This window comes from Vombatus ursinus, unplaced genomic scaffold (assembly GCF_900497805.2).
Source record: "Vombatus ursinus unplaced genomic scaffold, bare-nosed wombat genome assembly UNPS02014768.1, whole genome shotgun sequence".
NCBI classification, from domain to species: Eukaryota; Metazoa; Chordata; class Mammalia; order Diprotodontia; family Vombatidae; genus Vombatus; species Vombatus ursinus.
In genome coordinates this window covers 35,208,318-35,347,183 of record NW_020954546.1, presented here as the reverse complement: position 1 = coordinate 35,347,183, position 138,866 = coordinate 35,208,318, and the positions used below count along the sequence as shown (strand labels likewise).

The window sequence follows — 138,866 nt, the reverse complement described above, 5'->3', positions numbered from 1 at the left end:
TTTTCTGCAATAAATCCTCCACCTAGCTGCCCAAACCATCTTCCTAAACCATAGGTCTGACCCTTATTACTTTTCTGCTCAAAAACATTCAATGGCTCCCTACTGCCTCTAGAATAAAACACAAACCACTCAGCTTGGCATTTAAGCCTCTTCTGCGCGTGGCTCTCACTTACTTCTCCACCTTTATTTGAGATAACTTCCCTTCAGACACTAGATTCCAGCCAAACAGGACTATTTCCTGTTTCCTGAACTTGGCTCCTAGTCTCCTGCCTCTGGGTTAATAAAAGCACTCCTTTAAGCCTGGAATGCTTTTTTAATCTCGGCCTTTCAAAAGCTTTATCTTCTTTCAAGATAGCTGAAGGAGGCCCTTCCTTCGGGGGAACATTTTCTGTTATCTCTGGTCTCTCTCCACTACTGGTTCTCCCTCCTTACTCTAATATTCCTAGGATTTTTTATCTGATATTTCTTGAACTAATATTTGAATCCATGTTCCATCCCCCCTCCCCCAATAGAAGGTAAACTCTAAGGGAAGCAGCAGTTTTTCTTTCCTTCTATCCCCTTATCCCAGTGCTTCCCTATGGTAGGTGCTTAACAGTTTCATGAACAGACACTATCCCATCCCCACAGAAGCTGCCCATAGATACCTGGGTGAGGGGACCCTGTCCTCAGGCACAGGGGTCCAGGCCCCATCTGGGCTCCTCTGCTCCTTGAACTTGCCCTCAAACCCATGTTCAATGTCATCCAGATAGAAGGCACAGACAGCAGAACCAGGGATGCTATAGGGCACCAGGAAAGTGTGGGAGAGGAACTGTATGAGCTGGGTCTGGGAGAAAGCAAGGAATGCTCCCTCCCAGGTCACTGACCATTCTAGGTACAGGAAACAAGAGCCACCACCTTGCTCTGTGGTGGCCTTCAAAAAGGGTAAGGAAACTTGGCTACAGGTCACGGTGGGATATAGTCAGGCATAGAGATTATGGAAGAAAGCATATTGCTTAGGACAGCTCCTCCTTTCTCCACCCTAACTGCTGACCTGAATGGTGAGGGCTATAGTGTTTGGGGTGGGTTGGCCATATTGTTTGGGTGGGTCAGCCATATTGGTTAGGAGATTTTCCACACCTACTTCACATGCCTCCCAACCTGTTGGTCTGGGTGGTGAAGACCCCAAATAGAGCAGGACGTCCATGCAGAGGGACAGGCCCAGTCAGGGCCTGCAGTACATCAAAGTAGAAAGCAGAGTCTCCAGGGACAGAGCAGTTGAGCCGAAGCTTTAGAAAAGATGTCCAGTGACGGTCCAAGGCCCGGGGGGAGCCACCTACATCACGTTTACACACGCGTGCTACACGAGAGAACTGTACCTGGTGGGGAGGAGAATTAATAGGATACCACGATAAGTGTTGTGGGGCAGGGTAGAAATAACAGGGGAAGAGAGGTCAAGGGAAACAGGGGGAGCTAAAGGCATAGGTCATATGGGGTGTGCCAGAACAGGCGCGGGCTCTCCTCTTGGAGTGGAGTCTCCTGTCTCCCCTCCCCAAGGTGGGGTCCACTCTGCTTACCCGTCCCAGCCGCGCGTCCTCCACAGAGACTTCTCGGAAAAAGAAGTAAACATGGTCTCTGTGCTCCACGGCATGGACAAAGTGTGGCTCTGGGGAAGGGGGTGATGAAATGGGGAGTGTCTACATAGGCCTCTTCCAACTTAGGATTTGATAATGATTACTCTCCATCCCCGAATCCCCTGGTACCTCTTGCAACCCCACACCCCCATGCAATATCCTCTAGGAGATTTCCTGCTCTTCCCCAGACCCTGCTACATCCCACTCCCCAACCCTGATCCCCCCTGACCTCGAAGCCACTTGGAGTCGTACTTGGCGGAGCGGAGAGGGGGCTGGGGGCCAAGACTTCGATAAACAACTGCGTCGCTGGCCTGAAAATCTGCAGCCGTGGCCGAGTAAAGGCTACCCTCTGGAGGGGGCATCCCAAGGTCATGGGAGGTCATCATAGAAAGATGGAGATGGAAGATGGAGGTGAGAGAGGCCACAGGAAGGAAGAGATTGTACTGTGTCCTAACCTGGCCCCCTCCTACCTTTCCAGGCTTCTTACTCCTTATTCCTTACCACATACTCTGCAATCCAGTGGCACGGGCCCCCTCCTGCTGTTCCTTGCACAAGACCGTCCGTCTCCTGACTTTGGGCATTTTCACTGGCTGTCCCCCATCCTCATCTCTGTCTCCTGGCCTCCCTGGATTCAAATCCCAGCTAAAATCCCACCTCCTCCAAGAAGCCCTTCCCAATCCCCCTTAATGCTCCAGCCTTCCCTCTTCTGATTATCTTCAGTTTATCCTGTATGTGTCTTGTTTGCACACAGCTGTCTGTGTGTTTCTCCCCATTAGACAGTGAGCTCCTTGAGGGCAGGGATGGTCTTTTACCTTTCTCTGTACCCCCAGTGCTTAGCACAGTGCTTGGCACACTGTGGCACACATTTATTAAGTGCCTGTTAACTGTCTCATGAGAGGAAAGGAGGTCTCATAGAAAGAACTAGCTGGAGGAAACACAGGAGGGGGGAACATAGCAGGTCTCAGAAGGGTATGAACACATTTGAAAGATGTGTTTTGAGACATTTTAACAGCACATTCACACCCCACTTTCTCCACCCCCGTACATATCCTTCAGGGAAATTCTCCACTCATCCTCAAAATTCCTGTGGGTGTTGAATGATAAAGGTGTGGAATCAGTGGGGGTTGAGGGGGATAGGAAGGGGGCTGCTAGTGTCTCTCAATCACTAGCCTTCATTCACCCCACCATCCCATAATGCTTTACCTGCAAAGATGGCGACACTGGACTGTGCGGCATCAAAGGGGCATCGAGCTTGCCCACTCAGCTCCTCACCCTCCTGTTGCAGGGAAGAGATCTGGGTGGGAGGAAGGGGGAATGTGATCCTGAAGCCCTTGGATATCTCAGGGAGTAAACTGAAAACCCACAATATCTTCCTTCATCTTCTTAGAACACTAATGCCTTCTTCATTATGCCTGTCCCTCCCCTCATTCCAAATTCTCCTAGCTCTCCTCTGTCTCCTACCACTGGGCCTTATGTCCCATCCAACACCCCAAGATCCAACCCTATCCTAAAGCTTGTCCCCTCATATTTATTATTCATTAATTCATTCCCTCCACACCATGCCCCCCATATCTGTAACCTCATCCCCCAACTCCCGTACCCCATAGCTGCGGCACATGGGGCTGAATGAATTTGTCCCGCAGGCAAGGAGGGTCCGGGAGTCCCGGGGAACGAGGACACGGATGTAGTTGTAGCACTCGTCCTAGGGGCCCCAGGAGGTGGGACCAGAGGTCAAAAGTCACTGAAGGTAACAGGGGGACTGGGCATTCTGGGATCCCCAAGGGCAAGAGAAGGGCTGGGGACTGCACATGCCAAGCATTGTTCCCTTTGGGTTGTTTCCCCTGTGGTCTGGGAGAGGAAGGAAAAGAGGGCTTGGGAGAAGAGGTCACGGGGGAAGGAGATACACAGCCCACCTCCCAAACCCCTGTCACATCCCTCACCCTCAGCTTCCCTCGAACAGCACAGTTCTCCACATCCTGACTTCTCCATGTCAGATACTGATGGAGAAGAGAAGGAAAGAGGTTTTGTGAAGAAAGCACCAATTCTAGAGGTTGGCCCCAGAGCCCTCTTTCTGCTGCCTGACTCCAGAACCCAGACTGTCCCACAGTCTCTCACCTTGTCTGGTACCAGCCCTTCCCCGTCTTGAGCTTGAAGATCAAAGGAGAAAACATGATCCCTAAAGGTACAAAGAGGGAATGGGTCAGTAGGTCAATATTTGCCATCCCACCCCCTCCAACTTTTCACATGGTAAACACCCATTGCATACTTGGCCAGGTGTAGACATACATGTAACTCCACAGACAAGTACAGTCGTATCTCCCATAGCTGTTCATCTAAACGTGTCCTGTGACCCATGTCTCTAGACATACTGGCTTATATATAGTGGGCCTTTATTATATCATATTATGGTATGTCTTTATTCCACTGTGCATATATCTACCATACCTCTGTGTGTATACATTCATGTTTCCTGGGTCTCTACTCCTGTTCACAGGTGCCATGTCTATGTTCAGTCCATTCATATGTTCCGTGCAACTTACCGGGCAGCTACCAGCAATGTCCGGTTCAGGATCAAGAATCTCTGAAAGTCCAGACCCAGTTCTCCAGCCACAGCATCATCTTCTAAACCCCGGAACCAGGATAATGGTGATAGACCTTGTGGGAAAGGAGCAGAAAGGAGAAATATTTGGGTCACCAATACTTCACCCCAAAAACCTGCTCCCCAACCCTATGAGAAAAGAGAGAAACATCTAAACCCCCTCCCCACAAAAGAGAGAAGCTACGTGATCATGGATGGAGTAAGAGTAAGTTTACTGATCCCTACCTACTCTTTCAGCCTTCTCATCTACTACTGCCCTAGCCAAGCCTCCTTCCTCCTCACCATTCCCCAATCTGCCTCCTAGCTCCTTCCCTCTGTTCACCCTATTCCCCTCCACCTAGAATAACATTTTCCATCACCTTCACATATCCAAATCCTTCCTTCTAGAATCAGACCAAGTCTTACCTCCTCTATTAAACCATCTCTAGCCACTCCAGCCAACAAGACATCTCCATCCTTTAAACTCCTATAGCATTGTTGTCTGTACTACCTAGTAATTAATAATTAAGTAATTAAGGATCACTGCTTTGTCTAGTTCCCTAACTTTTATGTTTTTCTCATCACCCTAGGCCCTTGAGGGCTAGGGCCATGTCACATTCATTATATTCCCCAGCATCTAGCCTAATATCCTTACCCAATTAATAATTAACTACTAATTGATTAATATGAATAGCTAATGTGGAACCCACAATTAGGGACAGTGCTTGAATAGGGGGCAGGCATAATATCTGGGGGAAGTCTGAGCCAGCCAAGGGCAGATGTGGAAGAGAAGGGCTGAGCTGGACGTGGCTGCCACTTACCTTGGAGGTCAGAGGTCACTAGAGGGAGGGGATCCTGGGGGAAGGTGGCCTGGCTGTGAGGAGTTGAGGAGAGCAGCAGCAGCAGGAGCAACAAGGACGTGAAAGGAGGGCCACGGGGCATCCTGGGCAGGCCGGCTCAGGCCCTAGGTGGCACCCTCTCACCCATATGTCAAGCCTGAGGGAGAAGACAGAGAGAAGGTTGAGGGGAGGGGGCTGGAAGCCTAGACTCACTGGGAGATTCAGAGCCAAGGGTGTGGACACCAGGGTTGTTTCTTTTCTGTATTTTGGTCTTCTCAAGCAGGGATGTGGACACAACTCCTCCCTTGGTCTATCCCCAGGGGACCCTAGAGAGGGGAGGGGATCTTTCCCTACACCTGTCCCAACTGTGCCTGTCACTGTCACTCAAGTTTCATCTACCCTAACAGGAACAAACCGGCTACGGCAAGGAAAGACAGACCCAAGTTATGACCTCAGGTAAGGTCAGGGCATATCCCCTCCCCCGCAGTTCCTCTTTCTGGGTACCCTGACTTTCTCTGGTTGATTCTGCTCATCCCCCCACCTCCCTCCACCAAACCTTCCCTGTTATAATTAGATGCGGGGGGGGGGGGGGGTGTTGAAGCCTCACATTATAAATAGTAGTTCCTGAGGACCATTTGAGGGAGAAGAAGCAATCTACTCTTGCCCTCACCTTACAGACCTTCCTCAGCACAGTCTCCCTGGCAGCCCAGTGTATATGTGTGAGGGATATACTGTGACTATCTCTCATCCTAGGTCTGGAAAAGAACATTGTGATATTCAGGTGTGTCCGTGGTTGTTCCCTCAGTGAGAGATATGGGATGTTGGGGGTTGCTGTCCTGATCCAGGCAGGACTCCCCAGGACTAAAAGTTCAGAACGGGACAGAGGACCATCTTAGCCAAAAATGAATCTGCATCAAAGCCAAATTGAAGGCTATATTTAATTCTGGTTTCAGCTGTTTCTCCAGACCCCCTCCCTTCCTCCTCTCTTTGGCCCCCCTTACCCAGTATATTTGCCTTTTAGGGGGAAGTACCACCCGTGGGGACACTAGGAAGACAGAGAGCTGGAATGGGAGGAAGGGCTGGACAGCCTCATCTTCTTTCCCTCCTCAACGGACTGCCTCTGAAATTGACATATAAATAATTCAGCCAGCAGCCAGGCACTAGAGCCCAGAGTCAGGGGGAGAGATGGATGGGGTAAGGATGGGAGTTGAGGTGAAAAGAAGATCCTGAGACACGGAGACATGCCTCCCCTCCCATCAGCCTCCTGAAACTGCCTGGCCCTAGTTTAAACCAGCTCTGACTAGGGGGATGGGGGGGAGGGAGATGGAAACATAGTAGTAACTTCAGGCTTTTGCCAGTGATTGCTACTCTGAAACCTTTGGGTGGGGTGCCAGGAGGTACCCCACCCAGAGGACAAATATCCTTTTAGCAGATACAAACAGGGATACCTTTATAATCTAATCCTCCCTCAGATGAAAGAACTGGGAACCTTGTTGTTCTAAGATCCCAGCTCCCCTCTTCTCTGCCCCACCCCTCCAGCAAGCTCCATTCCCAGAGTCAGGAACCCAGGTGTCCCCTCCCTCCCCCTGGAGAGTCCCCTCCCTCTATATGACATCATCTGGGGGAGGCTAACGTCAGATAGGGACCCCAGAGGGCTTGAGGAGGGGAGGGGGCAGAGACACCTAATGATGACCCCCTCCCCTGAGAGGACAGCAGCCAACTAACGACCCTCCAGGCTCACAAGCCATAAGGCCCCCCTCTTTTCAGGATGCTGACACTCCCCTGGGAGCTCTCCTGTTGTCCTTCCCATTACTCTCACACCTTTCCTCCTCACCACTATGTTGCCCTTGACAACAAATAGTATCACCCTGGAATGACTTTGGTCTCTGGGCAAGGAAGAGACATTCCTTGCTTCCTGGGCCACACTCCCGTCTTTTCACCTCCTTACCAGAGACACCCTTTTTCTTACCTGGAGTTGTGACTCTTGTGGAGATCTAATAATAGGTGAGTGATAAGAGGTCATCGCCATCCCCCAAAAGCCGATACCAATGCTCCAAAGAGACAGGAGACCCATGAAGGGCAAAAGGCAGTGTAAAGAAGATGAAGATGTCAAGCGGGGGAGAAGCAGGTGAGGGAACCATGGACAGGGCAGTTTGCACTGGAGCTTGGTTTGAGGAGCAAAGGGTGGCCAGGCATTGGCCTTTTGGGGTGCCCTTCCTGCCTAGGAGGTACTGGGCAAAAGGAACACCTGAGGCCACTGGACAAGCCTAGGGGAGATAAAGAAGCAGCCAGGACAAGACCCAAAAAGGAGAATAAGGGACTGAGAGACCATTCCTCAACAGAATCCTGAAAATACTTAGCCAAAAGGCCCAAGCTGGGAACCAAGACAATAGAGGCTTATTTGCATCTCATTTGCATGCTTTCATCTTGAAGCAAAATGTGCAGACAGCATCCCTCCACTCCCCACCAGCCGGCCAGTGGTGGTGCCTCCTAGTCTTCTGACAAAGGCCTATCCTCTCGCTCCTTTCCCCAAAGAGCTCACCGACACCCCTAATCTCGGGTGCTTTCTGCACAGGTTACCTAGTGCTCTTTTCTCCCAGTTCTCAGTGTTGATTTGGGTTGGCCTGGCCTGAAAAAAACATCTGGTTGGGCTTTACACTGGTACCTTCACTCTTACCTGCAGAGCCAGGAGAGCCCTCTGCAGCTTCCTGCAGGCATTAGCAGGATGAGTGCACCTACTTCTAGGGCCTAAAACCCCTCTCCAGTGTCCCTGACACCACCCCCACCTTGACCTCGGTGCCCTCTGACTCCCATTGTGGCAGCAATATTTGTGTTTGTGTGTGTGTGTGTGTGTGTGTGTGTGTGTGTGTGTGTGTGTGTTTTGGGGGTGGGGGAAACGCTAAGCAAGGTGGGATTAGAGAACAGGAGGAATCAGCATCCTGAGTCTCTCAACCAGCCAAATCTCATAGGGGCCAGGCTCGCCTGGGCTCACCTCCTATATGGAAAAGGAAGCTGGCCCCTCTTCTCTCCTCAGGCTCAAAGCCACCTCTGGGGAGTGGCTAGGGTCACAGCCAAAGAGTCTGGCAGGAGGAATGGGGGGGGAGCCTCCCACCCTGGGACAATAGCAGGAAACCCTTAGCCCTGTAGTCCAGCCCCCTGTCCCCCTTCCTTTCAGGGAAGGGGGAGGCTTTACTGAGGAGGGGCTTAAGAGAACTCTATCCTCTCTCAGACACTTCCCCCTCCTCTCTCCTCTGGTTCTAAATAAACAGTGACTCTACCATTCCCGTCATCACCAGAGCAAGGATAATCCAGGTGTCTAGACCCCTGCATGAGGTGGGCACTGTGCCAGCAGATGGAGAAATCTTCAAATTGTCCGTCCCCCCCTCCCATCTCTGGAGCTCCAAACATAGAGGCCAGGGGGCCTGGGGGTGAATGTCTGCTGCCTGGGACTCTGTCCCAGAGCCACGTTAGCGAGAGGAGGGGCTTGGGAGGGGGTGCCTGCAGGCAGAGAGCTGACAGGGGATGGGGGGAACCAGAGGATAGGACAGCAGATACAGGGCTTTGGAAAAACAGAGGAAGGGGAAGCTGGTAGCAACAGAGAAGGTTTAGGGGAGATAGAGCTAAACTGGTAGTCACTGGGGCCCACAGATGGAGTCTACCATTTCTGCCCTCTTTCAGTGGCAACCTAAAATAACAAAGTCCAAGAGTGGGTTTGGGATTGGGGCTGGGGTCACAACCCTTCAGAAGGAAAAGGACTTCTACAAACACCACCCTTATACCCGATTACTCTGAGCTGGGGCCTGGGATCCCTCCTTCCAGGACTCAAGTCTCCTCTCCCTACGTTAGGGAAAGCATCTCAGCCAAGACATCAAGGTCCAGGAATGACTTCTCCCCTCCCTCGACCATCCCCTCCAATTTCTAGTGCCCCGGTTTCCCTATTCTGTAGGTTGAAGTGGAAAAGGGCTCAGCTCATCGATTCAATTCACTTTAGACTGGGCACCCCACTCCTCCGATCTGATCTCGGAAATTATTCCCCGCCCCCCCAATCTGTATCCACCAGATAACACCCCGAAAAAGCCTCCCAGAAAGTTTGGGTCGAGGGGTCTGCGCCAAGGCTCCTTGGTGTCCCTGGGTCTTCGGTTCTCCAGTCCTGTCGCGCGCCCCACGATTCCCCAGTACAGCCCGGAGCCTGTCCCCCGCGGCTTGCGGGGACCCCACCTCGGCCGCTCCCCCAGCCCCCAGTGCCTGCTCCGCTGCCCTCCCTCCCTCCAGCCCCGGCCCCTGCCCCCGCGCTTCCCTGTGGTTACTTGCCCTGGAAGCCAGGTCCGTGGGGTGGAGGCGGCGGCCGCGGGCTCGGGGATCCCAGGAGTCCCGGTTTTGGGGGTCCGGGAGCGGGGATCCCGGGGGACAGGGAGAGGGACTCGGTTTGGGAGGAGGAGGCCGGCAGCCCGGAGCTGGGAGCTCCTGGCGGGCTCCCGGGTCTCGTGTGTCCGAGGTCCGAGCCGCAGAGCCCACTCTGGCCGCAGCTCGGCGGAGGAAAACAATGCGACCGCCCGGAGCTCTCGGCCCTGGCCTCGGCCGCCCCTCCCGCAGGCGGCCCCAGCCCCGCCCTCCGACCCGGCCCTCGCTTCACGGTGCCCAATCCGAACCCGGGAGAGCTGTGAAGGGACCGCCCTCTTCCACAGCCCCGTGGCCAATCGCAGGGTCCCGCGCTCCGAACACCTATCTCAGAAGAGCAGCTAAGGGTGGGAGGGCTTGCCCGGGAGGGAGGGAGGGAGTCGGGGAGACGGAGAGAGAAAAAACAGAGACCTTCGGAGGAAGAGAGACGGAGAGACTGGGGAGACCGGCCCTTCTTGCCAGGGAGAGGGCGTCCGGGAGAAAGCACTTGAGGAGGAAGGAAGGGACAGCAAGAAGAGGATAGAAAAGGCCGGAAAGCTGGACCCCCGGGGGCTGTCTCGCTCTCGCCTACCTGGCCTTTGTGAACCCAGACGGGGGCCCGGGGATGACTGCCCCCTGCTCTTTGGCGGAAAGCAAGGGCCAGGTGACCTCCAGGGTCCCTGCCACATGCACATCTCTAGCCGTCGATCCTCCTCCCCTGGCCCTGCATGCAGCCCCCTGTGCTGGGCCCAGCCCTCCCGCACCCCAAAGACCCTCGCATTTCTCCAGCCCTCCTCTGAAGCCAGGGTCTATGATGCCAGGGGTTGGGAAGGAAGGACAGATGTTTGTGAGCCACGAGCATGAGGACCCGATCTAAACTGAAAGAGTGGGAACCATTTGGGGAGGAAAGTCTGTCCAATTCCATTGGGGCTGGGTCAGGGAGGAGCTGGGGTGCGGTAAGGAGGGAAAGAAAGAGCTGGACAGGATGGACCCATAGGCAATAGGGTGATGGAGGAGGACAGTTAAAAGAGACTGGACTTAATGGGAGTACAGAGAGACACGAAAAGCTAGCAGCAGCACAGAAACACGGACCGGGGCTCAGGGCTCAGTCTCAGATGCAGAAAGACACAGAAGCATACCCTACTCCACCTCCCCCCATTATTCCTTTCCTGGCACAGCCCGACCTGACACTTCTCACATTCTGTTCCCCAAGCTCCTAGCCTTTCTTTACCACAGACACTGGATTTGGGAGACACTACCATCTCCCCTAAGATGGACCCAGTCATTTGTCCAGTGGCAAAGCAGAACACTGCTCTCTCCATCCCCACTCCACCACACCCCCTACAAAGCCCTTTTGATTCCAGGAATGCTAGCATGGGAAGAGGAGAGAGGCTCTTTCAGGCATCTCTGTTGTTGTCCCCACCTTGGTGATGCCTGCTCAAGATTCCTTCCTGTGTGGGTTTGGGATGAAAAAAAACATTCTTGAAATTCTGGGGACAGGGGGCAGCTTGGGGGGGGGATTGGAATTTTTGACTTTTTTCTCTGAGCTTCCCCCTCACTTCCTAGTCTCTGGAGTCGGGGAGGACGGGCACAGCAGGGTCTGTTCTTCCAGGCAAGACATGGCTAAAGCAGCGTCAGAGTGGGAAGCACAAAGGCAGAGAGAGAAACACACAGGAGGAGAAAACATACCCACGAAGAAAGAGACAGAGAAACAGGACAGAGGCAGAAAAATACATGGAGACTGAGAAGCTGAGTTAGTGGGATAGCCATGCTTTCCCAGAATTGTTCTCTATGGGCTCCGGATTCATGACATTGGGTAGGCACTGGTGCTGGGATACAGGATGACAGAGACAATGGGGAAACCCAGAGAAGAGAACTGAAAGAAGGAAGTGCATAGAATAGAATGTAATTTTAGGACTCAGCTTCAACTTAACAGGTACTTACTGAATAAAAATAACATCTTTGCCAAATGCTTTAAGGCTTTCAAAACACTTAACATACATTTTCTCATGTGATCATCAAAACGACCCGTGAGGTATGTATTTCAGGTATTATAATCCTCTTTATATAGAAGAACTGAGGCTGAGAGACATTAAATAATTTGCCAATAAATAATTGGTCACACGGCCAATAAATGTCAGAATCAGGATTTAAAACCAAATCTTTTCTGACTCCAAGTCAAATGCTCTTTCCACTAAGGAGGAAGGGAATGGAGTATGTACCTAGTGCCTACTATGTGCTGGGCACAAATATTATCTCATTTGGCTTTCACATCAACCCAGTGAGGTAATTGACATCATTATCCTCATTTTACACTGGAGGAAAGTGAGGCAAGCAGATGTTAAGTGATTTGCCCAGGGTCACACAGGTAGTTAAATGTATGAAGCTGCATTTGAATTCAGGTCTTCCTGGCTCCAGGCCTGGTACTTTAGCTACTGAACCACCTAGCTGCCTTGGAAGGCAAGCAGTAGAGTTTTAGTACCCAGGTTCCAAAATGATGGTTTTGAGATAATTTGTTCAACCCATGGATGGAACCCCCCCACCCTTATTGTTAGTCATATTAGAGACCCATAAACCCAAGAGCAAAACATTTAATTAATTTTTTTTTTTTGGCTAGGCAATGGGGTTAAGTGACTTGCCCAGGGTCACACAGCTAGTAAATGTCAAGTGTCTGCCCCCTGCTCTTTGGTGGAAAGCAAGGGCCAGGTGACCTCCAGGGTCCCCGCCACATGTACATCTCTAGCCGTCGATCCTCCTCCCCTGGCCCCGCATGCAGCCTGGATTTGAGGCTGGATTTGAACTCAGGTCCTCCTGACTCCAAGACCAGTGCTCTATCCACTGCACCACTTAGCTGCCCCTCAAAACATTTAATTAAAACATGAAATGGTAGGGGCAGCTAGGTGGCACAATGGATAGAGTACAGGCCCTAGAGTCAGGAGGACCTGAGTTCCAATCCGGCCTCAGACTAGACACCTGACACTAGCTGTGTGACCCTGGGCAAGTCACTTAACCCCAATTTCCTAAAACAAACAAACAAAAAAAAAACCAAAACATGAAATTGTAAACAACAAGAAAGGCGATCATATAATAAAACATTCTCTGCATGCAGGTGCAAAGAGGTAGAAATCTCACCTCCAGAGTAATTATACTGTTATTTCCCTTCAATCCCTCTAAATTACAGATGTCACAGGTAGGCAAAGTCACTTCATTAACTCACAGCTTGTGGAAGCTTAGAGTACGTTGCCTTTTGATTCTTAGAACCTTTCCTAAGACTCCGTCTGGATAGGTTAGAAAATGACTCAACTGTGTAGTCATTATCATGGTCCAGAAAGGATTCAGGACATCATGTCCACCTTTTCTTTTTTTTTAATAATTCAATTTCATTTTATTGTTAAGTCCAAATTATCTCCCTTCCAGCCACTCTCCCCTCTCCAATACAGCATTGAGAAAGCAAGAAAAACAAAGCCCGTTAAAAACAGATATAATCAAACAAAACAAATTCCCACATTGTCCATGTCCAAAATTCCATAAACCTTAATCTGTACTCTGAATCTATCAGCTTTCTATTTGGAGGTGGGTAGCATGTTTAATCATGAGTCCTCTGGAATTGTGATTAGTCATTGTGTTGATAGAATTCCTGCTTCAAAATTTTTTTTCTTTACACTATTGCTGTCACATAAATTATTCTCCTGATTCTGCTCACTTCATTTTTAGATCAGTTCATACAAGTCTTCTCAGGTTTCTCTGAAACTATCTCCTTCATCATTTTTTTATAGCACATCCAAATATTACAACTAGTTCAGTCATTCCCTCAATTAATGATAGGTACCCCTCCCTCAGTTTCCAATTCTTTGCCACCACAAAAAGAGCTACTACAGTTTTGTCCATAAGGATTCTTTTCCTCTTTCTTTGATCTTTTTGGGGGTATAGACCTAGTAGTAGTATTGCTGAGTGAAATGGCATGCACAGTTAAATAGCTTTTAGGGCATAGTTCCAAATTGCTTTCTAAAATGGCTGAACAGTTCCACCAACAGTGCATTAATGTACCTATTTACTCACAACTCCTCCGAGATTTATTTTCATTTTTTGTCCTCTTTGACAATTTGATGGGCATGAAGTAGTACCTCAAAGTTTTTTTTTTAATTTGCATTTCCCTATTAGTGATTTAGAGCATTTTTTCATATGGCTATTGATAGCTTGAATTTCTTCCTCTGAAAACTGTCCTTTCATATCCCTTGACTATTTATCAATTGGGAAATGGTTCTTATTCTTATAAATTTGAATCCTTTCCCTATGTAGCTTAGAAATGCAAACTTTACCAGAGAAACTTGCTGCAAAGATCACCCCCCTCCCACAAAACTTCCTGCTTCTTTTCTAATTTTAGCTGAATTGGTTTTACTTGCACATAAACTTTTAAATTTTATATAATAAAAATTGTCCATTTTACCTCCTATGGACCCCTCTGTCTCCTTTGGTCATATCTTCTCCTTTCCTTAGATCTGATAGATAATTGCTTATAAACTCTTCTGCTTTGTTTATAATGTCATTCTTTATGTCTAAATTATGTACCATTTGGAGCTTGTATTGTGAATTATTGCACTGTATCCAACTTCTTTCTCCCCTCCACCTGTGTCTTCAACATTTTGCCACTATCATCCACTTGCCCTCTTCATTGTGGCAGCCTCTCTTTTCTGCTTTCTGTCTTCAAATTTGACTTTTCCTGTTCATCTCTTTTCCTTTACCTTCTCTCTCTCTCTCCTATGACTATCATATCCTCTTCCAAGTCGTCACTGACTACTACAATTCCCGTGTCTAGTCATGGCTCCTCTCCCAGAAAATTCCACATCCAGGAGATTTATCTCCTGTCTATGGGCACCTGAATCCAACCATACTGGAGGATGCTCATTAAGGCAAAGACAAACTCTCAGTCTATGACATTAGCCCCAATTTACATATGGGAGAACTGGATCTGAGAGGTTTAGTGACTTGCCCATAACAGCACAGCTAGTTTTATCTAAGGCATGATTAGTGTCAACTAATGTGCTCAACACTGGCTAAGCAGAATCAAGGATACAAAAGAAGTATTGATTCCTTCATTCCAGAAACTGATGGTCTTTTAGGGGAGACAAAGCTCAGACACATGAAACAATTAGCAACAAAACAATTATAGAACAATGTAAAACAGTTTGATGGGGAAAGTTGACTAGGACAACACTGGTGAGTTGATTCCCCCCACCCCCCACCCCCGCCCCCAGCTCAGGTGATGAAATTAGAGAAGGTAAGAGGCAGCAAGGTGTGAAAGTATTAAATGAAGTGTCTATGTGGGACACTTTCAGCCTCAAGGCCACATGTGGCCCGCTATGTCCTCGAGTGCAGCCTTTTGACTGAATCTAAACTTCACAGAACAAATCCTTCCTTTTATTAAGGGGATTTGTTCTGTGAAGTTTGGATTCAGTCAAAGGACCTAAAGGGCCACCTGTGGCCTCGAGGCTGCAGGTTCCCCACCCCTGCACCCTATTACCCCCTTTTTTTTTTTTTTTTTTTTTGGCTAGGCAGTGGGGTTAAGTGACTTGCCCAGAGTCACACAGCTAGTAAATGTTATGTGTCTGATGCTGGATTTGAACTCAGGTCCACCTGAATCCAGGGCCGGTGCTCTATCCACTGTGCCACCTAGCTGCCCCCTCCTATTACCCCTTTACAAGATGTGGAGAAGTACTTCAGTCCCAGCTTGATGGAATTAAAGAATGCCTAGCCAATGGCTAGCCAAAGGATGGGCCACACCCCTGCTGATATTTAAATATCAAGATATCTGTCTAGCTCTTCAGTTGAAGCAGGAGATAGTTCTGAGAAATGCCATTTCTGTCAGGAAGGAAGAGAGTCAGCTTTGGAGGAAAAACCCTGTTGGTTTTTTTTTAATTAATTTATTTTGAATTATCCACAATCACTTCCATAAGCTTTTGAGTTTTAAATTTTTCTTCCCCTCCCTCCCCAAAGAACCCAGTTCTTAAAAGGGAATCCTTCTTTGCCTTTTGTCTTGGGTGTTTACCCCAGGGCAGCAGAGGTTTCCTCTCCTCCCTTTTTCCCCAATCACCTACAGCATCTTCAGTGGAGCTATCTACCCAGTAGGAGATACTGCACTGAACTAGCAGTAGGCTCAGTCAATCAAGGCACAAGGCAGGAGAAGTTTTGTGAATCTTCAGAGAGTTAGCCCTGGCTACCAACCTGCCCCAAGAGATGCTATGCCATGTCTTCCGGGGCAGCAACATAAGGACACCACAAGAAGAAAAAGATCCCTGGGGCTCTGCAGGACTGGAGGTGTGAATTACCTTCGGCATGTGTGTTCCCTACATGTTCTTCTCTACTAGTATACACTATGCACATTCTTCCTCCTGATGCTGTTTGTAGTGGTGGAAGAATGGGCCCCAGGTTTAAGGAGGGAAAGTTGTGTTTCTCTTGTTCCTAATTAGAAAATGTTCCTAATAATGCTAGTTAGTTAATAACTAGTTCCTAGTTCCATGTTAGTAAATGCCTTTACTTTGAGTTAATTATGTAACTGGCTGATTATTAAAGATAAATGCACCACTGGGGGCCTGTGTGCTAGGATTTTTGTCCAGACCCACATAATAACTTGAACCTAGGGTTGTTGATTACTCTGGGAGTTAACCAGAAAGACCGAATTTTGGGAGATTCTCAGGGGACTACTATCCCACCTCACTCCCCACCAAATGTATTTATCAGTGATATCATTAATCCATTACAACCAAACACTCACTTCTGAGCCACAAAATCCAGTAGCAATGCTATTTGTCCAAAATTATAATGTAGATTTATCCAGCATTCACCTCCTAGTAGCAATGGGTGACTTCAACTATTGGGAAAGCTTCATAGGATCACAGATTTGGAGCTAGAAAGGACCTTACCAAAAAAAAAAAAAAAGAAAAAAAAGCAAGGACCTTACAAGTCATCTATTCCATTCCTTTTGTTTTAAAGATCAGAAAAAGGAGGCTCAACAAGGTTAAGTGACATGCCCAGGGTTACACAGGAAGTAAATATCAGAGGCAGGATTTGAACCCAGGTCAGTGTTTTTTCTACAGTATCTTTCTCTCTCTGACCAAAACTGAGAAGCTTGTAAATGATTGACTTGTTTTAAAGATCATTTAATGATCAGAACTCTGAAAGAAAATGACCACGCAGTATTTGTGATAGAGGAGAAGAATGTTGGGAACAGCCTAACACTAACTCTAGATTATGAGAGAGCAGATTTTAAAAGGTTCAGAGAAAGGACAGGTAAGACTTCATGGACTAAAATTCCATATGATACCACCTCACATCAAGAGCAGCATTCTTTGACTGTTCTGGAGTTGTTATCATCTACGCTATGACTCTGATTTTCCTAGTGCTTTTCTGGTTCACTTGTGAACAGCTTGAATTAGAAGACCCATCACGAACTGAAAATATTTGGCATCACATGGACCAGAATGTGACACTTGAGATTTGTTCTTTCTGAAAGAGATAGGAAAGACCTAGGATTTCTGGTTTTTGTTCCCCTCCACATTTTGGGGTTTTTTGTCTCTCCCCTTTATATCCCCCCACCCCACATTTTAGTACTGCTTTTGCAAGGAAGACTGTCCAATAAAAGCCCTATAAGCATTTAAATCTTGGAAAGTCCTTTAGAAGATCATTAGGACCTTGCCACCAATGGGTGGTATGTGATAGGACCAGGGTTTCCCAGACATATCTTCTTTCCTCCTATCCACAATATGAGGAGGCTTTACCTAAAAAACAAAACAAACAAACAAACAAAAAAAAAAACCAAAGCTTCCCCTGGAACCTGACTGGCCCCAGACTTCCAGACACAGCTTTCTCCCCCTCCTCCCCACCCGACCACTCCCATACCCCATTTACCCAGCCAACACAGGCTAGGTCCCTCAGATCTGACTGGTTCCCTGGTTTCCTTGATGCAGCTTTCTGGTTATCTAGGGACATTATAATCCCAGCCACAAAGTGTCTAGGCCTCTCAGACTTCTTGAATGTCTAAGACCATAAGAGCTACCATATCCTGATGAGCTAATGAGTAGAAGGAAGAAAATAGGGAAGGAGAGAGAGAGAGAGACAGAGAGAGAGAAACAAAGAAAAAAGAGAGTCAGAGGCAACAGAACTTCAGATATTCATGGAAGAGGATGCCGAATAAAAACATTCTTTGCTTGCTATTTGTTCATTGGTTTCCACATTGTTAGGCTAGGTGGTGCAGTAGATAAGAGCACCAGGCCTGGAATCAGGAAGACCGGAATTCAAATCTGACCTAGCATTGTGACCCTGGGCAAGTCACTTAACCTTGCTTGCCTCAGTTTCTTCATCTATCAAATGAGCTGGAGAAGGAAATGGCAAACCACTCCAATATTTTGGCCAAGAAAATGGAGTCCAAATGGAGTCATGAAGAATTGGACATAAATGACCACAAAGTTTAAGGATTTTATTTAAGATTTTACTCCTTTTATTTTTTTGTTTTGGTTCAGTTTTTAAATTATAATAACACTATTTCAAAGACATGCACAGAAGATAGAAATCAATCAGTCAGCATTTTTAAAGTGCCAATTATATGCCAAGCACTCTGCTAAGGGCTGGGAAGGCAAGGACAGGTAATGGAAAAGAAACACAAAAGAGGTCTGGTCCTCTAAGAATGTTGTCTAGAATTACCAAACTCAGAAGGTGAATGCTAAAGACAACAAAGTTCAAGAGGAAGCTCAAAGGAAGGATGAATTCACTGTTCACAGTAAGTGGGACAATGATAAGAGGTAATGATAAGATAGAAAGCACAACTACTCAGTTATTTTGCATCTGTTTTCTCTACGTAAAAAGTGGGGTAACAGGGAGTTGAAACCCAAAATGAATGAGAAATTTTAAGAGAATGAATTCAAGTCAAGAACTGGTAGACCTAATTGCTGAGCCACTGTCAGTGAACATTTAAAACTTGTGTAAATGCTATAGGACTGCAGGAGTACAAATATTCTAATTTCTTAAGAGGGCAAAATCTGTAAAAACTGAGACACTTGACTTTAATTCATGATGAAATTCTAAAACGTAATTCCCTTTTTGGAAATTTAGAAAGGGAAACACTCATCAGTAGGAGCTGGCATAGCTTCATCAGTAATAGGCCAAAAGCCAGTCTAACTTCATTTCCCTTTTTGACAGGGTTCCTAGTCTGGAAGATCAGGAAAATCTCATAGACATAAAATATCCAAGTTTCAGCAAAGTGTAAGTCAAAATCTCTCAAGCTGTCTTTTAAGACAAGATGGAGAGATGTGCATTAGATGTTAGTATAGTTACATGAATATGGAGTTAGATGAATGACAAAATCCAAAGAGAAGTCATTAGTGGGTCAGTATCAACTTAGATGACAGTCTCTAGTTGAATGCCTAGGGATTTCTATTTAACCCTGTGCTGTTTAACATTTTTATCAATGATTTAGATGGAAGCATAGATGGCATGCACATGAAATCTGCAAATGATACAAACCTGGAAGGCTCAGTTAACATGTTAGATGAGAGCCAGGATCCAGAAAGATCTTGACAGGTTAGCACAGTGGCTGAAATGAACGATGAAATTTTGTTCCTCTTCTATGGACCTATGATATCATCAATGTGGGTATTCCTACCAATGGTATAGATTGCAATTCATTCATGCCTTCTAATCTTGTGGAACACTTGTCTATGTTTTCCCATAAATCATCTACAGGGTATCCAAACAGGGTACTCAGAGCCTTCCTAACATTAACTAATCCTAATCATTAACTAATGAAGCATATGTATTATTACTATTTTTTTAAAAAGGCTATCAAGTACAGGGCCAGACCCCGGTCTGTCTCCATGGGCTCCACAGGACTTCCGACACTCCCTCCTCTCCTCTGCACTGTGGGTGGGTGGCGGGGCAGGCGTGATGGACACAGTGTGAGCGTAAGAGATGACAATAGCAACATGACAAGAAGTTCTCAACCTGGACCGCAGGCTTTCAGGCCTGCAAGGAGGTGGCATGCAGCATCGGGGAGATGGAAGACACCATCAGAGAAAAGCAAGCAGTATATTATAAACGAAGCCAGAATGTTGTTCCAGAAAAACAAAAATCTTACGGATTCAGAACTAACTAAACAATGCATAGATGAATGTGCAGCAAGAATTGAAATAGGATTGCATTATCAGATCCCATATCCAAGGCCAATTCACCTGCCTCCAATGGCCCTCACTTCCCTACAGAGTTGTGAACTTCAAGCCTAGGAGAAGCTAAGAAAATTTTCCAAACCATTATATCTCAAGTCTCACGATGAAGTTTCTTAATCCAAGAAATGGGTTTTCTGTATGAACTGTGAGCCAGGCAGCGCCTGAGCACAAACTAGATGATGAATCTTTTCTACTTAAGTCCAGTCAAAGAAAGGAAGGACAAAGAATCTAGTCTTCACTGCAATTTCTCTTAAACACTCAAAGATTTGAGTCCTTATTCTCAATAACACTAATTTAATGTCCTTGAATTGATCAGTATCAGTGTTTTGCTACTAGATAGAAATGTGCTAACTCCCAAAGATCATTTCTAATCATGATCTTGGTAACATCTTAGATGAAAGTCCGAACATAGCAAGAATCAGGCTTAAATTTAAATTTTAAAAATTAAATTTTTTTGTGGAAATTAAGTAGCTGTATACACAGAGGAAGCTGCAGAGTAGAGATATGGTGGTATGGCAATTAGATGCTAACCTCAGACTTATAAATCTCTGTGGGCTTTATTTTGATTTGTATTTAAGTTATGGCTATATTTAAAATAAGCCCTTTTATGTTTTAGTTGTTCTACTGATATCTTTTTTTGGCTCTCGACTCAAAGACATACTTTTCATTAATATTCAAGTAGGCTAGTTTCTCCTTTACCACACTAGCAGAGTTCGTCATATATACTCTAGTCCCATCATCCCCTTAACTATTAGTGGAAAATATTATAGTATCTCAGGGAAATTTTGGGGGAGGAGGGAAATATCCCAAATTTTCAGGAATTGATGTTGTGTATTTAATTCTTTTTTGGGGGGGAGGCCTAGGCAATGGGATTAAGTGACTTGCCCAGGGTCACACAGCTAGTGTCAAGGGTCTGGTCTGAGACCAGATTTGCACTCAGGTCCTCCTGACTCCCGGGGCCTGTGTTTATCCACTGCGCCACCTAGCTGCCCCTCATGTATTTACTTCTGTCCATTAAATGCATACTCTGTACAAATTCTAAAACATGTGAGTTATAATTCTGGCCTCAAAGCCTCACTGCAAACTCATACTACAATAGGTAAAAGTAATCACTATTTCTAAGTGACAACAAAATTGGAATCTCACAAGTAGAAGAACATGCTGTATAAATTACAAGGCTAGGCTCATTTGAAATTATGTACAAATAGGAAAAGGAAAATCTAGATCAAAAGGAGAAAGGACTGTGCCTTTGTGATAAACTAAGGGGAAACCCCACTGACAGTCATTGTACATCAGTGTTTTGTTTTCAAAGATGATGAAAATCTTCAATAAAAATTGTTCACAAAAAAAGGTTATCAAGAAAATGTCAGCAACTACCACTATGCCTACTTCCCCATTTCTACAAAATCTTTATAAAAATAAAGGGCTTTCTTTTTTCCCATTAAACATATTTTCATATTAGCCATGTTATAAAGAATAATTAGAACCAATAGGAGGAACCACAAGAAAGAAGAAACAAAACAAAACAGAAGAAAAAAAAAGAGCAAATTTTTTCTCTAGATGTGGATAGCATTTTCTATCATGAGACTTTTGGGGATATCTTAGATCCTTGCATTGCTGAGAAGAGCTAAGTCTATCAAAGTTAGCCATCACACAACATGGCTGTTACTTTGCACAACATCCTCCTGGTTCTGCTCATTTCACTCAGCATCAGTCCATACAAGTCTTTATTCCGTAACATTCATATACCATAACTTGTTCAGCCATTCCCCAATTAATGGGCATCCCCTCAATTTCCAATTCTTTGCCACCACAGAAAGAGCTGCTTTAAATACTTTTGTACATGTGGGTCTTTTTCCCACATGTGAGGCAGCTAGGTGGCCTGGAGTCAGGAGGACCTGAGTTCAAATACAGCCTCAGACACGTAACACTCACTAGCTGTGTGACTGTGGGCAAGTCACTTAACCCCAATTGCCTCACAAAGAGAGAGACAGACAGACAGACACAGACAGAAAGAGAGAGAGACACACACAGAGAGAGAGAGAGAGAAATGTCGTACCAGCCCTGGAGTCACGAGGACCTGAGTTCAAATAAAGGGCTTTCTTGATGAAGGTCTGAGAAGGGGAAAGAAAAATTTTCATCGGTGTTATACTACGGGGGACCACAGTCACACAATTAACCAAAAGATACAGGAAACAGAAGATCCCACTGCGCTTACTCTTTAATGACTATAAAGAACTTGATTCAATAGAGTGAAATGCCACCTTAAAAAGTCTCCTCCAAGGTGTTTCCCATTCATATGTTAAAATATTAGAATATTTGAAAGATGCAGCAACAAAGATAATTTTGTTTGACTCTTCATTTATTAACATCAAGCAAAATATAAAACCAGAGAGACATATGCTCACCAAAGGTATGAGCCATTGTTATGGAGTCCAAATGGAAGGATTCTCCATAGATAACGAAGTTCTCTAGATGCTCCTAAATGAGATCCAAAATCACTCATAAGAAATTAGCTTAACTATTCAAGAAGAAAAGATCAAATGTGTAAAAAACACCTATTGTCCAAACTAAGATATGAAGTTGATTGGACAGCTGGTCCATTAGTGTTTGTGTGTGTATGTATATGTGTATAATTATATGCAAGAGAGATTCAATTTTTTCTGTTTGATACATATATGTGCATATACCTAAATGTGAGTGTGTATACACACACACACACACACACACACACACACACACACATCACAGATAGACAATGAAGATGATTAAGGAATTGGACCCATAACTTGGGTTTTAATTGATCCCAAACTTACCAAACAAAACCCAAAATACTCCCCATCTTTTGAACACAAGTATTTTTCCATTTGGACTTTATGCTGGGCATTCTCCATTACAAGGGCAAACATCAATGGTAAGCATACATTGCCCTATTTTATTCCTTGATTGATAATGACAATGATCTTAGGGCCAAAGTTATTTTTGTTTACTTGTCTTTTAAAGATTTTAGGGTGAAAGTAGGAAATGCCTGGTTGGTGGAGAGCATTTTGCTCTACTGAATCAAATTCTTTCTTTTACAGTTGACAAACAATTTACCCAGACAAGCATAATGGGATCTTCTATTTTCTGAACCTTTCAGTCAATTGTTACTGAAAAGAATTGGTCTGCTGTAGAATCTGATTTCTGAAAGCCTTCCTGTTCCCTTTTCAAATTTTCATCAGAGGCCTTTGATATGTATATAGATTGTTCTCAAAAAGATTTTGTAGAGATGAGAAAGTAAGCATATGGATCAGTTGTTACTGATACTTTTCAATTGCTTTTTGGGGAATAAAAGCATCTGTAATATTCCCCCCTAAGTGTCTGGCAGCCTCCCCTATTTCAGATATCTTGAGAATCCCAACTCCCTTAAAATCGTGTTGCCTACAACATGGACCGTCTATATCTATTATTTTGGTCTAGTCCAATTGCTCTCATCATCTTTTTTTTTTAATGTCATTTTTGCATCTTCATGCCACACATTGGGGACTGTGATATAAGAGTCTAAATGTGGCCATTCCACTGTCATTAACAGAGTTTGTTATGGAAATGTTGACAGCTGTTTTCCATTTCCCATCTATTTGTTGTGCCTCTTCCAGTTTTATCCTTCTCCACCCTTAGGGTGATCTGGCTTAATTGGATCCCTCACAAAACTTTCTGTAAACTTGCTTTTCCTTTTACTTCTCATTGTTTTTGGAGGCAATATAATCCCCTACAATATGCCTCAGTAAGATTTTATAAATGAGTTTACACACTAAACCAGTGTTGCCCTTGGCTGCCCTAACTGTCTGGCAAGGAGAACAAGTGCTACTGGCTGAAGTGGTCTCTAGGTTCTCTCGGCCTCAGCATTATAGCAACTGATTTTCATTCGTTAAACTTCCATAGGAAGTGATAGTTAATGATCAATGTTGGTGTCTGCTCCTTTATCCATTTCCCCTTCGGGGGCCATCAATAGTTTGTTTAAATAACTTACACTAGAAGTGTTTTAACTGCATGCATTATCTTATTTTCTTTCTGCTAACAGGGTATCCATTTTTATACTCACTTTAACTACTCAATGGTCTGACTATACACAGCTCATTCAGAAACGACCTCCATAATAACTAGTTATTTCTTATCTATTAAAATATAGTCAATTTCTACAAATTCTGTAGAGCTTGCCATACCCAGTACCTCCTAAATCTCTCCTTGAAGAAAGCATTAATGCTGTCTAGGCATGAAGCTTCTATTTAGTCTGCAAGTTTTTGGCTTCTTTTGTTTCTCAATCTTTTGCCATATATCCCAACATATTTTTCACCATCCTCCCTGTGCCCATTTCTGTACTGAAGTCACTGAGTATTGTTGATTTAATTTAGAGAGTGTTATTGAGTTCTTCAGCAGCTAGGTGGCACGGTGGATTGAGTAGTAGGCCTGGAGTCAGGAAGAGGCATCTTCCTGAGTTCAAATCTGGCCTCGGACACTTACTAGTTGTGTGACCTTGGGCAAGTCACTTAATCCTCTTTCCCTCAGTTTCCTCATCTGTAAAAATGAGCTGGAGGGGGCAGCTAGGTGGTGCAGTGGATAGAGCACTGGCCCAGGAGTCAGGAGGACCTGAGTTCAAATCCAGTCTCAGACCAGACACTTGACACTTACAAGTTGTGTGACCCTGGGCAAGTCACTTAACCACAACTGCCTCACCCAAAAAATAAATAAATAAATAAAAATGAGCTGGAGTAGGAATTGGCAAATTGCCAAGAAAACCCCAAATGGGGGGGGGGCATGAAGAATCATGAAACAACTAAGTAACAACATTGAGTTCTACACAGATTCAAAGAATTTTAGAATTAGAAGAGATCTTGGTAGTCATCTACTCTAGCCAGGACCCAAAAAGGAATGAATCCCCACTACAACACAGACAAGTGGGTCATCCAGACTCTTCTTGAAGATCTTCACTGAGAAGGGACCAATACATTCTGGGGAGCACAAACCATGGGGATTCAGAAGTCCAGGAATCCAGGTTGGTGTTGTAGCCTACCCAGCACAAAAGTCCTGAAGATCCAGGGATATGGACTCAAGCCCAGCATAAGCCAATACCCATGCCAGTTGTGGATGTTAACTTGGTAGGATTAATGTTATATAGGAAATAAGCTAAACTGAGCCTAATCCACTCCCCACCTGGGGGACATAGGTGATATAGAGGGGATTATGCCCCGTGGTGTTGGAGGAGATGTCTGTACATTTCTTCTTCTTGTATCTTTGATGTAAATATTCCTTTGTAAAAGATAATCTGTTAAATGAAATTGAGGTACTAGTCACTGTGCCCCTCAAAAAAGAAGGGGGAGGAAACACAACTAGTGTAGACTTGAGTCAGTGGTAAAGGAAAAAGAGTCCTCAACTACTTCAGGGTAACAGGGAACCCTATGGGAAGCAGAATGTAGTAGGACCAGCCCTAAGAGACTGGAGCCAGAGTCAACCATGCAGCTGGCAACGTCAACACAAAAAGAGAAAGACTGAGGGTCATTTTATATTTTCGTCTGTTTATTTCATTGATTACCATGGCCAAAGAATTTATCACCTCATTTTCAGTCTAAAGGGGATGAGGCTGTTCATACTTAGCTATGCTGGTCCTCAGAAAACTGGCAATCTACCCAAAGTGAAAAAGGACCCTTATGTACAAAAATATTTATGGCAGCTCTCTTTGAAGTGGTAAGTAATCAGAAACCAAGGGAATGAACATCCATCGGGGTCTGTGGGCCACTGGTTAAGCCATTTTAAAGAAAATGCCCAAACCAGGTATTTCTTTATCTCTCTCTGGGATCCACTGCTGACTATCTGGTCTTTATCTACCATGCCCTCATATGGGTACCTCCTCTATCCCTGCTTTCCAGATTTTTTTTTTTTAGGTGTCATCTTCCTCCATTAGAATGTAAACTACTTGAAGGAAAGGACTATCTTTCTGCTTGTATTTATATTCCCAGAATTTAGCACAGTGCCTGACAAGTAGTGGATGCTTAATAAATGGTTCTTGGCTTGGCTTGACTGGCATTTAGGAAATGGCTGAACAAATTATGATATATGAATGTAATGGAATACTATATTGCTGTAAGAAATGATTAAAGGGATGGTTAGAGAAACCTAGAAGACTTGTATGAATTGATACAGAGTGAAATGAGAATTAGACTGATTTACATAATAACAATTTTGTAAAGATAAACAGCTTTGAAAACTTAAGAACTCTGATTAATGCAATGACCAGCCAAGATTTCAGAGGCCTGATGATGAATCACAACCTCCTGACAGAGAGGTGATGGAATCAAGATGTAGAACGAGACATATTTTTTGACATGGCCAATGTGGGAATTTGTTTTACTTGACTATGCATAGTCATTATAAGAGTTTTTTTCTTTTTCTTTCCCCCCAAGAAGTGTACATGTAGGCGAAACAAAGGATGCTGAATCAGGGTTTAAAAAAAAAGAAAAGAAAATGTTTCCAGGACAATATCTGAAGCCTTTTCATTATTCTAGAACCTGTCCATTTATCCTCTGCTGCCATGGCCTTCAAAGGTAAAATTTATACACACATATGTAAAGGGCTAAAAAAAAATTACCAGAATTTTTAGGATTGGAGGGGACCTCAGCGACTGTGTAGTTCAAGTCATACCCAAAAGAATTCCCAACTATGACATTTATACAAGTAGTCATCTAACTTGCTCTATGAGGATATTCAATGAGGGGGAATCCACCACGCTTGAGGTAGCCCATTCCACTTTTGAACAGCTCGAACTGTTAGGAAGTTTTTCCTGACATCTAACCTAAATTCACTTCCTTGCAACGTCCACCCCCTGCTCCAGGATCTGAGACCGGGAGCATTGCTCCCTTACTTTGGAGAACCAATAACCCTCTCTCACACAACAGCCCTTTAAATACCTGAATTCAACTACCCTGTCTCTCAGAGTGCCCCACCCCCCATCCAATCTAGGTTTTCTCTAGGTGGCATGTTCCCAGTTTATTTAACTAATCCTCAAATGACATGAACTCCAAGTCCTTCATCATCATGGCTTCCCTGCTCTGGGTATTCTCCAGTTCTTCACTGTCCTTAATGAACTGTGGTTCCCAGACATGAACACTATATTCCACATGTGGTCTGATGGGGGTAAGGCACAAAAGGACTCTCAGTTCCTTATTCCTGGGTATTGTGCCTCTCAATGCAGCCCAAGATTCTCCTGGCTTTTTTTTTTCCCTCCCAAGCTGGTGCATCGCATTGCTAACTCATGTTGAGCTTGTCAACCACTAAAATGCCTAGATCTACCCCCCCATTCCAACCCTGCCCCAACAAAATGCTGTCCAACCTTTCCTCCCCTGGTTTGTATATGGGAAGTGAATTTTTTGAACCCAAGTTTAAGACTTTACATACCCCACCGAATTCCTTCTTTTGAGATTCGGCCCAGTACTATAGCCTAAAGATACTTTTTTTTCTTTTTTCAGATCTAGGTTCTGTCATCCAACGTGTTAGCTAACTTTCTCAAGCTCTGTGCCATCTGCAGATCTGAGGAGCACACCCTCTCGATCTTAACAAAGTCATTGATAAAAATGTTAAATAGCACAAGCCAAGTATAGATGCCTGAGGCACTCTGCAGGAGACCTCCTGCCAGGCTGGCACTGAACCATTAATGACTACTCTTTATGACCGAGTCATTTCAACCATTTCCAAAGGCACCTCTTGGTATCACAGTCTAGCTCACACTTCTCCATTCATTCCACAAGCATAGTGAGAGAGGCTGCATCAAACGCTTTGCTCAAATCTAGGTCAATTCTGTCTACAGCATTCCCGTGAGTTATCGGTTTAGTGACCATATTTGCCTGGCACGATCTGCTCTTGATGAAGCTATGCTGGGTCTCTGAAATCATCATGACATTTCATAAAGACAAGATGGGGGACATGAGGCTAGCTAACGCTAAGCTATGATAAGATCTGGGGAACTCAGTGGACTGTAAGTTCAACAGTGTGGCAAGGCAGCCAAAAATCTAGTCTAATCTTAAAACTATAATAAGGGAAGCTCACTCTTCTCTTCAGGATATCTACTGTTTCTGCCTCTGCTTCCTCGCTACTTGCTCATTTCTCAACTCCTTAAAACCAGGCTTCCTACAACTCAACTGAAAATGCTTTCTCTAAAGGGGCAGCTAGATGGCGAAGCAGACAGAGCTCTGGCCTTGGAGTCAGGAGGACCTGAGTTCAAATGTGGCCTCAGACATGTGATGCTTACCAGCTGTGTTACCCTGGGTAAGTCCCTTAATCCCGATTGCCTCACTAAAAAGCAAAAACAAAGTAATAAATAAAACACTATCTATCTCTGAAGTTACCAGTCACCTTTTAAGTTCTAAATCAAATTGCCCCTTCCCGCTGCTCATTCTTCTTGACCTCCCTGATATTCCTTACACATTTTCTTGGCAATTGTTGCTTGATATTCTTTCCTCTCTTGGTTTCCATGGCATTGGTCTCTCCTGGTTCTCCTCCTACATATTTAATTGGCTGCTCTTTTTCAGTCTTCTTTGTTGGTTCATGATCTATCTACCTCCTACTCCCTAACCATGGGTGTCAAGGTTCTATCTTGGGCTCTCTTCTCAGTCTATACTCTATCCCTTAGTGATCTCAGCAGGGTTCAGTGTATCATCTTTAAGCAGATGATTCCCAAGTCTATGAGCCCAGCCCTAAAAAATCTCCTGAACTTTAGTCCCATATTGCCAGCTGCCTGCTGGACATCTCAACCCTGGTATATCATCAATACCTCAAATTTCCCATTTCTAAAACTCATCTTCCTTCCTCCCTAACTCTAGCCCCTCCTCTCAATTTCCTCAATTTTCTTGAGAGCAACACCACCTTCCTAATCACATAGGTTCGCAACCTTAGAGTAATCCTTGACCCTCCCTTTTTCTTTATTACTAGTTAATCAGTTAGCAAGTCTTACAGATTCTCCCTTCATAATCTCTCTCATATCTGTCCCCTTCTTTCCACTCACATAGTACTTCTCATTTGGACTACTATCAGAGTCTCCTCAATCGCACTGCTTTCAATGTCTCCCCTCTCCAATCCATTGTTGATCCAGAGTAATCTTCCTCAAACATGGGCATCATTGTGTTGCTACACTACTCAAGTCTCCAGTGAATCTCGACTGCCTCTAGGAGAAAATAAAAACTCTTCAGCTTGGCACTTAAGGCTCTCTATAAGCTGGCCCCTACCCTTCCGACCTTATTTTATATCACTCCCCTTCACTCACAATAGTAAACAGAGATTTTTGCATAAAAACTGTCAGTAGAAAGATAAAAAAAAAAAATCATCACAAATGATGGGGCCCATGCACGGAGGATGAACAACTTATAGTCCCAGTGCCCCAGGATTCCTATATCCTCTATCCTCCTGCTATCCTCCTCTGATTTCCCCTGAGGGACTTCTTACTGGGCAAGATCTTTTGGCCTAGAACATTGCTCTTTTGGGCTCTCTGGGCTTGCTCTCTGTAAGAAACATTGCTCCACCACTTGACTGTGGTCTACCCTTACTCCAGGTTCAGGCTCAACTGAAGTACTTGGCTAGGGTACGTCTACACTCTCTCAGAAAGAACCAGAAGCAAAACCTTTCCCCGAGGATGATAAGCCCTTCAATTCTGTCTCTCCATGATCTTGGCTCCGAGGCCTTCCAGCTTTCAACCAGTAGGACCCCAGCTCCAGGCACTACTGTCTTCAGCTCTTTCTCCAAAGAAGGTTGGGGTTTTCGGAACAAAATCCTTGAGTTCTCAGGTCAGGCAAGAAAGAAAGAGACAGACAGAGACACAAAGACAGAGCGTATGTGTATGTGTGTGTGTTTGGTTGTGTATTCCAGAGGTCAAGTTACCTTCCCAAGGTCACATAGTAAGTGATAGAGTCAAGATTCAAATCCACTGAACCACACTGCTGCCCCCCCGCAAAAGTTTAGACTTGGTTAGCTTGGCCCCAGAGGGTAACTCTAGGAGTAGGAGTTGAAAGTTCTAGAAAGGCAGGTGTGCTCCACCTGAAGAACGACTTTCTAAAAACCAGAGCATCCTAATAACTTAGGAGGCAGGGATTTAACTCTCACTGGGACCTCTTCAAATGGAAATCAGTTAGATGCTTCTAAGCAAATGATGTACCTTTTAATGTCTGATTGGTTGAGGTGCAGTTTCCAAAGTCTCCTCCACCTCTTGGATTATGTGCTGCCCCAGCCCAGCTTTTTTGGAACATCCCTATACCCTCTGTGTAGGCTTCTTCCAGCGGCACTCCCTCTATCCACCAAATCCTCTTCCATTTATAACATTGCTCCTATCATACCCACAACTTTGTTTTACCTAAAGTTGTGTTTTGGGGGATACAGTTAATGATGTTAGGGGACAGATCAGTACTTAACTGTCAAGAGCAAAACAGAACATGACCAAGGTACCCAGTATGGTACAGACAAGTGTTATCCATGGTGTAGAAAGGGAAGAGCAATGCAAAAGAGTGAGTTTCATGGAAAGATTCGGCTGGAATTGGGCTCTATACAGAATGAGAAGAGAGGTCATTTCACATAGTGGAAACCTATAAGGAGGAGCAAATGCATGGTTGGACACTGGGGTGGGATACTTTTGGAGCTGAAAAGAACCTCAGAGATCAACTAGACCACAATTTCTGAGCCTAATTTATCTCTATAACTTTACTGAATTATGTTTATAGAACCTATAAATGCTGGTCTGGAGCCATCTTGGGGTATAGAATGCCTATAGAATAAAAGGTTGGGGAAATTTGGGAGCAAAACAGAAATCAGGAAGACAGTATGAAGGAATATGGTTTGTGTGCCAGACCAAAAGTACATGTAAGGGTAGTAAGGGTGTTGTGGAAAAATGGAGATAAGAGTGTGTGAGAAGGGGCTGTGTGAGGAGATAAGGATATAATGTGAAAAAAGATGGTGTCATGGATGTGATGGGGATAGCTACCCAATTCGGGGGATGGAGTAGAAATAAGTAACATGGTTGTAGTAAGGTGGATAAAGGTTTGAGGTGGATGAAGACTGAGCTGTGGGGTGTGGGGGATGGAAGATGAGGTCAGCATGAAAAGGAAGCATCCCTGCCAGCTTTCAGCTACATTAATATTTATTTTCATTAAACCCCTATTCTCATTACAAGGAAGTTACAGGAGAAAACTAAACCCAGAGGAGCTAATTAGTTTCCTCAAAGTCACACAGTGAGTTGGTTAAAAGGTAGTAAAATGGATAGAATACTGGATTTAGTTCACACCAGACTTGAGTTCAAATACTGCCTCTGACATTTACTAGCTGTGTGACCATGGGAAATACACTTATCTACACTGAGGTCTAGTCTCATCTGCAAAATGGAATAATGCCCTTAGTACCTATCTCACAGGGTTGTTACAAGGATCAAATAAGACTGTCTACATAAAGCACTTTGTAAACCTTAAAACACTCTATAAAGGTCAGCTATGATACAGTGGAAAAAGTGCTAACTTTGGATTCAAAGGCTTTAGATTCAAATCCTAGTTGCCATTTCCTACTCATGAGACATTGGGCAGGTCACATGCTCTCTGGTCTCCATTTCCTCAGCTATAAAATGAGACGGCCAGTCTAGAAGACCTCTAAATTCTAAATAGACCTTCCAGTTCTAAATATGTGATCTCATGATTCCATTATTAGTAGCAGAGCTGAGTGTAAAAGCTATGCAAACGAAATGGTGGGTATGTGTTGGTTGGGAATACTGGGAAAAAGAACTCACTGTAATATAGCATCATTTCAAGGTTTGTAAACCATTGTCTTCACAACCATGAAACAGGTGGTACAAACTTATAACTGTTCATTTCATAGATAAGTAAACAGAGGTTTTGAGAGCTTGTGACTAACCTGCAATTATATACTGAGTAAATGTCTAAAGTTGAACTCAAACCCAAGTTCCCTGACTCCAGCACTTTATCCACTAAACTGTGGTTGGATAGGTACAGCAAGTTCTTGAGTATAGGAGTGACAATGAAATTAAAAACACCACCACATTCCATTAACACAGTGCTTTGTAGTTTGCTGTTGTTCAGTTCTGACTTTTCATGACCCCATTTTGGGGTTTTCTTGGCAAAGATACTGGAGCGGTTTGCCATCTCCTTCTCCAGCTCATTGACAGATGAGGAAACTGAGGCAAACAGGATTAAGTGATTAGATCAGAGTCACACAGCTAACTGTCAGAGGCTACATCTGAATTCAGGAAGATGCGTCTTGACTCCAGTCCGGGCACTCTACCCACTGCGCCATCTAGCTGCACCTTTGTAACTTACAAGGCCCTTTTACATAGGTAGAGGGTGGGAGCTGGTTTCCCATCCCCCCCCTTACTGCAACCCCCCCCAACCCAGAAGGTAATTAATAAAAATAAGGGACAGATATAGATAACAAATTGTTAATATATGTTTCTTACTGAATGATGTATATAAGCCTTTTTTTTTTTGGGGGGTGAGGCAATTGGGGTTAAGTGACTTGCCCAGGGTCACACAGCTATTAAGTGTCAACTGTCTGGTCTGAGACCAGATTTGAACTCAGGTGCTCCTGACTCCAGGGCCAGTGCTCTATCTGCTGAACAATCTAGCTGCCCCACATAAGCCCTTTTGTTCTTTTAAAAAGCATGAAAAAACTGAATTTAAAGAGGAATTTAGTCACTAGTTGGGAAAATATTGGCCATGACCCCTAGTGGCCCTTAAAAAACTAGGTTGATAGCTTTTCAGTCAGTCCAGGAAGGAGCCAGCAGTTGAGGAAGAACTCAGCCCTTGAGAGAAAGAAGGGGAAGAAGAGATTTTTCTTTCTTTCCCCTTACCCCACTGATCCCAGTGCTTTGCAGTAGAGCCACTGGGCCAGTGGGAGACACCCCAACAAACAGAAAGCAGTAGTTTTAAATCTGAGAGAGTTCGAGGCACAGCTGAGATGCATCCAATCAGATACACATCGTCTATGGAGACACACAGACTCGAAGAAGTACAGCATTCAAAGCTGGAAACAACTTCAAGGAGTGTGACCTCTGGCAGCAAAGAAGAGAGCCTGCTGTTGCCTTGAGAGACTTAGTCCTGGCAGTTGAGAGTTGAACTGTGGAGAGGAGGATGCACTGGGAGCCCAGGTGCCCATCAGAGACAATGCATCCACGTGGCAGCAGCACAAGGGAGGCCTTGAACTGCCTGAAGTACGGGTTGCCCTAGCCACATGGGCTACCCGTGTGCGTGTGCCCATCGCTGTATCCCCAGTTTGTTCCCACTCTTCTGTGTCTATTTGTGGAAGGGTGCATTTAGGTTTGTGGGGGGAATGTTTTGTAGCTTGTTTTTACCGTTCTGCATTAGTAAATGGTGTTGCTCTATGCCAACTGTTTCTACTGGCTAACTGTTAAGGGCAAGTTCACTGTTGGCCGCTTGTGAAGTATCGTTTCTGGAGTGCAGACCCACCGGGCACCCCAGGACCTGAGAGTAACAGTCACCCTCTGGGGACCCAACCCTGCAATTCAAGTACAAGTTGGATGATTCTCCAAGAAGGGGTACTACACAGAGACTATTTACGTATTATTTTGCTTGATCCTCACAACAACCCTATAGGGTAGGCAGAGACCACTTGGAATTATTGTTTTAGAAAAAGCCACCATGTGAACGGGTTAGTTGGGAGACTACAGCAATAGTCCAGGAATGGGATGATAAGGAGTCAGATCAGGTGGAATGGGAAATGGATATTTTGAAGGAAGAATGGCAGGCAGGGTGTGGTGAGAGTTTGATCCTTAAGGGAAGAATCAGAAAACGGAGCTAAAGCCTTTCTTTAGCAATGTTCCCTTTCTTAAACTCCTGTAACATTTATATTCTGAACCACATTACCATAAATCCCTGGCTATCTAGAACTATAAAAGAATACATTTTCCTGAATATCCTTGTCTCTATAACCCAATTTTTCAAATTATAAAATGTTATCCCTTTAAACCTCGAAACTTATAAAATTGACTTAAGGTACTGTGAATGTTTAAAGAAGGATGGGGGTGGGGGGAAAGAGAGCATGAACATGCATGATAACTGTCTCCAAGCATCTGAATAAAATACTTGCATAAAATACAAACTGGAGGGCCTAGAGGGCCTGGTTTTTAGGCCCTCCACATTAGTCCCCTTCCTAGACTCTCCATTCCAGACAAATCGGATTACCAGCTGTTTCCCAAACCTGATCCAATATCTGCCTCCTTCACACACAGCTACGAACACACTCCTTCCTCACCCCTGCCTTTAGAATTTTTATCTTCCCTTCTTAGACTCAGCTTGAGTGAGACTGTCAATGGAACCTTTCCTGACACCTAGTGTTCCGAGGGCGGTCTGATCTCTCCTCTGTGCTCATCACTCCTAATTTTATGCTATACTTACCCACGGATCTGTCAATTCCCATCTCCAGTAGAATGTAATCTCGAGGGCAGGGAGAGCATCTTTTTTTTTATCCTCTTATGCCCGACAAAGTCCAGCGCATTGGACAATGTGTAGGCACATTGAACAAATGGATCTCAAGGGCTTGGAGAGACTTGAGTTTTGTGAATTTTGTTTCTCAGTATATGCTGACACCTGCTGACCATCTGTGGTCTTACACCCGTGGCTCAGGTAAGCTGCCCTATTTCTTCACTCCCACAGATGAGGTGAAAAACAAGAAGGAAACATGTTCCCCTAACGACCAGCGGACTAGAAGCCTATCCCCGTCCCATGTCCCTTCCTCTCAGCAGGCAGCACATTAGGAGAGGGAATAGAGATGAGCTAGATACTGCTAGGTTCCAGCCCCCAGACTCCTCTCCAGTGAGTCCCAAGAACCTGGTTTCTTCCGTTAAAGGATTCTGAGAGTTATACCCCACCTGTTTTATTAATCTTCCCTACAACATTCACTGTGCCTCTGCCTGGATACCTCTAGCCCTCCAGTGACAAGGAGCCCACTATCTCATAAGGCAGAACATCAGAAACAAAGAGACGAGGGGCCTTGGGGAGAGTAGGTGAGAGACAGACAGAAACATACCAAGAGAATCAGGATACCTCAATAATAGGGATCGAGAGTTTGGGGTTTTCCCTCCTAAAAGGCCCACTGACTTTCTTCCTTTGTCATTGCTAGGAGGCTCTTGTCCTTGGAGTCCTAGACCTCACTGTGTCTGCACACGCTGGGGGGTGGGGGAAGAGAAGAGAGAAGAGGAAAGAGGGAAGGAGGGTGGGGCTGGGGGCGGTGCTAGACCAGAGACTCTTCAAAGTTTCTTCATCCTCTGTCAGTTCTCTGGGTACATCCAAAGCAAGACTGGCCTCAAAGGTGAGAGATGGGCCATGGTGAAGGGACACGTTGGGGAGGGGGGTAAAAAGCAGGACTGAGCAGGCGACGCTTCCCTCACCCTCAGCCCTTCTATTTTGCAGGGGAAGTGTTAACGCCTGGGAGATATCTCACCAGGGACGGTGGGGGGCAGAACGGGGGTAACTGGACACAGATGGGGCCAAAAGAATGAAGGGAGAGAGCAGAACAAGCTGAGGGGATGAGGGATGGTGGGATGAAACGCAGGGAGAACTTGGGAGACGAGTGACCAGTCAAAGGGGACGAGAGGGACTAAGGGACCAGAGCACAGAGGGACTGAGATTGTGACAATGGTACAGACACAGAGAGGGAGACAGAAAGCGGGGGTGACAAGAGCACGAATGAGAGGAAGCAGGGCCCACCCGGCTCCTTCTGCTCCCAGGTGCCCGGCGCAGAACTGAAGAGCCTACGCTACGTCAGGAGCAAAATTCCTCCCTGGCTCCTGACTGCATGAACCCCGCTGGGGAGTGGGACTCCAGGTACCCATCCATCTGACCCTTCCAGGCTCCCACTGTGAGGAGTGGGAGAGGGCGCGTCTGCTCCTCCCTGTGGTCACAGCCACATCCTGTAGAGGCGGGGAGGGGGAAGTGAGAAGCAAAAGCACCGGAGGAACCTGAGGCAGGGAGCCTAGTTTGGGGGAAATTCTAGGACCCAGTCAGCCTTCTGCAAGGGCTACAGGGTCCCCAATTCAGCCCCAAATAGAATCGCTGAGTTCCCAGGATTAAGTTCTTTGGGGTGGGGGGGAGGGCCTGACCCCTAGCCTCCCCTGCTGCTGAGAAGAGCACGTGGGACCAGCCCCTCGTCACCTGCTTTCTTTCAGTCTGCCCTCCCTTCCTTCCATATTTGCTTTCTTCTGAGGCTTAGCTCACGGTGGGCTGCTTTCCTAGATACCTTCATCAGTCCCCTAGCCAACCCTCTCCCTGGCTCATCTGTCCTACCCTCAGAGGTTCAGAGTCTCCAGAACAGAGCCCCAAAGATGCAAGAATGTGGGGGCTCACAGGAAGAGACAGGGACCCAGCTACAGCTGGCAGGAAAGGGGGACAGCCAACGGGGGAGGGAAAGCCACCCGGCTCCCTCGCAGGGACCTGGCAGCTTGTCCCTTCTGTTGATATTTAACATGGACTGGGGTCTCTGCCCTATCAGGGATCATGGAGCCCTTCAGCTCAAGAAACCTCGCCCTGCAGGCAGAGAAAAAGCTCCTGAGCAAGCTGGCTGGGAGGTCAGTGGCGCACCTCTTCATCGACGACACCAGCAGCGACGTGCTGGATGAACTCTACAAGGTGTCCAAAGAGTACACCCACAGCCGGGGCGAGGCCCAGCGGGTCATCAAGGACCTGGTCAAGGTGGCCATTAAGGTGGCGGTGTTGCACCGAAATGAGCAGTTTGGCCCCGGGGAGATGGCGGCGGCTGACCAATTCCGCCAGAAGCTGCGCCAAGGCGCCATGACCGCCCTGAGCTTCGGTGAGGTGGACTTCACCTTCGAAGCGGCTGTGCTGGCGGGTCTGCTGACGGAGTGCCGCGACACCTTACTAGAGCTGGTGAGGCACCACCTCACGCCCAAGTCTCACGGCCGAATCCGCCACGTCTTCGACCACTTCTCAGACCCCGGCCTGCTCACGGCCCTCTACAGCCCCGGCTACGCGCAGCACCTCAGCAAGATCTGCGACGGGCTCAGGAAGCTGCTGGACGAGGGAAAGCTTTGAGGCCTGGTGTCCTGGCTCCGTCTATCCCAACGAGGGGGCAGCCTCCCGACAGGCAGCAGGCCAAGGCTCTCTGGCCCCCCAGCCCCCTTGGGGCTGGGTTGGGTCTCCTTAGAGTGCGGCTTTTACCCTCGAGTGCGAGGCCCCGGGGGTTCACAAGCCCTTCCCTCCCCTGTGCCTCTGGCCACCAGGACAGGAAATGAAGCTGCCTGAAAAAGGTGAAGTGAAAGTCGGACCTTCCACTTCCCCATGGTATGGACACATGGTATGGGGAAATCCCTTCCAGGAAGAGGGAGGACAGCACCCCAAGCTGCTGACTAGGGGACGGGAGGGCGGAGGAGGGGTGTCAGACTCAAAGCCAGCCCAGGGGGCCAGGCCTGGGGCCAGTCTGGGTGGATGCTGGAAGCCTTGCCCCCAGAGAAGGTCAGGGCAGGGGAAGATACTCAGAAGGGAAATAAACCTGCTAAACCATGCACAGGGCTCCATGTTTAATCTCTGCAGTTTCTAACAACCTACTATCAACACAGGGAGAGGGGAATGGGAAAACACATTCACTTTCCCCCATGTCCAACATTAAATTACAAAATAAGGCAGACTCTTAGCCCCAAAGAGCCTCCCTAGCCTGCTGTTTTCTCTTCAAAAATACAGAACTACACCTCAAGCTGGTGCTACAAACCATAAATAAATATGCAATGGAAAGAAAGAAAGGAACCAGGAGGCCATGGAGGTAACAGAAGAAGCCTCCAGTGCTCAGTATGTGTAGGGGAGACACACAACACACACACACACACATGCACGCACGCACGCACGCAGAACACAGGTAGTCAGACCTGCTCTTTAAATCCCAAACTGACTGACTACCCATCCAGGTGGCCTGTGGCCACGGCTCCCATCCCTCTATCTACCCCAATATACAGCTCAGTGGAACAGGGCAGAAATGTAGCGAGGGAAAGGGTGAGCAAAATCTCTAATCTCCTGAACCATGAGAAAGAAAAAAGGACCAGTGAGGTCAAGGCGAAGTCCAGCATTTCACTTCCCGATTTGGGGAAGAAAGTTGGTACAGCTTCTCGGGAGGCTGGTTCAGGACCTCAGTGCTACACAGCAGGGACTGGGGCTCAGACATACCCACACTCCCAACGGTCCCCAGGGCTCCCTGACTGAGGGGACTACGGGAGCAGCCATCATGGCTGATCATTTCTTAGCCACCATCCCCTGAGAGCTGGGAGGACTCCCATCTCCTGCTAGGAAAACAAAATATAGCCAATAAATAGGATTCCAACATAGCACCAAATAAATTAGAGAGGAGGGTAGGAGGGTGTGGGGGGACAGGTTCTGGAGATCCCTCCACCCCTACAGTAAGGCCAAGAAACTGTGACAGGAATCAGAGAGAGGAAAGAAAGGGACAGACAGAGCTCTCTGAATCTACAAGATCCCAAGATTCAGTCAGAAGAGTTTGGAAAGGATCTAATCTCAACCCTTCCATTCTTGCCTACAATTCCTCCCACAGCGTCTGGCCGTAGTCCCTGGCATGACAAGAAGGCCAGGTCAGGGGGATGAGGGCGGGGCAGGGAAGCCAAAGCAGAGATGGGCTGAGATGGTGGATCCTCAACTTTCAACCCATCAGACAGGTTCTCCTCTACTGCTTCTCTCTTCCCAACAGTTTTGGGGGTATCAGAGTTTAAAGATTTCATCTTCCTGGTCCCGTAAGGTGGCTGCCCTTGTGGTTCGAGTCAGGGGTACAGGGCCCAGTACTGCCCGTTGCTGCTTTCGGGGGGAAGCCAAGTGGGGATGCAGATCCTCCCCGGGCACCCTGCAGGTAAAGATGAAGGGAAAAGCAATCAGGAAGGGAGGCAAGGAAGGAACAAGCACTTACTATGCACCTGTGCCAGGCACTGTGCTAAACATGTTACACATTTCTCATCTGCAGGAAGAGCCGGGATGGGGGTGGGGGGTGGGTGTGAACTAAAGAGAGAGAGAGAGACAGAGAGACAGAGACAGAAAGAGAGAGACAGAGAGAGATCTAGCAAGCTGCCTCCATAACGCTGCCAAGTCTGCCCAAGGCTCAGTTCGCCTCACCCCTGAAAGGACAGAGCAGTAAGAGGAACCTGAAACCATAACCCCCTGTGTACCACAGATGTATTCCAGCAGGCGTTAGCTCACTTTGCTTCTGGAATTCAAATTTTAAGCTGGAAGGGGCCTTTGAGCTCATCTAACCCAACTCCTTGATCTTCAAGAGAAAGAAAGTGGAATCCCACAGCGTTTCAGTGCCAAGGCCTAGCTTCCCACCTCCTGTGCTCACCAAAGGTTTCTGGTGAGGGTCAGAAACGCCAAAGACTCACCCAGTCTCGCCTTTCTTCAGCTTCCTGACGGCAGCCTTCTTCGACAAACTGATCTGGGAGTCAATCTTCTTGAGGAAGTCAGTGGCAGAGAGGTCATGGCTGGGTACGGGGAGGTCCTGGCCACATCTGGAGGAAAGGCCTTCACCATTGGCTTTCTCCTCTTGTTTTTTCCTCAAGGCTGAGGGGCCTTCAGCTCCACCTCGACTCAGTGGCATCCCTTCCTCCTTGTCTTCTTCCTCCTCAGAATCTAGCCCATTGAATAATCCCCGGGGCTCAGTCAGGATGGGAATATAGAGAGTTTTCTTGAGGAAGATGGAGTCATTAGTATAAAGTCGGTTAGCACGCTTAATCTGTTCCATCTTGGGGGAAAAAAAGGGAGGGGCACCAGATTAATAACAGAAATAATAACATAGCTCCCAAATTTATAATATTTCCTATTTTTAAATGTATTTTCAAATCCATTGCTTTATTTGATATTAACAACCATCCCAAAGAATAGGGAGGGCAGGTATTATCCTTGATTTACAGATGAATATACTGAGGCCTACTTAAGAGACCATGACTTGCCTAAGAACACAGAAAAAGTTAGTAGCAAACTCTAAAGAACTTAGGGTTCCTTATTGATAAATTTGGTACCCTGAAATATTTATTATTAAACACGAATTTGTCGGCATATGTATACCTTGGCTAAACTGAAACATAACACATTGGGAAGACAGTACTCAGAATCAAGAGTCCCTAAGAATGTTAGTGTTAGAAGGGATCCACTCAGTCCAACTACTGGAAACCTCACTTGTAACCAAGATATTTCTACCCTAGCACAAAACTATCATAATGAACTCGAATAACAGATCACTGGACTAGGCGTCAGGGAGATTTCAGTCTGAATCCTGCCTCAGTCACTTATCAGATGTAGGATCCTGAGGAAGTCAGTCACCACTCTCAGCCTCAGTTCCTTCACCTGTAAATGAGACTAACAGCACCTAACTCACAGGGTGGTTATGAGGATCAAAAGGGACAACAGGTAAAACGTTCTGGGGGCTTTCAAGTGCTCTAGAAATGCTGTTATTAAAAGAAGGAAACTCTGAATAACCCCAAAGTTAATAATACCTTGAATTCGTATAGCATGTTTGTGCTTCAAAGTGCATTTACTGTTCTCTCATTTTGTTTTCAGACTTTTTAAAAAATGATTTCACAATGACGCGATACAGTTGACTCCTCACAACCACCCTTGGGGGAGGGAAAGCAACATCCCTGTTGGACTGAGTTCCAGACAAGGGCAGCCTCTCGCAGCAAAACCTGGAGACAGGACAGCCTGATGATCAGCCAAGGCTGTGGCAGAAGGGGGCAGTCCAGGGCTGTGTTCTATGTTCTCCTGGATACCGTGTGTGAGAGAGAGAGAGAGAGAGAGAGAGAGAGAGAGAGAGAGAGAGAGAGAGAGAGAGAGAGAGAGAGAGAGCGCGAGAGAGATGTGTGTGTGTGTGTGTCTGTCTGTCTGTCTGTCTGTCTGTCTGTCTGTCTGTCTGTCTGTCTGTCTTGTGATCCCCAGGTGATTAGCTCAATGCCAAAGTATGCTGGTAAATACACCCACACACTTGGTCCATTTCTACAACCATAGCAGGCAGTGCGGGTGGGAGGTTGGACAGTGGTCACAAGGCGCCCCCCCCCCAACTTTAACTCCATGCTTTCCTCCATCTATAGGATGTACCCTTATTTATGGGGGGCACCCTTCCCACACCTGGGCTCTTCACGGAGACTTCGGGGGCTGTCCTCTGTGGCTCTGGGGGGGGGGGGCGCGGGGCGGGGAGGCAGGAGGTCCTGGGTTCAAATTGGGCCTCAGCCTCAGTTTCCTCATCTGTAAAATGAGGATCCAATAGCACCAACCTCCCAAGGTTGTGGTAAGGATCAGAGGAGATAACTTTTGCCTTCACGATCTCTCTCTCTCTGATCTATGTACCGAATTATCTCGATGTGGAAGGGGTGGGAGGAGAAGAGGGAGGGGGCGAGGATGCTCCTCCAGCCAGGCATTCGGATCCGTCCTGGGCTGGCACAGTCCAGGCTCTGAACCCGGCCTGGCCACAGCCCCGGGGTCCGGGGGGAGCCGCGAGGCTGAGCCCAGGTAAGCCCTCCGGGAAGGTGCCCCCGCCGTGCCCCCCGCCCACTCACCGTCACCCCGTACTTGAGCGCCAGACCGGCCAGGGTGTCCCCGGGCTCCAGCAGGTGCTCCACGCGCCGCTCCCGCACCGGGGAGCAGGCCGACTGCACCAGGCTGCCGTAAGACCGGGCCCGGCTCCCTCGCAGGAGCCCCGAGCCTCCCGGGGACGCCTGACGGGAGGGGGACGCCATGGCCTCGTCGGCCCAACCCGGACCCGACCTCCGACCCTGACCCCCTCTGACCCCTGACCTTCGAGGAGCCCTTCTCAGCCCAGATCCCGGGGGCCGGCCTCCGCCATAGGCCGCCGACTCCCGCTCCGGGCGGCGGATCTCCCGCCCTAGTAAAGCCCAAGTGCGGAGCCCCGCCTCTCCCGTCTAAGGCCCCGGCGCCGGGTTCCACAGCAACCGGTTCGGTCGCTGCCCGCAGCCGAGGCGCGAGGAGCTGCTGGGGCCCTAGAGGCGTCCCTGCGAGCGCGGCTGGGCCAGCTCCCCACCCCGGCCCGGGTGGAAGCTCACGCGGCCCATGCGGGCTCCGGGACCAAGAGACAGCCCCAAACCCTCCGGTTTAAAGGGCCTTACAGCCCCGGGGCTCCGGAGACGCTGGGAAAGACTTGAATTCCCAGAGAGCCGCGGGACCCCAAAGCATCCTGGGAAATGTAGTCCTTTCGCGAGGCCAATCGGAGGGAGCCCAGGAAAAGTGCTCCAGCATCCCCGGAAGCATAGGCCCCGGAAGTAAGAAACCAACCAACCAAAAATTACCGCTCCCTCACGCCGCGCCTGTGGAAGCTACGGTGGCTGTGAAGGCGTCGGAGTCTGGGTGGTGGACCTGCTGTAGTTTGTGGAGGAGGGCTGCGATAGACACCATGTCCTTCAAGAGGGAGGGGGACGACTGGAGCCAGCTCAGTGTGCTCAAGGTGAGAAGTGGGGTAGTTGTCGCTCCTGAGCGTAGGCTCATGCGTTGCCTCGGCAACCTCAAGGGGCGGGGCCATGCGGGGTGGGGGAGGGGAAGGAGGAAGGGATCCAAGGAGAGGATGGGGAGGGCAGGAGAAGAGAGGGAGGAGGGGAGCCCTCATTCCTCCCCGTAGCCCCAGCGAGACCCAAAACTAGGCTGGACCCACGGGGCTTTTGCCAAGGCGCAGCCGTTTAGAGGGATGTCGCTTCCATGTCCGGAGTTCAGTTTGAACTTCTTTGACTTCTCCGCCGTGCCCCTAGTAAATTCCTCGTTGAGAAATCTTATTTATGTTGCAAGATCCAATCGGCCTCGTTACTCACTCCCCTCCTCAGTGCCCCCTGCCCCACTGATTGGAGAAGGGATGGGACAGACATCCCGTTAGACGACTCTTCATTTCCCACCCGCCTGCACTCGTTTGGGGCTTCAAAATTCATACCCCTTCCCCTACTTTTCAGCTTTTTTCTGTGTGTTGTCTACCCTCATGATTAGATTGTAAGCTTCTTGAGGGCATGCACTGGCTTTTTCATATTTGTGTCCCCAGCCCTTAATATATGTATATTGACTATTGATTGACATTTGGGAGTGAGTCACAGACAACCTACTAGAGTCAAAAGTAAAAACAGCCAGGCCACTTTTGCCCTACCCCTGTAACCCTGCATCCCAGGTTTGAGGTAGAACGCTTCCTCTCCCTCTTCTACTACCCTTGGCCTCCTATTGGTAAGGAGTTGGGATATCAGAAGACTTGGAGGGGGACAGCTGAATTGTGGGTGTGGGGAGACATAGACGAGGTTCCCTGGGGGATAAGCCTTTCTTCCCCTGACCTAATTGTGGCTTACAGGAAAGCTAGGCGGCTCAGTGAGAATGATGATTACCTGTACCCCTGAGTCGGGATCTCAGGGTCTTCACCACAAAATAAAGTCATCCATGGACTGGCCCCACCCAACTTCCTTCCCAGGGCTGGCCTTTGGTGTCCTGGTTGCCCCCCCAGTTTTTCCCCTCCCCACCCACTGCCTTGTCCTCAGCACCAGAATTTCTGGTTACAGCCTTGGACCATACCTTGCCTACTCCTTTTCTAGAAGCGAAGAGTTGGGGACTTGCTGGCCAGTTATATCCCAGAAGATGAGGCATTGATGCTTCGAGATGGACGGTGAGGTCTAGGAGACGTCAAACTTGAGGAGACAGACAAGGGGATGATGAGAAGAAAATGTTGATTCTTGAAACCTTGGATTCCAGGAAAGAGAGGGAGAGTGGTGGGTGATGGGGGAAGGGGATTGGAAGAGGTGTGTGCTGGCAAAGGAGTAGGAAGACCTGCAAAGGGAGCAGGGAAGAATAGCTTTGAGATGACCAAAAGCAAGGGTCCCTGAGGCTATTACAACTCTTTTACCCTCCTTTCCCCTCCAGATTTGCCTGTGCTGTCTGTCCCCACCGCCCTGTATTGGACACACTGACCATGTTGACTGCTCACCGTTCAGGGAAGAGACACTTGGCCAGTAAGGTTAAAAGCATTTAGGAGGTTAAAAGCAGAACACTTACTTGACAAAGCCTTCCTGAGCCATACTGAATACTTCTTCCCTACCAGGCCTGCAAGATTTCTATGGCAAGAAGCACCAGTGGAAAGGAGAAGAACAGAATCCAAAACAGCAGGTAGAATGGAGAACTGAGAAGACTGGGGACCAGGTAAGTGAGAAAGGGAGGTCTGGCCTAGGTAAAACTCTCATCCTGGGAGGTTTGAAGTGTCTTATTCCCTCTAGGTCTGAGAACATTTGTTTACTTCTGCTTTCCCATCAGGCTCCTCTGCTGACCCAGACCCGTTTAATTACCCAAAGTGCCCTACGCAGAGCCCCGAATTACAACAGTTGCTGTCGACGGCAGAGGAACAGGTAATATTGGATAGAAGAGAGAAAGAAACAAGGTGAAACAAGAGGATGAAGCAGGAGAATGGCAGCAATGGTTATAGAAGAGCAAGGAAATTAGAGAAACAGGAAGATGGGCGAGAAAAGGGAAGAGGAAAACATGGGGCAGTCAATCTAGAAGCATTTGTTACTAGACTATAAAACTCCCCATGGACAGGGATCTTAACCTTCCACCTTCCGTCACCTTGCACAGTGGATGCATGATAACCGTTAAATGAATGCTTTCAGTAATAAAAAGATGTGAAGACAGGGGAATATCAAAGGGTTGAGAAGATGGGAAGGAGAAATCCATAGGTTCCCATGTAGGGAATTGACTTAAATTTTCAAGAATAGGAGCCATTTTCCAAATGATAAATGGTCAAAGGATATGAACCCATAGTAGACTTTGGGTATGGATGGGCAGAAAGATTACTGGGAATTACTGTTATGATGGGAGGAACAGAAGTAGATAACTCTGGTGTATTAGGAACAAAAGAGGACTGGCTCCCTCCCCAACCCTGTAAACCTTTAAAACTCAATTTTATTTTATTTTTCAGTTCCAAATTCTCTCTGTATTACCCTTCTCCATTCATTAAGAAGTCAAGAAAAACAAAATCCATTACAAGTATGTATAGTCATACAAAACAAATTTCCACATTAGTCATGTCCAAAAAAGAGAGAGAGAGAAAAGAAAATATGCCTCAGTCTGCACTCTGAGGACATTATCTCTCTCCATCTGGAAAGGGTTAGCACATTTCATCTTGAGTCTTTTGGAATTGTGTTTTGTCGTCATATTGATCAGAGTCTTTCATTGCTGATTACCTTTATGATATTGCAATTATTATATACATTGTTCTCTTGGTTCTGCTCACTTCACTTTCTATCAGTTCATACATATCTTCCCAGGTTTTTCTAAAACTGCCCTCATCGTTTCTTACAGAACAATAATATTCTATCACATTCATATACCATAACTTGTTCAGCCAGTCCCCAATGGATGAGCATCCCTTTAGTTTCCAATTCTTTCCCACTGCAAAAAAGCTGCTATAATATTTTTGCACATGAATTATTTTCCTCTTTCTTTGATTTCTTTGGGTTATAGACCTAGTAGTAGTATCGCTAGGTCAAAAGATATATACCGGGGCGGGACACTAGCGGCCTCAAGGCCACATGTGGCCTTTTATTAAGGGGATTTAGTGATCTGGAGCATTTTTTTCATGTCTTAGATTTCTTCCTTTCAAAACTACTGATTCATATCCTTTGACCATTTATCATTTGGAGAATGGTTCTTATTCTTGAAAATTTAACTCAGTTCCCTCTATATTTTAGAAATAAGACCTTTATGAAAAAAGTTTGCTGGAAAGATTTTTCCCCCAGTTTCCTGCTTTTCTTCCAATTTTAGCTGCTTTGGTTTTGTTTGTACAAAACCTTTTTAATTTTAATTTTATGTAATCAAAATTACCCATTTTAGCTCCTCTTTATCTCGTTTGGTCATGAACTCTTCCTCTGTCCATAAATCTAACAGATTATTTCTTCCATGCACTACTAATTTGCTTACGATATTAGCCTTTATGTCTAAATCATGTGCCCATTTGGAGCTTATCTTGGTATATGAACACCGGAAACTTTGTTCCTTCTCCCTCAGACCAGAAGCTCCTTTGCCTTCAGTTCCCCACCTCCCATCTAGGCCCCCCCAGTCTGAGGAACCTTCAGACAAGAAGGCTGGCAGAGCATCTAAGTCTGAGGGTGATATACAGGCCAAAAGAGATTCAGCAGCAGCCCCAACCCCTGTGCCCTTGAGTCCTGCCAGACGAAGAGCATTGGACCATTATCTGACCCTGCGCAGGTCAGTAGCCCGATGTATTGCTACTCTTGTTTTCTTCTCTATCACCCTCTTTTCCCTCTCTTCTGTGAACCTATTTTCTCATTCTAACCAGACCTTTTTTTCTCTGATCTTCTCAGCTCTGGTTGGATCCAGGATGGAAGAGGTCAGTGGGTAAAGGATAAGAATGTGGAGTTTGATTCTGACGAAGAGGAACCCCCAGATCTCCCCTTGGATTGATACTGACCTCCCCACCTATTTTGTTTAAATAAATCAGGGAAGATGCTAGGAACCTAAGTTCTTTCTTCCTCTAAGGTCTGGCTCTGTGTGCCATACAACTATCTCAGGTCCTTTTAACCCTGCAGGCTGCACAACTCCCTATACCACACCCGCCCCTTCCAGAGCCATGCCAAGCGTCAGCTGCACCCAGCCTTCTGCCCTATTAATAAAGTATACGGGGCAGGACTCTGCCCTTTGAGTTGTCAGATGCCTTCCCTACCTCAACTCCCCCTGTTTTCCCCTCCCATTTCCACAGAGGCTTTTCCTGCTTTCCAGCAGGGCTTAGCCAAATTCAGGAAATACTGGAGGAGCCAACGCTGAGTGGAAATAAAGAGGATGTGTGTGTTGGGGCGGCTCAGAGGCGTAAGGGGGCTGGTAAAGGGAGGGATTTCTCCCTCCCCTTCGAGGTAACCTGAGCCTAGAACCTCCTGATCTCCGGGGTATAAATAATCCTCTAGTGAACTGGCAGACACCCTGGGAAGGGGGGGGTTGGTGTTTAATGCCAAGATCACCTCCCCATTTGCCCAGTCTCAGGCCAAAGAAAGCGGCAGGTGAAGTGGGCAAAAAGACTTTTATTTACAGGAAGGGGAGATGGGAATTCTAGCATCCAGGGGTCCCAACTTCAAACAATGGGGAAGGACAGCATTATGTCTTCTTCTGCTGCCGACCTGTGGAAGTAGGAGGAGTCAGGAAATGGGTCTATACTCAAAGCTCTTGGCTTTGAGCCTATTCAGGAGAATAATGTTCATTTATTATTTCCTCCCCAGGAACCCCATGGAAGGTAATGTCTTAGGACATCTAACTTCTGTGCTTCTCTATCCCCTTAATAAAACTGTCTTCAGCTTCCACAATCTGTTCTCTGGCTACTCATACTTCCCAGGAATCTGTGTGGAAGTAATGTCACCAGAGAGATGAGGGCAGGCAGGAAGCCCATTTTACAGGCTGGAGAGGGGTGCAGAAGGGAAGAGCTTGCTCGTGTATGAGATCACAGAATAAGGAGGAATAGACAGCCTGTGGGTCCCACTGCAATGGCAAGACATCTAGAAGAAGCACGTTAGCTGGATTCCCTGTGAATGAATGATTTATGGAAGGACAGGGACTGAAGAGACACCTGGGTTTGGTTCTGTCCAGCTGAAGGGAGTGTCTCCATTGATGAGATCACAGATCCCTCAGAGTCCATGGGAAGAACCCCACTCACTTCCAGGTTAGCCACTCAGAACCTCCAATTTCTGTTGGAACTTCTCTAGTCGGCCACTTAACTGAACTTCATGTTGGAAGAGCTAATCCCGAGAGTTCTAAGCCTCGTAACTTCCTCCGACTCAGTGGTCACTTACGTAATTCGTTGTTCCGGGTCACTGCTCGAGCTGCCCGAGCCCGAGGTCCTTGCTGTGTGAAGTGGTAGCCAAATCGTACTATGGCTGGACAGTGCTCCAGCATGGCAGCCATCTCCATCTCTACAGCATCCCCTGGCCAGTGACGCTGGAAGGGTTGGGGGGAGGGGCAGGAGTCATTGACAAGGAGGGAATAGAGAAGACAAGCCGTTGACCACTCTGCCCCGGCCACTGACTATCCCTCCAAGGTTACTGTTTCTTTGAGGGGTCAGAGAAGGGTGGCTCCAGAGTTAGGGTAGTAAGGGGGCTGGTCTTGATTCTCTGCAGAAAGTTCAGGGTTCAGGGAAGAGGGGCTATCTTGGAAAAGGAAGCTATTAACCTGGTTGTCCATCCTTAGCTCGGTAAGTGTGGCATTCTCCCGAACGGCCTTTAGCACAGCCATGAATCCTGTACTGCTGATGAAGTTAGACTCAATGTTGAGGCTCTGAAGGCTCCTGTTCTCCCGAAGCATCTCGGCTATAGCCTAAATGACAGGAACATGAGGGGCTGGGTGAGCAGATGTCACTGAGGATAGGATCGACCAGGAGCCAGTGGAAAACAAGTCTCCAGCGGAGATTTTGAGGGACAACGAGGGCAAAGTGGAGCTGAGCAAGACACAAAATGAGAGGAAAGCAGAGCATAGTGTAGGCAGTGAGAGAAGGATCTTGTGGAACTGCCTGGCTTGTAGATTTAGAGCTGGAAGGCACCTTAGAGGGCATCAAGGCCTTTCAGTGCTGTGAGCTGGGTCAATTCCCAGGCCGGAGAGAAGTGGGACATACTGGGAAGAGGAGTACCGGACTTGAGGCCCAAGACCTGGGTGATGTCAGACCACCATTTTAACTGTAAAATGGGGAGTGGGGGGAGGTTGGGCTAGATGACCTTTGAGGTCCCTTCCCTCCCAACCATTGGAGCTGGTGATTTTGCATAAGTTTGGGTAACAAGGATGGAAGACCAGGGGCAGGGTCTACTGATGGGCATGCTTGGGGTCCCAGCTGAGCTGAGAGGAGTGTGATTGGGAGCGAGTGCCCAGGACTCACGTTGGCTACAGGGTCACCACTTCGTGTAGCTACCAGGCTGAAGCTCCGGACGTGGGTATTCCCCTTCATCGCCTGGCACAGCTCAATAATTGTGGAGGCTGTGATGTCCTATCAGCAGGAAAGGGGATGATCAGGTTTCTTCCTACAATGAGGCCTTCCCGTTGGAATGTGTCATCTTCTCCTCTGGGGTGGGGCCAAATTCAATACCTGCATATTGTTGAGGTTCACCTCCTCTAGCTCCTGGTCATTGTTCTGAACTCTCTTCAACGTCTCCTCGACGTCCGTAGGGTTTGGTGGTTCGTCTGGTACCGGCTTGTATTTGTCAGGCTGCACCACACCTAGAGGGGAAGGGGTGGAGGGGGGAAATCCCCCGTGTTCCCCCATCCCTCATACCCCATCCCATTCCCTTTGGCCCTTATGCCCCCAGCCCTGTCCCCATGAGCATTGAGCCCACCCCTTTGGTTTTTACACCTCCCCTCAGCACCCACTCACTGGTGATGCCTTCAGTGTTGCAGATTTCTCCACTGCAGATGGCATCGTAGTATTGTTTGTTACTCATCAGTGTGTACATGCCCAGAATGGCTAAGGGATGGCAGAGGGGTACGTGAGCAAACGGAGGAGTGATACACTCAACTTCCCCCAAACCGTCCCGCCAATGAGTCTAGGGGCAGGGGAAGGGAAGGAGACGTGGCTTTAGCCCGGCAGGGACTGATGACTCTTCCAAGATGTTTCTCAGCCCTTTGCATACTCGCTCCCGTCCATGCTCCATTAATACACGCCTTGTGACCAACCCCTCCCTCCTCCTCTGTCACCGGGATTGCCCACCTGCAATGTCACACATTTCAGCATCTGTGGCCTTGGCCAAAGCCTCCTCCAACTCGGGTTCCAAAGTGATCTGTTCCTCCGCAGGGATTTCCCTCTTAGGTTGGATGAATGGTTTCCCTGGTAGAGGAATGAAAGTCAGCAAAGGGAAACGTTTTCCAACCCATATCCTTGGTTTCCTGTCTGCCCTGATCCTCCTTACCCAAGCTCCTTGATTACAGACGACACGCATAGGTCCTAGATAGGTGTGGGCATCATAAGATCTGGGTCTCCTATCAGACTGGGTATTACAACACCCAAACCCTGGTCGGTACAGAGGAGTGAGGGCTTAGGGTCTAGAATGTCAAGACACTTGGGACTCTGGGCTGGGACATGGAGCTAAGAGGAAAGATGGCTTTGCTGGGGAAAACGGGAGAATTGGAGAATAGGATTTCTGGGTCTCTACAGGAAGGAGAGGGAGGAACTTGAGGTCCAGATGTTGGGATTCCTCTTCCTCTAACCCCCAGTGGGGTGCTACTTCACAGAGCCCAAGAAATATGGAATGGCCAGACAATGGGCCTTGCAAGTGGGAATGACGGGCATGAGGGAGAGGGGGGAAACAGGGAAGTGCCAATGACACAGAATAAAGTAATAGCAGGGTGGGAGGCCGAGTGCCCCGCTAAGGTTCCTGTACCCTTCTTCTCTCCTGTGAAGGGCACCAGGTCATCTCTCTCCTTAGTCTCCAGGGCCTGCCGTTCCAGGTGCTGCATCAGGGCTTCCCGGTCCAGGGGCCCCGTGGGGCTCTTCTTTGTCTGGTCACGCTGCCTTAGCCCGGCTGGCAGGAGCATGTTCTTGGGAGGGGGTAGGAGTGGGGGGAAGTTCCAGCTCAGACTCCCCACTCCCAAATTTGGGACACCCTTAGGGCGCCCTGAAGTGTCTTCAGACTCCCCATCTGACCCCCTTGCACCCTTAGGGATTCCCTGAGCCCGCCCCCCTGCAGTCTGGAGCCCTGAAGACACCCTTCAGGTCCTCGCTCTGGACACTGCCTTCCCGTCCGATGCCCTTACCTCGGGGTCCATTTCTTGGAGCTCATAATCCAGCTGCTCTAGCTCCTCAGGGCTCAGGCTTCTCAGGATCTCATCTTCATCAATGTCCCTATACTTCTCCAGTTCCTTCTGATAGGATGACATGGTGGCCCACAGAGCCTAGGGAATATTAGGGAATTGTTAGACCGGAGAGGTGCAAAAAGAGATAATGGGTGAAGGAAGGTAGAGATCCTTCTGGGAGTGACAAGGTTCCCAGGACAATGGGCAGCCCAGGATGCTTGGGTGGGGTGGGAGGCAGGAAGAAGGATGGGGGACTTGGGCTAAGCATCACAGATCTTTCGTCTCCTTCCCTGCTTCCCCAGCTTCCACTCACCCCAGATGAGGCTCTCTGTAGGAAGAAGTCCTGGCAGCAACCCATCAGCACAGCCCACACCCTCACCCGTCAACGCCTCTCCTGCCCCATCACCCCCAACACAGCTGCCTGGGGTCCTTGCCAACTCTCTTGGGCCCCTGCCTAATTCCTATGGAAGGAGGGGGTGGAGAGCTTCAGGGAAATTCGTCTTCCCCCCGCTCCTTCCTTAGACTAGGGAGAGCCTAGAGGGCTGACGGAATGGGAAGCTCTGGCCAGCTTGCTCCTCTTTCCCTGGGCAATAGGGGAAGGCTTGGGGGGCATGCAGGGGGAGGGTGGGCTGGGGCACTCTCAGAACTTCACTTCCAGTGCCTTCCAAACTTCTAAGTCCTAAGAGAGATCTGGGGCTCAGGGCCGGAGGAAACCTGAGGGGGCCGCTCCAGGTGCAAGGGCTGAGGAATTACAGAGGCCGGAGGGAGGGTACTGGGTCCCCAGTATTTGTCCCTGCCCTTAAGTGGAAGGTGACACTGGCCCTGTTTGGGGGGTGAGGGAAGAATGACTTCATGCCTTGTAATCTGGGGTCAAGTTCTTCTAGAAACATTTGGTGGGAGCTTGGGGGGAGGGAAGTACAATTAGTGTGGTGGGGAGACGTACAGATCTACACCCCACACCCAGACACACAAACTGGGACATACACATACACCAAACTTGAAATAGCCACAATAGTGTAAACCACACAGAACCTCACTGTCGTGTAGACACAACCTGAGTGACAGTGTTACCTACATGCACTCAGCCTCCAACTCCCCATGATTCCCACTAAGACCCGCACTCTCCCACCCCTCCCAGGCTCCCCCAGCCCACCAATCCTGTCAGCCCCCTCCCCTCTCACCTCCCCTTCTGTCGGTCTGTCTGCTCTGCCTGGGCACTGACCGGGCAGCAGGAGGAGCCTTGTGCTGGGGGAGGGGGCAGGGGGAGCGGTGAGCTCAGCATTTTATTATTTTAGTTCTGGCCAGGTGGGGGTGGGGGTGGGAGATCGCATGTACACCCCACCTCACACACACCCAGCCCCCCTAGTGGCCAGTAGCAGCCATAGCAGTTCTTCGCTACTCCGCAGAAGAGAAGTGTTCTGGACACCTGAATTCTAGTCCCAGCGGGGTCATCAGCAAATATTTAGAGACCACGTATGAGGCGCTGAGCAATGAAGACACAAGAGACATAAGAACAATACAGCCCCTGCCCTCAACAAGGGCGCAGTCTGGTTGAAAAGACGGACGTGTGTGCCACCTCCTACATTCACTTTTTATGTATTATGCTGGATCAAAATAATGGTAAGTGATACTTTCACTGTCCATGGCACAAATGTCCCTCCTCCTCCACTCCACAGAAGGCTTATCAGACAAGAATTTTCCTATTTTTATTAGATTAAAAAATACAGACAGGACATGGGCAGGTTGCTTGAGGGAAAGAGGGAAGAAAGAATAAGGTGTCCACGATGGGTACGAGGGAGAGAAACAGCTAGAGGGGGGCAGAGAGGTGAGGTCAGGAAGGTCCGGGTGACAAAGGACAAAAGAGAGCTCTCTGAGGACCGGCCATGCTTTCATTTGATTATGATTTTCTGGCGAAGAGCCCGGGGCCCAGGCCCAGGAAGGGGCTCCGGAGGTGGTGGGCCAGGGCCCAGGGCAGAAGCAGCAGGTGGAAGTCCATGGGCTGTGATGTACTTCTTGTAGGCCTCCCGGATGATCTTGAAGGCTCGAGCTGTGGCATAGGGAATATCTGTGACGGGATCTCGGTACAGGGCTGGACGATGGGTCACAGGACAGACTTCACGCACGGGGATCTTGGGGGGTTTTCCCCTGGGAAAACATTCCTCAAATGTTGCATCATCACTGAAGGTGATGAAAGTACGTGAGCAGCGGGCAGGTGGGATCACTGGCCCCGTCCCAGCGTGAGGAACCCCTGTGGAGACCAGAGGCGGTGGCTCAAGCCTGAGAAAGGGAAGAGACAAGAAGACGTCTATGAATAAGAGACAGAAACAGAAAACGACAGGGAAAAAGTGAGCCAGGACAAAGGAAACTCTGTTAGCCTAAGGATGGGAATAGAGGAGAGAGAAGAGGGGCGATCGGGGAGTGATGCTGCGGGCCAGGGACACTTCAGGAGAGCCTCTTCCACTCACCCCTCCACGTCCACGTTCTCCTCCTTGGGTCCCGGCTCAGCCAGCAGAGGCACCGTCATGGAGTGGTAGGTGATCACCGGCCCTGGGCACTTGCGCTTCTTGTGAACCTGCTTCTTCTTGTCTGCCTCTAGTCGCTCATAGTTCTCTGGGGGATGGAGGGAAGGAGTCAGGCCCTTCTGCTCCACTGGCCCGTGCACCATCAGCCCTCCCCTCAGGCCTTGTCTTCCGCCTCCTAAGGCTTCACTCAGGGCCTCCCTCTGTCCCCAACATGCCCCCCCAGCACTGCATCTTTGTCTGTCCAGAGCCTCCTCTTGGTTCCCGGCCCCACAGCCCCAGCTTCACACCTCCCACAATGCCGGGCTGTCCGCCCTTGCCTCTTCCTGCTTCGTCCTTTACACCAAATCTCCACTCTTGGTACTTTCAGTTTCCCTCTGTTCTTCTAGCTCCTGTCTCCCATTCTCAGCCTCTCATCCCCCCCAGCCCCCCGGCTGACCGAGGGAACGCAGGTTGAGCTCCTCTGTGATCTTCGCTTCCCTGAGGAGCTCCTCTTGTGTCAGGGGTCGCTCACAGTGCGGACCCTTCCGGCGCCGTGACTGGCCCTGCCGCTCCTGAACCCGAAGGAATGTCTGACGAGTGTGCTCAGCTGTCGACTGGCGCATGGACTTCCGGCCTAGAGATATTGAGTGAGAAAGTGGGAAATCTTGTACCTCAGAACCACCTCCTCCAAGAAGCCCACTCAGATCAAAATACTCTTAGCTCCTTCCCCTAAAATAACAACTCCCCAACAAGACCGTTTCCCTTTCATCCACTTGTTAAACCCTGGCTCTGCTACTTCCTACCTAAGAGGCCCTGGACAAATCATCAGACTTGGTAAGACTCGGCTTCCTCATCCGCAAAACGGAAGTGTCAGGCTAGATTGCCTCTGGGGCTCCCTTCTGCTCTAAGTCCTACAATGCCCATACTCTGGATTAGCCATGACATTTGAGAAGAGCTGAGGGACAGATCACCTCAACATTGTCATTGATCGTTGGCTCGTTTCCCTAACTCTGTTGTGATACAGCTGTATCAAATAAGGGACCTCCTTTGAGCACAAGGAAACACAGTCCAGAAGCATGCTGACAGGCTGGAATTAAACACTAGCTACATTTAGTCCACAAGGTGGCTACCCCAAATTAAAAGTCGGCTGCCAGGCATCTACCTTTGGATCATCTCTTCTCATAAATTAAGTAACAGGTGCTCTGCGGGAAGGAACTGAGTCTCCTCTTCCCTCTGTACCCGAGAGAGAGCTGCTTTATTCTGTACTCATGAGGAGACCTCGTACCTGTAAGCATCTAGTGGACCCTGGGCTTATTTTTTCTTTGTTGTCAACAACGTGGTTCCACCACAATCCTCTAGGTCTAGTTCTGGTCTGGATGGGTAGATGTTGGGCCTGGCCAGAGCTAAATTGCACTAAGACATTCTGATGGGGAGACACAGTCTCCCCATTCTTTCCCCACTCACTGTCAAGGCCATCATCCTGCAGTTCCAAAGGTAGCAGCGTCTTCTCCTCCCGTGCCTTCTGGGAGCTGCCAGCTGGGATGCTTACTTTTCGAGGCCTCAAGCTCTTGATAGGCTCCTAGGGGCAGGTTGAGATCAGAGACCGGGGGCTAAGCGAATAAGGAGAAGGCGCAAGAACCTGGGGCCTAGCGAAGGGAACCCCAAGACTGAGGGAATTGGGTTGGAATGGGAAAAACCTTGAAGACTGGCAAAAGACAGCAGAAGCGTACAGAATCTGAGAAAGCTCATGCTGGGCAGGCCCTCCCTAACCCCAGGGTCCCCACTCCACCTTATAGGCCTTGGTGACTACACGGCGCTTTCTTCTCGGCTCATCGCCATCCCCATCACTCGCTGGCTCGTCCCCCTCGTCAATGTCAAAATCAGAGTCAACTTCATCCTCTGTGTCTGACTGGTCCCCCTGATATTCGTCATCACCAGATTCCTGGCGGAGGAAGAAGAAAATAAGAATTCAGTCAGCACAGAACATAGTCACTAATGGATCAGGGATATAACTCTCTTCTTCTTCTTCAGTGTTGAAGCACTGGGCCTGGAATCAGGAAGACTTGAGTTCAAATCCAGCCTCAAACACGTATCAGCTGTATGACCCTGGGCAAGTCACTTAACCTCTATCTACCTCAAATGTGTAAAATGCGGATGATAACAGCACCTACCTATCAGGGTTGTTGTGAGGATCAAATAAGATAATAACCTGTAAAGCACTTAACACAGTGCCTGGCACATAGTAGGTACTATAATCAAGCTAAATGCTATCATTATTACTATTATATTAAACTCAGCTAGGTGGTGCAGTGGATAGAGTGCCAGACCTAGAGTCAGGAAGACTCCTCTTCCTGAGTTCAAATTCTGCCTCAGACATTTATTAGCTGTGTGACCCTGGACAAGTCATTTAACCCTGTTTGCCTCAGTTCCTCATCTGTAAAAGGAGCTGGAGAAGGAAATGACAAACTACTTCAGTATTTCTGCCAAGAAAACCCTAAATGGGGTCATGAGGAGTCAGACATGACTGAAACAACTGAACAACAAGACTCCTCCACTAAGAAGGCTACCCAGACAGACCCCCACCCCTGCTTCCAGCATTAACAACTTCTAATTCTACCTCTGATGCTTATTATTTGTGACCCTGGATAAGGCACACTTCTCAGAGTCTTGGTTATCTACTCTGGAAAATGTGAATACTGATACCTACCCTGGCTGCCCCCTCTGGTTGCTGCAAGAATCAAATAAAACAATGGCTAGGAATAGGCTTTGGAAATATTAAAGCTCTCCCGGCTTTATTCTCCACTGGAAAGAACGCTGGGCTTTGAGTCCAAAGCCTCCTTCCCTCCCATGCCTGTTGGCACTTCCCTGAGCAAGCTGCTTAGGTTCTCCAAGCTTTAGCTTCTTGACCGAGAAAGTGAGTTTGCACAGGATGGCCTAGGAGAGCTCCTTCAGCTCTAAAATTCTATCCACGTTATGATTTTTCCCTCTTCTAAACTTCTATTTGTTCCTTTCTGATGTACTCAGTATATTGTGCCTTGCATTAATGTTAATTGTATATGTATACATGTGGGGCAGCTAGGTGGCGGAGTGGATACAGCACCGGCCCTGAAGTCAGGAGGACCTGAGTTCAAATCTGGCCTCAGACCAGACACTTGACACTTACTAGCTGTGTGACCCTGGGCAAGTACTTAACCCCAACTGCCTAAAAACAAAAAACAAAAAACAAAAAAAATTACACACACATCTCTGACTTTCACCAACAGGCTTTCAACTCCTTGAAAGAGCACATTTTACTTATCTCTCTGTGCTCTACAGTGCCTTGCAGAAGGCTGGTATATAATAGCCCTGAAAATGTTTCTTGAATGCTCACTATCAATAAACATTTATTAGGCACTTAATAGGTACAGGAGAGGAAGAGGAAGAAGCCGTGCTCTCATCGTCAAGGATTTTACAGTCTGGTTGAGGGGACAGCACGTTATAATAAGAGCTCACAATCACAGAGACCTTTTTCACAAAGGCTTACAAAGTATTTTACACATACCACTTTATCTGATTCTAAAAACAAAGCTGTGAGGTAGGGAATACAACTATCCCCACTTTACAAATCAGGAAACTGAGGCTTAGTAAATGTAAGTGATGGTAAGTGGAAGAGCTAAGACTTGAACCTGGGTCTGGACCCACAATCCAGGGTTCCTTCTAGTACATCACATTGCTTATGAAAAGAGTAATTAATAATGAAGGGTGCATAAGGAAGAGATATGGGCAAAAAGTGCTCTAAGATTTGGAGGGAAGGTACAATCATTAAGGGATGGAGTAATAAGCCATGGCTTCCTTAAAGAGGTGGAACCTGAGTAAGCCTTGAGGGAAAGGTAGTACACCGAGAAGTAGGGAGAGGAGGAAAGGGCATGCAGGGTTTAAGGCACAAGGTCGGCAAAGGTAAAAGCAGGAATAGCTGTGGCACAATTATGGGACAAATTATTAGACTAGTCTGACCGAAGTAAAGAATTCATGTAGGGGAAAATAAGGATAAAAAGGTTAAGCTGGAACTACGTTGTACAAGGCCTTGAATGCCATCCGGAAAATAACAGGGAACATTTAAAAGTTTTTGACCAGAAAGGGGGTGAGGGTTGACTGAAAACCTGTGTTTTAAGATTAAACTGGTCATGCTTGTAGAGCAGTCTGGAAAGAGATTAGAGCAGAGGCTGTTGCAATGACGGGGCAGAGGCCTAAGGTAATTAATGAAGACCCGGACAAAAGTGGAGGCAGTGTGAATGGGGACAAGAACTGCCGAGAAAAGAAGTCAAGGATGAGCACAAGGGTTTTGGCCTAAAAAACTGGGAGGATGATGGTAGGATTGATTGAAGAGGAAGTGGGTTCGGAGGAAAGGTTATGAGTTCAATTTCAGACTTATGTCTCCATGGGCTGGTGAGTACATCAGGGCATAGGTTCGGATGACCTTGGAAAAGTCATAGAATTTTTTTAAAGAGTTGGAAGAGAACCTAGAGGTCAGTGGTGCCAAACTCCAATAGAAACAGGGGCCAGCACAATCCCGGCTGGTGCACGTTGACTTAGAAAACCATGTTTTAGCATCATCTGTCTTTTACTGTATTTTTATTTATTTTGGTTTGGGCAGTACTCAAGCACGTTTGACACCTCTGATTTAGATTAATCCTCACCCAATGTCGAAATCCCCTCTAAAATATCCTCAATATGTAGTTATCCATCCTCTGTCTAGACTCTTCTAATGATGGGAAACTCACTTCTTCATAAGGCAGTGAATCCTTTTTTTTTTTTTTTGATAACTCTAACTGGTTAAAAAAAAATCTTTCTTATGGGGCATTAAAATTTGCTTCCTGTAACTTCCTAGTTTTTTCCTCTGGAGCTAAACCGAACAGGTTCAGTCTCTCTTCCATATAATAGATGTTTAAATATCTGAAGACATATCCCAACTGAAAGAAGATTCTCCAGGTTGAACCACCCCTGATTCTTTCCTTATTGCTCATGAGATATGGTTTCCAGACCCTTTTCTATCCAGGTTGTGCTTTAATGGACCTACTCCCATTTGTCAATGTCTCTCTTAAATGTGATCCTCAAAATTAAACCCACTATTCCCAATGAAGATTGACTCCTACAGAATGTGGAATGTGGTGGGATTATCACCTCCCTCTCTCTGGATACTCTGCTTAATGACACCTAAAATCAAATTAGTTTTTTTGGCAGCCATGTCTCAATGATGATTTGCATTGAGTTTTTAGTGAATGAAATAAGGATAACAACTGGGATAAAACCCAAGAGTTAGGCTCAAAAATTTAAACTGTACAAGAACAAGATGGGGAAGCGGTGGTTACCTAATAGCTCACTGAAAAAGATCTGGGGGCTTCTGTAAGCTTGAAGCTAACTATGAGTCAATAATGTAATGTGGCACCCAATAATGCTGCCACCGTTTTAAGGCCACTTGAGAGGCCTAGGGTCTGGAATGCAGGAAATTCCCTGGCCCCCTGCCCTGATCAGAGCAGGTATGTAGTACCATGTTCAGGCACTTGTGTTTCAGAAGGATTACTGACAAGCTGGAAATCATATGTAGCCAAGTAACCAGAATGGGGACGAGACTTAAAAACATGCTCTAGACATCAATCAGCTGAAGGAAATAGGATGTTTAGCCTAGAGAAGACTAAGGGACGATGTGGTAACTAACTTCAAGTACCTGAAAGGCTCTTATGTGGAAGAGGACTATTTGTTTGGCTTGGCCCTAAAGGACAGGAATGGGAACAATGAATGCAACAAACTGAGAAGCAGATTAATGTTGAATATAAAAAACTATCTCCTAACAAGCAGAGTTGTCCTAGAACTGGGATGTGCTGTATGTAGGGAGAGGTGCTGAGTTCCCCATCACTGGAAATATTCGATCAGAAGGCTGAGTAAAGCACTTGTCAGGAACACTGTGGAGAATACTTCCATTTGGGCACAGGTTGGACTAGATGAACTCTGAGATCCCCTTCCAACTCTGTGATTCTTCAAAACAGATTTTCTGGATCTGTTTTAGATGAAGTGCTGTTTCATGTGAACTCTCCCATTCTGTACCCACACAGATGAAGTTTTAACCCTGGAGATGTATTTTATATTTATGTCTGTTAAATTTCATGATACATCAACAGGCCCAAAGTTTTGAACCCTAAGTATGTCATCCAAAACTTTCCCTTAGCTTAGGGTTATTTACAAATTTGATAAATAAGATATTTGTGCCCTCATCCATACCTTTGATGAAAAATATAGAACAGCAAGAAATAGAGGACAAAGCTCCAGGTAAGAAGATCCATTAACCAAACATTTTTTGGATAAAAGGCTCCAATCACCTACAATTCCACTTAACTGTACTACCATGGAGCTCCCATCTCTTCATCTGGTACATAAGGATATCATTAAGAACTCCATCATATGCTTTCCAGAAATCTGGGTTTACCATGGCTACAGTATTCCCTTGATAACCTCTTTAAGAAAAGAACAAACCTAAAACAGAATGCAAAAAACACTTAACTTGGAGTCAGATGACCTGAATTTAAATCCAGACTTTTTCTGCTTATTACTTATGTAACCCTGAGGAAGTCATAACTCTCTGGACTTGATTTTCCTTATACACACTAAGAAAAGGTTAGACAACATGACCTTTACAGTTGTAAATTTATTTAGACCCATCCAGCTCTAAATTTATGATCCTATGAAATGAAGTCAGTCTGGCATAATAATAATAATAATAATAATAATAATTGCTAGCCTAGCATTTATATCGTGCCTACTATGTACCAGGCACTGTATTAAGTAAGCACTTTACAAATATTATCTCACTTGATGCTCACAACAACTCCGGGGAGGGAGGTGCTTTTATTATCTCCATTTTATAGATGGGGAATCTGAGGCACATATTAAGTGACTTGCCCAAGATCACAGAGCTAGTGTGTGAGGTTGGATTTGAACTCAAGTCTTCCTGAATCCAGGCCCAGTGATCTACCAACTGAGCCACCAATTACTTCTTGTTCTTGGTAATTACCATCATTGTTCTCATGTAATTACATGCTTACTCTGATCATCACTTCCCTAATGTTCACAAACTAATTGTTTAATAATCTCCAAACTGTTTAGGGACCCTTCTCAATCTCACAGTGGATAAGAACACTACCCTTGAAGTCCAAAAGACCCTACTGAATCTCACTTCAGACATTTATTAACGGTATGACTCTGGGAAAGAAATTTGTAAAGGAAGTATGCAGCACAATAGATTGAGCTTTGGACTTGGGGTCAGGAAGACTTAAGGTCAAATACTGCCTCAGATACTTACCAGCTGTGTGACTCTGGGCAAGTCATTTAACCTCTCTGTGCCCCAGTTTCCCATCTGTAATTAGGGTTATTGTAGGGATAAAATAAGAGAAATCTGTAAAGTGCTTCATAAATGCTGATTATTATTTAACCTCTTGGAGCCTCAGTTTATAGTTTTTTCATCTGTACAATGGAAATAATAGCACCTATCTCACAGGACTTCTGTGGGACTCAAATAAGATAATATTTGTAAAGGGTTTAGCAAGGGCTTAGCGCAGTGCCTGGCATATAGTAAGCATCACATAAATGTTAGCTATTATTTAACCTCTTGGAGCTTCAGTTTCCATTTTCCTCATCTGTAAAATGGGGATGATAATAGCACCTATCTCATAGGACTGGTATAGGACTTAAATGAAATATCTGAAAAGGGCTTACTTAGCACAGTTCTTGGTACATAGTTTTTGTTTGTCCTTCTCAAAGAGGACCATGACATCAGAGAGGTGATGTCATGACATGTAAGTGAATTGGATTTAAGTGAGGGAGGGCTGTGCAAAGTCACCAGCCTCACTTTCTCTAGCGGAGCCATCCAGTCTGGTGCAGATAGGTGGTGCGAAAAATAAAGCACTGGCCCTGGAGTCAGGGAGACCTAAGTTCAAATCTGACCCCAGATACTTATTATCTGTGTGACCCTGGGTAAGTCACAAGTTCTGATTGCCTCCTTCAAGGAAAAAAGAATCAATAGAATCTCCCGGCACTATATAAATATAAGTATGAGCAGTATGTAAATGTTAGCTATTATAATATTAATAATAATTATGCATATGGCACTTTGCAATCTTTAAAATTCACTATAATTTTTCTGGGAATAGATGATGATGATGATGATGATAGTTAACATTAAGCACTTTACAAATATTCTCTCATTTTATTCCCACAACGACCCTGGAAAGTAGGTGCTATTATGAAATAATATTTATAAAGCGCTCCATAAACACTACTGTCGTCGTTGTCGTCATCGTCATCATCATCATCATCATCATCATCACCATCATCCCCACTGCATTCACATGGGGAAACACTGAGGCAGACGGAAGTGAAGTGACTTGGCCAAGACCACACAGGGGTGAATGTCAGAGGCTGGACTGGAACCCAGGCCTAGCCGACGCCTGATGCCCGGGACAGTGAAGGATGCAGAAATACAAGACTGGCCTTCCCCTTCCGATAACTGTCCCAGGGAAGGGCCCGGAAAGGCGAAGGCTGAGGAGGGGCTCCCCTCCGGCCCCCTCCTCTCCGCGCCCCCTCCCATCCCCCAGCTCTCCACTTTCAGATCCCACCCCCGGCCCCTTTTTCAGACCCTTCCGCGCAGCCCCGCCCCCTCCGCGGGACCCCGCTCTTGCCTCTGTAAACCCCCCGTAAGTGGTCTGGTAGAATTCATCTTCCTCCTCTGCCTCCAAGAGCCCAGACAATCGATTCCCTGCGGTCTTCCGGGGTGCTCGGCCTCCGGCCAAGCTCATCCCTCCTCCGGCCCCAGCCGTCACCGGCGGCGGCGGCGGCCCCGAGCTCGCTCGGCGCTCGGCGCTCGGCGCTTTCCGCCTGCTCAGCTTCGCCGCCGGAAAGGGGAAACCGTCACAGGCAGAAGCAGCCGAGCGCCGAGGTGAGGATAGAGCCGAGCTCCGGAGCGGCCCCGCCTCACTCACTCCTCGCCCCGCCCTGCTCCTAGCCCCTCCCCTCCCTCGCCATAGCCCGGCCTACTGGCGGGGAGCCTCGACAGCTCCGCCCCCTTCCTACTAGGACCGCCTACCTCTCCTCCCACCTTCTCAAGCTCCTCACAATTTCCAGTAAACTTCTACGTGAGAGGCAGCTAGGGCTGGGCTCAATCTGTCCTTGGGTGGTGGCATTCAAGTTGGAAGGCTGTGTCATTTAAGAACAGAAACAGTCACCTAGCAAATTAGTGGCAGGAAGGGACTAGAGAGCTCGGGGCCTCTAATTCCAAGGCTGGGGCTCTTTCGAACACGTAGTGCGTCTGCTTTGCCCGTCCTGGTCTCCCTAATCTTCCAAGCTTTCTTCACCTTCAAAAGCAGGGAATCAGACCACCTTCTCAAGGATTGGCTTGTCAACAAAGCTATTAAAAACGATGTGTGGACTATGTCAAAACGAGGAAATGTTTATGTGAAACAATGTGTTAACAACATAGATACAAGAAATGGGGATGAAAATAGCACCTATTGTAGGACTGGTGTGGGACTCAAGATAATATTTGTAAAGCGCTTAGCACAGTGCCGGAAAAAGTAAGCACTGTATAAAAGTTAGCTATTATTATTATTATAATTCATAAGGCACTTTGCAATTTTTTATGTTTGTTATAATTCCTCTGGAAATGATGATAATAGCTAGAATTTGTATAGCACTTTAAGATTTGTCATGTACGTATATACACTGCATATATAAAAACACATGTATGTATATATAACACAATATTACAATAATTAGCTTCTTTTAAGCCTTGGGGGCATGCAAAGTCCGTGTGGTTTTCTTCTCTTCAGTTTTAGGGAGAATATTTTAGATGAAAAGTTAAAAATTCAGTCACAATTGCTCCAAGCTCCTAGGTAAGAAAATTCCTAACATTTAGACAGAGATTGGACTATTTGCCTAACTCTTCATATATGTGTGTATATACACATGTACATATATGTTATATATGTTAACTATTAATATAATATAGTTAATATTTAATAATTAATATGCAGGAATATTTTACATATACACATATAGTTAACCCATGGCCTCTTTATGGTTTAGGCAAAAATCAGTTTACTAGAAATATGAAGTGTGCAGGCCCTGTTCACACTTGGTTCTGATTGACTGATTGAATCAAGAAGTGTTCTTACCTAACAAAAGCAGTGACTTTTAATTAGCTGAGGTAATCAATGGAGTCTGACCCTTATTCAGATTAATAAAGATCAAAAGATAAATTTCACAGAACCACAGAGATTTAGAGCTGGAAGAGATATCACAAAGGGCAAACTAGTCCAAACTGTAAGGGGTAACTAGGTTAGAGTTTAATGCTATATTTTTTCCTGTAAATTTACTTCAGTTTTGTAATTTTAAAACATAATTGTGAGGAGGAAAAAAAGATTCCTAAACTTCCTGCCTCTCCTCTCCTCCGTCCCCTTCCACCTGTTCTTAATCTAGATTCACTAAACTGTCCAGTATTCTGGAGGGTGGTCATATCTGGCTTCCCTAGTAGAGGAGTGTATATAATAATAAGAGCTGATATTTAGATAGCATCTTAAGGTTTGGAAAACGCTTTGGGGATCAATCAACTATGCCAAACTGTCTCATATATATAGAATTATCTCTATGATTCTTTTTAGAGGCACCATGCCATTTCCCCTTTTCTAGTGAAAATGGAGATTGGCCCTTTTTCCCACTTCCTCAAGAGTGCTAAACCATTCTGCCCTACCCTTGCCCCCACACTCTGCCACATCATCCTGTGTCCTCATGTGCTATGCCAGGAATGTTGCTAGGGAAGATCAGGGATATGACTCAAACAGAATGCTGCAGAGAAGGGGGTGGGGGGCTGCCTCACTGAACAGCATACCGCACCTGCATGAGTCAAGATTAAGAAGGAGGAATCCCTCATTATGTCCTTGCACATTTCCTGACCTCTCTCATTTAGTTATGAATATATAATTACTCTTTAATGTGATTTATTTTCTCATGCATGGAGAGAAAACAGATTTCCTATGCCAGCATGAAGCTAGAAATCGGAGGCCCTCAAAGGAGCTGGCCTTTATTATCCAAATCCTACTCTCTCCTGGATCCAGATATATTGCTGAGGGTGATGGGTTTCCTTCATATGGCTGGATTCCATGTTGGTCAGACTCATGGAGATATGTCCAAATTTAATTTAATTTCAGCTTTATTCTCATAACTGCTGGTTGTAGAAGTGACTCAGCGTATGAAAGGAACCCTAGGCTCCTTGGGAAGGTATTGTCTTCTCTGGGAGAATTTTCCCAGGAATGTAGTGGCCATTTTCAAAATCTCCTACACTCATAGCAGCTCATAGAATGATATCTGACCCTCCTTTGACAGATGAAATAATAGAATCATAGAAAGGTAATGTATGGGCAGCTGGGTGGTACAGTAGATAGAACATCAAGCCTAGAGTCAGTAAGACTCATCAAATCTGGCCTCAGACATTTACTAGCTGTGTGATCCTGGACAAGTCATTTAATCCTGTCTGTCAAATGAACCGGAGAAGGAAATGGCAAACCACTCTAGTATCTTTGCCAAGAAAAGGGGTCATTAAGATTCAGACACTACTGAACAAGAACAGAAAGGTTAAATAATTTAGTCAAAGTCACTCAGCTAGTCTGGCTAGGACTATAACTCAAGTCCCCTGCCTGACTCTAAATTCAGGGATTTTCCAATATGCCAAACTACCTTCCCTCTTCTCTCCTTTGGTACAGCTTGGGCCGGGCAACCTAATATCTGGGGAGAAACCAAAACAAACAAACAAAACCAAAAAGTCCAGTAGATGGCAGCAGGGAGCAATGACTATAGTTCTTCACTTCTAGGCTTTATAAGAGATAGCAAAGTTCTCAGAGTGCTTATTGGTTGGTTGTCCTTCCTTTTCCAAGAGGACCAAAATGACATCACTATGTTAGAGTCAAGTTACAATGTGTCGGACTGTGGCTGCTCAGACCCATTTGAACTCGGAATGTTCTACCACAAGTCTGGCACAAATAGTTCATGTGAATATTTGGGGTGGATTCTCCAAATTTGTGCCTCTTGCATTTCTTTTGAGCGACTTCAATTCTGCTTTGCTCATAGAGCACAGCACCTTCTCTGATGAGGGCACATCATGCTGGATGGTCCTGTGCCAGTGTCTCCTGAGTCACACATCAATTCCAAAGTTCTTTTTTGTTTTGCTTTTTTAAAATTAATTTATTTATTTATTCTTAGTTTTCAACATTCACTTTTATAAGATTTTGAGTTCTAAAATTTCCCCCCTCCCTCCTTTCTCTCCTTCCCAAGATGGCATGCAATCTGATACATGTACAATCATCTTAAATGTATTTCCACATTAGTCATGTTATGAAAGAAGAATCAGAACAAAATGGAAAAACCACAAAAAAGAATAACAAAAAACCAAAAAGAAGAGAAAATAGTATGCTTCGATCTGTATTCCGTAGTTCTTTCTCTGGATGTGGATAGCATTTTCCATCATGAGTCTTGTGGCAATTTCAAAGTTCTTAAGAAAGATCTTGGGAGTGTCCCCGTATTGATTTTTTTGGGGGGTGAGATAATTGGGGTTAAGTGACTTGCCCCAAGTCACACAGCTAGTAAGTGTTATGTGTCTGAGTCACATTTGAACTCAGATCCTCCTGACTCCAGGGCCGATGCTCTCTCCGCTGCGACATCTAGCTGCCCTCCTTATATCGCTTATTCAGACCATCATGTGAGTACTTACCTTGTGTGAGCTCTCCATGAAATAGTCTTTTAGGGCAAGCTTACATTTGGCATTCAAACAATGTGGCCAGCCCTTTGGAGTTGTGCTTTCTATAGTAGAGTTTGAATGCTTGGCAGTTTAGTTTGAGAAAGGACCTCAGTGTCTGGTATCTTATACTGCCAGGTGATCTTCACAATCTTCCTAAAACAATTCAAATAGAAGCAAATCAGTTTCCTGGCATGGCACTGGTATACTGTCCAGGTTTCACAAGCATCAATGAGGTCAGCATAATGTTCTCTGTAGACCTTCAGTTGGTACTTAGTCTAATACCTCTTCTCTCCCACACTTTCCTTCAGACCCTCCCAACCACTAAGCTAGCTCTGGCAATGCATGCATCAACCTCATTATCAATGTGTACATTCCTAGAAAGTATATTGCCAAGGTAAGCTTATATAATTCATGGGGTGCATATATGTATGGGGCAGATGCCCATGACCTTCTAGCCCTGACATTCTTTCCCCAAGAGAAGACTAAAGAAGTGAAACATTAAAATGGAGATAGGGAAGAAATCATCTTGAAAATATTTAAACAGGATTTCTCTCCTCTCCTCCAAATTTCCACAATATTTCTGGCAAATTTTGTTGAAACGAATAAGTCTAATACAAAGATGACAGGATGAAAATGTCAGCTAATTGTCTCTGTCTTATGTGAGTAGCATGATGACTTTTGGATGGGGTCAGATGACCTTCGATTACGATAAGGTCTAGAGGTTAGAGGTCCTGGAATCCCAAAATCATGACACCGGGTCTTGCCCGAAAGAGTTCGACCCAAACCTTCTTGCAGCCAAAAACAAGGTTTATTGAAGATTCACCCTATTAGGTAGACTCTTAAGGAATCTGAGCATCTATGGGCTATTGGCTAGATTGTAAGAATCAGAGCCTCTTAATGGCGACAAGATGGACCTTATATACAGAAAGACTGTGGGAGGGATCTAGGAGTGGCCAAGTAGTCCATGAGGTAATAGAATTACCAAGGGTGGGAAATGGAGCCTAGGTGGGACCTACGGTGGGAAGTGGCCTGGGGCCACAGGGAGGCAAGACAATGGAGGAGAGATTGGGTGTAGCCACAGTGAAAGGCCAGTTGATGGGATTATAGCCTCAGGGGACCGCCAGAGATTTGGCCAAGTGGGAAAGTCCAGGGTTTTTCCTTTCTGGGGCCCAGATTCCAACCCTATCAATATGATCCACTGATCCCCTGCACTCATTCAACCATTATGTGACAAGTGCTTACTATGGCACGTTTTGCTTGGCCAGTGGGGCATGGAGAAGTATGAGACCGAGTGAGTTCAGAAGCTTATGAGAGAGACACCACAGCTTCAGTCCCATAAACGTGTGTCGAATGAATGAACACACGTGAAGATAATCGTGATGGACATCAGGAGGGAGGGGACCATGTAGACGTCGGAGGTGGGGCTCTTGGAACTTGACCTGTGACCTAGCTCAAAGTTCCTAGACTTGTTAGGAATTCTCTTACAAAGGGCTTTTTCTTCCGTCAGTGCCCTTTGATTAATTGGACGCTAACCGGACCTTCTGATTCCTAGCTCTCTCCATAGTAGGACACCCCAAATGACCCACCCCAACCACCATAGTGTAGGAAGGCCAAGCGCATTCGGCTTTCCCCCCCCCCCCCCCCCCCGAGCCTCCGGGGATTTGCTGAGGCGTGTGAGGCCCGCATCATGTGACCGCCAGACGTGCCCAGATTGGCCTTGCCGTCCTTCTGCTCCCGCCCACCGAAAGTGTAGGCTGGAACGCGGGCGAAGTAGGGAGGAGAACGGGCGCATGCGCGGGGCCCGGATTTTCCTAGACACCCAGTGTGGAGCTCTGGAGTTGGACGATAAACAAGTCTCTGACAGGGGTTGGGATTCGTTCAGCAGGGGACTTCTCACGCCCCCTTTTTTCTTTAGGTGTGGTTCAGCCCGAAGGCGTGGCCAAAGCGGTCCGGGCTACACCAAAGAGTTTCCAGGGTGGAGGGGGAAAGGAGTTCCTGTTGAGATCTTTAAGGTGTCGGGGCCCGAGAGAGGGGGAGAATCCCCCTGTGCCGGACGAATGGTGCGGTCCTGAGCCGGGTCCGGAGCCGGCCGGACGCTTCTGAGGGAGGCCCTCGAGGAGGGGGCGCCGGCCGGCGGGAAGCGGGCTGCTTGCGGAGCCTGTCGGGGGAGATTCGACGCCGCGAAGGGGAAAAGCCCGACCTGCGACGGAGCGAGGGCGCCAGGGTGGGGGGGAGGGGGCTGCCAAGATGGCGTCGTCCTCCGGGTCGTCGACGCTCGGGACTACCTCCTTGGAGTTGGGGAGCAGTAGCTGCTCCTCCAGTTTAGGTGAGACAGGAGTCGGGTGGGGAGGCCCGCCGGCGGGGGGCGGGGGCCTTGGGTTGGGGAGGACCCGAAGAGGGGCTGGAGCCGGGAGCGGGACGGGGTGGGGAGTGAGTGCGGAGGCTTGGCGGAGGGGGCCGAGAGCGGAGACCCGCGGCTGGGAAAGTTCAGAGTCAGGGGAGGAATCGAGGGGAGCGTTTGTGTGTGAAGGTGGCGACCGGCCGCTTATTTGGGAGACGCAGAGAGACACACATAGGACCCCCAAAAGAACGTAGGACTACTGACTGGGGGGCGGGGGAGGCAGGGGACGTGGGGCTCGACGCGGCTGAAGAGTTTGTGGTCAGGGAGGTGGGGGCCCGAAAGCAGGGGAAAGAAACCCCCCCTCAGGAGTGCGAGAAATTGGGGTCTCCACAAGAGGGTCTGAGAGGCAAAGGTGGGGCCTCAGGTTGCACCCGAGTTTTGGGGAGTGAGGCTTGCGAAAGGATGGGCGAAGTGCCTTTGGGAGTCCGGGGGAGGGGTCGAGGCTTGGTAAAGGAGGCCACAGAATTGGGGTCTCAGGACAGGCAGAAGAATTTGGGGGAGATTGGGAGTGGGCTGAGCAGCAGGATGTGAGGAGCCCAGAAGAAAAAACAGCAGAGTGTCTGTGGGAGGGAAAGTGTGTGGTGTTGGGGGAGGAAGGGGATGTGAGTCAGGGATTGGAAAGGGATGGTGCAAAGGGCTGGGGATTGATGAAAAATCTTTAAGGAAACTTTGGGTGGAAGTACCCTCTTTGGAAATATATGATATGGAATGGATATTGTTGCCACCTCCAGTGAGCTGGGAATGCTGCTCTAACCAAAATCTGTCTTAAATGGTTCCTGGTGATGTCCCTGAGCTGATTTCCACTTCTTGATCTCCCCCTCTCTTCCTATTCTGAATAGATCAGTTGGTTTTTAGGGACCTAGCTTTCACACTCTTAATGAGCTGAATGGCTGAGTATAAAGCTTAGACATTTCATTAGTCGAAGTTTTATTTATGTTGCACATATTTTGGGGAGTCACTTTTAGCTTGAGGTAGGGACACTTGGAAAATGACTGCCTTCGGTCCTTGGCTGAAAGTCTGATCCCCCAAGTAGAAATGGGAAAAATAGAATAGTTATTATATATGGTCTTTAATCAGACTTGTCATTAATTAGCTAGAAAAAAGTGGGGTCTATTACTACTGGATTACCTGTGAGAGCTTATGTTTGTGTTCCAAAACTTTGATTAAGGCTGTTTTCTGAAGAGATTGACCAGATGGATAGGTTTAACAATAAGGAGGAAACATCTGTTTGTCACTTAATGATACTTTTCCCTCTATTCTCACCCCTCCTTTCCTGCTACAAAGAATCCTAATTCTAGCCTTCCTGATATTACTAGTTTACACTTCTTAACTTTGTGGGCCTTGTGTCCTGTGGTCAGTGTTGTGTCTTCTGTCAGCTGGAAGTTAAAAAAAGAAATGTTTATGTATTGTTAACTCTCCTGTTTTTACCAGAAAGTCACTTGTTAGTTTTGGGTTGTATTTTGCCACACCTGTTTTAATGGGTATGAAATATTCAGCTTAAAATTGTACATCTTTTTTAAAAAAGTACTTTGTGCAATTATATATTTCTTCCTCCCCTTTCTTTTCTCTCGTAAATTATTTAAGAAGTTGCAACCAAACTATTTTTACTTTTAAAATTATTTTGCTTCCTATAATGTGTCTGAAAACTTGAGATCAGTGGCATGCTTATGCCCAAATGTAGTGTGATGCATTTTTATATATTTAGATGTATATGGGTACTTTTGGTTTTAATCTGATGGTTTCTTTCCCTCCATGGACATGTTTTTCAGAAGGTTGATCCTAGTGCCAGAAAGCTAATAAGAAAGAGATTTTGTGTAATTGGAGAAGATAATTGTATCTGTGGCTCCAGGGGAATTAGGAAATTGACACAAATAGGACATAACTTATGATTTCCTAAATATTTATGAGGTGACATTCTGGGCACACAACACGTATTCTTTTATTCCCTGAAATAAACTGATCATTCCTCCATTTTGATGCTCTTTATTCTTGCATTTAAAGTGTTAACATTTCAGTAAAACTCTGGAATTTCACAGGCAATGTTTTCTAGCAAGACTAAAACTAAAGTGAAGGGAGTGGGCTTTGGGTGACCCTTAGAGAGGAGCCACTCTTCAATCTGTGGGTGTTCAAAAGCTTTGCCATCCCTTTCAGGAAGAGCCAATGTTCAAGAGCTGGTCTCCATCATTATTAAACCTGCCTCAGAGTTTAGTCTCCTGCCTGCTTTCAGATTGTTCGCCCATCAGGCCTCGGCTGCTTCCTAATGATCAGTTAACAAACTGAAATACAGGGTGTAGCAAATCATAAGCTGTAAGAGTTGCTTAACATCTCTTCCTAGTGGGGTAATTAACATGTTTGGATTTTGGGAAGACAATGACTGGTAAATATCTTAAATCAGCCACTGTCAGGTTCATTCTTACATTTTGTTAATGAGTAGTGGGAGAGGTTGTCATTTTAGTTGAACTTTTTGGTTTGTATGAGAGATTTTCCCCTTCCCTCCAGTCTTTGGTATTTGGGACAATGATACCATCTTAATAAAATTAAAGATGATGTGTAGGGGCTGACAGTGTAGCCATCTGTCACACACCAGTGTGCAGCATCTATATCCTAATCTTTGTTTCTCGCTTATCTTAGTCCACCAAGGCACTGAAATACACTACCTAGCCTGGAACCTTCACTCCCATTATTGAAAGGGGTCAGATCTTTCCTCTCCTTGGCTTGATTTGGAGGTTAGTGGAATCAGGTCACCTGAAATAAACATAGACCAATAAAGTGAAGTCTGAATTTTGTGGACAGGCATTTTATTTCTTAGATACCCATAAACTGTAGCTCTTTTTGATTCCTGAAGGGCCAGAACAGCAGTCTCATTTGGTGAGCAGTGCTGTCTAAACAGTCATCACAATGTATGTCTGAAATTGTCACCATTCCCATTTGAATATCAGGAATACTAAGTGACCTGCTCTATTCTTGATTCCATTCAGCCCTCTCTCTTTGTAACCACCAAGTAAAAAAACCCCAGAGGACATGACATTGGGTCACTTTTGTCTGGGACTTTTTCGTTGAGGCCCACTCATCCATCTATGGCTGTGATGCCTTTGTTCTCTTTAGCTGTGCCCAACCAGTAAACTGTGCTGTAATCTGATAACCCCATAGTGCAACCATTCTTGTGCAGAAATCTTTTTGTCTGTGTTCATTGTATACATCATAAGCAATTTCTAGGCCCACCTGACAGACTCTCTCTTCTTTCTATTTTTCTTTCTTATGAGTGACTAGGAGTTTATACTTAAGTGAGCCATCTTGTTAGTGAAACCTAAGGGGGGAAATTAAATTTGTAAATGTATAATATCTAGAACTTAATCCAATGCACTTACTTTTAGAGACCTACTTTAGGTCTCTGTTCTCCCTCTAATCCTACATAGGTATCAGTTTTTTTTACAGACACTGGAATTTTGAGGGTGGAAAAGGTTTTTTTGTTTGTTTCTTTTTTTAAAGGAAGGGCAATAATTGTCTATGGAGAAGTTTGGTTCCTTTTCCTTGTTGGTATATAAGAGCATTAAAAAAAATGAAGATTTGGTATTAGGTTTCCATTGCTTCTGACTTAACCATTTATACATTATGGTTCTTATGTTCATTGATAGGTTTAGTGAATTAATCCTGCACACATACAGTGCCTGATATTGATTAGAAACTTGTTCACTAGGTTTGAGTGCTAGAGTATCCTGCTGTGCTTTTTATTTTTATTTTTGACCCTGTTGATGGTCTTTGCAGGCTTTTTTTGAGCTGATATAAAACTGCTGATAATACCTTTGGCTCTCCACTACATAACAGCTGTTCTTTAAAAACTAATCTTTTGGGAGACTAATGGAAATTAAAGCCTTTGAAGTTGAACAATAGATGATAACAGATCAAGGCAGAGAAGGGGTTATTTTCTCTGGTAAACCTGCCAAGTACTTTCTTGGGAGGTGTCAGACTACCCCTTTTGATACTGAGTAAGTTACCAAAGTCCCTAGTCTCTCTTTTCTCTCTCTTTCAACTGGGATGTTTAAGGTTATATGGTACTTCATGATGCCCTAGGATTGGGAATCTCCATTCTGCTGCGCTCCAAGTCCAGTCTTTCACCACTCGGCTTCTGAGAGAGTGCCTCATCTGATCATGTTTCCTAGAGAAAGGGAGCTCTTACCCAGCCTGTTTCCTATACTACATCCTACTTCCCCACCCTTTTCCATCAAAAAGTAAGTTTAGTTTCCTCTTTCTGTGTGGCAATCCTGTTTTGTTCATTTCACTTTGCAGTTTACTTTTCTATTCCTGCTCCTCCCACTTTTAAACCCTGATTCAAAATTCATTTGTTCTCCCCTAGCCAGTGAATCTGCCATTATGCAAAATATTTTGCTTATGGACGTTTTATTCTTTGTTCTCTTATTGTCTTTTGGGGTCCTAAGGAAGCTTCTGTTGAAAAGATTGTCAGGTTCTGGGAAATCCCATTGTTATTATGTCTTGTTTTGTGTGCCTGGCTACTAAGTGAATATACAATCTAAATAAGTAAGCACCAGCTGGGAAAGAGGCTGAAGTATTAGAAGAGATGAGTGTATGAAGAGGGATGGGATTTCAGGAGATATACTTAATAATTAGGTATATTAGCTTTCCTAAACAGAGTTGCAAATAGGTCTGATAATCCTCAAGATTCTTGTTGATAACATTATACATGGTAAGAACCAGAATCTTGTATTACAGGAATCTCATCATAGGGAGGATAGTGACGATTTGGTCACTACTTTTGTCCTATTCTGAGCTATTTTGAACTGCAGGGCATATTTGGGACAGTTGTAACCTTAATCCTGTAGTTCACCCTGACATTTTCAAGAGTTAAACTTTGGTAAACATTTATTGAGTATACAAGACACTTTGCTGAATTCTGAGGATACATATATTACAGTCTTAAATTGATTGTTTCCCCAAGGTAGTTGAAGCTGTGTTTGGGAACGGTGATTGAAGGGGCAGTGGGCCAGAAATATTAAATGTCTCTTGGCCAGGAGCCATTCAACAGACCTTTATGGGACGTATGAAAGTTTGTTGCAAACGTTGGGCAGAGTTTTGGTGCTGTGAAGAACAAATGTTAGAGCTGAGAACCTTAATTCTCTTCTGCAAAAAGAGAAAGCTAGAAAAGAGACCAGCGATCTAGACTAATGTCTCTTTTTTATAGGCTAGAGAACTATGTCCAGAGAAGTGAGTTGCTTAGGGTCACACAGCTAGTTACTGGTGGAGTTGTTGGAGTGTGTGCCTGCTGGGGTTGTCAGACTGGTTTTTAGTTCCTTCCTTCCTCTCGCAACACACAGAGACTTTACAGGCATTAACCCCACTCTGTTAACTAAGATGACCCCAGAATTACCAGACTAACTTAGTTAATAGATTCGTTCTTTAGGAGCATCCTCACCTTTTGAATGCCATCCCCAGCCAGTTAGGCATTCTTAGGAAAAAGAAAAATTTCCATTGAGCTCAGTTTAATTTTTATCTATGATATATGTTCTTGATCAGTCATTATCACATGTGGTGGTGGGGGTCTTTTCTCAATACCTTTTCCTTAAGCTGTGCTTAGCTGCTCTTCTCAGGAGGCAGGCTGGCATTTAAGATCGAGCTGTGAGGGGTTTTTTTTTTTGAGCCAGAGAACATATTGTGCCTCCCACCTCTGGAAGGGTAAAGAGAATGACTACCCAGATTGCAAATAACTAGAACAGAACTATTCCTCCAGAGAACTTGTGCAGTAAACAAATGACTTTCTGTATTGTTTGACTGATTTGTTTTAAGGTGCTCTGCTCTGTCAGGTGAGAACCCATGGTAATTGGCAGTTCATTTCTTGGGTTTCTTCTGCTTTTATCTGACCTATGCAGGAGTCATTGGCATATTTGAAACCAAATTAAAAATTGTCCTGTAATTCTCTGGGACGGCTTCTTCTATGATCAGTCTAGGAACTAGCCTGCGCTTCAGTAGTTTGAGGAATGGGTATCTGTCTGGCCTGCACTTCCCAAAATCATATATGTGTTGCAAATATTAAAGTTAGCCTCACACAAGCTCTTAGTTCTCTGCTGGTAGATGATGTCATTTCATCTCCTACGGAAATGCTTCTGCCCTGAAAACACAGGGAGAGGCTCCAGTATTAAGGCCAGCTCTGTTTTGCTCTACACATTGCAGTAACCCTCATTGAAGAGCTGTCTACTGCCTGTAAAACCATCTTTGTTTCAGTCATCTCTTCTTATGACACCCAATTCTTTTTTATTCTCCCTCTCAAGTCTGCATTTACTGCATCTCTTGATACTACTTTTGAATGTCTCTTTTTCCTCATCTCTTTCTCTACTTTCTACCAAAATTGAGTCTGAATTTCCAGGAGCTCAGCAGCAGGAGGTACATTTATATAGAGTTATGACTGTGACTCTACACAAATACCCGTTTTGCCAAGTGACTTTAAACCAGTCCTTCCATGTGGAAAGTAGCAGTCTGTTGCTGCACGAACACAGCTCTGGGTGGGGTCAGGAACCAGAATTTAGATCTTCCTTAAAACTAGGACTAAGTAAATGATTTTTAAAAACTGTTCTGTGATGGGACGGTGATACAGTTTTGTCTTTTAGAGAGAGAATAGAGTATGACCAGTTTGGGACTTGATCTGGTTGGCACAACTATTTTCTGAGGTTACATTGGCAACATTTAACAATCCTGTGATATTTGTACTGGAACATTCAGCTTAAGTCTTACAGTTCAGGAAATATACTGAGATTAAATGATAGACTTGTTTATCCATGTTCTGACAGGAAAGTATCAATGTCGTCCTGATGGCTGTGAAGCTCTGTGTGTGTGATATACTCTTGCAGCAACCCTAGTATGATATGTTCTGAGGTGGGTTTACCAGTCGCTTTGACTGGCATCAAAAGCAGGGTGTGGAGTGTGTGGGAAACATATTGTAATGTTGGACATCTTTGGAGCCCAAAAGTGTCAGTAGCACCTTGGACATTTTCTCCTTTTTTTTTTTCTTCTCCTTGTACCAGCTTTGGAGCAGCACAACGGCAGGTTTATGAGTTTAGTTTAATGGAAAGCAACATAATCATGTGTGCAGTGTAACTGAACAGTGATGACCTGATAGAGAATGAGTGGTGGAAGAGTGTTGGACACAGAGATCTGAGAACTACCTAAAATGGGAAGCTTTCTCAAAGGAAAAATGTGATTCTTGGGTTGGGGGGAGGGTATTGTGTCTGCTCATGGAATTCTTCTGCCAAAGCTTTTCCTTGTGATCTTTTGAAAATGGCGCACTTAATATCAAAAGTTACTCCACATCTGAAAATTGGTCCATGGGACTTAATCTATTTCCCTATTCTTAGTTTAAGTTTTTAGAATCTTTTAAAATGTTTATTCTACTATAAGCAAACACAAACTCCTCAGTTTGATAACTTTCTATTTTTCCTCATTTAGGTTTCCATTTTCTGTGCTGTGGGGCCACCCGTAAGAGAGGTAGAGCTGATCTTATATCTGTGCTTAGTGAGGCATGAGCTCCCCACAATAACTAGCAGCCAGCTCCCCTTCCCCATAACCATCTCAGGTTCTTTGGAATGGGATGGAGTGGAGTATAGTCCTTCCCTGAAAGGGCTATGAGTGAAGGGTTTTGTAAGCACATTTGACTAAAGGTTCCCTACTCTTCTCCCTTCCACCATGCCTCTTGAGGAGGAAAAAAAAAGTCCCCTCCCAATATAGAAGTATCTTTGCTTGCAGTTCTCTAATACAATGTGAACTGCTATTCCCAACTCCTCCATCTCCCATCTGCCAGTGCCTCCCTTCTGTTTACCCTGGAGTCTTTTTGTAGCATCATTCTTATTGTTCCAACAGCCTGTTTCTCTGCCCTGCCTCTCCTGGCTGTCTAATTTCCCCTGCTCTCCTCATTGCTTAGAAAAGCTTTGGTGGTTTTATTAACAAGAAAATTTGTGTGTTAACTAATTTGGAAATGAACCTGATGCTCCAGGGATTGGACCGTCCAAGGATTCTAGCTCATGTTAAAAATGTAAAAACCATTCATGGCTCACAAGCCATTCAAAAAAGTCACCTGGATTTGGCCTTTGAGCTGTAGTTTGCCAACCCCTGTCTATCTGGGGAAGCCTTCTCTCCTCCCCATTTTGTAAATGAACTCCCTAGTATAGGATTAGTTGACTTGCTGACAGTCCCTCTATACAATGCTGTGAAACTAGGGAATAGTGCCAAAGTTTATACTTCACTCAGTCAATTTTCATTAATCTGTAAACATCCTGGTATTTAAGAGTTCCCTCTTTTGTGTCTCCTCCACAAAAGTAATTGACTGTATTGGTAAAGTGGTAAAAATGCTTTTTGATTAACATTCACTGTTGTTCCATTTATCATTTGGGGAAATCAAGCTCTGATCAGCAAAAATGCCTCTAGATGTGTGCAAAAGAGCCAAAAAGAATTATGCTTTTTGCTGCAGTAAGCAGTGAAAACATAGGTACCAAACCCAGGCAGAAATCTGCAGTCTCAGAGGAAGGAACTATTTCTATTTAAAAAAGAAATGATGATTCCTATTATAAAGACAAAAGTTCTTTTCTCCTCTGTTTGTGGCACTTTGGAATTTTATTTTCCTTGGGTTGTCAGCTTCAAGACTTTGGAACCTGTAAAAATGAGAATCTGTCCCCTCAGTACAGGAGTGGCAGAAAAATGGCACTTTCTTGTATAATAACAAAGATAGTTCCTCAATTTTTTTTTTTTAATTTTTTTTGAGGGGGGGTGAGGCAGTTGGGGTCAAGTGACTTGCCCAGGGTCACACAGCTAATGTCTAAGGCCGGATTTGAACTCAGGTCCTCCTGACTCTAAGGCCGGAGCTCTATGCACTGTGCCACCTAGCTCCCCCGATAATTCCTCAATTTAACTGGTGGAAGTGGAGGGGGGAGGGAATCTACCTGGTTTTCATTCCTTTTGGTTAAAGAAATTGCCTGCTGTCACACAGGAGATAAAGGATATTGGTTGTGATTTCACTGAAAAGAGCTGAGGGAAGAGAACTGGGTTCTTCTGTTACTGAAACTGACCTCCTAGGGCGCTGAGGAGCAAGTGCCTCGAAGTGATCAAAAAATATGTCATCAGCTTATTCATTGCAGTTGTTGTCTTTTTGAACTCCAGCGTTCTGCTAGAGTAGCCCAGTTGGAACACCTTCCCCCCTCTACTTCACAACCTGCCTTGCCCCACAGAAGGGGTAGGAAATTGGGAAGGCAGCATGAAGCATGAACAGTACTAGACTGGGGCATTAATAGATTGGGCTCCTGGTTTTGCTAGCTGTGAGATCTTGGGTACGGCAATGAACATATTTGGTCCTCAGTTTCCTTATATGTAAAATGTCGGGATTGGAATGCATAATCTCTTAAATTCTCTTCCAGCTTTGTGGTGCAGTGATTTCATGGATCTTTCTTGTTTTAGCTTAGGATTGGGTAAGCAGCTTCACGTGGAGTTCATGGAGCCAAACTTTCGACTTGGTGTGTTTTTTTAAAGCCAGTTGTCATTAACTCATTTAGCTATAGGTAACTGAGAAGTGACATTCTCCTAAAATAAATGTGGTGACCCAAGAGGGTCACAGACTGATCATCTAGTTCTTTTTTCTCCTCTCCCCTCTATGTTGAGGGCCTGGAACTCTGAATCATTGGGACTGACACTGTGTCATCCACTTCTTTGGCCAAAACAGGCTATTTGTAGCCACTCCGTGTTTTCTGTAAAGCAGCCAACTTGTCTTAGCTTCATCTTTGTTTCCAATAAAGTTGCTATATCCAGTCCTCTGAAATGTACTTCAGGGCCTATTAATAAAGTAGGATCCCTAAAGGCATGTTGGAAACTACCAGGAGAGGCAGCGCAAAGCAGTCTGTTACACTGAATGGTACCAGAGACAATTGTTGGTCACATTCTACCACGTTGTATAGGAAGCTCTTTCATCTTTCTCCATTTTTTAACCTCTTTTATTTTTCTCCCTCCCACCTTCCTTTCCCTTTAAGAAATGTGTTTTTTTTTTCCTTCCTTCAACAAATATTTATTAAGTTCCTACCATGTGCAATACGTGTGCATGCTATGCTCAGTGCTGGGGGTGGGGGGCGGGGAGAGGGTAAAGAAGTGAATGACACCTTACCCTTGAAGAGTTTACATTCTAGGTCTGAGAACAACATATAAACATAGTACTAGTCAGAATGAGGTAGGGCACCTAAAAGTGGTACGAGGGGATGTAGTTAAGTCAACAAGCATTATTAGGTGCCAGGCATGGTACTAACCACTGGAGATACAGAGAAAGGCAAAAAAAAGAAAACAACAAACCACAGTGTCTGCCCTCAAAGAGCTTCCATTCTATTAGAGAAGACAACATGTAAAAAAAAATGAGGTGGTCACAAGGTAAAGGAGTTCATGGAAGGAACTGGACTTTATTCACACTGGGCCTTAATATGTGTACCACACAATTGTGGAGAACGATTACAATTTTTTTTTCCACTTTGCAGTTATCAAAGTACTTCCACAAAAGTATTCCAGCTTCATTAAACAACTGTGGCCTAGAGTAAGTGCTCGATTGAGCCAAAAAACCTCTGTTCAAGTTCCAGCTCCACCACTTGTTATCTGTGACTTCACGGAAGCTATTTAAACTATCAGCTTCTTTCCTTTTCTGTAAAATGGGTTACTATCACAGAGTTGTTAGAATCAAAATAGATAAAGTGTTTTATATTTTTCAAGTTTTATATATATATATATACGTATATATGCACACATATGTGTATGTATATATAAGGTTACTGTTATTAGTACCTCTTTACTCTGTGAAGTACTGTTACTGAAGTCATTCTACATACCCCAGTTAGATCCTGATTTATTTAGCACCTTCCCTGTCATTTACCTCAGTCTTTGGGGTAAAGTCTCTGCTCAGTGTCAAAGCACTTGGGACTAGAAGCTCAGGCAGTGGTGACCTTGAATACAATAGCTGGTATCTCCTGCATCTCTCTGTCTTGCACATGCTGTGAAGAATAACACACTTGTACATCATGCTTTTTGGTGAAGGTCATCGTAGGTTAGATGGAAATAATGTAGGTGAGGACTTTGCCTATAGCAATGCTGGCTTTTACTGGTGCAGTTTAAAGAGTTTAGGGAAGCATTTGTAGACAGGTCTAGCATACCACTACTTTAGGGTCCTATATTAAAGACCTTCATTGTCCCTGTCACTTAATCACTACTTCCTGCCAGTGCTGGCACAACATGAACTCTTTACTACTTGTTTTCCTTCTGTCATATTTAAGGAGGCAGGGATGTCTTCTATGCTACATAAGCCCTAGTGGAATAGAAGTGGAAAATGTTATCAGTGGCCTTAGGTGGACCCTGAATGCATCTAGGGATGGTAATGAGTCTCATTCAGCTGTTGGTATATTATTTGCATTGAGTCTCTTAGAGGATAGGGTTCCTGGCTGACTCCTTACTTCTGTTGCTACATGTGCTGACGGTGAAGAATTTCATAATTTCTCCCTATTTTGCTTCTCTCTTCTGTGCCTGATCACAGCACTCTTGGATGAAGGGGTTGTTGATACCTACACATTAAGCACTTTAAGACACCTTCAAAGCTAGTTTTCTCCAAGATCTATGAACTTACAAAACATCTCCCCAAATCTTACTTCAACGCTAATGTTGAGGATCATTGACATAAGAATTGTTAGTCTTACTTTTGGGATTATGCTCTCAATTTTGTTTCTTTCTGATCTCTTTCTTGTCCTATGGGCCATATATTCATTGGATTAATTTCCCAGCAAGGATCCTGGTCATACCTTCTTTTTCTTAAGTTGGTAACTCCCTAAAAGTCTTCTAGGAAACGTTATCAGCTTTCCTCTCACCCTGTTCCCACCTATCAGAGTGAAGAAACTGTCTCTGAAAATGTATCAGAGAAAGTCAGCTTAGGAGAGTGATTCAGTATCACAGAGCGGAAGGTTGCAGAGAAGCCACAGTAATGGTGGTGAAGAGGAACAAAAAAATTTCATCTTTGAGACCACTGGAATGTGTGGTAGAATAGAGTGAGGTCAGGCTTTGCTCACACTTACTCTGCAGCCTTCCTGGCTGAGCTAGTTACTAGAATGTTTGGTTTACAAAACCTTTTTGGTTTTCTCCTTCATAGGTTGAAATATGTGCTAAGTTCTTCCAAAGCATCCCACATCTCAGTTTTTGGATTGATGCTAATCTGAAAAACTTAATAACTATATTTTATTATTTTAGGAGAAAAAAAATAGGCCTCATTAACACCAGAGAGAAATCTTTCCTATTTGGGAAAAGTCACTTCATGTGTTTATCTCCATCTCATACCTTCTTCTGGGTTCCCCATTCAATAGGAGAATATACTGGGGGTGATTGTGTCCTTACCAGAAGGTATTTGAGGAAAGGCGTCAGGAAATCAACATCCTTCTTAAAGAAATTTGGTCTTATGCAAAGGGATTAAATCTCTCCTGTCCTCCCAAGTCAAATGTTGTAGTATTTCAGACCAAATACACCATCCAGCTGGAAGTATCAAGCTGGTATTGCCATGCTGAATTGGCATTTTTAACAGTTTCTCTTTTGAGGTCATTTCCCACAATTATAAAATGCTTAAACAGAGGAAAGAAGGCTCAATTGTGAAGAGGACAGGTGCAATGGTAGTGACTGCTCCAACTTTGGGATTTCCTCGATAGACCATCTCAAGTTGGCAGAACCCTAGGGCCAAGTCCATAGCAGATGGTGCCCAGTGTTGGCACTCCAGTGTCCATCAGGCCTCTGCACTAAACTGGGTTGTAGCATTGAGTCTTTGTTGGCAGCCTTAGCAAAATCCTATAGGTTTTCTGTTTTTTTCTATCCCTCCCTGGTAGCTTGGCACTCTGATTAGTTTCCTAGGGACATAACTTCCTGCAAAGAGAAGAGTAAAGCCTGTTCTCCGAGTGCCGTTTGGTCTGAGGGCCATTATTTAGCACCTGGCAGCCCCTTTTCTTCCCCTTACAGCTGCAAGCTTCCTGGGATGAACCCCAGCTCTGCAGCTGCAGTATCCCAGCTGAAAAAAGAAGAGAGAAAGGCATCATTGGATGGAGTCCTCCCACCAGAGTCTTAGGCATTGTCTAAGATTACAACTCTAGATCTGGTTGGTACATGTTATGTGAATACTATGAAAGAGTAAGAACCAGAACCTCTTTTAAGGAGTGTAGGGAACAAAGTTGGCCTTGAGCTGGCAAGTTCTCTATTTCTCTCTCTCTCTCTCTCTCTCTCTCTCTCTCTCTCTCTCTCTCCCTCCCTCCCCCCCTCCCCTTCTCCCCCTCTCCCTCTCCTTCTCTTTTCCTCTCTCCCCACTCCCTCTTTCCCTCTCCTCTCCTCTTTTTTCTCCCCCTTTCTCTTGGAAATAGCATTGTAAAAATGCCTTTCTTTTTCATTACTTTGGCCTCTATTAATGACTCATCTTTCCATTTAATTGGAATATTCTCTCCCTCTCATTTCCCCTCCTACCCTCAGTGAAACAAAGAAAGGAAGGAAGAAAGGAGGAAAGAAAGAAAAACAAAACCCTTGTAACATGCATGGTCAAACAAAACAAATTTTTGTGTTGGCCATGTCTAAAAATTAGATGTTTCAGTCTGTACCCTAAATCTGTCATTTATCAAGGTGTGGGTAGCATGTTTCATCATGCTCCTCTGGAATCATAGTTGGGACTGACCAGCTTTTTCAGAATTTAGGTCTCCTTTTGTGTGTGTTATTTGGGCAAGTCTTCAAGCTCAAAGCAGATTAAATTCTACCTAGAGGATTAAGGAGTCAGTTTGGGAGAAACCAAGCCTTTGAGATGCTCAGTATAGATTCATGAGTGTTTACATGGCAGATGAACTTCAGATTTTGCTCTTTGACCCATCCTTCCCACATTAGAATTCATGCTCAATATCTTACTCCTCCTATCCGAGAAATAACTTTTATCTTTTTTCAAAGGCTGAGCCACTAAATTGAGAGAGTCAGTAGCAGATTTAGCATCAAAATATAAATGTGGAATCCCTGATCTAGGCCCTCAAGTCTCAAACTAACTTTGTTCACCCAAGTTATGTTAGTTTTTGTGAAAATTGGTCTGTTATGGAAGGGGGTGAAGGATTTACAGGGCCATGGTGAGGAAGAGTTAAGTCTCCTTTAATCTGGGCATGAAGGGAGTCTGTGTTTTTCCTATTACCATGTTTCATTTTGTGTAGCGTGTCTTCTTAACAGCATTGAAATGTTAAGCATAAGAACCGGTACCAGTATTCAAGTCTTTGCTTTTTTGGGAAGAGAGGAATGAGAACCATCTGTTCCACTCTGTTGGCTTCTAGCCTGTCTGTGCTCTGCGTTGTGGGACTGTAAACACTTAGCCTGTGGCCAGTATTGAGTCCGAACCTTTTCCCTCGATCCTCAGATCTAAATTGTCTGGTTTACATAATTAGATGTAATTTTTTTCCCTTAGTATCCCCAAATTTCCCTCTCCTTTTTCCCAGGTCTTCACTTTCATTCCTGAATTGCCATTATATTTAGACTTATCATTTACATCTTTTTTTGAGATGTTTAAACTTCTTCCCTTCAGATTCTTCAGAAATAGACCAAAGACATGATTGAGCAAACCCTGAAGATAAATGTAGCTTAAAGTTCTGTCTTCTCCCCAAATGCAGAAACTCTCTGTCAGCCTGCCTTTGCTTTGGCTTCATCCTTTTCCTGGTTGGCATGTAGGTAAAGGTGAGGGTGGCAAACTTACCTGTTCATAGGTGTAGGGCCTGCAGCCATTTTCTAAAGATAATTGCTTCACATTTTTCCCAAGTCAAATGGGTGAAAAGCCATAAATTGAAATTTGAATGATAAGGTTTGTCCATAGCAGGCACTCAGTATTTCTTGAATGAATGAATTTTAAACCTAAGCTACTTATATCTTTTCATTTATTGACATTAACAGCACAATAAACCAGGACAGGATATAGAAATCCTAAACAGTTCCTATGTACCCTAAGTTCCTTTACATCAGTGGTTTTCAGCATGAGATCTGGGGGTCCCTGGGACTCTTTCAAGGGGTCCATGAAGTGAAAATTGATGTTTTAATTTCTAATATGGTAAATATCAGTAGATATAATGCACATAAACAAAAACTCTTTGAGAGGTAATCAATTGTTTCTAAGATTGTAAAGGGTTCCTGAGACCAAAAAGTTTGTGAACCAGTGCTTTACATCGTCCCCTTTCTCTCCTCCTCATTTCTGTTTCACCATAATCTGTACTAACCTAACCTTCTCCTCATAGGGATTGAACATCTTATTCTCTTTTGTATTAAACAAAAGTTCCTGGACTCTCAAGATATTCTCTGAAGTTCTGAAGGATTTTATCAGAAGGCCAATGTGCAATAATGACGGCCTATTTTAAACGTGGCAATAGACTAGTCCCAACTCGAGGTTCTCTAGGAGTATTGGGATATTTCCTGTCCCTCCCTTTTCCTACCTTGGTGTCAAGTCAGAGCCACTGACTTTGTGTTCAGAGAATAATTACAGAATTATATTTTTTCCAAGCTCAGTGTAAGAAGGATGTATACTGAGAAGAGAATGAACTAAAATTATATGTTGGGTACGAGGTTCCTAAAAAAGAATTGGCATCTGGAATTAATGAGGAGGTGATTGGAGTTTACTGTCATGCTAGGGTCGAACATTGATTTTTAGTGTGTTTAAGCAAGAAACGTGTGTGTGTGTGTGTGTGTGTGTGTAGTCTAGCATGTACTTATGCTTTTGTTTTTGTTTTGTATTTTACAGTACAATCATCATTCAAAAAATCTTTGACCACTTCCTCTGAGGTGAGTGTCAGAAGATAATAAGAATTTGAGTAGGGTGAAATTTTTTTTGTACATGGTACTAACCTCTACTAGCTAATGCCCTCGGTTAGGGCAGAATGAGCTGACTCTCGCCTCTGGTAGACAGAAAAGAGGTTCCTAGTGTCTAACCAATGTCACTTCTGCTTTGATTTTATTTTATTCTTTCAGCGAACATAGAATACGACTCTTTACACCATATAGGAGATATTCTTTAAAACTTCCTTCCTAGACCATATTCCTTGCCTTTCTCTAACTTTTCTGCCCCCTCCAGGGATCTGTGATAACCTGTAGAACACACAAGTAGAAAGCAACCAAGTCTTGAGGGCCTTTGAAGAAATCCTTCCTCTGGGTCATTTCCCAAGATTCCTCTGCTCAGAAACCAGGGATCTAATGATAAGAGTGCTGGTATTGGGACTGTGGAGGTCTCTAAGTCCCGACTCCAACACTCGTTAGCTGTGTGACCCAGAGCAAATCTTTAGCTTCTAAGCCTCATTTTCATCATCTGTTCAATGGAGATAGAAGTACTCATACAACTTATTTTACAAGATTGTTGTTTGAAAAGTGCTGTATAAATCTTAAATCATAAGAATGTGACCAGCTGTGATTATCTTCAGGAACCAAGGGCCTTGAGAGGAGCCATAGAATTTTAATGTCATGTAGTGAAGTCTAGGAGGCCTTGTTTATTTATATTCCTCTCTTCTGACTGTTGGCTCCAAAGATTAATCTTATTGGTTCTTCCCTAAATCACCATTCCCTCTTCTCTACTTATTTTGAGGATAGAAAACGTAAGTCAAGACTAAACTCCTAGCAATTTCTCTTACTGTGACTGGAATGGTCCATCTCAGCCTTGTGACTGCTGGGCTCTAAATCTGCTCCCATAAGCCAATGACTAGACTGTCTAGGCAGTCTGTGATCTTTTAATCTGACTTACTAGGGTCCAGAGTGATTTGGTGATCAGCATTTTAGAGGTAGAAAATGAGCCTCCTTACTAATAATTTTAATAACAGCAGCTGACATTCACGTAGCACGTTAAGGTTTCCAAAGTGCTTGACAAACATTGCCACATTTTATTCTCTTAATCCTATGAAGTAAGTACTAGAGATACCATCCCCATTTTACAGATGAGGAAACTTGAGTCTCTGAGGGATAAAGGGAGTTGACCATGTCACATAGGTGGTGTTAGAGTTGATACTTGAATCAAGTTGTCTCTCACTTATAAATCCAAAATGCTTTCCATTATTTAGTAATTCATCCTTTTAAAGGTCAGCCAAGGATTTAGCATAGTTTCTGGGATACCTGTTCCACAATCTCATTTTTTCTTCCTTTCTGTTGACAGTATCATTGTATAGCTACACTCTTCAATTGACCTTTGTTCCTGCTTCTGTTAATGTATTGGAAATAAGCATTAATGCTTTGAAGCTTTATTAAATGCCCTTAACCTAGAAAGCAGAGCATCAGTGATTGTATCTACTTTGGTAATTGCCTAGTGTGAATATTTACTTTTGTCTTCTTTGTCTTTGTAGGTATCTGGCTCCTCTGGTCCAGTCAAGAAAATAGGACATAGAAGTGTTGATCCCTCTGGGGAAACAACATATAAAAAGGTATATCTGGATTCATGTCTCTCCTCTTAGAACTGGGCAGTGATAGCTCTGATTTCCCCTTGTCCCCTTTTCTGGTTCTCACATCTTCTGCCTTTTCGAAATAGCATTACAAATAGCTAGTGCAATGCACTCACAAAAGATAGACTGTTATTCGTCTCTGTATGTTTAAATGAGGATGTTCTTAATTGAAGGTTTACATTTTTGTAACAGAGTTGGCAACAAGTACCAGCTTATTGTACAAAAGAAACTGGGTTTCTCTGTTAGGGAAAGGCATACAACAGGTCCTTCAAGGCTGCTCTCACCTCACCTCAGGGCAGATACATCTCCTGCTACCTTTCGTGTGATGCCTCATATACATGAAACTGCACGAAGAGGCCAGCTCCTTATATGGCAATTCCCGGACAGACAGCAGCTGGCTCGCGTTGCAGCTTGTCTCGTCAAGCTCCTTACTTCCAAGTATTGTCTTTGGAATGAAAGAATTCTCAAAACTGGTGGGAGGAGCCTAAATATCTGCCCTTGAGATACCAAGTAGGATGTAAAGGTGGTTGCACAACCAAGAAGAGATAAGAGGATTTGGGTAGGGGCAGAGGCCAGGGGGAGAGAAAAGAAGAGCAGCCACTTGAGATTTTCTCAGCTCTTGGCCAAGCTCCAAGATATGTTCTTGTTCTGTAGCCCTCCCTGGGAGCTCTGTAGCTAGCTTCCTAATAATAGTACCTACCTCACAGGGATGTTGTCTAGATCAAATGAGATATTATATGTAAAGACTTTTGCAAACCTTAAGCACACTGTATAAATGCTAACTACTCCTGTGCCAGAGCTCCTTTGACTGGTATAGGAGGTGCTTAGGGCTGCCAGCCTATTGATTTGGTGGAGCTAGATTCTGGTTTCTGGTCATATTGGCTCTTCTGACATCCTTGTCTTAGTGGCATTATCATAAATCAGCACTTCGATGTAGTGACATACACTTCAGATTTTCACATAGCTAATTCTTGAAACAGAAGTTAAGTCAAATCAACAAACATGTATTTAGTGCCTCCTATTTGCCAAGCACTGTGTTAAGCACTGGACAGGTAAAGAAAAGCAAAAACCTGCTCTCCAGGAGTCTAATGGAATAGAAAGCATATCCAGTATAAATCAGAGATAATTGACACAGGGGAGGCACCAGCATTAAGTGAGTTTGTAAAAGACTTCTTTCATAAGGTGGAATTTTAGCTGGGATTTGAAAGAAGCCAGGGATAATTGAATCCATGGGAGCTGATGAGATCACCAAGTGAAATAGTATAGAGGGAGAAGAAAAAAAGTTGCTTCTTTTTATTCCCAGCTTTTTTTGTTTTGGATGGTTTGTAGTCTCTCTTCCATCCCTGGGTAAGCTGTAGTTTAATTTTGCTAAAGTCTATAATATCTTAGAACTTTAGAACTGAAAGGGGTCTGTACAATTATCTAGTCCAGGAGTTCATTTTTTTGTTACATGGACTCCTTTAACAGTCTAATGAAGCCTATGCATACATCATGTTTTTAAATACTGAAAATAAAATACATAGGAATATAAAGGAAACCAATTATATTGAAATATAGTTATTAAAATACTTTAAAAAAACCAATGTATGGATTCCAGATTAAGAATCCGTGATCTAGTCCAATTTTATAGATGAAAATCTCTTGATGCTATGACAGTAGGATGTGTTTATTTTTTCATTTTTTCAATAGGCAATGTTCAGAGTGGCTTAGGCTACTGTTTCTGCCTCCTTTTCTCTTAAACAAGATGCAGAAATGCAAATAGTTCCATAGTTCATTAGATTAATACCTTCCTCTTGTAGTAGGCTCCGAATCTCATAGTACAAAGTCTTTCCTATGGAATTGGGATCCTGAATTCGGGTGGGTGAGGGCCTTTGCTTCCTGGATTTAGAATTTTTTGATCACATTGGAGAAGATGAGTTTATTAAGCCCTTCCTTTTTCTTTATGAAGTGATCTGCATCTTTTATGTTCCTTTTACCCCCAACTAAGAGTTTTTAGTCTTTTGGGGTCCTAGTCAGTCTCTGCTGCATGCTGCTGTGATCTCTCCATAGCCAGCCAGGCACCCATGGAGTTACCATCAGGGGTATAAAGTGCTTGGCGGGGAGGAGGATGTGTATCTGTTGGTTGTCTTCCAGCATTCTCAGCTTGAGAGGGTTCCTAAGATCGAAGTCTAAGAGTGGGGAAGAGACAGAGCTATGAGCCCTAAAGAAAGTGTGTCTGGCAGTAGAGTGAACTCAGCTGGAAGGGAGCACCCTGCCTGGAGACCCAGCTCTTGCTGTTCTGTCCAGCAGAATGTTCTGCTCCCTCTCGGCACTAGCAGGGCCTGATGTAGCAGCAAGCCAGGAGCACGTATTTTTTTTTTTCCCCGCATGTTACCGAGAAGCCTTTTGCTTTCATTTCTTTCTTCTAGCACCCTGAATCTGAACTTTCATAGTGTGTGTCAGATTTAATAACTTGAATTTATCCTACTTTTCCTCTCCCCCAGACAACCTCATCAGCCTTGAAAGGTGCCATTCAGTTAGGCATTACCCATACCGTTGGCAGTCTTAGCACCAAACCAGAGCGGGATGTCCTCATGCAAGACTTCTATGTAGTGGAGAGTATCTTCTTCCCCAGGTGAGATAACCTGACATTTAGGGGAACAAATCTGGTCCCTTTCTGCTGATGCACAAAATCAGATTTAGGGGTTCCTCAAGGAGATTAGATGTGGCATTTTCTGACCCCAAAAAACCCACACACACAAAATTGGTCTTACTACTTTGTAATTTACTTGATTGTGCACATTATATGTCTCCAGTAGAAAGTAAGCTCCTTGAGGTTAGGGACTGTTTGGTTTTTGTCTCTTGTATACCCCCAGTGATGAGCACAATACTTTGCACCTAAAGGTTTTGGAAGGTTGAACAGCTCAGGGAGACAAACAAAGAAAGATCGTATCATCTAGTTGAGTCTAGTCCACATCCTGACACTGGCCCTTAGAAGTCAGGTACGCTCAACCATGACCCTTGACCTGGGCAGTGGAGTTCAGTCAGAACAGAGATTGTCCACTAATGATCTGTAGCAAGTTGCTGGTACTTGCTGCATTTTAAGGGTAGGAAAAGGAGGGCCTGGTGTGGTACCCACCGCCACCCCCCAGCAGTGTGGCCAGAATCTCTATTGATGTGGTAGTCGTATACACTCTGGTTTAAACCCTTTTAAAGGTTTATATGATCTTCCTACTGAGGAAGGCGTTTGGCAAAGGTTAAAAAGTCAGGTGTCTCCCCAGACCCAATCAAGGGATCATGGGTCTGACTTGCCGTTGCAGGTCTCCTTGTCCTTAGCTGCCACAGAGGTTTAGTTTTCCATGCTTAATGAGCTGAAAACTAAAGCAGCTGTTGCTTTTTGCTTTTTTTTTTTTTTAATGAGTTGAGTATGGGAGTAATATGAGTACTCCCTTAGCCCATGCCTTAATCCCCACACTCAGCCCTTGACTCAACAAGTGACTCAGTCAGAACCTTGATTATCCCTCTGGGAGGGTGATCTTGGCTAGACTCTGGGGGAGCACTGAGGGAGGCTTCCTGACACATTTTTGTAAGTCTTGACTGTTTCTACTTATCTTGTACAGTGAAGGGAGCAACCTGACCCCTGGCCATCATTATAATGACTTCCGTTTTAAGACTTATGCCCCTGTTGCTTTCCGATACTTCCGAGAGTTATTCGGAATACGGCCTGATGACTACCTGGTAAGCTTCTGGGATGCCTTTCTTCCCAGTTCTTCTTCAGCCCAGAATTCTATTCCCAGGTTTGCCAGGTCCTGGTGTTTCTGAAACTCTTTTTCTTTTTTTTCTGGATCCCAGTATTCCCTATGTAGTGAGCCACTAATTGAGCTCTGCAACTCTGGAGCCAGTGGCTCCATCTTCTACGTGTCCAGTGATGACGAATTTATCATCAAGACTGTCCAGCACAAAGAGGCCGAGTTCTTGCAGAAGTTGCTGCCAGGATACTACATGGTAAGAGAGCTGGGTTACAGTTCCCTTCCATCTGCTTCCAGGCCATGGTGCCAGCGAGCATGAAAAAGCAGCTTTGACGCTTCCTTCCCAAGAACTTTGTTTTGGTACTTTTTATCCCTTCTTCTCCTGCCTCACCTTGGTCTTAGTTTTCTGTGTCTGGCCTACCCTGAGGTTCACAGGTAGGGTTGGGTTTGAGGCCTTCTTTAAGATCCCAGGGCAAAGCCACATGCTCAGGTTCAGTTTCTTTAACTTGACTTCTGCTGACTTTGCCCTCTTTGTATATACCCCTAGGCTTGAGGATAGGTCAGGAAGGCCTCCTAGTACCTTTTTCCTCCATTTGTCCCCAGGATGTTTCCTTTGTCACAGGATGATCTCATCCTTATCTCAACAACTCCAGAGAAATATTTCCTCACTCATTCTGTATCCTGACCCTAAATTACTATTATTGTATGGGTCACTGTATCCACAGCTGTTCTTGTTGTAATGATTTCTGTGCAGAATTGAAATGAATGCTATGGAGGATTCAGACAAGTAAGAGTAGCTTGAAAATCCCAGGCTGACAGACCCTAAAGCTCTGCCTTGGGAAGTAAATACCAGCACTCCTAAGGCAAAAAAGTGATAGAGATAAAGATGATGGTATCACTTATCCTGGAGCTTTAGTGAAAGTCATCTTCCCCTTTAGTGTATTCCCCCTGCATCTCTCTTGTCTCTGCCCCCTCAGAACCTGAATCAGAATCCACGGACTCTGTTACCCAAATTCTACGGGCTGTACTGTGTACAGGCAGGTGGCAAGAACATTCGAATTGTGGTGATGAACAACCTACTTCCACGCTCAGTCAAAATGCATGTCAAGTATGACCTCAAGGGCTCAACCTACAAACGACGGGCTTCACAGAAAGAGCGAGAAAAAGTGTTCCCCACCTACAAAGACCTAGACTTCTTGCAAGACGTGCCAGATGGCCTCTTCTTGGATTCTGACATGTATAATGCCCTGTGCAAGACGCTGCAGCGAGATTGCTTGGTGAGTGCCCCCTTGCCCCTGCAAAAGGAACATCAGGATCATGCCTCAGTATTGACCTTGTGACAAGCAAGGTAGGATGATATTCCTTAAATGTCCCTTCCCTCAAAAAAAAGTCACCAGACTTCTCACTGACACCAAGTATCACAATGAACCCAGCCCTGTGAAGTTTGTAGTTAGAATAGCCTCTTTGTCACCTTGCTTAGCTCCTTCACAAGAATCCAGTATTACTTTATAAAGTGCAGGGAGAAAGGATGGGCAGAGACAGAGGGTGAAAGCTGGTAAGGAAGACTTGGGAGAAAAATGGGAAGAATGGGCTGAGGGGCCCCTGAAGGAATGGAGGATTTAGAGAAAGATTGATAGAGAAACATGCTGTTCTCCAGGGAAGTTAGCAAGGTATATCCACATGGAACTTGAGAGCCTGAATTATGCCAAGAGGAGGGTGAAAGGGGAAGGGTCCCCTTTCCCATCAGGCCTTTGTTAGAGTTACAGGAGCCCCATCTGTTTGTATTGGGAAAGAGAAAGAGAAAGCTGCTTTTTTACTTTGAGCTTCAATTTGCTATTGGTACTTTATCTTCATTTCCAAATTTATTCTTCGTCCCTCTCCTATCTGGTGAGCTTGCCCTTGTAACTAAGAGTTCAGAAAAAAAGAAAAGAAAAAAAGACACTTTTGGAAAACTAATACACACATCAACCAGGTCTGACAGTAATAGGCAGTGCCCCATGCCTTTCTTCCGACAAAGGAGTAGTTCATTTTTTCATTTCCCTTAGGGCCAAGCTTGGTGGTCGTAATGACACAGCATTTAGCTTAATTTTGTTGTTCTTTCCATTTACAGTGTTGTCCTTGTTTTTGTTGTTTTCCTGGCTTTGCTTACTTGACTTTGCATCAGTTCTTTTAAATCTTCCCATGCTTCTTTGAATTCTTTGTAATTGTGATTCTTTATAGCACAGTGGTATTTCATTATAGTAACATACCACAGTTTATTTAGCTGTTTTCTGTTGGTTCTAGTTCTTTGCTTTCCATAATGGTTATACCAGTTCACAGCTTCATCAACATTGTATTAGTGTGCCTGTCTTTCCATAGTCTCTCCAACATAGACTGTTACCATTTTTTGTCATCTTTACTAATTTGCTTACCAGGAGGTGAAACAGAATTGTTTTGACTTTAATTTTTTTAAATTACTTGTGATAGTTTGCAGTTCTTTTGAGAACCATTTGCTAATAGGCTAATTCTAAGAGAACCCTTCCAAATTCTGCTTTTGTAGGGGGTGGGTGCCAGGTCTTAGTAATCCTCTTCCTCGTGCTGGAATTTTCACTTCCTTTTTTCCAATTTGGGTTTCATGTGTCTCAAAGACTCTAGCCAAAGTATCTTCCTTACACCTAGGTGCTACAAAGCTTCAAGATCATGGACTATAGTCTGCTGGTGGCGATTCACAACATGGAGCATGCCCAGAGAGAACGGCTGCCCACTGAAATGGGCTCTGGAAATGACACCCGAAAACCAGCCCCACAGAAGGCTCTCTATTCCACAGCTATGGAGTCCATCCAGGGGGAGGCCCGACGGGGTGGCACCATGGAATCAGAGGACCAGTGAGTATATGATGAGTCCTGGGAAATTCAGTGTAAGGCAGGTCACTATTGATTGTAATTCAGTTTAGAATAGAACCATCTTGGACCCCATCCGTGAAAATCTAGTTATTGGACTACTATTAAGCGAGGTTGTCCTGTAGCATGACTCCCAAGAAAAATGTTATGGTATAGGTAAAGATCTAGTGTAGATTGTGATATCCATGGGATAAGGTTGATCATTGTCCAGTGGGGCTTATTAGGGAAGGTTTCCTGAAAGGCAGGTTGGGGAGGGTTGGAAGGAACTTACCTGCAAAATATTTTTGAAGGGAGAAGATTTCATGATTCTCCAATCCTTGGAAATTAAAGTATAGTTTGTGCTTTAGTGAGCTCAAGTCCATGGCCGAATTTGACTTAGGGATGGGAGGTGCCATGCTTTTATAGCTCTGTGGTTTCCTCATTCTTCTCTCTCTCTTGCATTTGTCCCAGGATGGGTGGCATTCCTGCCCGAAACAATAAAGGGGATCGACTGCTGCTTTATATCGGTATCATTGACATTCTACAGTCTTATAGGTGAGAATCTCTTGGGTAGCTAGGACACAGAAATGGATCCTAGGTTTTGCAGTTGAGGAGGGATGAGTGTTTAGGGTTAAATATCCCCTTTCCAGTCAGATAAGTTAGCCTTGCTTCCAAGATATCTCCTGATTAAGACTCATAGGTTTCAGGACATCTGCTTGTTATGCAAGATTTCAGATGAGAGGCTTCATTTCCTCCCCCAATTCACACATACCTTCTGGTAGAAAGCTAAGTCAGCCCTAAGACCATCTGTCTGCTATTGCTTTACATGGCATGAGTCACGCTCCACTGCAGGCTGTAGCTGGAAGTTACTTCTCTTCCTTTCTTACTTTCCCAGTAGGGAAAAACAAGGGAGTTTCTATAATTGGGCCGAGAGCCCTAGCTTCTGGCCCCAGTGAACAGAGATGAGGAGCATCTGCTGCAACCCAGAGTTCCTCTCTCCCTTTTCCCCTGGGAGGCCCTTGCATTTGAAAATGATGAACATCTACATAACAAGTCTTCAGTATTTGTTGATTTTTTTCATGAAGAAAAGATCACCTGTCTTTAGATCCTTTTATCACCACAACAAACCAAAATCTGATTCACACTATTACCTTGGCCTGGATAACTGCCTCATTCCTCACATAGATTTTTTGTTTTTTTGCATTCTCAGATAGTTATCTGATCTCATCCATGTGCATGTTCCGTCCAGCAATGCAGATTTCAGCTCATCCATACCTTCCCATCCTGGCTGACACTTCTTCATGTCCTTTCCTATGTTCGCCACAGAGCTTCCACCTAACACGTGTTGCCCTCATTACTTTCTCTTGCCATAGCAGCGGACACAGGCAGTCCATGGCGGGGAGGTCCCTTGCTGTAGCTGTGTGACCCGCCCATCTCCTTTTTTGATCATGCATTTATTTGATGGCATCTTTACTGAAGTTCCTGTTGTGGTTCCTTACTTGTTTTGTGTAGCAGCCTGTGTGTGATCTCCATAGTTCTTTGCTTTTTAAGTCTTTGGAGACTGTATAGTTTTCTATGAATCGCAGCCATACAATGCCACCAGTAAAACATTAGTGTTAAAAAGATGGGCCTTTGTTTCTGGGGGAAGTTTGGTGTTACTGAAAGAGCGTGGCAATTTCTGAAAGACTCTGCAGCCTGCCCTCCTCCTTCCATATCATTGTGGCCCCAGCGCATTGCCCATTTGCAATTGTCCAGTTGAATCTCTCAATTCTCAAGAGAATTAAGTTTGGATGACTTTGTTCTCCTAGCCACCATTTACCCACCTTTGCAGAACAAATAATAATTATTTTTTTTAATGAGTCCATGACTTTCAGGATGTCTTTGCACTAATAACTCTTTCACAGGTTCATGAAGAAGCTGGAACATTCATGGAAAGCTCTGGTCCATGATGGGGTAAGTGGGTTGTTTTTACCTGACTCTTCACCTCTCTGTCCTGCATTTCCCTGCTCAATTTTCTCTATAATGAAATGGGTAGAGTTGACTTTGAGTTTGAGAAGCCCTGGCTTCAATTTCTACCTCTGAAACATTGGCTATGTCACTTAGCCCCTCTGGGTTTGTTTCCTTTTCTGTAATGAGAAGAGACTAGACTCACTGACTGAGATTTCCCAGTTCTGAATTTATGACCCTGTGGTCTTGTGACATGCTGGCCTTTGAACTTGGGCAGGTCACTTAATTTCTCAGTGCTCCAGGCACCTCCGTCTGGCTCTGTTTCAGAGAAGATTACAACCTGTGCTAGTGGAGAAATTCCCTCTACTGTTAAAATCACCAGTCCAGCCTCTCTCCCTATTCCCTCTTCCACCTTCTGTAGGTCCTTGGCTCAGGGGCACATGGCATTTAGTATTGGGGAGGGGTCCTCTTTCTCAGAGCCCTTTCCCAAACCTGTTCTACTCCACAGGACACGGTGTCAGTGCATAGGCCGGGTTTCTATGCCGAGCGTTTCCATCGATTCATGTGCCATACAGTATTCAAGAAAATTCCCTGTAAGTGGTTCTTCCCTGATGACCCAATCCCATCACTGTCCCTATACATTGTGCCACTGAGGTGAGGGGCATTTGGGAGGGCTGGGGGAATTAGAGCGTACAGCCATGTGGCAACCATGGCAACCATGCCAACCACTGGGTCCGACAGCCAACTAGATAAGGAACATTAACACACATTTCCTATCTTGGGGTGGGGGTTTCTTTGTCTCCTGTCCCAGGCCATGCTCAGAGTAATTACTGTGACATAAACTTACTGTAGCCTATATCATCCCACCAGGGACTCTACTTTTTTTCCCTCTCAGCAGCAAAAGTAGACTAGTTTATCCTGGCCTCCATGTTTTAAAGCCCTCTAGGCTTTAGGCCCTTTCCATGCTTCTGTTTGACCTTTCGATACTAAGCCCACCAAAGCTCCCTCAAGAGGGCCTCAGGGACCTAGGAATTTTATGCAACTCTACCAAATAATCAGGTCTTCGCTTAATTACTGTTTATTGAACAAAATTGCCTGGCATGGTGCTAAAGAAATCAAAGAAAGCCTCTTCTTTCAAGAGGGACATAAGCTTGAAAGAACAAACACAAAAATAAAGCCTTAATAGAATTTTTAAGACAATATACCAAAAAATGCAAGTAATACTCAATGACAATTTAAGGGGCTAAAAGGATAATCATTTTCAAGCCTTCTTGAATAAGGGAAATTTGGAGGGGAGGACTTGGGTTTGAGGGACAGTAAGGGGGTGGGTGATGGAGTTAAGATACAAAGGTTATTTCATATTAGGGCTGAGGAGAAGATACATCTCCCTTACCTTTTGTTACCCATTTTCTTCCTCAATGGAGCATACTACTGAGGGACCCCAGATAATGATGTATTCCCTCTACAAGTTAAACTTGCTCTCCCTTTTTCAAGGGATGGGGAGGTGGGGAAAGAGAAGTAAGGTACTTTATACGTTTTTTTTTTTTAATCTTGGTGTTGATCTCTATGTTGAGTACTAAGCCGCTCTCTCTCTCCCTTTTGAAGTGAAGCTCTCTCCTTCCAAAAAGAGTCGGATCAGTTCATCCCTTCGTCGCATGGGCCCAGGTGGAAACTCTCTCTCCCCTTCCCAACTGACAGTCCCTGTCTCTGGAGATAACAAAGCAGAAATGACAACACAGGTGGAAGTAGAACCAGGTTAGCACCATGTGTGGCCACCATATGTCGTTAGGAACCTCCTTTCCCTCTCTTCCCCAACATCTTTCAGATTGGGACGCCTGTAATCTTAGAGATTCTATGAGACACTACCACATTCTTGACTCCTGCTGACCCAGTGGGACACTGAGTTCCTGTAGAGTTTTCCTCTTTTTCCTCACTGGTTCGTATTTCATCTTTCATCTTCTAGGTGTCTACTTTCACCGCCCTGATTTACTCCCCCGAACTCCACCAGTGGACGAGACCAATAGTGACTCTGCTGCCACCACCCTTTCTACCTCTCCAGGCAGTGAGAAATTCAACACACCAGCTAACAGGTTTGTTCCTCAGCCCTCTCTTCCAAAGGTCTCTCATTCCTTTCTCCAACTCTCTGTACTCTTCTGGGAAGGCAGTACTTGACCCCTTGTGACCCTCAGAGGTCATGGTCTGTCCTCTGCTCTCCACTTAGGTTCATGGGTGTGCAGGTTCACCTTCCTGTGGGCTCAAGCTCAGAGATCCTGAGAAGGGCGAGAAACCTCAGTCTTGATAGGTGAGGGGAGGGGTGAGCCCCTACCCTGGGCCTTGGCCTTGGGCATGGTCCCTTTGTGCTAATATGTCTGCTTATTCCTCTTCCTGACCACTCTGATCTTGAAGCTGAGCTCCCTAGCTCCACTCTCCAAACCTTTTTTCATCCAAAAACCTTCAGAGTGAGACCCTTTTTTGCCCCTGCCACAAAGTAGTTTGGCCTGTGAGGGACAGTGTTGTCAGCCTTGTACAGGGGTCCAGAATGAGGATGCTGGTGCAATTTATGTTACTGTTGAAGGAGCAGAGAACCACAATAGGTGGCGAGAAAATATTGTTTTAGTTTGAGCAAAATAGCAGTCCCTAACTTAGCTTTTCCTTAACTTCTTCCACCTGATGCTCACAAGTGATAACATTGAAATAACTTGGAGGGGTAGGGGGAGTAGGGCAGTCAGGAGGAAGGATAATGAGGCCTGAGCAGGGACAACCCCTTGCCCCATCTGACTTCTCTCCCCTAACACTTTTCCTCCCACAGTTCACCTCCCTCAGAAAGAATTGACGCTGTCGAGTCAGAATTCAGCTGTGTGAGTGACTGGGATTTGGGGAGGTTGGTGTCCTAAGGCACAAGAGGCTTATTATTGAGGTGGGGAGGAGCTGGTTGTACTGTTGATTGCCATGATCCCTTCCCCCTTTGTGATTCAGTGTTATGGCCCAAATTGGGTGGAGAGAGCCTTTGTTTCTGCCACCCAGGCTGAAATGAACTTATTATTATTATGAAATTATTCCAAAGCTCTGATTCTCTTCTACTCTTTTCTCCTTCCCCACAATTTTACTCATTTTTTCTTTCCCTCTCCAGTGAGAAAAAACCCAACAGAGGACCTGGCACTTGGAATTAGATTCTTCCATCATTGTGGTCCCAAGGTGTCAGCCCCAATCCCAGCGCTGCTGAGCTCCCCCTTTCCTGGCTATTGAAAAGGAGAATAGTAGAGTCTGGGAGAACCTTCTCCCCAAACTCCTGAAGAGGAGCCTCTTCCCCACCCCCAGGATGGGCATTAATTAGTGCCTTAGGCAGTCCGGCAGTGTCATTGTGTGGAGAGCATCCCGGATCCCAAGTTGAGTGGCCCCCATTCTGCACTTCCTGCTCAGCTTCCAGAGTTGACTTTAGGACTGTGCCCTCTCCAAAACTGAAAGTAGGGCTGGTGGACTATGCGGTTCTCTTCCGCCTTCCTTGCCTCTTTTTTAGCAGCTGGACTCTGTTCTTTTGCAGCAGGCTGGCTGACCGCCCCAACTGCGGCTCTCTCCTTGCCTTCAGGAGGGGAGGTTCTCTGTAACTTTGCTAAAGGTTTTTTGGAAAGTAGGGGTGTTCCTACCCCCTCCTTGGCTTGGGTTTTCAGAAGCTCCTCACACTCCCTCCCCTTTTCTTTTTTAAAAAAAGATTTCAAGCCAATTTCAGAACAAGAAGTTGGACCCTGGCCACCTCAGAGGCCTCAAGCAGTGAGATGTTCGGGGGAAGGAGTGCGGGCTCCCCATAAAGAGGAGAAAGGCTGGTAAAGCACATGTCAGTGACAACTATGACTCCAGGAGAATCCTCTTTGCATCACATTATGAGTTTCTCCTGTCTCAAGAATCTGAGATACGAGACAAGGGCCTATACATCGATAAACACAATACTCACTTGGAGTGGCCGTGGGATAAGTCAGAGATCTTCTGACCAGGATCCCTGCTGACTGTCAGGCCACACTGATTATTACTCTCTGCGATTTGAAATATTTTCTGGTTGTTTTCCTGAATATAAAGACTTATCAAGTGAATCTTGTATCCTTCTTCAAAGGATTTCCCTCCTTGCTCTTTCTTACCTGTTGCAACAGTGTCTTGTCTGGGGAACTGGGTCAGGAGGGTGGACAGCTTTACGTATGTAACAGGCAGTCCTCAATGGTGAGACAGAGGAATGTAACGTCTCTGGAATCTGTTCTTGAGTCATTTGACTTGTGCAGTGGTGCCATCCCTGCATCCTCAAGTGAAGAGAGATTGGGGAGAAGGTACTTTAGACCACTGTTCCCCAATGACAAGGAGTAAAAGTCTCCACCTTGCCACTCTGGTCTTGTGGGAATAATGGGGGCTGGAGTCTCAGGCAGACTGTTGAATCCCCATTCCCCTTTTCCCCTTCTTTCCCCCTATCAGGTTAGTCTGTACCCAAGTAACTGTCTATATTAGACACCCCGACCCCCACCTGAAGCCAGTTTCTGGCCTTCTGTCTTTGCTGCCATTTTTTAAATAAGAAGGAAACAGAATTCTTGCTATTTTTTTCATGATTTACTATTTATGAAGTATTTAAGTGTTTTATTCAGGGCAGAGTTATTCTCTAGGGGGTGGGAGGGAAACAGAATATTGGAGAGAGGTCTGGGTCTCTGTATGGCAGGTGGAATTAGAAGGGAAGGGGACTCAACATTTCTATGAAGCGTCACTATCTGCCTCTACTTTGTATTGTTCAAAAATGGCAAATGCATTATAAAATGATGAGTACCTGGTTTTAATGTATTAAAACTTTTCTCAATTATTTTAATCCCTTTTAAAAAGCTTTTTGTCGTTTTCCTTTCTGGTTCTCTTTTACCACTCTCTCTTCCACACACTTCATTCAGGTGACCCCAAACCGTTGCCTTCCTTCTGTTGCCCTGAGACTTAATCCGCCCTATCCACGTCCCCTTTTCCTAGCCTTAGCTGATTTCCAAACTTCTGGTAGAAGCTGCATTAACCTTGTATTCCATGCCCCATTTTATGTCAGGACACAGGTATGTGGGATGGATAGGTGGAGGGCGGAAAGTTTACCTCACTAATGCTTGGGTTTCAAATGTTGTAATACGGTCTGGCCTTTTCCAAGCTTCTTGTCCTGAATGGTGTCCCTTCTCAGTCCAGTTTTCCTTTCCAAGGTATTCAAAGCATCTTCCTGTGCTGTGCTGAATTTGAGCTCTCACTACCTGCTTCGAATAGAACAGGTAGAGTAAAAGGAAAAAGGTGAGTTCCTTTTAACCTGTCCTTGGGATTGAATGAGCCAGGTTGAAAGCCACCACTTTCTTCTCTACAACACCCTTCAACAAATATTGAACACCTAATTGTTCGTCCTTCCTTCTTGAAGAGGACCATGACATCAGGAAGGTGATGCCATGACTTGTAAGTGAATTAGATTTAAGTGAGGGAGGGCTGTGCAAAGTAACTAGTCTCACTTTCTTTGGAGCCATGTGGGGTCCAGTGGCAAGATATACTTCAGGATGACTGGAGATGGTCCTGAAGGCAGTGGGAGACCATGGCCTTTTAAGGCTAAGGTCTTTCTCAGGTCTCAGTTTGACTGATGCAATGCCCATTCGTTGATTAAGACTAGGTAAGAAATGAGGCAAAGAGTGACCTCTTTTACCAAGTTAAAAAAAAAATTATTTACACACACACATACACAAAATCTGGGAGGAGAAGACCATCAGGGTTTCTGGCCAAAACAAAAACAATTGCTGTTTACACTCAGAGCAATCAGGGACCGTGAGGGCTTGGACTGGGACCTATTGTTGGCCAATCAATGAGAACCAGAGTGATTTGGGTAAGATGTGGTCCATAAGAAAGAAAGCTAGCCTGTAAACCCCAAGATACCTTGTAAGGTTTCAGCGATCAAGATTTACATTCCTTTGGGCAGAACACCTCACAGTTAAGGGCATGATAACCCCTGTGGACAGAGGGAGAGGAAACAAGAGGAAAGGAGGAAGGAAAGAGCTGCGTTACCCAACTGGCACTGGCTGGTTGGGTCCCCAGTGGGGCAGCTCATGCTACTCGCAGGTTGTTGTTTGTCCTTCGTTCTGAAGAGTTCCATGACTTCAGAAAAGTGATGTCATGACTTAACAAGTGAATTGGATTTAAGTGAGGAAGGGTTATGCAAAATCACCAGCCTCACTTTCTCCTCCGGAGCCATCTGGATCCAGTGGCAAGATATAAATCAGGACAATTGGAGATGGTCCAAAAGATAGGGTAAGAATTGAGGCAAAAGTTGGGCCAGTTTGCCTTCTCAAAAGAGTCAGTCTGGGAGGGGAGGACATAACTAATGTATGCATAATACACATGACTTCAAAAACTTTACAATCTAATTGGGAAGCAAAAGATAGACAAAAATTAACTTTTAATTGAGAAGGCAGTTTTTAAGTGCCCGAATGTCACTATTATGCACTTAGACACTATTGTTAATACAAAATGTTTGTTAGGACTTGATACAAAGGTAAGGTCTCTAGTTAGGGAAGTAGTATGGCAGAGGTAGATGGGAACTGGGTCTTGACAGACAACTAAAGTTTGAAGGTGAAGGGGTACCCCGAGGGTAGGTATTCAGAGGGAACAATAAATGTGGCACAGAAGAGGCTGATTGGATGACTTGGAAAGGCAAGCCAGATTATTATGGGCCTTCATGCCAAGCTGAGAAGTTTGGACTTCATCCCGTAGACAGTGGGAAAGCTTTTGAGAAGGGAAAGAGATGTTCAAAGTGACACGAGGACACAAGGCTCAGGGGAGGAGATAACAGTCCAGGATACCTTCATTCAGTGATTTAAGGTTTGCTGAGAACTTCGCTTACAACCCCATAAAGTGATTGGTATATTGTCTTCATTTTACAAATTGGGAACTGGTGCCCTAAGAAGTTAAGTCATTTGCTTCATAGGCACACATCCAGTGGGGGGAGGGATTCAAAACCAGGGTTCCCAACTCTCAAGTCCATTGTCCCTCCTGCTACCCTTCACTGCTTTTCAGGAGGGTGTTGCTGTGAAATTCAGGTGAGAAGTGATCAAGGCTTGAGGTGGTGTGGTAACGTTGGTAATGGAAATGAAGGAAGATTCCAAAAGGATTTGGAGAAGAGGCCACTGACTGGGAGATGGTAACTGAGACACTTACTAGGCATGTGTTCCTGGGCAAGTCACGTAACTCCCCAAGCTTTAGTGTTTTTCATATTAAATTGAGATGATGTATAAATGTCAATTAATTGTTTTTCTTGGTGCAGTGGCAAGGCCACTAAATTTGGATTTGGAGGACTTGGGTTAGACTGTCCAGCTCGGCCACTTACCACCTGTGTGACCCCAGGCAAATCTTTGTTTTTATACTTCAGTTTTCCTCTTTTTATGGGTAAAGAATGAGTCTCAACGGTTCAAAACCTCTATTCTTTTCACTACTGCCCGCCAAAGATGACTTGTGAATTCAGGCTCCAGCCCCTCTGATTAGCTAAGGAGAACAATTTTTCACTCTAAACAAATTAGGCTGAGGAAGTGCCCTACTTTCTTCAATGACTTTGACCTTGGGTTCCTTTTGTCAGGTTGCTCATTACACTGAAGGGGCTGCTTAGGTGGGGTTTGGCCAACTCTAGGGGCTTTCTGCCTTGTGTCAGAGGAGCCCTCCAGTGGTCAGCAGTAGTACATGCTGTTTATTTGGCTGTCATTCACAGTGCTGTCTGTGCAAAGGACCAAGTCCTAACATGCAATCTTGGGACTGATAAGCATGTGTCAAAATAAGGAAAATTAATACAAATCATGAAGATAAAAGAGTGGGAAGCCTTTGAAAGATCATCTTGCTTTTACAATGGAGGCTTTACAACTTTTCCAGTGTTTTGTATCTAAATTCTTATATCCAACAAAAATTCTTCCTGAATTGACTTAAATCCATTTCCTTTTCAATTTTTCAAGGACAGAAAACAACTTCTCATCCTCATGAAAATCCCAAAGCAGTATGTATTTCATTATACTTTGGGTTTCTACTCCCAATGAAGACAATAGTCACCCTTTAGACTTCTCTAGGTTATTTTATTATGAACTTATTTTCTATCTCTTTATATTTTGATCTTGTTTTTATTGTTTTTTATTCTGTTTTTTACATCCTCTTCATTTTTTAATTGATCCTTTCCTCTCCTCTGCCTGTCATCCTTGGTAACAAAGATTTAAAAGGAAAGAATGGGACAAAAGCTACTCTGCAAAAGAAACCAATACAGTAATAATTCCCGACAAGTATATAACATTCCACAACCAGTCACCCCAACCCTTCAAAGAGAAGAGGAATGTGTGTTTTCTCAACACTTCACTTGAGTGAAGTGAGCAGGAAGAGAATGATGAATACTGTTCAGAAGGAGAGAAATACCGTTCATAGCAACGATTTTGTAAAAACAAACAACTTTGAAACAGTTAAGAACTCTTGATCAAGTCAATGATCAGCCACAATTCCCAGTGGATCCTCGATGAAATATACTTTCCACATCCTGACAGGAAAGTGGTGGATTTGGAGTGTAGATTGAGACACGTGTTTGGATATGTCAGTGTGGAAATTTGTTCTGCTTGATATTTGTCACAAGGGGTTTTTCTCCCTTTCTTTTTCAGGGGGATGGTGATGAGAGGGATAGAAGGTGGACTATGGTTAACTGAAAAAATAAAATTTAATTAAAAAAAAACCTCTAGGGTCAAGTTTGGCGATTTATAATTCCACAGTATTAACTTTTGTTGTCTGTCCCTTTGTATATTATTTGTAAATGTTATTTTCCTGGTTTTCCTTACTTTACTGTCAGTTCATAAGTTTTCCCATGCTTCTCTGAATTCTTCATATTTGTAGTTTTTAATGATGTAGTAATTACATTCATATGTCAGTTTATTTAAACATTCATTTCCCTGATTCATCTCTGATTTAGCCTTGGGAAGAAACTAGGTGGGGTAGTGGATTGTGCTGGACTTGGAGTCTGGAAGACCCTGTTCAAATCCTGCCTCAGGCTGTGTGGCTCTGGACAAATCACTCAACTCTTCTCAGGCTCATTTGTAAAATGGGGCTGATAATAGCAGGTGTCTCAGGTTTCTTCTTTTTTTTTTTTTTTTATTTTTTTTGGGGGGGGGGGGGGGGTTAAGTGACTTGTCCAGGGTCACACAGCTAGTAAGTGTCAAGTGTTTGGTCTGAGGCCAGATTTGAACTCAGGTCCTCCTGACTTCAGGGCTGGTGCTGTATCCACTGTGCCACCTAGCTGCCCTCTCTTTTTTTTTTTTTTAAATCAGTTTTTTTCTAATGATCAAATGAGACCTATCTAAAGCTCTTTGAAAACCTTAAAATGCTATGTAAATGGAGGCAGCTAAGTGATGTAGTGGATCCCCTGGGCCAGGAGTCAAGGAGCCCTGAATTCAGATTTGACCTTGACACTAGCTGTGGGCAAGTCACTTAACCCCTGTTTGCCTCACTTAGCTCAACTTTAAAATGTGGACAATAATAGCTTCTACCTTTCAGGGTTGTTGTAAGTATCAAATGAAATAATAGAAACTTGATTAGCGCAGTGCCTGGCACATAATAGGTGTTATAATGGGGCAGCTAGGTGGTGCAGTGGATAGAGCACTGGCCCTAGAGTTAGGAGGACCTGAGTTCAAATCCAGTCTCTGACAAGACACTTGACACTTACTAGCTGTGTGACCCCGGGCAAGTGACTTTACCCCGATTGCCTCACAAAAACAAAACAAAACATAGTAGGTGTTACATAAGTGCTTATTTTCTTCCTCCCTCTCCCCTGAAAGCTAGCTATTATTAGTAATAGTAATTCTAGTAGGGGAGCTAGTGATATGCCCTTGACTAAACAATAGTATGCCGCCTCCACAAAGTCCTTTGATGCCTCATCATGGCATGAAGGTTCTCAAAAACCATCAATACCTCTGGCAGATTCTACCGCAGTAGAATGATTTCAAAGATTGCCCTAGTAATAGATTGTGTTCCAAGGACCAAGTGGATAGGCTGTCATGAGTCTTTAGCAATAGTTTTTTGACTATGGCTGTGCATTAAAGAAATAAATGAATAAGTAAGTAAATGAATGATAACTAACATTTATATATTGCTTTACATGTTCTCTCATTTGATTCTCAGATTAACCCTGTATGGTTGGTTGGTTGGTTTCCTTCAGTCTTGAAGAGGACCAAAATGACATCACTATATTGGAGTCAAAGTGGTATGTCCAGCTGACTGATCAGAATAATATGAACTTGGAAAGCTCTACCACACATTGGACACAAAGAGTCCACGTGAACATTTGGGGTGGAGATGTCTCTGAATTTGCACATCTCACATTTCTTTGAGCTACTGCAATTCTGCTTCACTCATTAAGCACAGAGCCTTCTTCGATGTGGGCACAACAATCTGAGTGGTCCTTTGCCAGTGTCTTCCATGTCACACAATTGATTCCAGAGTCCTTAAGAGACCTTGAGAGTATCCCTGTATGGCTTCTTCTAACCACCACGTGAGCACTTGCCTTGTGTGAGTTTTCCTTAAAATAGTCTTTTAATCAAATGTACATTTGGCACCCGATTCTCACTGACTTGGCCAATAATAGGTCCCAGCCCAAGCCGCACTTGCTCATTGTTTGGCTTTTGATTGGCTCAGACTGAGTGTAAATAGCAATTGTTTCTGTTCTGGCAAGAAACTCTTTGTGTCTTACCCTCCCAGATTGATTCTTTTTCAAAAAAGAAATGAAGGCAAACTAGGTTATCTTTTGCCTCAGTTCTTCTTTTTTTGGTGAGGCAGTTGGGGTTAAGTGACTTGCCCAGAGTCACACAGCTAGTGAGTGTTTCGTGTCTGAGGCCAGATTTGAGTTGGGTCCTCCTGACTCCAGGGCTGGCTCAATTCTTAACCTAGCCTTTAATTACTGAATGAGACTTGCCTCAGATAAACAGATCTGGGAAGACCTTAGCTTCAAAAGACCAAGGTCTCCCACTGCATCCAGGGCCATGGCCAGCCATCTTGACCTATGTCTTACCATTGGACTCTGAATGACTCAGGAGGAGAGAGTGAAACTGACGACTTTGCACAGCCCTGCCTCACTTAAATCCAGTTCACTTGCAAGTCAAGACATGGCCCTCCTGATGTCATTGGTCCTCTTCCAGAATGAAGGACGAACAACAACATTTGGCATTCAAACAACGTGCCCAGCCCATCAGAGTTGCTCTCTCTACAGTAGAGTTTGAATGCTTGGCAGTTCAGCTCAAGAAAGGACCTCAGTGTCCAGTACCTTATCTTACCAGGTGATCTTCAGAATCTTCTGGAGGCAATTCCAGTGATTCAGTTTCCTAGCATGGTGCAGGCAGATTGTCTGGGTTTCACGAACATACAACAATGACATCAGCACGATGGTTCTGTCAGTTTGGTTTTTTTTTAGCGAGGCAATCGGGTTTAAGTGACTTGCCTAAGGTCACACAGCTAGTACGTGTCAAGTGTTTGGTCTGAGGCCGGAGTCCTTCAGTTTAGCACGTAGCCTAATATCTTTTCTCACACACTTTTCTTTGGAGCCTCCTAAACATTGAGCTAGCTCTGTCAATGTGAGTGTCAGCCTCATCATCTTTGTATACATAGTATACTGCCAGGAAAAGTGAGCTTATCCACTGCATTCAGTATTTCTCCATTTGCTCCAACTGATGGTTCCACAGATGGATTGCTGTGGTGCTGGATTTTCTTGATGTTAATTATTGGGCCAAAATTAGCACAAGCAGCAGAGAATTGATCCATACTTTGTTACATCTTAGCCTCAGAGGCTGCATTGATCCTCAGACTAACCTTGTGAGCTAGGTACTATTATCATCATTTTACAGATGAGAAAACAGGATGAGAGAGGTTAGGTGATCTGGCCCAGGTCACACAGCTAGTGTTTTCAGTAGAATTCAAACTCATGTTTTCTAGACTTCAAGTCTAACACTGTACCTGTCTAGATAAAAGCCATCCTAACCAAAATTAATATTCAAGAGTTGCACAGTATTGGGTAATCAATAAATAATTATTAAGTGCCTATGTGCCATGCACCGTGCTAAGTGCTGTGGCTACAAATATGAAAAAAGACAATCACTACCCTCAAGGAATTTACAACCTAGTTGAGGAAGACAAAACAAAAGGAAGCTGAAAAAGGTGAGGAGAGGAGAAGATAGTAGAGGGACGGTGGAAAAGTCAGAGGAGTCCCAAAGTAATGCAGCCAAGTACGAAATGAGAGGCATGGGCTGAACTCTCTCCTTAAATGGAGGTTTGGAGTTCATACCTCCACTTTCCAATCCCAGAGGCAAAGGCTAGTGAAGAAATGGCGTCCCAAGGCTGATGAGATCTTACAGGATGATGAGATTAGCCCAAGAATAGGCCTACTGGGGCATGAGGAAGTCAAAGAAATCCAGAAGTACAGCAGCCAGGTGAGAAAAGAGCAGGGTAGGTGTAAATGTCGATTTACTTGCTTGGAAGGACCATGCCCATTGGTGATATAACAGAAACCTTTGACTATTTCTTTTAGCCACTCTCTAGACTTTTAAAAATATAGCAAAAACTAGACACATGATCTAATTAGGATCTGACCAAGGCATAGTGTAATGAAGAGATGTCATTGCCTTTTTAGTGCATTTATGTACTACAATTATCTTTTTTCAGATTTTTCAATAATGTTGCTAACGACTTCTGAGCAATTATAATCTCTGGTTTGTTTTTTTAAACTATACGTGTACCTATCAATGTGCGTTGTAGTGTATTTGTATTTGTCAGAGGTTTTGCCTTTGTCTCTACTGAGTTCATCTTTACGTAGAGCAACTTTTCTCATTTATCAAGATGATTTTGTATTTTATTCTTGATTCATAAACTCCATTATGAAAAAAATCTTCGAGGGCGAAGAATTATTTTTCTTCTTCGAGCTTTGAGGGTGAAGAATTTGAAGGAGGGTGCCTGCAGCACTGCGGAATGTGGGAAGGGGGGTCGGAACTCGCTCATTTAATTTTCTTAGCCTGAAACCAGCTCCATCTATTGTTTGGTCAGGATTAGGGTGGGGAAGAAGACCGAATCATTTGGGGCATCCCAAGGGAGATTATAACCTAGTCACCTATTTAAAAATATAGGTATAGGCTTGGAAAGGTGTCGGATTTCTAGGGCACAATGTTGCATCAAGAGGTGGGTACTGTATCGATATTTTTGCCATTTTCCTTCGCTAAAAGGAAAAGTTTCACTATGAAGGCGAGAGGGGCATTTTTAGAAATGACTGATGCAAAAATAAAAGGTATAGAAAAAATGTATTTTTTTTAACAGAAGGCCACATCCATCTGTTATCCTCTCTTCCCTTTCCGATTTTTTTCTCTCTATGAAGCACATCCAGTTCGTAAAAGCGGGGCAAACCGTAGGGCTTTGAGCAGGTGCCTACAAGCAAGGTCAGGCTTCGAAACTGCAACCTCCCTAGAGAGCTAGCTTCGGAGCTCTGGGTTCCAGTCCAGTGACACATGCTGGCTGTATGACCCTGGGCAAGTTACTTAAGGTCTCTGTGCCCTTGGCAGGGTGCTGACCTGCATTGGCAGAGGGAATTCCCCACACCAACGAAATGCCACGTCCAGTTCCCATCCCTTGTCTTCTGAACCGTCCACTACAACGCAACTAGCCACGAGAGGGCGAGGAAGAGCCCTTCTCCCGTCTCCCGGTTTTTGGTTACGTCACGAGCCTCGCTCTGCCCCCTCCCACTCCTGGCCTACAACTCCCAGAGAGCCCCGCGGCTCTCTGTGTAGCGCAAGCGCCTGACCCAGATAGGGCCCTGGGATTGGAGGGGCGGGTTAAGCCAATAGGATAAAGCATTGTTGAGTAGTTCAGACGAGCCGGTCCGGGAGGGAGGAAAGAGGCAAGATGGTGTTGGAAAGCACTATGGTGTGGTAAGAGACCGGGTCGGGGGCGACGAGAGGGAGCGGGGCCGGGCGGGGAGCGTGAGGAGCCGCCGCGGTCGCCACCCGGGAGCGGGCACGAGGGAGCTGCGGCTCGTGCCGCGGCGGCGGCCCCGGCGGCGGCGGCCCCGGGCGGATTTCCTGAGTCATCCCGGGGCTGGGGAAGGCAGGCTGGAGGGGGCGGGAGATGCCGGCCCGGGGCCCATCGCGGCACTGCCCGTGCCGCCCTCCAGCTGAGCCTGGGCCCCCTCCCCGGGCCTCCCTTCCCCGCTTCCCGTGGCTGCTCGGGCCGCAGCCCCGCTCCTGCTCTCGGGGGGCCGTGCACACAGAGGCCGGAGGCGCCGTCCCTGCCCCGGAGCCTTGTCACTTGCTTGCAGGGACGTCTGCCCCCGGAACGCTGGCCCAGTGCCGAGTGGCGCTTAACTGTGGTGGCCGGAGCAGGGACGGCCGAGCCAGAGTTTGGATTCGATTATGAATTCACATAGGGTGACCAGTCTGGGAAAAGCCTCCCTGAGGAGGCAGGTCTTAGAGGATGAAGAGGAGGGAGGGCTTTGCAAAAAGAGGACCCAGCATGATGAGGCGGTGCCAGAGATCGAGAAGAAAGGTCTTATGGTTCTATTGGCCATTCAAGGCTCCTCTTAGCCTAGCCCCCTGCGACCTTTCCAGCCTCCTTACATCTCACTCACCAAAAGGTATTCTTCGGTCCAGTGACACTCTATCTCTTGGCATTTCCTCTGGCAGTATCCCATACCTGGGAGTGCTGTAGCCTCCTGGCCTGAAGTCCCAACTAAAATCCTACCTTCTGTTAACCCCTTTCAATTCCACTGCCTTTCCCTTGTTAATTCTTTCCTATTTATCCTCTATGTAGCTTGCTTTGTATATATTTCTTTGTATATTGTCTTTCTGGTTAGATTGTAAGCTCCTTGAAGGCAGGGACTATTTTGTGCCTCCTTTTGTATCCCTGATGCTTAATCAGCACATAGTAGGCGCTTTAACAAATGTTTATTGAGTTGAATTATAGGATGAGGAGAGCTTGGGGAAGAAGGAGGACCTGGCATGAGCAAAGAGCTGCCAAAGTTAACGTTGTCTTCAAGGAACAAAATAGATCGAGTGGAGGAGTATGGTAGATTCCTGTTGGGGGTGATAAGAGTAATAGTAAAAAGTGAAGAAGGGTCCAGATTGCAAAAGGTCTTGGTTGCCTGAGTAAAGAGTTTAGACTTTATCTTATAGGTAATATGAAATCATTGGTTTGAAGGTACTTGACCAAAATGAAATGATAGTGCAAGGTAGCTTTTTAGGAAGATTAATATAGTAGCAGTTTGGATGTATTGGAGAAGGGAAAGATTTGCAGCAACAAGACAGTTCACTTCAGTGATTGTGGGCTTAAGAGTGGTTTTAACAGGAATGTAAAGGAAGGGACAGATGTGAGAAACTTAAAGAATCTAACATGACAGTGAAGGTCAGGAGAGTCAAAGATGGCTTTGAGCCTCAATAACTCAAGGTAATTGACATAAATAGGAAAGTTCAGCTTTGTATGTTGGATTTTGAGGAAAGATGATGAGTTTAGTTTCACACATCTATAGCTTGAGATGCTACAGGTCTCTCCTGGTACAGATTTCCAGTAGGTGCAGAAATAAAAGGAGAGAGATGTCGTTTGGTCAAAAATATGTATTTAATATCTACTGTGTAACTGTAGGAAAACATTTTAAAAACTAGAATCTAGCCTCTACCTGAAAGAGATTACAAGCTAATTTTGTATAAGGTTAAACCTATCCTCTCATGCTGTGGCTTTCTTGAAGATGGGGAATGTTTCTGTCTTCACTATTTTATTGAGCCCCTTGCCTCATTTGACTGTATCTTTTCCATCCCTTCTCCATATATTGACTTTGTTCACAGTTCAGTATTTTCCTTGTATTTCGTAACCATTTGGACTGTTCCCAAAGCTTTTGTTTCTCCTTTCAAGGAATTTGGATTCAGATTAATCCTGGAAGCTAGAGAAAGAACTCTTGCTCAAAACACTCCTTACCCTTTTTGTGAGGATATAACTAGTTGGGATCAGTGAGGTCTTAATTATCTCAATGTGACTTAACTGTTTTCTGGATTAGATTTAGCTCATTTTTAATACTGAAATTAAGGATCTGTGAATGGAAGGGGACCTCAGAGGTCATGTATTCCAGCTCATTCTAAACAGGAATTCCCTTTATACCATCTGATAGGGATCCATTCTCTGCTTAGAGATCCCCAGTGATGGAGAGCTCACTATATTCCAAGATAGCCCATTCCATTTTTAGACAGTTCTTAGTGTTAAGAAGTTTTCCTTCTATGAAACCTAAATTAGCCTCTCCAATTTCCTAGTTTTGTCCTTTACTGCCAAAGTAAGGAATTTGGACTTTAGTTTGAAGGTTCTTGACCAAGATGAAATGATAGTGCAAGGTAGCTTTTTAGGAGGATTAATGTAGTAGCAGTTTGGATGTATTGGAGAAGGGAAAGAAAGTCACAGGATTTCAGAACTGGAATGGATCTCTGCTGATATGGTCCAATGGTTCCAAAGTTTTATAATTAAAAAATTTGCAACCTACCCCATGATACTAGTTTTACTGCTATTATGCATTGATTGAGAAAATATATAATGACAAAATGCTACTGAATTCAATAGCTTTCAAATTAATTTGTCTTGTATTAATAACAGCATCTACATACATTTAAAAAAGTTGTAATATATTTGTGAGACATTATATTTGTGAGACATTCATCTACAGAAGGCATATTTAGTTTTTTATTATATTGATGCATTTAATGTGGTGACTGGTACTGTTTTTTAGTTCTTAGAGAAAACTGGTTGAAGTGATAAAAGTTTAAAGCACAGATTTGGTTCCACAGATAGCTTCTTTCAATATTTAGATTTCAGTGCAACACATATAGAAAGTCCACTTTTGTAAATGTATGTTGGAGGAAAAAGTATTTCATAGTCTTACCTGACAGAATTAACATCTAGCCAGAATTCAGCCTCGTAGTTTTGTGTAAAGATTAATTTTAAAGAATTGTCACATGAAAGTTCCTTTAGACTGACTTGTTCTTTTGACATGAGATCTGGGAGTATGGTGTTACTTAACATTCAGTGTAGATTTTTTTAATAAAGTTGTATCTTGAATTAGGAGTGAGAAAGTATTTCCACAGCTGTATTTGCAAGTATGTCCCTGCATTTGCAGGCCCCTTCTAATAACTGAGTAATGCCTTGACACTACAAGGGTCCATAGGTTGGGAATCATTGACTTAGTCTAACTTGAACCTAAACAAGTTATCTTCTTGACAACATCCTTGAGAATTGGTTTTCTAGCCTTTGTTTTAAGACCTCAAGGAAATCCTACTGTCTTCCAACATGGCCCATGATGGCCCTTTAGCTATTTGAAGACAATGATCATAATCTTCGCCTACTCAAATGTCTTTTATCCAGTGAGACCCTTCCTAGCTCCTTTAATCTTGGGTACCTCTCAGATCAATCCTTTTCCTGGGTCTCACAACTTCCCTGTTTCTTCTTTCTTCCGTCTCTTTTCCCTCTGAGGCTTCTTGGCTTTTTCCCCACACCATTAGTTGGTATGTGCTGAGCTAGTAGAAACATTTTACTGTCAGATGAACCACAACATTAGAACTTGTCCTGGACTCACTCAAAGACAAATAGAAATGAATTTTGAATTCTCTTCCTACAGCATCCTTCAGTTAGCTTAGATCATCAAGTGTGGACCACAATCATGTGCATGTTCTACCATGGGCCAAAGCATTTATATCCCTCACTGTGGTCTCTCTGTGGCCCTGGAGGATCAAAAGGGAAAGGATAAGGGGGAGCTTGGAAAACTCACACCTTTCCAACCTAATTTTCATAACTTGATTTGTCTGCCTTGTCTATCCCATCTTTTATCAAAGTTGCTGACCAAACTCCAAGTGACCAAGTGTGGAGAAGGGGCAATAGAACTGGACTTGGAGTAAAGGTCCCCAGTTATGAAAGTGACTAGGATCATAAGATGAGAGCTGGGAGTGGGAGGTGATTTTTTTGGTTTGTTTTTTGTTTTGTTTGTTTGTTCATTTGTTTGTTTTCCGAGACAATTGGGGTAAAGTGACTTGCCCAGGGTCACACAGCTAGTAAGTATTTTGTCTGAGGCCAGATTTGAACTCAGGTCCTCTTGCCTCTAGGGCCAGTGTGGGAGGTGTTTTATAAAGAAGCAAACTCAGGTCCAGAGAGGCTACATGGGGTGTCTAAGGCCACACAAACAGTGGGTGCCAGACACTGGCTATGTGACCATCAGTGAGTCAGGTAACCTCTCAGCCTCAGTTTCCTCTTCAGTAAAATGGGAAGGATAAAACTTATACCTGGTTCACAGGCGTTGTATAGATTTGCTTTATTAATATTTTTTTTTTAGCTAGTTTGTATCTTACTTGTTTGCATTGGTATGTCTGCTGTTTTGCAAATATTCTTAAATTTTGCCTGCCTCTGTGAAGCTTCCCATTTAATGGGAGACATAGAACATTAACAAATCAGAGACTTAAGAATGCCTAGAAAATAGTATTTGCATTAGTATACACTGTATGTCATAGTGCACAGGGGCTTAGGAGATGTTGAAGGATCCCAGGAAGTAAGAAGGGTGATGCCTTAGGATTCAGACTTTCCAGGAACATTGTTCATTCCCCACTCTGTGCTCTGCTCCCACAGCGTTGATAACAGTGAGTACATGCGGAATGGGGATTTTCTGCCTACACGACTACAGGCCCAACAGGATGCAGTCAACATAGTGTGTCACTCCAAGACACGAAGCAACCCCGAGAACAACGTGGGACTCATCACGCTGGCCAAGTACGGAGGTTGGACTTGGTGGGCTGTGGCGTTTTCCCATGAATCAGTCCATTTGTGGATTACCTGAAATGGGCTACACACTCTCGCTTCTCCTGTGTGTAAACATAGAGAATTCTAATTCACTTTAGTAGCCTGCACAAAATAGTAAGATAAACTGGTTAGGGGAAACCCAAGTTATAGTTTATTCCAGAAGCAATTATTGGATTATTTTGGCTTATTGATGTCACTTTGCATTGACCACTGACAAGTGACCATTTCTCCAAACTAATTGTCATAGTGAAAATGGATTTGGAAAAGAGGGCTTAGACAGAGGGTGCAGGATTGAAACAGAAGGGTGGACTACAGGGCCCCCTGCCCAAGAGGATGGGATTTCATTGGGCTGGTTCCCTTCAGAAAGTGGTCCTGTCAGCAAATCTGTACTCATTAACTTCTGTATAGAAAGTCCAATAGTAGTACTTGAGTCCTAAGGGGATAATAAGGGGGAAAAGACAATCTCTGCACCTGGGAAGCTCCCTCTTCAGTGGGAGAGATTGGACACATATGCAGATGAAAAATTTGTATAAATTATAGTAATCCTAAAAGCAAAAGATGATTGGAGCAGTTGGGAGGCATTTATGCTGGCCTGCATTTACTTGAGCTGTCTGTCCCCTTCCTAGTGACTGTGAGGTACTTACTACGCTAACCCCTGACACTGGCCGAATTTTGTCCAAGCTCCACACAGTTCAACCCAAGGGCAAGATTACCTTCTGTATTGGCATTCGAGTTGCCCATGTAAGTGTGACAGACCTTCCTGACTCTGGTTCTACAAGGCTTTCATACTAGTTTTTTTTTTTCCCCTTGGGATAATTTCCTTGTACTCCCCAAATCAAGCAGGAGTATAGAGGTGATCTAGAGATATTTAGCTTTGAGAATGGAAAAGAGGTGAGGTAGAGTCCAAGATTCAGGCAATGTGGGGAGTGGGGAATGACTTTGGAGTAGAAATATCAGCCTTTCCCAATGCCCAGAGCGTAAAAAGGATGCTGGGGTTTAGACCTTGGGGAGATCTGGGACTTGGAAGAAGGAGAAGCAAGGCCAGTGAGATCTCCTTTCCTAGAAACCATAAGAAAGTTCCCCTTCTCTGGGCAGGGGGATGATTCAGTGGGCAGGCAGTGATCCCTGGGCTGTCTCTGAGACTAGGATTCCTTTTCCTCCCACAAGTTGGCTCTGAAACACAGACAAGGCAAGAATCACAAGATGCGTATCATTGCTTTTGTGGGCAGCCCGGTGGAAGACAACGAGAAGGACGTGAGTCTAGCCAGGGGACTGGGACGGGGATCTGGAAGGTCAGAACATTTCTGGGGAAGGGGACATTTGGGACTTTGGACCTTAGTGTGTATCTTAGATGGGAGTGAGGATCTACTTGGATGAGTGGGCCTTCCCCCATGGAGCTGTTCGATGTGTATCTAGATAGTCACATTCCCTCAGGCCTGGAGTGGGGACAGTTAGGATGAGAGCCTGTGTTTGTCTGAAGTGGGGCTCTTGTGGAACAGGCAGTGACTACTAAGAGGCAGTACGGAGTCAGGGGAGGAGGGCAAGGCTTGAAGTGAGGGGACATAGGACCTCATATCCTAGTTTTGAGACTTAGCAGTATGACAGTTAATCCCTCTGAGTCTTAGTTCCTCATTTGTAATATAAGGAAAGTAATTATAGGTAACATTTATAAAAGACTTTAAGGTTATTATAGCACTTTACATTTATTATTTCATTTAGTTAGTAATGTTCAAACTCCCTACCTCACAGGTTGTTTTGGAGAGAGCACTCTGTAAATCTCCAAATGCTGTATGAATGTGAGTTGTTATTATTTATCTTATTTATCTTTCATTTTCCCAACTCTCTTTGTAGCTGGTGAAGCTAGCAAAGCGGCTGAAGAAAGAGAAAGTGAATGTTGACATTATCAACTTTGGGGAGGAGGTAAGTGGGGGGCAATGGGGGACCTGACTTGAACAAACCAACAGGGAAGAATCCCCGTCGGGGTAGTGAAGAGATTCCTTGTTTAGAGCTGCAGGGATGGGAGACAACAGTGGGAAGGACGGTGTTTGCCCAGTGAGATTAGCGATCCCATATTGTTCTTCTCCCCAGGAGGCAAACACAGACAAACTGACAGCCTTCGTGAACACACTGAATGGCAAGGATGGCACCGGTTCGCATCTGGTGACGGTGCCCCCTGGGCCCAGCCTGGCTGATGCCCTCATCAGCTCCCCTATCCTGGCTGGAGAAGGTGGTGCCATGCTGGGGCTCGGGGCTAGCGACTTCGAGTTTGGGGTGGATCCCAGTGCCGATCCTGAACTGGCCCTGGTAAGGGGGAAAGCCCTGATCCCACACAGACCCCCACTGTCCCTCATACTCATACTTCTTGCAGCATCTCTAGGACTCCTAATCATTCATTCAACAAATATTCCTCGTATACCTACTAAGTGCAAGACACTGCTCGTATTTCCATCTCTTGCCCCCACTCTCTTTCTGATTATCCAGTCTTTGGAGGCTCTAATCTCTGGTTACTTCTTTGAGCCAGTTTCCTCTGGTCCTTATAATTTGGCCCCAGACATTCACCTAGTCCCCTTGTCACACCACCCAGTTGTCCTTTTCCCTGGAACACAGACCAGAATCCACTCTTTTATGCTCTTGCTCTAGAGCTCCATGTACTTTTCCTAGAGCCAGAGGAGGTGGGAAACTGACTTCTGCCCTCCCCTCCTTCCCTCAGGCCCTTCGTGTATCCATGGAAGAACAGCGACAGAGGCAAGAGGAGGAGGCCCGACGGGCAGCAGCGGCCTCTGCTGCCGAGGCAGGGATTGCCACAACCGGGACCGAAGGTGGGGGTGAGAGATGGGTACCTAAGGCTGGGTAGCCTGGAGTCTGAGACCAGGAAGAGGGCATATGACAGAATGGAGGTACGGGGGTACAGGGGTCCGGGCGAAGAGATCTGGTGACAGCAGAGTAGGGCTCATCTTACAGAGCCAGGCAGAGGCCTGGAGCCCTTGGTTTTCCTCCCCCGACTCCTCAGATTCAGATGATGCCCTGCTGAAGATGACCATCAGTCAGCCGGAGTTTGGTCGAAGTGGGCTCCCTGACTTAAGCAGCATGACCGAGGAAGAACAGATTGCCTACGCCATGCAGATGTCCTTGCAGGGAGCCGGTGAGTGAAGCACTCCCAGGAGGGAATGGGGAAGAGAGGGGCCGTGGACGAAGGGCACGGGGAGTGTGCTGACCAAAGGGCTCTCTCTTTTCCAGAGTTTGGTCAGGCAGAGTCAGGTGACATTGATGCCAGCTCAGCCATGGATACCTCTGAGCCTGCCAAGGTGAGGGGTGGCCCTTTGCCTCCAACTCCCCCGAAACTTGTTAGCATCTGCATCCAGGCTCCGATTTGAGCCCCTCCCTACCTAGTCCATAGTCATCATGAACTACCCCTGGGGAGTCCTGGCATTCTCCTAAGGCTTGCTTATTCTTAGTATTCTTACTGTGGGAAATTGTGGAAAAGCAAAGATATTCTTGCTGAGTGGAAAAGACACAGGGAACTTGGTCCTAGGGAAGGGAGCAGGAGAATCGTGTTTTCTTTCTTGCTAAGAGGAGCAGACCAGAGAGTTCTTAGAAGAAGCAGATTTGTTTGCATATGAAAAGGAAGCCGGGGTGGCAAATTATCTATGTCCTGGGGATTCTGTCTTCCTTTGGCCAGGGATGTCCCTCTTGCCTAGGCACGTTCAGGGGTAGGAAAGGGCCTAGGAAACAGGAGCCTAGGGACCAGACATAGTCCCCCTGCCCCCAGATTAACATTGTCATTTCCCTAGGAGGAAGATGATTACGATGTGATGCAAGACCCTGAGTTCCTGCAGAGTGTCCTGGAGAATCTGCCAGGCGTGGACCCCAACAATGAGGCCATACGAAATGCCATGGGGTCACTGGCCTCACAAGCTACTAAGGAAGGCAAGAAGGAAAAGAAAGAGGAGGACAAGAAGTGAGGCCGGAGGGAAGGAGGGCTTGGTCTCCCTGAAATGGGGCTGAGAAGGGTGTGGGGGGAGTTGTCACATAGTGTTTAGGTGAAGATCTTGTGTAACAGTTAAAACCGAAATAAAGTTTGGTGATTTTTTTTTCCTTAAAACCAAAACTACCACTTTGGGTGAGGGGAAGGGCTGCACACCAGGAAAAAGGGAATGATTGTTTGCCTTGGGCCTCTGTGGAGGGTTCACTGTCGGAAATAGATAAAGGAACCAGGAAGTGAGGCGAGCTGAAGAGGGAGCTGTGTTCCTGGGGTAGAAGAAAAGGAAGTTTACCAAACAAGACGGATATTGGCTTCAAGTAAATAGTAGATCCTGTTTTAGGAGGATTCATGGAATTTAGAGCTGGAGCCCTTCATTGTACAAATGAAGAAACTGAAGGCCAGACGTAGTTAAGGACTGGCTCAAGATCACAGTCACTGAACTAGGATTCACCCTTGGGCCCACTGACCCCAAAGTCTGCTCTTTCGGTTACAACGCATTGTCTTTTTTTTTTTTTCCCAACGGCGCTTGTTACTGTGGACAGTGACTACCCAGTTTCTGTACCAAAAACACAGATGGAAAGGGTGACAGTTTCCACATGGCCATCACCGGCAGCGGCCACATGTAGGGATTCTGCCCAACCTGACAGCTCATTCCAGGACTTGAGATTGGTTCAAACTTTCAATTTTTTGACAGAACAATTGCTCAGAACAACTTTTTATAATTTCTGCATTTTAGCTAGTGCTGGCCAACCCACACCTCATATCCCTAGTCATTCAAGCTTCAGAATCAGAACCTAGAAGCCGTTTTTCCCTGCCTCCCTCCTTTGCCATTTTCTCACTATTTGTTTCTCTCTTTTTTTCATTTGTTCCTTCTTTGGGCAATGGACAGGTGAAGCTGGAGAACTCAGATGGCTTCTTTCAATCTGTCCTGCTACACTGAGAGGATATGACAGTCGTGGCCTTTCCCCTAAGAATTAAAGGAATTGTAGTGTGGGGTTGGGAAGCTCTGATGTAGGAGCACAGGGCAGGTGGCTGGGGAGCCTCTGGTGGCTGATGGTTTTCTTCCTTAGACTATCGATGTTCTATGTTATTCTGGTCTATCACATACATGTGAAGTTCTTTCCTTGGGTACTGGAGAAGAATCATGGTTTTTGTCTTTGCATCAGTGGTGTAATGCTGCACATTTCAAATCGGGCCAGAGCTGGATGGTGAGGACGTGTCACTTAAGATGGCCGGGGCGGAGGGAGGGGACCTTGTATCCCCAGTGCTTAGCACAGTGCCGGGCACATCTTTTTCTTAATACAGGTGGATATCAAGGAGAGGCAGCATTATGCAGTGGGTAGAGCTTGACCCTACATGCTGAGTGACCCTGAGCAAATCACTCCAGTGCTTAAGCCAACTCAAAGCTGTAATTTGCAGAGGAGATGTTGACTTGCATTAGTAGAAGGAGTTTTCTCCCCACAGAGCTTCCTTTCCCAGGGTTATCAGGCTCCAGGCCTTATTCCTATCTCCATTACCAAAGTTTCAAGTCAGGATATTGGTAGTTTCATGCCAGTGGCTCTCTCTCTAGTCATGATCATTTTCAATCTCACTCCAGTCCGTGCTTGCCATTAATAACTGACATTTAGATAGGGCTTTAAAGTTTGCAAAGAATTTTACACACATCACCTCTTGATCCTCACAACAGCCTTGGGAAGTAGGTACAATTGTCATCTCCATCTTATAGATGAAACTGGGAATCATGGTGGTTGCAACTTACCAATGGTCACATGACTACTAAGTGGCTGATGGGAAATGCAACTCCTTATCTCTGACCAACTGCACCACACTCTCCACGTTCCCCCTTTCCTGGGTGTCCCAAATATGTACTTTATCTATTCAAGGTATCCAGAGTTAGACTCCATGGAGACTGCCAATTTTGGCTTCTCTACCCTGTTCCCATCTCTCTCCAAGCCCTTAGTACCAGCACTGAGGGATTCCCTGGGCTGAAGTCAGACCTTCCTTGAGCAGCTAAGGAGGGATTGTTTGTTTTGCAAGGGGAAAGACCCAAACCGAAGGGGAAAACAAGTGATTAAAGTCTTTAATTTATATCAGTTGTGATTAGGAGAGAGACTCTTTACAAATTATAAGGAACTAGATTTAATATTTTTGCACAACAAAATATTTTACTGTACAATATTTTATGTAGGACAGAAAGCCTTATGTACAATGTCAAAAAGAAATGGGGAAAATAAATCCTTTGTAGTAAGTACACAGTCCAATTTTTTTGTTCTTATGTGGGAGAGAGCTTTATAAGGGTTGTACCATAACAGAAAATTACATGTAAAATGACAAAATCATCAATAAAATTAAAAAAAATCTTTGAGTAATAAATGCTTATTGGATATATCTGATAAAAACCTGACATCCAGCATCTATCAGGAATTTACCAACATTTATGTTAAAATCTAACATAACTAACTCGCAATTTTGGAAGGAAGAAACATAAATTGTCAGTGATGCCCTGAAAAAAATGCCAAACTTCCAAACCACTCTGATGTATCACTTTAGCTGTTGAGATTTAATTATTAAAAATAAAATTAAATAATTGTGGGAATGTGGGAAATGGGCACCCTACAGAGTTGTGAAATATGGCATACAGTAAGTTCCAAAATTGGCAGCTAGGTGGCACAGTGGATATATCACCAGGCCTTTAGTCAAGAAGACCTGAGTTCAAATGAACCTCACACTAGCTGGGAAGTCACCTAACTGTTTGCCTCAGTTTCCTCATCTGTAATATGAGCTGGAGAAGGAAATGGCAAACCATTCCAATTTCTTGGCCAAGAAAACCCCAAATGGAGTCAGAAGAGTTGTTCATAACTGAACAACAAAAGTTACAAAAAACTATTAATACTTTTTGACCTAGTGATCCTATTAGACCTACACCCTAAATATGTTATTAAAAGGGGGGAAAAACCCTTTTATCTACATAACAATAACTTTTCTTAAAATAGCACCAATTAGGAACAATACATATCTCCACTGATTAGGAAATGATTGAAAAAACTGGTAAATTAATATGGAATATTATTGTGCCATTAAGAAAAGAGAAGTATGAAGAATATAAATGTAGGAAGAACATCATGAAGTGATATAAAGTGAAAAAATCAGAACAACATGTACTCTGACTAATAACAAAATTAAAAAATTCACAGAAATAAAAGAACAGAAGGGGACTTGGTAGCAGATGGGATACATTTTTTCTTGCTGTTTTGTCAAAGTTAATATGCACTTTTAAAAAAAAAGTAAATATAAATGTATTATCCTAAGTTTTTTGTTTATTTGAAGGGTTTTTTTGTTTTTGACTAGGCAACGGGGTTAAGTGACTTGCCCAGGGCCACACAGCTAGTAAATGTTATGTGTCTGAGGCCAGATTCGAACTCCGGTCCTCCCGAATCCAGGGCTGGTGCTCTATCCACTGCGCTACCTAGCTGCCTCTTATTTGAAGGTTTGTTGGTGGTTACAGTTTGGAATAAAAAATTGTAATGATTTCAATGCAGACAGTACCTCCTCACCCTAAGATGGTCAGGATTCCTTCTAACCCAGGCTAGGAGTCTTAGGTGCTGGTGAAAGTCTAGTTTAGGACCATGCCCTGAAACAAATAAGTTTTTATAGATAAGAAACTTGAAAATCTCTAGACTCGGGTTCCATCTGTACTCCCATTCAAATACAATTTGTAAGGGCCAACATAAAAGCTGACTAGAATGCAAAAGAATAGCAACTGATTTTGTTGATGACAAAGGTTTTCATAACAAAGGTGGCTTCTACTGGCCCTTTTGTTTTTGCTCCAGGATTCATTTGCAAGTCAATCTGTGTGCTGGGAGCCTAGGGGTTCCTCAGCCCACACACACAAATCTGCTATGATTTTTAAGGGAAGTCTGGCGAGGGAGCTCACTGATAATTTTGTATCCCCAGTGCTGAGCCCGGTTCCTGTCACATAGTAGATGTTTAATCTTTATTGATTGAATATTTATTGTGTGCCTACTATATGCGGCAAAAGACAGCTCCTGCCCTCAAGGAGCCCACAATCTAGTGGGAGGGATGACGTGCAAACAAACATATACAGAACAAGTAATGTGTAGGACAAACAGGAAATAATTAACAGAGGGAAGGCACTGGAATTAAGAGAGGTTGGAGAAGGCTTCCTGTAGAAGGTGGGATTTTGTTGTGACCTAAAAGAAGCCAGAGAGGTCAATAGTCATGGTGGAGGAAGGAGAGTGTTCCAGGCATGGGGGACAAGCAGAGAAAATGCCCAGAGCCTGTTGGTGAAACAGGTAGAAGGCCAGTGTTACTGGAAGAGTATTGGGGGTAAGAAGATTGGGAAAGTAGGACAGGACAAGGGTATGAAGGGTCTTGAAAGCCAAACAGATCACTTTGTATTTTCTCCTGGAGACAATAGGGAGCCACTAGAATTTATTGAGTAAGGGGGTGATATGGTCAGAGCTGTGCTTTAGAAAAATTATTTTAATGGCTAAATGGAGGATGAATTGGGATGGGGAGAGACTTGAGGCAGGCAGACTCATGTGCAATTGTCAACCATCACTAAGTTTGTTTTTAGAAAGATGAACAAATTTAGTCTGAATGTGAGTGTTTATTTCTCTCCAAACTTGTGAAACATGCATATAGAGATATGCATGACAGCTCATTGTGAGACAATGAACCCAAGGATGGACAAACAAAGAGGATTTTTATATATTCAGAGCTATTGCCTCTCACTCCTCCCTCCCTTCCTGGCTCAGGATGCCTATGTCAGCCAAAATTATGGTCTCCAAATGTTTAACCATGATATGAGTAAAGAATTTCTTAAGTGAATAGGTTGTAGACACAAGAAGACAGGAAAATGTCAAAGTGTCAAATGAAATTATAGATCCAGGATATCTGTGTTTCTTTTACCATTAACATGATACAACATAGTATATGTCCATAAAACACTAAGATAAGAAAAGTCCCACTATTCAAGACAATGTCTGTTCCCAGGCATCCTGTCCTTGCTGGCCATAAACAGAAGAATGCCGACCAGCTTCATCTGGTCTTGTAGTTACTGACACAGGAAGGGGCATTTTGAGTTCACTCAGAGAGCAATGCAGTGTAAAGCATTATGGTAGATTAAGCCCAGAGATGGCTAAAATGTCTGTCCTGATTGGCCAATCCAGGTTTTAGGTCTTTCTTAAATGTTAGGGTTCAAAATGGTTTGGAGAGGGGTCTACACAATAATCCAGGCATGAGGTGATGAGGGCCTGCACTAGAATGGCGGCAGTGTCAGAGGAGTGAAGGGGTAGGCCTTGGCAACAGATTGGACGTGGACGGTGAGAGATAATGAGTCTAGGATGACACCTAGGTTATGAGCCTGAGGGATGATATTGCCCTTTACAGTAACAGGGAAGGTAGGAGGTAGGGAGAGTTTAGGAGGAAAGATAACGAGTTGAGTTTTGGACATGTTGAATTTAAGATGTCTACTGGACATCCAGCGTGAGATGTCTGAAAGGCAGTTGGAGATTCGAGACTGGAGGTCAGTGGAAAGACTGGGGCAGCAAAGGTAGATTTAAGAATCATTAGCATAGAGATGGTAGTTAAATTCATGGAAGCTAATGAAAGCATCAAGTGAAGCTGCACAGATGAAGAAGAGAAGGTCTAGGACAGAATCCTGAGGGTCACCCATGGTTAGAGGGCATGACCTGGATGAGGAGCCAGCAAAAGAGATTGAGCAGGAAGCAACAGGTGGGAGGAAAACCAGGAGAGAGTGGTGTCCTGAAAACCTAGAGAGAAGAAAATATCAAAGAGCAGAGGGTAATCAACAGTTTCAAAAGCTACAGAGAGGTCAGCGAAAATGAAGATTGAGAAAAGGCCGCTGGATTTGGCAACTAAGAGATCATTGGTAATTTTGGAGAAGGCTGTTAGCCTCATGGAATGATGAGGTCAGAAGCCAAATTGTAAAGAGATTAAGAAGAGAGTGAGAGGAGAGAAAGTGGAGGCACCAATTGTAGATAGCTTTTTTGAGGAGTTTAACCACAAAGGGGAGAAGAGACATAAGACAACAGTGAGGATAAGAAGGTTTTGGTGAGAGTTTTTTCAGGATAGGGGAGACATGGACATATTTATAAGCAGTACGAAATCAGCCAGTAGAGAGGGAGAGATTGAAAATAAGTGATGAGTATAGATGACTGAGGGGGGCAATTTATTGGAGGAGACATGACAGAATGGGATCACTTGAGTAGGTAAAGGGGGTAACCTTGGCAATGAGTAAATCCACATCATCACTTGAGACAGGAGTGAAGGAGGAAATAGTCAAAGAAGGCATATAAAATGAGAAAGGGGAGAAGAGGGAATGTATGGCAAATGTCTTCAATTTTATCTGTAAAATATGAGGTGAGATTCTCAGCTAAGTGGGGGGAGGAGAAGCCATGGGAGTTTTGGGTAGGGATGAAAAGGTTTGGCAGGGTCGCTGTGGGATAATGAATTAGTAAAAGAGGTATAGTAGAATTGCTTAGCAGCAGTGAGGGCCCAGTTGAAGTTGTGTAACAAATTTGTAGTGGACCCAGTCAGAATGGTTGTGTGATTTTCTCCACCTTTGTTCAGTAGCACCTGTGTAGGAGTAAAGGCAGTAAATAGTGGAGGGAGCTAAAGCTTAGGCTTGCCAGGACATAATTGGTAAAAATGATAAAGGGGCTAGGAATTCAAGAGAGGAGGACAGTGTAGAGTTGAACTGGTTCACCAAGAAGTCAAGATAGGAAGAAAAGGAGAGAGTGGCTAGTTCAGGGGAGATGGCCTGGGAGAGAACTGAGGGATCAAACGATTGGAGGGGCAGGTGAAGAGTTGGGTTTTGTAAAGTAAGGCAGAGAGAGAGGTGAAAAGTCAATAGATTATGGTAATTTTGGAATCCTTGAATGTGGAAGTGACAGATAGAAAGATCAAGAGTATGACCATCATTGTCTATAGCTGAGTTGGGGTGGAAGAATGGGGCACAGGAAATAAGTAGGCTGAGGAACTGAATGGCTAGTGTGTTTGAGGGAAGAATCAATATGTATGTTGAAATCCCTTAGTATAAGGAATTGGGAAGGAGAAAAAAATTGTGAGTCATATACAGAACTCATTGAGAAAGGAAGGGGAATGATTGGGTGTGGGGTAGTGTCTGCAGGAAACAGTTATCAGGATTTTGATTAGGTAGTAGATATGAATAGCCTGCAACTTAAAGAAGAAGATTTTACTGAATGATAAAGGTAGGGAAAGAACCTAGAAGTTGCAATGGGGAGCAAGGGGTATTCTGACTCTTCCACCCTGAGCAGTGAGCTGAGGAGAAGGAGTGAAGGTACAGCTAGCACTGGAAAGGGTAATCAGGGAAGCTATGTCATTTGAGTGGAGCCAGGTTTCAGTAATAGATAGTAGGTGGAAAGAGTAGGAGAGGAAAAGATTCAGGATGAAGAGAAGTTTGTTGCCTATGGAACAGGCATTCCAGAAGGCACAGTGGAAGGGCTGGGTGATATTTGCTTAGAAATCTGGGGTGGGAGGTTTAAAGGGGATAAGAATAAGGAATCAAGTGGTAGGGGGTGGAGAATGGGGTTTTGATTATGATCTATAGGGTTTCAGAATCACTGGGATGTGAAGGATGTTATTCATTATTGAATGGAGGCTACCACTCCTCTTCCCAAAAGAAGCTGGAGATCAAACTGGACCCAAGTGTTGTTGTTGTTTGTCCTTTGTTCTTGAAGAGGACCATGACATCAGGAAGGAGATGTCATGACTTGCAAGTAAAATGGATTTAAGTGAGGGAGGGCTGTGCAAAGTCATCAGCCTCACTCTTTCCTCTGGAGCCTTCTAGGTCCAGTGGCAAGATAAATGGTCAGGGCGACTGGAGATGGTCCTGGATGCAGTGGGAGTTCTTGGCCTTTTAAGCTAAGGTCTTTCCTAGGTCTCAGTTTGTCTAAGGCAATCAATGCCTATTTGGTGATTAAGACTAAGTAAAAATGAGGCAAAGAATGGCCTCTTTTACCTAGTCAAAAAATAGAATAAAATAAAATAAAATATAATCAATCTGGGAAAGGAAAATCCTTAGGGTTTCTGGTCAAAACAGAAACAATTGCTATTTACACTCACTCTGAGACATCAAAACCCAAATAATGACCAAGTGAGGCTTGGGCTAGGCAAGTGCAGTTTGAGGTGGGAAGGCATAGTCAGGTGGTCAGATGAATGGTCCTTCACTCCTCCTCTTCCCTTCAAAGGGTGGAGATTAAGCCAGAAAAGGGCATAGCAGGATATTGAAGGCCTCAGGTCAAAGGGAAGGTTTGTTTCTCTTTGCACTAGAGGTTCTCCTCATCCTGATTGGGAAATTGGACTGGCAGTAAGAGGTGGAAATTGTCCCATACTGGCACCGATGGAAATTGCTGCTTTGGGGCAGACGGAAGACAACCTGCCCAGCCCCTCACTGCCTTTCCTCAGGGGATGTCCTGCATCCAGCAGAAGATTGGAAGGCCCAAAGTTCCTGCATGGTCAAAGGAACATTTGACTCATTTTGAAACATTTTGAGTGGAGGAAGGTGTAATGAATGTGTGTGTGTGTGTGTGAGTGCGCGTGCGCACGTACGCGTAGAATATAAATTACTTGAAAGGAGGAAAATTAATCATCATTAATTAATTAAATAATTTTCCCTTGACCCAGCAGTTCCCTCAAACTACTAGCCTATATGTGTCTTGATTCTCTCTCATAGTCAAAGTCATAGAAAAAACTCTCCATGCCTAGCCTTCAATTTCTCTCCTCCTACTCACTTTTCAATCCTTTGCAACCCTATTAAAGTGTTCTCCAAGCTTACCAAAGATTTCTTAATTGTTAAATTCAATGGCCTTTTCTCAGTCCTTCTTGGACTCTAGCTTTTGATACTGTAGAACATCCCTTCTTCCCGTGGTACTGTTTCTTCTTTCATCTTTCCCACTCCTTGGGCTCTCCTTCTACTAGCCTGTTACTTCTCAATCTTCTTTGCTGAATCATCATTCATATTCTACCTATGAGGCTCTTATCCTGGACTGCCTTCTTTTCTCTCTATGTAACCTCTTTACAAGTTCCCATGGATTCAAGTATTTTTATGCAGATGATTCCAAAATTTGTATATGCAGCTATTAATATGATTAATATGAAATTTGATTTAATTTGAATTTAAAAATGATACCAGATTACATTTAATGCAGGCCAAAATTCAGTTAATGTGGTGCATGTCAGCTAGTTAACAGTTTTAACATAACATTATATGTAATATAATGTCTATTATATTATATAATATAATATATAATGCCAGTCTACACCTCCCACTTACACTGTATCTTGTATGTTTTTGTTGTTTAGTCATTTTTCAGTCATGTCTGACTGTTCTTGACCCCATTTGGGGTTTTCTTGGCAAAGATACTGGAATGGTTTGCCATTACCTTCTCTAGCTCATTTTACAGATGAGGAAACTGAGGCAAACAGGGTTAAGTAACTTGTCCAGGGTCATACAGCTAGTAAGTGCCTGAGGCCATATTTGAACTCAGGAAGATGAAACTTCCTGACTCCAAGCTCAGTGCTCTAACTGTGCTACCTAGTTGATATCTTAGCTTTCCCTATAAAACACCCTCTTCTGCTTAGCTGTTGTATAGAACCATCCAGATGTCCAACATGGAAGAACTGGAGAAGCGACCAAGATCTTGGCATGATAGCCTTGGTGTCAAGGTCAAAAAGCACCTCTCATATCTATATTGTCATTTCCCTGCCTCCTCCTGCTAGGTTTGAAGATTACGGTAACAAAGCCTGAGTCTTGTGTATTCTGCCCCCTTCAGTGATCTGATTATATCCTTGTTTTTCCCACTGTCTCTAATCCTGGTTATATCCTTTGCCTCTTCTCTTGGCTTTTTTTTCTCATGCCATTCCATTCTCTTGGATTCAAGAATGGCTCCAAACTTATGAGCCATGGTTACTGGGAGGATGGTGACATCAGAAATAGGAACATTTGTAGTAGGGATGGATTTTAGAGAGGAAGATTATGTGGTTGAATTTGAGATGCTGATATGATATCCAGGAGATGTCCAGGAGACAGTTGATAAAGCAGGAGTGAGAAAAGAGATTAGAGCTTCAGTATATAGATTTGACAGTCATCTGCATAGTGTTGATGGGGCAGTGCACTGGATAGAGTGCCAGGCCTGAAGTCAGGAAGACTCATCTTCCTGAGTTCAAATCCGGCCTCAAGCACTTCCTAGCTGTGTGACCCTGGGCAAGTCACTTGTGTGCCTCAGTTTCCTCCTCTGTAAAATGAGCTGGAGAAGGAAATGGCAAACCACTCCAGTATCTCTGCCAAGAAACCCCCAAATGGGGTCAAGAACAGTCAGACATGACTGAAACAATTGAACAACAAGTATAGAATTGATAACGGAACTCATGGAACCTGATGAATTTCTGAGTGTAGAGAGAAGAGGAACCAGGGCAGATTCTTGGGAGGACAACCACTATTAGGGGCAGGAGATGGATAATGCTCTAATATCATCAGTCTCCGAGGATTGGAGACTGAGAGAAGGCAGACAGGTAAGAGCATGGCGAGGATGAATAGAGAGGAAATAGTGACTAGGAGGAAAGGAGGAAATTTGCAAAAAAAAAAAAAAAAAGAGATCAAGAGGGATGAGGATTGAAAATAGGATATTGATTTAACACTTAAGATGTCAATGACAACCTTGGAGAGAACAGCTGTAGGTGAGTAGGGACATTGGAAGCCAGATAGAAAGGGCCTGAGAAGTGAGTGGATGAGAAGGGAGAAGTGAGAAAATGGAAGCAGTGTTGTAAATAATTCTTCCTAGGAATTTGACAGCAAGGGAGAAGAGAGGGGAAGCATGGTACATTGGAAAGATCCCATGACTTTAAAGTCTAATGACCTGGTTTAAACACTTACTATCTGTGGACAAGTCTCTTTGTTTCTTTGAATTTGTTTCCTCATCTGTAAAGTGAGGGCTTGATATGCATCAAATAGTTTTCTAGGCCTCAGCTTAATTTGACCTACTGCCTATGTGTGAGAAGTTAATTCTTTTCTGACCACTTTCTACCATCCTTTCTACCATGTCTTCTCAGTGTCCCCTATATCCTTTCACATTTCTTTAAAGGCTGTGTCAGTACACCAGTTATCTTGTGGATATTGTTAAGGCATAATGCTAGCTGATAACCAAGGATTTGATTTCTGCTCCCAAGGGTCTTCTAATTAATTTTTATTAACTCTCTATATGTTACTGTAAGGGGTGGGGGCTTGGGTTACATTATTATTTATTGTATGAAGTTTTATTGGTGCCATTATCTTTCTTTTACTCAAATCTAAATCATACTTAAATTCTTTGAAAGATCTATAATTTGACTGAATGAACAAGAGTACTCCTTCTGGTGATGTAGGTTGTTTTCTTTCCATGACTTAGTTGAAAGTTTCTTGAGTTGTTGGAGGCTGAAACCTTCATTGCCTTCCAGTCAGTATTTGGTGATGAGGCTGTCAGGAAATTAGTATGATCCTTAGCAGACATACAATCTGCCAATAGGTCCCTACTCAAAAGCTTTCTAGCTTGATATGACCTACCAGAATTGATTCTGCTAGCACAGCCTTTAAGAACCCATAGAGACTTCTATGCCATGATAAGGGCATTGAAAGAGAATAGAAACAGTGTCATTAGTAAATCATCAGTATGACAAGGGAGAAACAAAAGAAAATGTACATATAAGCATATTAAAATAATTTATTTTAGTAACAAAAACAATAATGTTGCCAACTTTATAGAAGCTCTGAATATCATATATTAAAGACATCAAAATGAAGGTATAGTAAAGCATGTACGTTTTAGATTGATATTGTCTGTGACAAATGAAAAATCACATTAATTATTGACTCTTCAATGAATCAATCAACAAATAAAGGAAGCATACAGTGAAAAGAATGCTGGCTTTGGAATAGCAGGACCCAAATTCACTTGAAGCCTATATACACTTGGGCCTCAGTTTCCTTGTCTGCAAAATGAAAGAGTTAGACAAGATTACCTTCCAGCTTTAAATTTAAAAACACCTACTACATGCCAGGCATTGTGCTAGGCACTGAAGATAAAAATTCAAAAGCAAGACTGTCTCTGACCTCAAGGTCTTATATCCTTTCAGGGATACAACAGGCTCATAGAAAGATGAATACAAGATACAAACAAAATGAATACAACTTGATGCATATGTGTGGGGACTAACAACCAGGAGAAATCAGCAAAGTCCTTTTGAAGGAGATGGCATTTGAGCTATGCCTTATAGGAAAATAGGGGTTCCAACAAACAAACATTTTTTCAAAGCTTACTCTGTGCCAGGCACTGTACTAGGTGCTGAGAACACAAATACAAATAATGAAAAAGTCCTATTCTCAAGGAACTTATAGTCTAATGGATAGAAAACAAGTGTATGTAAATACATTGACTACAAGTGTGGCACCAACCCTCAACTCCCCTTAGGAGCTCTTTTTCCCTGGGTTGGAGTGGCTTGCTCATCCTACCTGCACCGTCTTTAGGAGGTTAGGGTGCTTCCCAAAAGGTTGCCCACAAAACTACTACCCAAACTCTCACTGTCCTAGGGGTAACCCTGTAAGTCATGATTCCTACCAAGCTATTCCCACTATTCTCACACTATTGCTTGGGCCCCTACTAATGTATTTCTATGGTCAAACCAGTCATTAATACTCAATCTTTTATTTCCTCCTGTTACAAACATATATAGTCAAGCTAAACAAATTTCCTCATTAGCCATATTCTCCCCCAAAAAGTCTCATTCTGAACTTGGAGTCCTTCACCTCTTTATTAGGAGGTAAAATAATGCTTCATTATTAGTCCTCTGGGACCCTTGGTCATTAAGCTTATCAGAGTTCCTAAGTCTTTCAAAGTTGTTTGTCTTTATAATTTTGTTGTCGTATAAATTACTTTCCTGGTTCTGCTCATTTCACTTTGTATCAGTTCCTATTGTTCTTACAAGTTTCTCTGATAACATCCCTTTCATTATTTCTTATAGTATAATCATATTTAAATATCACATACATATTATGTGATATGTTATATATAATATATGTTATGATATATCATTATATTCTATGTTATATATAAAATATATTATATATATTACGTAACTTATTCAGTCATTCCCCAGTTGCTGAGTACCCTTTCAGATTCTATTTCTTTGCCACTTCAAAAAAGAGTTAAAATTATTTTTATAATTCTTTGAATTTGTTTTGCTTAGGACTAATCTCTCCCTTATTCTACCCTCTATCTTATTTACCCTTCTCAATTTTCCCTACTATTTCTTTGTTTAGTGAAATGTATTTCTGTAACCAATTCTGTGTGTGTGTGTGTTTATCCTTTCCTCAGATGACAGTAATGTTGAGGATCCCCTCAATCTCCTTTATTTATATAGATTTTTAACTTGCTCACACTGATTATGTGAGATAATTTTCTCTAACCTTTCTATCTCTTCCCCTCAACCCCAACATATTCCTCTTCCTCTCTCTTTCCATTCTTCTAAGATCATCAAGACATAAAAGAACCACTCCCAGGTCTTCTATCTAATTAGACTCCCTCTATGATCCTGGATGATAGTTGGGTTTAGAAGCAACACATGTATAATCTCTCCATTCTTGTTTGGTTTCTTCTGATTGTTCATTCATGTTTACCTCTTTATGTTTCTCTTGATTCCTCTGTTTGAGCTTCAAAGTTTCTATGCAGTTTGGTCTTTTTCTTGAGGAATGCTTGAAAGTCTTCTATTACATTAAAGATCCATTTTCTCCCCTGTAGAATTACACTCAGTTTTGTTGGGTAGTTTATTCTTAGTTGTAAGCCTATATCACTTGCCTTCTGGAATATCATATTATAAGTTCTCTGTTCCCTTATAATGGTAGCTGCTAAATCATATGTGATTCTGACTGTGGTTCCTTGGTACTTGAATTCTTTCTTTCTGACTGTTTGCAGTACTTTTACTTTGATTTGTAAACTCTGAATTTTATTATTTTATTTTTTGGCAAGGCAGTTGGGGTTAAGTGACTTGCCCAGAGTCATACAGCTAGTAAGTGTCAAGTATCTGGTCTGAGACTGAATTTGAACTCAGGTCCTCCTGACTCCACGACTGGTGCTCTATCTACTGTGACACCTAGCTGCCCTAAGCTCTGAATTTTGGCTATAATGTTCCTGGAAGTTTTCATTTTGGTGTTTCTTTGAGGAAAAGATCAATGAGTTTCTTCTATTTCCCCTTTGTCCTCTAGTTCTAAGATGTCTGGGCAGGTTTCTTTTATGATTTATTAAAATATGATGTAGGTTTTTTCTTTCTTTCTTTTTTTTGGTCATGGCATTCAGGTAGTTCTTAAATTTCTTAAAATTTTCTCCTTGGTCAGTTTTCCAGTTTCTAGTTTCAAAATTGTGGAGTAGTGGGGGTAGGAGCTCACACTATTTCTTCCTGTCACTCTGCTACTTTGGCTCCTTCCTTCCTTCCTTTCTTCCTTCCTTCCTTCCTTCTTTCCTTCCTTCCTTCCTTCCTTCCTTCCTTCCTTCCTTCCTTCCTTCCTCCCTCCCTCCCTCCCTCCCTCCCTCTCTCTCTCTCTCTCTCTCTCTCTCTCTTTCTTTCTTTCTTTCTTTCTTTCTTTCTTCTCTCTCCACATAGGGTATCACACCCCTACCGGTGGGTGCTCTGCCCAAAGGGAATGTAAATTTTAATTTCTGAAATTTTTTTTTCTTGTTTTCATTTTTTGGTCTTAAAGATCAGCCTTAATCCCAAATCACTCTGGTCCCAGACCAAGCCCTACTTGGTCACTGTTTGGACCCCAATAGGTTCAGAATAAATGCAAATAACAATTGTTTCTGTTTTCACCAGAAACCCTGAAGGTCTTCCCCTCCCAGATAAATTTTTTTTTAAAAGAGGCTATTCTTTGCCTCATTTTTATCAAGTCTTAATCACTGAATGGGGACTGCCTCAGTCAAACTGAGACCTGTTAAAGAGATTAGCTTGAAAAGGCCAAGGTCTCCCAACTGCATCCTGGGCCATCTCCAGTTGTCCTAATCCATATCTGGCCATGGACCCAGATGGCGACAGAGGAGAATGTGAGGCTGGTGACTTTGCACAGCCCTGCCTCACTTAAATCCAATTCACTTGCATGTCATGGCATCACCTCCCTGATGTCATGGTCCTCTTCACGAATGAAGGACAAACAGTAGCAACCTTGGCTCCATCACTCAATCATATGTGTATATATATATATGTATATATATATTTTGTGTGTGTGTGTGTGTGTGTGTGTGTGAATTGGGGTTAAGTGACTTGCTCAGGGTCACACAGCTAGTAAGTGTCAAGTGTCTGGTCTGAGACTGGATTTGAACTCAGGTCCTCCTGACCCCAGGGCCAGTGCTGTCCCACATTCAATCTTAACAAAAACATTTCTTCAAAATGCAAAGAAAAAATAATATTTATAAAAACATCTCACCAATAACACTTGTACCAATGCACACAGTGTCCTCAGGGAAGAGTTGGTATACACTTAGAGTTCCAGGCAGTGAAGCACATTGGCAGTTAGGACAACTCACAGCTCAGGGACTGTGGACTATGTGACATCCTCTTTCTGTCTTAGGAACTGTTCACATTCTGTGCTAAATAGGTGCTTCTATTGATAAGCTCAACTGACCTATGCAGTCCCTCTGGAATACCTCATCGTTAGTTACTTCACTGGGTAGCCTTTTCCATTTTCTGCTTCAAGCTGCTCTTTGCTTAGCTGAACTTACTCCTTAATGGCAACTATAGTATCTATCACTTCCAGCTTTCAGCTTAGCTGATGCTTTCAGCTACAGTAATGTCTTGCTCTGTCAGGAGTAGGCAATAACTTTTATCCTAAAATTGGCAAAAGCTTCTCCAACTCTGCTCCTTTGCAAGATTCTTCTTTTCTTTCTCCACCTCTCAACAACAACACAGGTGATAATGCAGAGAATCATCTTCTGACTTATCTTTTTCTCAGCAACAAATCATCCTTTTGGGGAACAGAGCACATTCTTCTCTATTCCTCATTCTTCTCAGCAGCAGGTGGCAATAGAGAGCATTCTAGCCTCTTACCCAACAACCAAACCAGTCTTCCTGGTAACAAGCGGTAGCGCAAAGACAGTCCTCTCTTTGACCCAGTTCTGAAATTTGTTCTTTGGTCTCACCCTCTTCTTCTATAATCTTTTTTAGTTTAGCAGTCGATTTCTCCTTAGCTTATGGTTAGTAATCAAATTCTCATCTTCTGTCTATATTTGGGTAAATTTCATTTGTCCCACAATCTTAGAGCAGTTTTGGTCCATGTTTGCCCAGATATTAACCTAAAAATTCTCTAATTCTTTGATTCTTCCTATGTAAGTCCCAGAAACAGACTGTATTCTCCACTTGCTCCAATGTTCTACTACTTGTCATGTGCAAATGAGCGATTACAGTCTCATCATTCTGAGTCATACAATTCAGCAACTGCTTTTCTCTGAAGCAAACTTATGCCCAGAGACAAATGAACTGTCAAGGAGACAGAATAAACATAAAGAAAATAAAAAGAAATAAATACAAAGTAGTTAAATACAAGGCAGTTTGGGAGGAAGGGTACTAGCAATTAGTACAGGAAAGGTTTTATATAGAAGCACATATTTGAGCAGTATCCTGAGGGAAGAAAGGTTTTTTGAGAAGCAAGTAAGGAGGAAGTGCATTTAGCACAGCATTAGGAGATGGTATGAGGAACCCAGAGAAGGCCTGTTTGACTGGATCACGGAATGTGAGAGGGAGAGTAATGTACAAGAACTTCAAACACTAAACAGATGAATTTATATTTTCTTAGAGGGGAAGTAAATAGGGAACTGGTAGAGTTTACTGAGTAGGGAGTTACAATATGGTCAGATCTGTGTTTTAGGAAAATCAATTTGGCAATAGTGTGTAGGATGAACTGGAGTAGTGAGAGGTGAGGTAGGGAGACCAGTTGGGAGACTACTGCAATAATACAGGTGAGAGGTGGTAAGAGGTGGAAGTGACAATATTGATTACAGAAATGCAAATTAAAACAACTCTGAGGTACCAACTCACACCTATCAGATTGGCTAATATGACAGAAAAGGAAAATGAGAAATGTTGGAGAAAATGTGAGAAAATTGAAACACTAATGTGTTGTTGGTGGAGTTGTGGACTAATCCAACCATTCTGTTGAGCAATTTGGAACTATGCCCAAGGGGCTATAAAACTGTGCATACCCTTTGACCCAGCAATACCACCTCTAGGTCTGTATCTCAAAGAGATCATAAAGGGAAAAGGACACACATGAACAAAAATATTTATAGTAGTACTTTTTTTTTGGTAGCAAAGAATTGGAAATTGAGCGGATGCCCACGAATTGGGGAATGGTTGAACAAGTTGTGGTGTAAGAATATAATGGAATACTATAGTGCTATATAAGAAATGATAAGCAGGCGGATTTCAGAAAAATCTTGAAATATTTACATGAACTGATGCTGAGTGAAGTGAGCAAAACCAGGAGAACATTGTACATAGTAACAGCAACGTTGAGCAATGATCAACTATGATAGACTTAAGTTTTCTCAGCAATCCAAGACAATTACAAAAGACTACTGATGGAAAATGCTCTTCATATCCAGAGACAGAACTATGGAGTCTGAATGTAGATTGAAGCATACTATTTTCACTTTGTTTTTGTTTTTCTTTCTCATAGTTTTCCCCTTTTGTTCTGATTCTTCTTTCACAACATGACTAACGTGGAAATGTTCAGCATGATTGTACACGTATAACCTATATCAGATTGTTTGCTGTTTTGGGGAAGGAGAAGGGAAGGCAGGGAGAGAAAAATTTGAAACTCAAAATTTTACAAAAATGAATGTTGAAAACTATCTTTACATGTAGTTGGAAAAAAATAAAATACTATTAAGTGAAAAAAAGATATGAAAATATTTGGTAATAGATTGTATATGTGAAGCGAAGAGAGCAAGGAGTTGAGAATAATGCTCTGAGCGTGGTGAGTCTGGGAGATTGAAAGAAGGAATGGTGGTGCCTTTGACAGAAAAAGGGAAGATTGGTAGAAGGGTGGAATTTTTTGGGAAAAAGAGAATGAATTCTATTTTGGACAATTGAGTTTAAGATATCTGTAGGACATTAGGTCTGAAATGCCTAATGAACATTTGATGAAGCAAGACTGAAGCTCAGAGAGACTGGGGCTGGCGATATGGGAGAGATCATTCAAGGCATGGGGTACAATCTGTCATGGAAGCAGGCTATGTAATCTCAAGTGTGGGGAAAAGTTAAGAAGACCAGTTAGGTGAGAGTGTGTGAGGAGGAGTAATTTATAATCTGCCTGGAAATAGTGTCAGATTGTGAAGGAACTTTAATGCCAGAGGTGTTTATATTTTATCCCAGGGCAATAGGATAGGCTTTTTGAGTATGTTCAGACCTGTGCTTTAGGGACATCATTTTTTCAGTCAGTCAACAATTAAGCACTTACTATGTGTCAGGAACTGTGCTAAGCACTGGGGATATAAAGGAAGGCAAAAGACAGTCATTCCTCTGTGTTCAAGAAACTCAATCTTCCTGACTTCTGAGTCAGGAGTTCTGAGTTCTGAGACAACTCCGTTGTTTCAGGAAGAGACAACAAGCAAACAAGCTATATATAGGATAAACAGAAATAATCAACAGAGGGAAAGCACTACAATTAAGAGGGATTGGGAAAGGCTTCCTGTAGAAGGTGAGATTAAGAGTAGATCTGCTTCAGGTAAAATAGCTTAGAAGACCCTAACCTCTATTTGGATGTAATAGTGAAAGTACTACATTTCCCAGGATAACTGGGTCTAGAGAATAAGGGTGGATTAGAGATATGGCTTTTTTTTCTGCAAAGCAATAGGGTGAAGTGACTTGCCCAGAGTCACACAGCTAGTAAGTGTCAAGTGTTTGAGGCCAGATTTAAACTCAGATCTTCCTGAATCCAGGGCTGGTGCTCTATCCACTGTGCCATCTAGCTGCCCTAGGACATCATTTTGATTGAGAAGATAGGCTTTTGGGAGAAGAGGGGCATCCAGGAACACAACAGCCGTGGAGTGCCCTTGCTTGAAGTCCCACAAAGCAAGGAGTCATACTAGTTACAGAGAGATAACTAAGATCAGCTGCCATCTAAGCAGAAATGTGGATTCTATATTCAATTCATTTTGCAACTTCTCATTTCAGCTACAGAGAGACTTCATGTAAAACGTCCCTCCTGGAATTAGGATCATTTAAAGGAGTTGAAATTCCACGCTACTTTTGGGGAGAGAGTATTAGATTGATTTATTGAGAATGTCAGTGGTGATTGCTTTCCACTGCTTTATTGCATATTTCTAACCTGAATGAATATTTTGTTTTTCCAATGCTGTACTGAATTTACTTCATTCAGTAAGTGGCCCAGGAGCTCAGGGGGGATGGGGGACTGGGAGAGATTCAAGATTGGTGGTCAGGGAAGGCTTCTCAGAGGAGGAAAAAAGGTCTGCTCCTATTGTGGGCCACTTTTTATTTGAATCTGAGTTAACATCAGAAGTTTCCAGAATTATCTGAAGCAGGGTGGAAATCAGCCAGAGAGGTTGATTTCAGAACGAGAAGACCCAAGTTGGGAATCTGGGTCCATGGGAGTCCAGAACTGTTTTGAAACATGGGTAGTATGGTACAGGAGAAAGAGTAATGAAACAGGAGGCAGAGGATCTGGGTTCAAATCCTCCTACTCTGTCATTAGTAAATGATTAGTAATTAGTAAAATCACTATCTGTGATTTTGGGCAAGTCATTGACCTTTTTCAGCCTCAGTTTCCTCATCTGAGAGAAGAATTTTAGAAACTCCCCCATTTGGACGAGATGACTAAAATCCTTTCCAGCTCTAAATCTGTGATCTGAGATGAATAAAAGAGACAATTTACAGGACCAGGAGGAAAAGAACTTTTACAATCCTTTAGTCTAATTCTCTCACTTTACAGATGAGGAAACTGAGGTCCAGGGAAGATATTTGATTCTTCCAAAGTCACCCAACGATAGATTAGCCAGGATGTAAATCCAGGTCCCCTAACACTAAATCTAGTGCTGTTTCCATCATCCTGTCAATCCATACTCTTTTTATCCATAGTTAAGTGGCACAGTGGATAGAACCACTGGCCTGGAGTCAGGAAGACCAAACTTCAAATTAGGCTTCAGGCACTTCCTAACTGTGTGATCCTCTGAGAAAGTCACTTAACCGTTCACTGCCTCAGTTTCCTCAACTGTAAATGGGGACAATAACAGCACCTACTTCACAGGGTTGTTGTGTGTCTCAAATGAAATTATTTATAAAATGTGTAAAGGCACAATGCCTGGCACATAGTAAAATGTACATAGTGTATACTTAGTACATAGGGTGTACTTAATAAATGCCTTCCCCTTTTCCTTCTTGGATTTATAAATACAATCTGGACCAGTTTAGGCTTTACCCTAACATAGAAGCTCTTAACCTTTGTGTCATGGACCCCTTTCGCAGTCTGGTGAAACTTATGGATGCCTCCTTTTCAGAATAATATTCTTAAGTGCATGAAATGAAACACATAGACTTACAAAGGAAAGAAATGAAATTTATTTAGTTATTAAATAAAAAAAGGCCCCAGGTTAAGAACCCCTGCTCTAAAACCCTGAATTATTCAATAGTATTAGGAATATATTAGGAAATTATACAGATGGGTTGGAATCCAGCAATTTCAACTTCATGATGAAATTATTACAATGTGCAACTTGTGATGTTTATAAACAGTCTTTTCTCTGCATAGATTAAACTGTATTCGTGATGCATTTTCTCTGTGGTCTGGTATTGACTTCTGAATATATAACTTATTTTACACAATTCTCCAAAACATACTGCAGGGAATGAAAAAGAGGCTGTCACAAATCCACAGGAAGTAGCCAAAAACTATTCTGTATACCTCAAGCTTCCTTCTGCAAAAAAACACGTGATGGCTTCTCATCGCTTATATGATAAAGAGTAGTTAATCTTACCTGACTTCCAGAACCTTCCGCAATCTCTCTGCAATCTACACCTTCAGTTTTAACAATTCCCCTTTCCTCTGGCTTAACAGGTCTCTTCTTTGCCCTTTACACGAGATGCACATTCCTGCTTTTGGCTCTTTTTTCCACATCTCTTCTTCCTGAAAGGTGACATTCTGCCTCCCTCTCCTCTTCTTCCTCCTACCTGGCACAATGCCTTAAGGTCTGCAAAGCACTTTACATAAATACATTATTTCACGGGACAATTCTGTGAGGTAAATACTGTGGGTATCATAGTCCACAGTCCTCATAGACATGAGGAAACTGACACTCGTTTAGCTTGATTTACTTAGCCCTGAGTTACAGCTACTTACAGCCAAGGTGGAATTCAAACCCAGGTCTTACTTTAAAATCAGGGGTCAAGCCCAATCAGCTGCTCAAAGTCTTCCTGGCCAACACAAATCTTGGGTAGGTCTCTCCTCAACTCTTAAAGGCCACAATTGTCTAAACCTCTAAACCTTGGGTTTGCTCTTTGCCATATGCTACCTTATGTGGGTTAGTCTCCTCAATCAGACTGTAAGCCCTTTGAGGGCAAGCAAGGACTTTGTTTCACCCGGGGGACCCCACCCCAATCTTTTCTTGGAGGGCTCTAGGCACGTCAAGCACCTCGTTGTATGGTATTAGTGATGGTGACAAGCCTACATTTTGATGGTCAAATTCAATTCCTTTTTCTGTCCCTCAGTTTCTTCTTGCCCCAAAAGGGAGGTTGCATTATGTTTCTAGGTTAAAGTCAACCCCAAACCCTACAGTCCCCATAGGTAATTAAGGGGCA

At 44.5% G+C, this 138,866-nt stretch overlaps 9 protein-coding genes across 22 annotated transcripts in view; 5 read left to right on the top strand and 4 right to left on the bottom strand.

Annotated features, from left to right (window-relative positions):
• Nucleotides 1-6,528, bottom strand: part of LOC114043184 (semaphorin-6C-like) — a 12,541-nt gene extending 6,013 nt beyond the window's left edge. The window contains exons 1-12 of one of the 4 annotated variants that reach the window (XM_027862198.1): nucleotides 6,029-6,528; nucleotides 5,698-5,782; nucleotides 5,010-5,184; nucleotides 4,151-4,265; nucleotides 3,726-3,786; nucleotides 3,551-3,607; nucleotides 3,211-3,312; nucleotides 2,814-2,904; nucleotides 1,840-1,959; nucleotides 1,554-1,642; nucleotides 1,138-1,355; nucleotides 645-776 (exon numbers count right to left, since the gene is read on the bottom strand). In XM_027862198.1, the coding sequence (XP_027717999.1) occupies nucleotides 645-776; nucleotides 1,138-1,355; nucleotides 1,554-1,642; nucleotides 1,840-1,959; nucleotides 2,814-2,904; nucleotides 3,211-3,312; nucleotides 3,551-3,607; nucleotides 3,726-3,786; nucleotides 4,151-4,265; nucleotides 5,010-5,130 (1,106 nt within the window). In that variant the 5' untranslated portion in view covers nucleotides 5,131-5,184; nucleotides 5,698-5,782; nucleotides 6,029-6,528. Of the gene's footprint in view, nucleotides 1-644; nucleotides 777-1,137; nucleotides 1,356-1,553; nucleotides 1,643-1,839; nucleotides 1,960-2,813; nucleotides 2,905-3,210; nucleotides 3,313-3,550; nucleotides 3,608-3,725; nucleotides 3,787-4,150; nucleotides 4,266-5,009; nucleotides 5,185-5,697; nucleotides 5,783-6,028 lie in introns of those variants that run through there. The other 3 variants (XM_027862200.1, XM_027862199.1, XM_027862201.1) reach the window with 3 other exon arrangements.
• Nucleotides 6,529-17,960: 11,432 nt separating this feature from the next.
• LOC114043298 (LYR motif-containing protein 1-like) lies at nucleotides 17,961-19,988 on the top strand. Its single transcript, XM_027862377.1, has one exon. The coding sequence runs from the start codon at nucleotides 19,199-19,201 to the stop codon at nucleotides 19,673-19,675; it is 477 nt and encodes a 158-aa protein (XP_027718178.1). The 5' UTR covers nucleotides 17,961-19,198; the 3' UTR covers nucleotides 19,676-19,988.
• Nucleotides 19,989-34,859: 14,871 nt separating this feature from the next.
• On the top strand, nucleotides 34,860-37,166 carry LOC114042969 (tumor necrosis factor alpha-induced protein 8-like protein 2). 3 transcript variants are annotated; one of them, XM_027861752.1, is made up of 3 exons: nucleotides 34,860-34,957; nucleotides 35,376-35,472; nucleotides 36,137-37,166. In XM_027861752.1, the coding sequence occupies exon 3, from the start codon at nucleotides 36,142-36,144 to the stop codon at nucleotides 36,694-36,696; it is 555 nt and encodes a 184-aa protein (XP_027717553.1). In that variant the 5' UTR covers nucleotides 34,860-34,957; nucleotides 35,376-35,472; nucleotides 36,137-36,141; the 3' UTR covers nucleotides 36,697-37,166. The 3 variants fall into 3 exon arrangements, with proteins under 3 accessions (XP_027717553.1, XP_027717555.1, XP_027717554.1); XM_027861753.1 differs by having other exon boundaries at nucleotides 34,923-34,957; nucleotides 35,293-35,472; XM_027861754.1 differs by lacking the exon at nucleotides 35,376-35,472 and having other exon boundaries at nucleotides 34,868-34,957.
• Nucleotides 37,167-41,407, bottom strand: LOC114042968 (lysM and putative peptidoglycan-binding domain-containing protein 1-like). 3 transcript variants are annotated; one of them, XM_027861751.1, is made up of 4 exons: nucleotides 41,199-41,213; nucleotides 40,143-40,407; nucleotides 39,033-39,391; nucleotides 37,167-38,503 (listed from the first exon to the last, which is right to left on the bottom strand). In XM_027861751.1, exons 2-4 carry the CDS (start codon nucleotides 40,158-40,160, stop codon nucleotides 38,365-38,367), a joined length of 516 nt encoding a protein of 171 aa, XP_027717552.1. In that variant the 5' UTR covers nucleotides 40,161-40,407; nucleotides 41,199-41,213; the 3' UTR covers nucleotides 37,167-38,364. The 3 variants fall into 3 exon arrangements, with proteins under 3 accessions (XP_027717552.1, XP_027717550.1, XP_027717551.1); XM_027861749.1 differs by lacking the exon at nucleotides 40,143-40,407 and having other exon boundaries at nucleotides 41,199-41,407; XM_027861750.1 differs by lacking the exon at nucleotides 41,199-41,213 and having other exon boundaries at nucleotides 40,143-40,437.
• Nucleotides 41,408-41,693: 286 nt separating this feature from the next.
• LOC114042967 (sodium channel modifier 1-like) lies at nucleotides 41,694-46,982 on the top strand. 3 transcript variants are annotated; one of them, XM_027861745.1, is made up of 7 exons: nucleotides 41,694-42,100; nucleotides 43,215-43,285; nucleotides 43,540-43,628; nucleotides 43,718-43,815; nucleotides 43,927-44,018; nucleotides 45,676-45,876; nucleotides 45,993-46,982. In XM_027861745.1, exons 1-7 carry the CDS (start codon nucleotides 42,050-42,052, stop codon nucleotides 46,090-46,092), a joined length of 702 nt encoding a protein of 233 aa, XP_027717546.1. In that variant the 5' UTR covers nucleotides 41,694-42,049; the 3' UTR covers nucleotides 46,093-46,982. The 3 variants fall into 3 exon arrangements, with proteins under 3 accessions (XP_027717546.1, XP_027717549.1, XP_027717547.1); XM_027861748.1 differs by having other exon boundaries at nucleotides 41,696-42,100; nucleotides 43,182-43,285; XM_027861746.1 differs by lacking the exon at nucleotides 41,694-42,100 and adding an exon at nucleotides 42,263-42,855.
• LOC114042966 (tropomodulin-4) lies at nucleotides 46,718-50,719 on the bottom strand. Its single transcript, XM_027861744.1, has 9 exons — nucleotides 50,407-50,719; nucleotides 50,034-50,190; nucleotides 49,364-49,480; nucleotides 49,031-49,120; nucleotides 48,746-48,876; nucleotides 48,539-48,646; nucleotides 47,842-47,985; nucleotides 47,466-47,610; nucleotides 46,718-46,799 (listed from the first exon to the last, which is right to left on the bottom strand). Exons 1-9 carry the CDS (start codon nucleotides 50,527-50,529, stop codon nucleotides 46,777-46,779), a joined length of 1,038 nt encoding a protein of 345 aa, XP_027717545.1. The 5' UTR covers nucleotides 50,530-50,719; the 3' UTR covers nucleotides 46,718-46,776.
• A 1,407-nt stretch (nucleotides 50,720-52,126) lies between these two features.
• On the bottom strand, nucleotides 52,127-61,820 carry LOC114043122 (vacuolar protein sorting-associated protein 72 homolog). The gene is made up of 6 exons (XM_027862080.1): nucleotides 61,655-61,820; nucleotides 54,736-54,888; nucleotides 54,411-54,525; nucleotides 53,404-53,580; nucleotides 52,911-53,055; nucleotides 52,127-52,722 (listed from the first exon to the last, which is right to left on the bottom strand). The coding sequence occupies exons 1-6, from the start codon at nucleotides 61,769-61,771 to the stop codon at nucleotides 52,335-52,337; spliced, it is 1,095 nt and encodes a 364-aa protein (XP_027717881.1). The 5' UTR covers nucleotides 61,772-61,820; the 3' UTR covers nucleotides 52,127-52,334.
• A 6,161-nt stretch (nucleotides 61,821-67,981) lies between these two features.
• Nucleotides 67,982-99,009, top strand: LOC114043178 (phosphatidylinositol 4-phosphate 5-kinase type-1 alpha-like). 4 transcript variants are annotated; one of them, XM_027862187.1, is made up of 16 exons: nucleotides 67,982-68,086; nucleotides 83,949-83,989; nucleotides 85,531-85,608; nucleotides 88,110-88,240; nucleotides 89,226-89,343; nucleotides 89,458-89,610; nucleotides 90,332-90,631; nucleotides 92,013-92,218; nucleotides 92,684-92,767; nucleotides 94,117-94,165; nucleotides 94,668-94,752; nucleotides 95,765-95,914; nucleotides 96,123-96,249; nucleotides 96,381-96,461; nucleotides 96,969-97,017; nucleotides 97,290-99,009. In XM_027862187.1, exons 1-16 carry the CDS (start codon nucleotides 68,008-68,010, stop codon nucleotides 97,290-97,292), a joined length of 1,734 nt encoding a protein of 577 aa, XP_027717988.1. In that variant the 5' UTR covers nucleotides 67,982-68,007; the 3' UTR covers nucleotides 97,293-99,009. The 4 variants fall into 4 exon arrangements, with proteins under 4 accessions (XP_027717988.1, XP_027717987.1, XP_027717989.1 ...); XM_027862186.1 differs by having other exon boundaries at nucleotides 96,969-97,040; XM_027862188.1 differs by lacking the exon at nucleotides 96,381-96,461 and having other exon boundaries at nucleotides 96,969-97,040.
• A 9,000-nt stretch (nucleotides 99,010-108,009) lies between these two features.
• On the top strand, nucleotides 108,010-117,464 carry LOC114043273 (26S proteasome non-ATPase regulatory subunit 4). 2 transcript variants are annotated; one of them, XM_027862346.1, is made up of 10 exons: nucleotides 108,010-108,105; nucleotides 112,820-112,960; nucleotides 113,617-113,731; nucleotides 114,158-114,244; nucleotides 114,842-114,910; nucleotides 115,079-115,294; nucleotides 115,701-115,809; nucleotides 116,001-116,132; nucleotides 116,228-116,295; nucleotides 116,782-117,464. In XM_027862346.1, exons 1-10 carry the CDS (start codon nucleotides 108,080-108,082, stop codon nucleotides 116,950-116,952), a joined length of 1,134 nt encoding a protein of 377 aa, XP_027718147.1. In that variant the 5' UTR covers nucleotides 108,010-108,079; the 3' UTR covers nucleotides 116,953-117,464. The 2 variants fall into 2 exon arrangements, with proteins under 2 accessions (XP_027718147.1, XP_027718146.1); XM_027862345.1 differs by having other exon boundaries at nucleotides 115,701-115,815.
• Nucleotides 117,465-138,866: the final 21,402 nt, after the last annotated feature.

Coding starts and splice junctions, on each gene's coding strand:
- LOC114043298 (XM_027862377.1), top strand. CDS start 19,199: ATGAAGCATATGTATTATTACTATTTTTTTAAAAAGGCTATCAAGTAC.
- LOC114042967 (XM_027861745.1), top strand. CDS start 42,050: ATGTCCTTCAAGAGGGAGGGGGACGACTGGAGCCAGCTCAGTGTGCTC. Junction 42,101..43,214: donor GCCAGCTCAGTGTGCTCAAG/GTGAGAAGTGGG, acceptor CTCCTTTTCTAG/AAGCGAAGAGTTGGGGACTT. Junction 45,877..45,992: donor CATTATCTGACCCTGCGCAG/GTCAGTAGCCCG, acceptor TGATCTTCTCAG/CTCTGGTTGGATCCAGGATG.
- LOC114042969 (XM_027861752.1), top strand. CDS start 36,142: ATGGAGCCCTTCAGCTCAAGAAACCTCGCCCTGCAGGCAGAGAAAAAG.
- LOC114043122 (XM_027862080.1), bottom strand. CDS start 61,771: ATGAGCTTGGCCGGAGGCCGAGCACCCCGGAAGACCGCAGGGAATCGA. Junction 53,056..53,403: donor GCTCAACCTGCGTTCCCTCG/GTCAGCCGGGGG, acceptor TCCATCCCCCAG/AGAACTATGAGCGACTAGAG. Junction 52,723..52,910: donor GAGAACGTGGACGTGGAGGG/GTGAGTGGAAGA, acceptor TCCCTTTCTCAG/GCTTGAGCCACCGCCTCTGG.
- LOC114042966 (XM_027861744.1), bottom strand. CDS start 50,529: ATGTCATCCTATCAGAAGGAACTGGAGAAGTATAGGGACATTGATGAA. Junction 50,191..50,406: donor TCCAAGAAATGGACCCCGAG/GTAAGGGCATCG, acceptor CCCCCTCCCAAG/AACATGCTCCTGCCAGCCGG. Junction 46,800..47,465: donor GACCCGGAACAACGAATTAC/GTAAGTGACCAC, acceptor CTACTTCCACAG/GTCGGCAGCAGAAGAAGACA.
- LOC114042968 (XM_027861749.1), bottom strand. CDS start 41,378: ATGGCGTCCCCCTCCCGTCAGGCGTCCCCGGGAGGCTCGGGGCTCCTG. Junction 39,392..41,198: donor CGCTCAAGTACGGGGTGACG/GTGAGTGGGCGG, acceptor TTTTCCCCCAAG/ATGGAACAGATTAAGCGTGC. Junction 38,504..39,032: donor CTGAAGAAAGGCGAGACTGG/GTGAGTCTTTGG, acceptor CTTTACCTGCAG/GGTGCCCGGGGAGGATCTGC.
- LOC114043273 (XM_027862345.1), top strand. CDS start 108,080: ATGGTGTTGGAAAGCACTATGGTGTG. Junction 108,106..112,819: donor TTGGAAAGCACTATGGTGTG/GTAAGAGACCGG, acceptor CTGCTCCCACAG/CGTTGATAACAGTGAGTACA. Junction 114,245..114,841: donor TGGAAGACAACGAGAAGGAC/GTGAGTCTAGCC, acceptor CTCTCTTTGTAG/CTGGTGAAGCTAGCAAAGCG.
- LOC114043178 (XM_027862186.1), top strand. CDS start 68,008: ATGGCGTCGTCCTCCGGGTCGTCGACGCTCGGGACTACCTCCTTGGAG. Junction 83,990..85,530: donor CTTTGACCACTTCCTCTGAG/GTGAGTGTCAGA, acceptor TTGTCTTTGTAG/GTATCTGGCTCCTCTGGTCC. Junction 90,632..92,012: donor CGCTGCAGCGAGATTGCTTG/GTGAGTGCCCCC, acceptor CCTTACACCTAG/GTGCTACAAAGCTTCAAGAT.